Source organism: Cololabis saira, chromosome 3 (genome assembly GCF_033807715.1).
Source record: "Cololabis saira isolate AMF1-May2022 chromosome 3, fColSai1.1, whole genome shotgun sequence".
Lineage (NCBI taxonomy): Eukaryota > Metazoa > Chordata > Actinopteri > Beloniformes > Belonidae > Cololabis > Cololabis saira.
Window position 1 is genome coordinate 54,690,350 of NC_084589.1, and position 144,179 is coordinate 54,834,528.

General features: G+C 44.5%; 2 protein-coding genes and 1 long non-coding RNA gene across 4 annotated transcripts in view; all 3 read right to left on the reverse strand.

Moving 5' to 3' along the window:
* Positions 1–5,585: 5,585 nt before the first annotated feature.
* Positions 5,586–14,405, reverse strand: LOC133440568 (uncharacterized). Its single transcript, XR_009782358.1, has 4 exons — positions 14,276–14,405; positions 11,179–11,262; positions 6,246–6,317; positions 5,586–5,847 (listed from the first exon to the last, which is right to left on the reverse strand). It is a non-coding gene; the product is annotated as an uncharacterized LOC133440568 (long non-coding RNA).
* An 8,845-nt stretch (positions 14,406–23,250) lies between these two features.
* Positions 23,251–108,958, reverse strand: LOC133440526 (collagen alpha-6(VI) chain-like). 2 transcript variants are annotated; one of them, XM_061717801.1, is made up of 42 exons: positions 108,904–108,958; positions 99,685–99,749; positions 82,359–82,448; positions 80,937–81,545; positions 79,259–79,846; positions 76,414–76,986; positions 69,427–70,047; positions 67,565–68,125; positions 65,487–66,038; positions 64,042–64,620; positions 62,433–62,758; positions 60,709–60,961; positions 57,968–58,320; positions 57,731–57,809; positions 55,186–55,331; positions 51,605–51,697; positions 51,467–51,520; positions 51,316–51,387; positions 51,211–51,237; positions 49,357–49,401; positions 47,539–47,592; positions 46,074–46,136; positions 45,904–45,969; positions 45,751–45,804; positions 45,027–45,062; positions 44,591–44,716; positions 43,746–43,808; positions 43,576–43,638; positions 43,442–43,492; positions 43,309–43,344; positions 41,915–41,977; positions 41,778–41,840; positions 38,656–38,691; positions 37,428–37,464; positions 37,338–37,349; positions 34,946–35,439; positions 30,597–30,693; positions 29,353–30,009; positions 29,177–29,264; positions 28,921–29,090; positions 26,557–26,718; positions 23,251–25,110 (listed from the first exon to the last, which is right to left on the reverse strand). In XM_061717801.1, the coding sequence occupies exons 3-42, from the start codon at positions 82,432–82,434 to the stop codon at positions 24,935–24,937; spliced, it is 8,274 nt and encodes a 2,757-aa protein (XP_061573785.1). In that variant the 5' UTR covers positions 82,435–82,448; positions 99,685–99,749; positions 108,904–108,958; the 3' UTR covers positions 23,251–24,934. The 2 variants fall into 2 exon arrangements, with proteins under 2 accessions (XP_061573785.1, XP_061573786.1); XM_061717802.1 differs by lacking the exon at positions 80,937–81,545.
* Positions 108,959–129,322: 20,364 nt separating this feature from the next.
* Positions 129,323–144,179, reverse strand: part of LOC133440527 (collagen alpha-6(VI) chain-like) — a 92,930-nt gene continuing 78,073 nt past the window's right edge. Inside the window, exons 38-42 of the mRNA XM_061717803.1 lie at positions 139,263–139,919; positions 139,045–139,141; positions 138,729–138,923; positions 136,613–136,669; positions 129,323–129,770 (exon numbers count right to left, since the gene is read on the reverse strand). Coding sequence (XP_061573787.1) covers positions 129,716–129,770; positions 136,613–136,669; positions 138,729–138,923; positions 139,045–139,141; positions 139,263–139,919 — 1,061 coding nt within the window. The 3' untranslated portion in view covers positions 129,323–129,715. The remainder of the gene's footprint in view (positions 129,771–136,612; positions 136,670–138,728; positions 138,924–139,044; positions 139,142–139,262; positions 139,920–144,179) is intronic.

The following is a 144,179-nucleotide window of genomic DNA, read 5'->3' on the forward strand; positions in this document are numbered from 1 at the left end:
ATCAGAATCCTGGAAAAAAACATCAACAAATGACACGAGTAACTTCCAGTTACTTCCAAGATGAACCAGAGTCTTTGGTTTGGAGTGACAGAGAAGTGGAGTTACTTTTAAGTGTGACGTTAGAATATAAAACAGGTGTGTTATTTGTCTTAATATAAATGTATATATAAGACAAGGCGTGTAGCTGGTCTCAACATAACGTTTATTCCCAGACCGATATAAAAACCGACTGCCGCTGTCATGGCAACAACAAACACTCACTTCCAGCTGGCGCTCTGCTGACGCTACTGCGCATGTGCTAAGAACCTAGGGCATGCTGGTAATGGAGATCCTGCATAGAAATCCATACAACACATCTTTCCCCCTAAATAAGAAATGTCATTTAAAGAAAAACCACACTATACTAAAGTGCATTTCAAGAACTTTTCTCAGTAAGAATTCTAACTGATTAATACTCTCTCCAAGGAAAATAATACATTAAATTAAATAAATTAATTAATAAATTAATACATTAAATTACATGCAAACAGCGTAAACAGAATCATGTATCATCAACATTGTCTTTGCACCTTTTCTTTTTTTTTTTTTTTTTTTTAAACTCACAAACTTAAACTGTTGACTCAAATAATTGATAGGTAAGATAAACAGAATAAACAGTAAAATCCACGACACATTCTCAGCAGGTCGTAAGAGAAAAACAGTCCGTTTGCAAAAATCCATTCATATTTAGCAACTCCCAATCAGTCTCTTAGGTGGCTGAATAAGTCTCTTAGGTCTCAACTGTCTTGCAACAGCTGGCGTTGCGGGCATTGCTTTTGGACCAGCGGCAGCATGGTCAGGACCACTGTTAGCTGGCTCTGCGGAGTCAGTTGTGTCCTGTTGAACAGTCTCTTGAACCGTTTCGTTGTCAGTCAGCTGAGGCTGTAGTTGAAGATCCGTGCGGTTTCTCCTCAGAGACAGTCCACTCTCCGTCTGGACCCTGTAGGAGCGTGGAGCAACTTCCTCCTCCACCTGTCCTTGTTGTCTCCAAGTGCCCGTAGAGATGTCCCTGAGACGCACCATGTCCCCTGGCTTCAGCATAGGCAGATGTTTTGCTGTCCGGTCGTGCAACCGTTTTTGTTTCACTTTTTGTTCCTCCTTGTCTTTCCTGACCTTGTGTGCACCTCTGGGCGTCAGCAAGTCCTCATTCACCGGCAGGTTGGAGCGTATGCGCCTACCCATCAGCATTTGTGCTGGTGAAAGCCCGTTCTGCAGAGGTGTACTCCGGTAGATCAGTAAGCTCTTTTGAAAGTCACTTCTGTCCTCTGATTTCTTCATTAAGTTTTTGACTATTTTCACAGAGCTTTCTGCCAGGCCATTAGACCTTGGATAGGTTGGACTGGAGGTAGAGTGTTTGAACCCCCATTCTTTGGCAAAGGTGGCGAACTCACAGCTAGAAAACTGAACACCATTGTCCGAAAACAGTTCACATGGGACCCCGTGCCTGGCGAAGACCGTCTTGAGGTAGTTGATGACTGCTTTAGATGTGGTCGACTGTAGTGCTCCAACTTCAGGATAGTTTGAGAAGTAGTCAGTGACCACTATGTAACTCTTTCCGTCACAGTCAAATAAGTCAGCTCCTACTTTATAGTATGGTCTGTGGGGCACCGGGTGAGGCATTAGCGGCTCAGCTTGTTGTTTCGGCCTGTAGGTGCGGCAAAGTTCACATGACGCTGTTATCTGGCTGATGTCGAGATTGATTCTTGGCCAGTACATGACTTCCCTTGCTCTGCGTTTACACTTGACTTCTCCGAGGTGACCTTCATGTATCTTTTGGAGCATTTGTTTGCGTAGTGAGGATGGAATGACATATTTGCTCCCCTTTAATACAATGTCGTCCACCACAGTGAGCTCTGCCCTGTGATTCCAGTAGTCTTGTACTTTCAATGGGCAGTCTCTTTTGTTTTCAGGCCATCCTTTTTGTATTGTCACCTTGAGTTGCTTCATTGTTTCATCTGCAGTGGTCTCTCTCCGTATTTGTTCTGTTTTGTCCGGAGACACCGGTAGAGATGTGATGATCATGTCCACATACGCTTGGATTTCAGTGGTTTTCTCACTGTCTGCACTTTCGCCCTTATCCACTGCTCTAGACAAGGTGTCAGCGGTGTACATGTATTTTCCTTGCGTGTATGTCATGTGCACGTCATATTTCTGCAGCCTGATCAACATGCGCTGTATCCTAACAGGACAGTCATTCAGCGGTTTGGCCATTATGGACACGAGAGGCTTGTGGTCAGTTTCCACTTCAAAAGCTTGACCATAGACGTATTGGTGGAAACGCTCACATGCATAGAGGCTCGCTAAAAGTTCCTTTTCTATTTGAGCGTACCTGGTCTCAGCACTCGTCAAGGCCCTGGACGCATAGGCGACTGGCAGCCACTGCTTGTCATGCTGCTGCAGCAGCACTGCTCCCAGGCCGTACTGTGATGCATCCGCCGAGATCCTAGAAGTCTTCTCTGGATCGTAGAACTTTAGCACTGGCTCACTTATCAGAATCTCTTTCAGTTTCAGGAAGCATTGCTCCTGTTCATGGGACCAGATCCACTCGTTCTTTTCTACGAGAAGGCTTCTGAGTGGTGCTGACTGTGTCGACAGCTGTGGTACAAATTTGGCGAGATAGGTGACCATTCCCATGAATCGTCTGACTTCCTCCTTGTTCTTGGGTCTTTCCATGTTGTTGATTGCTGAAGTTTTTCTCGGGTCAGGCTTGACCCCCTCTTCGCTGACAACATCTCCCAAGAAGGTAAGTGATTTCACTCCGAACTCGCATTTGTCTTTATTGAGTCTTAGATTCACTTCTCTAGTCTTGTCTAGCACTTGTCTCAGTCTTTCGTCGTGCTCTTGTCTTGTAGATCCCCATACGATGATGTCATCCATCATAGTGTCTACTCCAGGTATGTGTTCAAATATCATGTGTATGGTCTTGTGGTAGACTTCAGGCGCTGACAAGATGCCATACGGCAGACGAAGAAATCTGTACCTGCCCTCAGGTGTGTTGAATGTGCACAGTCTCGAACTCTGCTCATCTAGTCTCATTTGCCAGAAACCTGACGAAGCATCGAGTTTGCTAAACCATTTAGCTCCAGCAAACTGTGCCATGATTTCCTCTCTGGTTGGTAGCTTGAAATGTTCTCTTTTTATTGCCTTATTAAGGTTCCTTGGGTCCAGGCAAACTCTCAGGGCGCCTGTTTTCTTTTGGACTATCACCAGCGAACTGACCCAGTCAGAGGGCTCATCAATTTTCCTGATGACCTCTAGTTTCTCCATGCGCGCCAGTTCATCTTTTAGTTTCTCCCGTAGTGCAAATGGAACTTTCCTGCAGGGATGCACAACAGGAGGGACACTTTCATCCACATGTAATTTGTGTTTTCCAGGTAAACATCCCAGTCCTTCAAAACAGTCTTTATACTCTTCCATGAGTGAATGTTGATCCTTTGCAGTCTCGGATGATGTCACTACAAACACTCTTTTGACTAGATTGAGCTTTTCACTTGCACTGAGCCCGAGGATTGGTTGAACTTTCTTATCCACGATCAGTAATTGTGCTTTTATCTGCCGACCTTTGTGCTTGAAGGTTGCTATGCAGCCGCCCTTAACAGGAACGCTTTCTCCAGTGTATCCTGTCACTTTTGTTTTTATTGGACGTATTTTGCTCTTCACAGTCAGTGTTTTGTAGTCCTCAATAGACAGCAGGTTTGCCTGGGCTCCAGTATCAATTTTGAACGGAATAACTGTCTTATTCAGTTCAATTGGCACAATCCATTCAGCTTTTTCAGAGTGACTAACCTCATTAACCTGCACAACATCGACAATGAATTCATCATCTTCTTCTTCATCATCATCCTCTTCAACTGTGTGAACTTTCTTTCTTGAAGATGCTTTGCAACATTTTGCATAATGATTGCTTTTTCCACAGTTGTTGCAGGATTTGCCAAATGCAGGACATGACTTTGGCTTGTGCTTGCCTCCACATTTACCACATGTGAACTCTTTCTCATTTTGTTTGGTAAATGTTTTTGTTTTCCTCTGCTCTTTATGCACTGAATGCACTGCTGTTTCACCTCTCCGCAGCTCTTTTGCTTGTGCACGGGTGGTCTCTGCTGCTCTACACATGCTGACACATTTATCTAGTGTAAGTCCATTTTCTCTGAGCAGTCTTTCTCTGAGTGCGTTATCCACTGTTCCACAGACAATCCTGTCCCTCACTAGTGAATCTCTCAGATTTTCAAATTCACATGTCTTGCTGAGTGTGTGTAGCTCTGCTAAGTATTGATCAAAAGGTTCTCCTTGCTTTTGGTCATGGGTGAAAAACTTGTACCTCTCAAAAGTCACATTCTGCTTTGGCACAAAATACTCTTCAAACTGCTTCATTAGTGCTGCCACAGTCAGATTATCATCATTCAGCTGAAAGCTATTATATATGTCCAATGCATCTTCTCCAATTACATGCAAAAGGATGTTAGCTTTCAGTTTTTCATCATCACCCCCTGCTCCACTTGCTGCCAAATATATATTGAATCTCTGCTTAAAACGTTTCCAGTTATCAGCAAGATTACCAGTCAACTGCATACAAGTGGGCGGACTTAGCCTATCCATGACAGAACGACGGGGTAGTGGGGCTTCCTCAGCTTTTTCTGGTTGCTGGTTGTCCTCCAATTTGGGCTCCAGATCCTCTTTTACTTGTTCGATCTGTCCCTCTTCTCCCGTTTCACTGTCACCGTCGGTTGCAGCCAGCGTAGCCGTTGCTGTGTCTGTTTAACTCACGTCGAGACCGGCAACTTTTTTTTTTTCTTTTTTTAAACTTACTCCTCTTCCGTGGCTCTCTCGCGGTAAAAACTTCTTCTTATAATTACCCGCGGCCCATTCTGACACCATGTGTTATTTGTCTTAATATAAATGTATATATAAGACAAGGCGTGTAGCTGGTCTCAACATAACGTTTATTCCCAGACCGATATAAAAACCGACTGCCGCTGTCATGGCAACAACAAACACTCACTTCCAGCTGGCGCTCTGCTGACGCTACTGCGCATGTGCTAAGAACCTAGGGCATGCTGGTAATGGAGATCCTGCATAGAAATCCATACAACACAACAGGTAAAATACAAGAAAATATTGGACCAACCCCTGGAAAGCAGACGTGGTCGGGGTCCAGGCAGGAAACGGAGACGGGCCGGGGCTCGTCCGGGACCAACCTCTGGAAAGAAGACGTGGTCGGGTGCGTCTCCAGTTTTGCTTGTACAGTAATCCCTGATTTTCAGGGGTTACGTTCCAAAAAGAACCCTTGATAAGTGAAATCCATGAAGTAGCAACCTTTATTTTTTTTTACAATTATTATAAAATTGCGGGGATCAGCCCCGCCAAGACCCGATTAACTGGATTTGATCGGGAGAAAATGAAAATGGATTGTGAAAAGAAGTACAATAAGTACAGTAAGACAGATATACTAGAACTAGACAGCATAGGTGGAGAGTGTCAGGTCCAGACTGAAACCCTCAGCAACTTGGCTAAATCTGCTGAATATTTACAAAAGACAGAGACATCAGTTCAGGTTAAAAACCCGCGAGGAGAGAAGTCAGAGAACGTGCAGTCCCAACACCCCAAACATCTCTGTCCGTCTCTGCCTCGTCTCCTCTTTTTATTCAGTTGGGAAGGCCCTGGTTACACGAGCACGAGCAGCATAAGGGGGGGGTTAAGGCTGCTCATGTGAAGGGGGAATTATTAGCTCACATTAGAAGAATATGAGAAGTCAGTTAATATCTTCAGCTCAAGATGCATCCAAACCTCCACCGGGATTCTGCTCCCCTGCTTGAAATAACAAGTTAACACACACACACACACACACACACACACACACACACACACACACACACACACACACACACACACACACACACACACACACACACACACACACACACACACACACACACTTGATAAGAGGATTTGCGCTACTCCCACATTCCTCTGCAGAGATGTGAAACTTGCAGCTTCAGTTAACACGTATAAAGCAATAAGCACAATTTTAATATTCAAAGTTATGGCATAATCATGAAAAATGATAACTTCAACATTTGTCTGTATTTATATAAATAATTATTCCAACAGATAGAACCTGTAGAGACTAAAACTAGAACCCTCTGAGAGACTGACGGCTTTTATTAATCTGAAAACTGACAGACAGACTGGATTTGATGTACCGGTACCTGGATGTAGACACCACGCTGGTTGGTGAAGATGTCGAAGCGTTTCTAGATTTCTGATCCTCCATTTGGACTCTGAAGGGAATCAGGAAAAAATCTAATTGAAGTTCATGATGTTGAACTCCATCCATCCATCATCCTTCCATCATCCATCCATCATCCATCCATCATCCATCATCCATCATCCATTCATCAGTGTTAGTAAACCTCTAGTTAGTGTTAGTAAACCTCTAGTTAGTGTTTTTAATCCTCTAGTTAGTGTTAGTAAACCTCTAGTTAGTGTTAGTAAACCTCTAGTTAGTGTTTTTAATCCTCTAGTTAGTGTTAGTAAACCTCTAGTTAGTGTTAGTAAACCTCTAGTTAGTGTTAGTAAACCTCTAGTTAGTGTTAGTAAACCTCTAGTTAGTGTTTTTAATCCTCTAGTTAGTGTTAGTAAACCTCTAGTTAGTGTTAGTAAACCTCTAGTTAGTGTTAGTAAACCTCTAGTTAGTGTTAGTAAACCTCTAGTTAGTGTTAGTAAACCTCTAGTTAGTGTTAGTAAACCTCTAGTTAGTGTTAGTTAACCTCTAGTTAGTGTTAGTAAACCTCTAGTTAGTGTTTTTAATCCTCTAGTTAGTGTTAGTAAACCTCTAGTTAGTGTTAGTAAACCTCTAGTTAGTGTTAGTAAACCTCTAGTTAGTGTTAGTAAACCTCTAGTTAGTGTTTTTAATCCTCTAGTTAGTGTTAGTAAACCTCTAGTTAGTGTTAGTAAACCTCTAGTTAGTGTTTTTAATCCTCTAGTTAGTGTTAGTAAACCTCTAGTTAGTGTTAGTAAACCTCTAGTTAGTGTTTTTAATCCTCTAGTTAGTGTTTTTAATCCTCTAGTTAGTGTTAGTAAACCTCTAGTTAGTGTTAGTAAACCTCTAGTTAGTGTTAGTAAACCTCTAGTTAGTGTTAGTAAACCTCTAGTTAGTGTTAACCTCTAGTTAGTGTTAGTTAACCTCTAGTTAGTGTTAGTAAACCTCTAGTTAGTGTTTTTAATCCTCTAGTTAGTGTTAGTAAACCTCTAGTTAGTGTTAGTAAACCTCTAGTTAGTGTTTTTAATCCTCTAGTTAGTGTTAGTAAACCTCTAGTTAGTGTTTTTAATCCTCTAGTTAGTGTTTTTAATCCTCTAGTTAGTGTTAGTAAACCTCTAGTTAGTGTTAGTAAACCTCTAGTTAGTGTTAACCTCTAGTTAGTGTTAGTTAACCTCTAGTTAGTGTTAGTAAACCTCTAGTTAGTGTTAACCTCTAGTTAGTGTTAGTTAACCTCTAGTTAGTGTTAGTAAACCTCTAGTTAGTGTTTTTAATCCTCTAGTTAGTGTTAGTAAACCTCTAGTTAGTGTTAGTAAACATCTAGTTAGTGTTAGTAAACCTCTAGTTAGTGTTAGTTAACCTCTAGTTAGTGTTAGTAAACCTCTAGTTAGTGTTAACCTCTAGTTAGTGTTAGTTAACCTCTAGTTAGTGTTAGTAAACCTCTAGTTAGTGTTTTTAATCCTCTAGTTAGTGTTAGTTAACCTCTAGTTAGTGTTAGTAAACCTCTAGTTAGTGTTAACCTCTAGTTAGTGTTAGTTAACCTCTAGTTAGTGTTAGTAAACCTCTAGTTAGTGTTTTTAATCCTCTAGTTAGTGTTAGTAAACCTCTAGTTAGTGTTAGTAAACCTCTAGTTAGTGTTTTTAATCCTCTAGTTAGTGTTTTTAATCCTCTAGTTAGTGTTAGTAAACCTCTAGTTAGTGTTAGTAAACCTCTAGTTAGTGTTAGTAAACCTCTAGTTAGTGTTAGTTAACCTCTAGTTAGTGTTAGTAAACCTCTAGCTAGTGTTAACCTCTAGTTAGTGTTAGTTAACCTCTAGTTAGTGTTAGTAAACCTCTAGTTAGTGTTTTTAATCCTCTAGTTAGTGTTAGTAAACCTCTAGTTAGTGTTTTTAATCCTCTAGTTAGTGTTTTTAATCCTCTAGTTAGTGTTAGTAAACCTCTAGTTAGTGTTAGTAAACCTCTAGTTAGTGTTAGTAAACCTCTAGTTAGTGTTAACCTCTAGTTAGTGTTAGTAAACCTCTAGTTAGTGTTAACCTCTAGTTAGTGTTAGTTAACCTCTAGTTAGTGTTAGTAAACCTCTAGTTAGTGTTTTTAATCCTCTAGTTAGTGTTAGTAAACCTCTAGTTAGTGTTAGTAAACCTCTAGTTAGTGTTAGTAAACCTCTAGTTAGTGTTAACCTCTAGTTAGTGTTAGTTAACCTCTAGTTAGTGTTAGTAAACCTCTAGTTAGTGTTTTTAATCCTCTAGTTAGTGTTAGTAAACCTCTAGTTAGTGTTAGTAAACCTCTAGTTAGTGTTAGTAAACCTCTAGTTAGTGTTAACCTCTAGTTAGTGTTAGTTAACCTCTAGTTAGTGTTAGTAAACCTCTAGTTAGTGTTTTTAATCCTCTAGTTAGTGTTAGTAAACCTCTAGTTAGTGTTAACCTCTAGTTAGTGTTAGTTAACCTCTAGTTAGTGTTAGTAAACCTCTAGTTAGTGTTTTTAATCCTCTAGTTAGTGTTAGTAAACCTCTAGTTAGTGTTAGTAAACCTCTAGTTAGTGTTAGTAAACCTCTAGTTAGTGTTTTTAATCCTCTAGTTAGTGTTTTTAATCCTCTAGTTAGTGTTAGTAAACCTCTAGTTAGTGTTAGTAAACCTCTAGTTAGTGTTAGTAAACCTCTAGTTAGTGTTAACCTCTAGTTAGTGTTAGTTAACCTCTAGCTAGTGTTAACCTCTAGTTAGTGTTAGTAAACCTCTAGTTAGTGTTAGTAAACCTCTAGTTAGTGTTTTTAATCCTCTAGTTAGTGTTAGTAAACCTCTAGTTAGTGTTTTTAATCCTCTAGTTAGTGTTTTTAATCCTCTAGTTAGTGTTAGTAAACCTCTAGTTAGTGTTAGTAAACCTCTAGTTAGTGTTAGTAAACCTCTAGTTAGTGTTAACCTCTAGTTAGTGTTAGTTAACCTCTCGTTAGTGTTAGTAAACCTCTAGTTAGTGTTAACCTCTAGTTAGTGTTAGTTAACCTCTAGTTAGTGTTAGTAAACCTCTAGTTAGTGTTTTTAATCCTCTAGTTAGTGTTAGTAAACCTCTAGTTAGTGTTAGTAAACCTCTAGTTAGTGTTAGTAAACCTCTAGTTAGTGTTAACCTCTAGTTAGTGTTAGTTAACCTCTAGTTAGTGTTAGTAAACCTCTAGTTAGTGTTTTTAATCCTCTAGTTAGTGTTAGTTAACCTCTAGTTAGTGTTAACCTCTAGTTAGTGTTAGTTAACCTCTAGTTAGTGTTAGTAAACCTCTAGTTAGTGTTTTTAATCCTCTAGTTAGTGTTAGTAAACCTCTAGTTAGTGTTAGTAAACCTCTAGTTAGTGTTAGTAAACCTCTAGTTAGTGTTAGTTAACCTCTAGTTAGTGTTAGTAAACCTCTAGTTAGTGTTAACCTCTAGTTAGTGTTAGTTAACCTCTAGTTAGTGTTAGTAAACCTCTAGTTAGTGTTTTTAATCCTCTAGTTAGTGTTAGTTAACCTCTAGTTAGTGTTAGTAAACCTCTAGTTAGTGTTAACCTCTAGTTAGTGTTAGTTAACCTCTAGTTAGTGTTAGTAAACCTCTAGTTAGTGTTTTTAATCCTCTAGTTAGTGTTAGTAAACCTCTAGTTAGTGTTAGTAAACCTCTAGTTAGTGTTAGTAAACCTCTAGTTAGTGTTAGTAAACCTCTAGTTAGTGTTAACCTCTAGTTAGTGTTAGTTAACCTCTAGTTAGTGTTAGTAAACCTCTAGTTAGTGTTTTTAATCCTCTAGTTAGTGTTAGTTAACCTCTAGTTAGTGTTAGTAAACCTCTAGTTAGTGTTAACCTCTAGTTAGTGTTAGTTAACCTCTAGTTAGTGTTAGTAAACCTCTAGTTAGTGTTTTTAATCCTCTAGTTAGTGTTAGTAAACCTCTAGTTAGTGTTAGTAAACCTCTAGTTAGTGTTAGTAAACCTCTAGTTAGTGTTAGTTAACCTCTAGTTAGTGTTAGTAAACCTCTAGTTAGTGTTAACCTCTAGTTAGTGTTAGTTAACCTCTAGTTAGTGTTAGTAAACCTCTAGTTAGTGTTTTTAATCCTCTAGTTAGTGTTAGTTAACCTCTAGTTAGTGTTAGTAAACCTCTAGTTAGTGTTAGTAAACCTCTAGTTAGTGTTTTTAATCCTCTAGTTAGTGTTAGTTAACCTCTAGTTAGTGTTAGTAAACCTCTAGTTAGTGTTAACCTCTAGTTAGTGTTAGTAAACCTCTAGTTAGTGTTAGTAAACCTCTAGTTAGTGTTTTTAATCCTCTAGTTAGTGTTAGTTAACCTCTAGTTAGTGTTAGTAAACCTCTAGTTAGTGTTAACCTCTAGTTAGTGTTAGTTAACCTCTAGTTAGTGTTAGTAAACCTCTAGTTAGTGTTTTTAATCATCTAGTTAGTGTTAGTTAACCTCTAGTTAGTGTTAGTAAACCTCTAGTTAGTGTTAACCTCTAGTTAGTGTTAGTTAACCTCTAGTTAGTGTTAGTAAACCTCTAGTTAGTGTTTTTAATCCTCTAGTTAGTGTTAGTAAACCTCTAGTTAGTGTTAGTAAACCTCTAGTTAGTGTTAGTAAACCTCTAGTTAGTGTTTTTAATCCTCTAGTTAGTGTTAGTAAACCTCTAGTTAGTGTTAGTAAACCTCTAGTTAGTGTTAGTAAACCTCTAGTTAATGTTAGTAAACCTCTAGTTAGTGTTAACCTCTAGTTAGTGTTCCACAGCTTCCTCATGTGTCTGGTTTGGTTCTGTAAACCATGATGGGGTAATGTGTTTGATTCTTCTGAGGTTGCATGAAGTTCATGGTCAGATCAGGTCCTGACGGCTTTTATTACGTCTAAAAACTGACAGTCAGACTGGATTTGATGTTGTGTCCAACGGTGTTAGTCATCTTACCTTCTTCCTGAAGGTGGTAGTTGTGGTAGTGGTGTCCTGAAGTGTGGAGGACGTTCCCTGGAGTTTATCGTCCCCATTTAGAATCTGAAATTAATCAGGAGAAATTCACATTAAAGCTCATGATGTTACAGAACTACATCCATCATCCATCCGCCGGGAGAACAGAAAAGAAAATCAAACTTGCCTTTCATGCGTCTTCACACGTTGCGCAACACTTGTCTGACTTAAGGCTGATTTATGGTTCCACGTTAAATCAACGCAGAGCCTACGGCGTAGGGTACATGCAGAACCATAAATCAGCCTTTAACAGGATTTTACGTGATTTTACGTGATTTTACGGGACTTCTGGTGCTGATCTCGACACTGCAGTAATAAGGTTCCAACTACAGGACTGTCTCGGAAAATTAGAATATTGTTATTTTCTGTAATGCAATTACAAAAACAAAAATGTTATACATTCTGGATTCATTACAAATCAACTGAAATATTACAAGCCTTTTATTATTTTAATATTGCTGATTATGGTTTACAGTTTAAGTTTAAGATTTCCAGAATATTCCAATTTTTTGAGATAGGATATTTGAGTTTTCTTAAGCTGTAAACCATGATCAGCAATATTAAAATAATAAAAGGCTTGCAATATTTCAGTTGATTTGTAATGAATCCAGAATGTATAACATTTTTGTTTTTGTAATTACATTACAGAAAATCACAATATTCTAATTTTCTGAGACAGTCCTGTAAATGTTGTTCATTGGCAATCGAGTTCTGGTGCAGCTCAGGTGATATTGCGGAGTAATCCAAAAGTAATGTAACTAGTTACTTTCAGAAACCAGTAACTAAGTAGTGTAAGGGATTACTTTTTTAAAAAGTAACTAGTAATATGTAATGGATTACCTTTTTAGGGTAACTACCCCAACACTGGTAACTGGAATAAATAAACCTTAAAATCAGGCCTGAACATTTCTGTAAACGACTTCTGCTCCTTCCTGCTGCAGGATTTATTTACAGTTAAACATTTTCTAAATCAATCAGAGGAAAAGTTCAAAGTTTAATAAAGTCTCTGCAGAAGTTTATGGTGTCGCTCATAATTAGATTAATCTTTAAACCAGGGTTGCTTAAACGTGTCACGGAGCCACGTTTATTAACTTGAACCTTCATGGTGTTAAGATGGAAAATATCACAGAAAATATATAACTATAAAATATAAACAGTATATACATTGGAATGAAAATAAAAGTAGTGCAGTACGAGAAAGAAAGAAAAACAGTGCAATACAAGCAGGTAGGATGTGAGTGACAGATATTACACATGTGGTTATTAGATAGCTGGACCCAAACTAGAACTAGAACTGAAACAGGCTGACAGAAACAAAAGACTGAAATAGGAGCGTCTGATGTGACTGCAGTCCTGAAGTAGCTATCTCTAACCCAAAAATGTGATGCATTATTTTGTGTTATAGTCTTACTAACATGTTGTATTGTAAATCTAGGCTATTAGTTTGTAATCATGATGTTCAAAATAATTCAAAGTAAAACATCTTATTTTTGCACGTAAAAGCCTCCGTCAGGCGACGCGGCTCCTGCAACCGACACTGACTGACTGTTTAGGAAACTCATCACGTCACACGGCCTCTCAAACATGGATATGTTTTATTACTGATGAGACACGTGTGGAAATGTTCTGTACTGTTAGTAATGTTGGATTTACATTCTTTTGAATGTTTGTGGAGTGGAATGTCCAGTTTTGGTGGAAGTAAATGTGGCCCACCCAAACTCTCTTTTCTGGCTTTAAGCCCCCGCTGAGAGGAAGCAGATCAGTTCCTGCAGATAACGGATGGAACCATTTAAAGGCATCGGGGGCTGCTGAACTTTGTTGTTAAAATATTACGTTTAAAACAGTGGCGGTGCACTAAACTGCACTAAACTTCACTAAACTGCACTAAACTGCACTAAACTGCAATAAACTTCCCTAAACTTCAGTAAACTTCACTAAACTTCACTAAACTTCACTAAACTGCACTAAACTGCAATAAACTTCCCTAAACTTCAGTAAACTTCAGTAAACTTCACTAAACTGCACTAAACTGCACTAAACTTCACTAAACTGCACTAAACTGCACTAAACTGCACTAAACTGCACTAAACTGCAATAAACTTCACTAAACTGCAATAAACTGCACTAAACTGCACTAAACTTCACTAAACTTCACTAAACTGCAATAAACTGCACTAAACTGCACTAAACTGCTCTAAACTTCACTAAACTGCACTAAACTTCACTAAACTGCAATAAACTGCACTAAACTGCACTAAACTTCACTAAACTGCAATAAACTGCACTAAACTGCACTAAACTGCTCTAAACTTCACTAAACTGCACTAAACTTCACTAAACTGCAATAAACTGCACTAAACTGCACTAAACTTCACTAAACTTCACTAAACTGCACTAAACTGCACTAAACTTCACTAAACTTCACTAAACTGCACTAAACTGCACTAAACTTCACTAAACTGCAATAAACTGCACTAAACTGCACTAAACTGCTCTAAACTTCACTAAACTGCACTAAACTTCACTAAACTGCAATAAACTGCACTAAACTGCACTAAACTGCAATAAACTGCACTAAACTTCACTAAACTGCAATAAACTGCACTAAACTGCACTAAACTGCACTAAACTGCACTGGAAGCAGCATGAAAGAATATGATGAAATATGAAAGAATATGAATACTTTTAGATATTTAGGGAAAGTAAATTAAAAATTACATTCAGACATTCAGAAATCCAACACACACACACACTCCAACACGTTTCTGTCAGGTACTCCATACTTTCAATCAAGGTGAATAAACCATAGAGATATATATACGTAGACGAGGCATGGAGTGATTTTGCCGCTGCTGCGACACGTCAACGTCGCCCCATCGGCTCAACGCTCCATGGGGCGTCTACGTATAAAAGTCTATGGAATAAACAACAACATTTGCAGCTGTTTGCAGATCTGGGGGTTTCTGGGTCTGGATCAGCTCTCAGGAAAGAAATAAACCCCTAAATAAACTCCTAAATAAACTCCTAAATAAACTCTTACCTGCAGGTGAAGCTTCTGTAACTTCAGGCGAGACGATAATCGATGTTTAAAGTCCAGACTCAGGTGTGGGCGTGGCCTGACTCAGGTGTGGGCGTGGCCTGACTCAGGTGTGGGCGTGGCCTGACTCAGGTGTGGTCTGACTCAACCTGAAACTGAAAGAAAACGTTTTGAAAGCTTGAAAGTGTTTAAAACATTTAAAACATGAAAAAAAGTTTTGAATATTTGCAGACATAATTTTGTGCATTTTTATTTTTCGCAAGTGCAACAGTTTCAGAGGTTAAACTGTTTTATTTTCAGAGTTTCAGAGTATAGGAGCCAAATATGTTGTTGTTCACTGTGTGTGTGTGTGTGTGTGTGTGTGTGTGTGTGTGTGTGTGTGTGTGTGTGTGTGTGTGTGTGTGTGTGTGTGTGTGTGTGTGTGTGTGTGTGTGTGTTGTTACCTGAGCCGCAGGTATAAAGGTGGTTACGTAACACTCGTTTGACAGATGTTTGGCCCGGAAGGGCAGAAGGTTTTTGACCGCTGTGGCGCTAAAGTTACAAACGTTATGCCTTGACTGTAATCTTAATGAAGTCACAATAAATTCGTTTTTTTTTTTTGTTTTTTTTTTTTTTTAGTACAAAGTACAAAACGGTTTAGATTTTAATTTGGGCAAAGGAAGTTCCATTTTGAGATCACTTGACAAGATTGGTCCATTTTACAACACATTTAAAATGCAGATGATGAGCAGAGCACAGAAGACAGCGTGGACAGACTGTAGCATGCTGCATTTTGCAGTTTCAGGAACAGTCGGCCACTTCGGATGTAGTTCAGTCAGAAAGGAATTCACTCTTTTGGGAAATTGAACATAAAAAAGGAGCCTTGGCTAATCTAAGGTTCTCTTAATAGTTCAAGGGCCTTAACAGCAGCCCCCCAGAAGTTTTTATTAGTATCTCCCTCAATCTAAAAATCAGGCAGGAGGTAGCTCAGACAAAAAAAAAAGTAGTCCCATCAACTCTCATTGTTAAAAGGAATGTGGGGGATACCCAGGGGGCCAAGCAGAAAAACAGACATGGAGCGTTGTAAAAGGTTTGACCCCAGAAATGATATCTAGGACTTTCAAGGATCACAACCTGGGTGAACAACCCGGTCTAATCATTTATTTAGGCTACAGTATTGTGTTTTTATGGGCCACAATTGTGCCAACTACTTCTGGCTGCTATAGTTACTGTACAGTTGTATGTGTGTTGGGCCCCTGTGCCACATTAATTGGTGCTGCTACTAGGCCTACTGAAGCTGTATAATTTTGTGTTATGGCCGGCTGCTGTGCCAACTGCGTAGGCTACTGTATTTTATAGTTATGACGGGCTGCTGTGCCAGTGTGCCACTGTATAGGCCTAGGCAGGGCTTAATTAGAGGGGGAGCAAGCCAGAGCACGCTCCGGCAAACCTGTAACAAATAAATATATACTTTTACGCACCGCTGCGCGCCCATATCAATTCCAAAAACACAATAAACAGCACAACGGCATAATGGTAAAAGTTATACAAGTAGTACATCTATGTGGCTTAAAAAGGACAGTTGGGTTGCTTAATGTGTCTCACACAGCGCATCTGTGTTTGTGTGCTGTTTTATGTTTCTTCGTTCCATGCGTAAAAGCCAAAAGCGCACTGCAGATGGGCAATCTCCAGCTGTGTGTGTGTGTGTGTGTGTGTGTGTGTGTGTGTGTGTGTGTGTGTGTGTGTGTGTGTGTGTGTGGCGCTTTTTCTCTCGCACCGGAGGCACTCATCCTCTGCGCTCCGGGACCTCCCACTTTACAAATTAAGCACTTGGCCTAGGCATATATTTTGATAACGGGGCCATGCAAGAGAATTGGTGGTTTTATTACTCAAAGGAAGTAAAACAAGCACATGGTTCATACATTTCAGTCAATAAGATCCATTAAATTAGGGTAAAATAACCGAAATCGATTTTTTTTCTTGCGTGCACGCTTATGCGTGGGGGGTGCGTGAGGGGTGCGTGAGGGGTGCGTGAGGGGTGCGTGCGGTATCTCACCCGCACGCACCCCCTACTGTGAATTAGTTCCCGCGGCTATGCCCAGACCTGGCCCCGCCTCCACGTTCCAGACCAAGCAGGGGTTTATCGTCACCTCGTCCACGCACGGGATTGTCAAGGTCTGGAAGTGGGGGCGTGGCCAGGGCCCACAGCCCTGGCCACGCCCTCGGCCCTAGCCCCGCCCCAACATGTGCCCCTCCCCTAGCCCCGCCCCCAACACATGCCACGCCCCCTACCCAACCCTTTTTTTCCCCCAACAGACTTTTATGTAAATGAGAAATGGACTTCTGACATTACGTAACTCCTCTTCCTCCTCAAACCTGGAGCTCCTGCAGATGTTCGGCAGTATGATTTAAATTCGGCCTCAACGCGACAAATTTTTGCACTTTATATACTTTTGAATCTCCTGACTGTCTGCAGCTGTCCAGGTGCATCATGGGAGAGTTTAGTTAAATACGGCCCTTCGTGAAACAACCCTTCTGTTCTACGTTGGCCTGAACCAGGTGACCGGCGTCAACCCGCTTCGTGAAGACGAAGACGTTTGTAGAGTCGAACCGTCACTTTGTCCTGGACGAGTTCTGGACGAGTTCTGGACGAGTTCTGGACGAGTTCTGCTAGAGTGAGAAAAAGATCAACGGCGGACACTTTTGGACCCGTCTTGTGTTACCAATTAAATAATAACTGCTGCGACCCAAACGTTTCTGCTTTTCATGTAAAGTTTGGCGTCAGATTGTAAATGTGGAGTTTAAGTGTCTGTGAGATGAATAAAAATATATTCAGTTTTGTCCCTAAAGTGTTTGATGTCTGGTTGAAGGTGACTAAGAAGAAAAAGCTAAGAGGCTCTGAAAACAGTCCGGATAGTTCTGCTTCTTTGCAGGAACGTTTGCACGTCATTCAGAGTAATAATAATAATAATAATAATTAAAGCTGCGAGCAGCGTTGATCGGGCCGTTGCACTCATGGCCAAGCCGAGGTTATAACACACATCACTCTTAAAACACACAAACACAGAGGAACAGAACACACACAACCATCACGGGGCCCATTTGGGGCTAAGTGTGTTTTCTTTAAATGCGGAGTATGGGCTTTGATCAACATTTTTCACAGTTAATCACCATTTTATAGACCAAAATCTGAACATATTTTTTATTTTACCCTTTGTGTCAGTAGCAGCTGAATATCAGCAGCAAAGATTATTAAAATCTTTCTTGTGTTTCTTTTATTCATAAGTTCAGACAGTTACAGCCCATTGGTGTTTCATGGCGATTCTTCAAAAGGACCTCAAAATTTGCCGCATCATTACGGTCGAGCCCTCTGGTAGAAACTTAAAAGCTTCGTAATTTAGCGTCAACCATGCATTTAGATTGTACAAACAAAGTTTTGAGTCAATCTTATCAAATCTCTAGGAGGAGTTTGTTAAAGTACGAGGCCTGGAAATGACCAAAATTTATGAAAAATTTATTTTTTCTATACAAAATGCTGGACTTCCTGTGTGAGTTAGAGCATGAGTCCAAGAGACTTTTTTGTAGGGCTTTGTCTGATACAATAGACACATAAAGGTCATTGCTGCAAGTCAAAGCATATTGTGGGGCTCGTCGAAAAACATGAACTAGGTGGCGCTATAGAGCCCATTTTTGTACACCCGTGCCTGTCGCCCATAAATGCGTAATTTTATGCGACACCTGAAGTGTGTCCATAATTTGGTGAGTTTTCGAGGATGTTAAGGCCTCCAAAAAGGTGATTAATTTAGCGGAAGAACAATAATAATAATAATTAAAGCTGCAAGCAGCGTTGATCTGGCCCTCGCACTCATGGCCACCACCATTAATAATAATGATAACAATAATAATAATAGAGGGTCTGCATTGATGTCACTTCCCCACTGGACCAGCCCCCTTACTCTCACTTAGTGGCAAAAACAGCTGCAACTAGTGGAGAAGACGGGATAACAGCCGATTATTTGCTTAAATTAGCATCAGTTGGACTTGACAGTGACCCGTACAGTTACCCCAAGAACCAGTGGTCCATGGACATTAATATTTGGTACAGTTACCCCAAGAACCAGTGGTCCATGGACATTAATATTTGGTACAGTTACCAAGAACCAGTGGTCCATGGACATTAATATTTGGTACAGTTACCAAGAACCAGTGGTCCATGGACATTAATATTTGGTACAGTTACCAAGAACCAGTGGTCCATGGACATTAATATTTGGTACAGTTACCCCAAGAACCAGTGGTCCATGGACATTAATATTTGGTACAGTTACCCCAAGAACCAGTGGTCCATGGACATTAATATTTGGTACAGTTACCAAGAACCAGTGGTCCATGGTCATTAATATTTGGTACAGTTACCAAGAACCAGTGGTCCATGGACATTAATATTTGGTACAGTTACCCCAAGAACCAGTGGTCCATGGACATTAATATTTGGTACAGTTACCAAGAACCAGTGGTCCATGGTCATTAATATTTGGTACAGTTACCAAGAACCAGTGGTCCATGGACATTAATATTTGGTACAGTTACCCCAAGAACCAGTGGTCCATGGACATTAATATTTGGTACAGTTACCAAGAACCAGTGGTCCATGGACATTAATATTTGGTACAGTTACCCCAAGAACCAGTGGTCCATGGACATTAATATTTGGTACAGTTACCCCAAGAACCAGTGGTCCATGGACATTAATATTTGGTACAGTTACCAAGAACCAGTGGTCCATGGACATTAATATTTGGTACAGTTACCAAGAACCAGTGGTCCATGGACATTAATATTTGGTACAGTTACCAAGAACCAGTGGTCCATGGACATTAATATTTGGTACAGTTACCAAGAACCAGTGGTCCATGGACATTAATATTTGGTACAGTTACCAAGAACCAGTGGTCCATGGACATTAATATTTGGTACAGTTACCAAGAACCAGTGGTCCATGGTCATTAATATTTGGACACCAATCCAGTTTCCTAATATTTATATGTACTTAATTTCTACGCCGGGGAAATACATGAAGCAAAGCTTGAAGGCTTACAAAAGTCTTGACGCTTGGTCCGACTTCAAGCCAGGATTTGTTGTAGAAATTAAAGTGATGAGGACACCGAACTTTATGATTTGACCGTTTAACGTTAGCGACCCAAAAATCCAACATTACCTGATACAAAATGGGAACCACAAATCCACGTTTCAGTGTCTGGAATCCAGTTGTTTCTGCAAATTGCAGCGATCCATTTGTCTCTCTTAAGCTTATTTTTCAGCAGTCTGTAAAACAATAACTCAGATTTCTTGCTAAATCTATGAGTACAGTCGATCGCACAACAGCTGTTTCCCATTTTAGATGTTTTCAAGTTGCTCAAACTGAAAGTTTACGGTGCCACTCAGTCTTTCTGCCACTCAGAACCAGCCAGGAGTTTCTGAGGATAGTGGCGAGCCAGCTAGGAGTTTCTGAGGATATTGGTGAGCCAGCTAGGAGTTTCTGAGGATATTGGTGAGCCAGCTAGGAGTTTCTGAGGATAGTGGCGAGCTAGCTAGGAGTTTCTGAGGATATTGGCTAGAGATGCACCGATCGGGAGAACAGCTCTTTCCCATTTTAGATGTTTTCCAGTTGCTCAAACTGAAAGTTTACGCTGCCACTCAGTCTTTCTGCCACTCAGTCTTTCTGCTACTCAGTCTTTCTGTCACTCAGTCTTTCTGACACTCAGTCTTTCTGCTACTCAGTCTTTCTGCCACTCAGTCTTTCTGTCACTCAGTCTTTCTGACACTCAGTCTTTTTGCTACTCAGTCTTTCTGACACTCAGTCTTTCTGTCACTCAGTCTTTTTGCCACCCGGTGGGCGAAACCCGCTGGGAAGTCGCATCTGTAACGCCATGCGCATTCCCTCTACTACGGATACAATAGGGCCATAATAAAACCACATGTGGCTCCTGTAAAGGAGTTAGCTTGGTTAGCTGGGTTAGCTCGACCGGCTGTAGTTCGATGCTGCTGAGCATGAAGGAGTTTTTGCTGACCCTCGGGTTAAATCCTGCACAGCTGGACTCACCTGTTCCACATCTGGACTCACCTGTTCCACATCTGGAATCACCTGTTCCACATCTGGACTCACCTGTTACACATCTGGACTCACCTGTTCCACATCTGGACTCACCTGCTCCTCGGTGGTGAGCTAAAGCTGAAGCTGAATGACAGGTTGGAGTCTCATTTATGAGTAAAATACTTTTATTTCTAAGCTGTACAAACTTCATTGGTCATAAACTTTAATTCTCGCATCGTCGTCTTGCTGGACTTCGTCCTCGAAGCCGCCCAGATCCCGGCGGCTCAGGTGACACGACCGCTTCAGTCTGGTTCCGTTCACACGGTTTTTTATTCACATACTAACTTTGTACAGCAAAAAGCACCACAAGTTGACAAAAATAAACCCTGAAATACTGCAAAAACAAGACATTTGTTCCGGTGGGAGTGAAGGAGGTGGGGGTTTTACTGAGCGTTGAACAGAAGTGGGTCCTAGCGGCAGCAGGGGGCGCCGTTGCACCAAAAAACAAATTTACACCGGACAATTTTCTTTACGTTGCCTGTTTTTTGTCCTTTTAACCAAACTGCTGCTTTGCTCCTGGGACGGTGTCGAACCGGCAACCCTTGCACTAGTCGTGAGCGCTGGTCACCGTCAGGGACACTTACTGCCACTTGTCGCCACGCGACACCTGAAGTGTGTGCAAGATTTGGTGATTTTTCGAGGATGTTAAGGCCTCCAAAAAGGCGATTAATTTAGCGGAAGAACAATAATAATAATTAAAGCTGCAAGCAGCGATGAACGGGCCCTCGCACTCACGGCCACCGCCCCCATAAGCATATCAGAAATGACACCACCCACGACTTCCTATGTCAAACCATTCAAAAGATATAGCAGAAAAAAGGGACAACCAATCAGAAGAAGAGGCGGGGCTAATTCTGGCCAATGAAGGTCAAGGACTCCATAAAGAATCTGATGACACCACCCACAATTTCCTATGTCAAACCATTCAAAAGTTATGGCAGATAAAAGTATTCTAGGGGGCGCTGTTGAGCCGTTAGGCCACGCCCATTAATGCAAACCATGAAATATCAAATTTATCGCCAAGTCTGGCTTGCATGCAAAATTTGGTGACTTTTGGAGAACTATCAAATATGGACCAATCACATGAAGGGGGGGCGCGCCTTTTGGCGTCTAGCGTCGCCACGGTAACACTTTTGAAAGAGAAAAGTAATGCGTGGTGTCGCAGGATGGAGACACACATTTTGATGTATAACACACTTGGGTGCACGTTACGGTTCGGGCTGAATTAACTGCCGAAGGAATGGCATAAATTTTGCCAAAATGACACAATTTATTCAAAATGGCCGACATACTGTTCGGTTTCGGCCATGGCTCCAAGAGACTTTTCTTTAAGTTGTGCCATGATACAGGTGTGTAGCGATTTTCGTGCATGTACGTCAAACCGTATTGTGGGGCTTGAGGCACAAAGTTTTCAAGGGGGCGCTGTTGAGCCATTTTGCCACGCCCATTAATGCAAACCATGAAATATCAAATTTATCGCCAGGCCTGGTTTGCATGCCAAATTTGGTGCCTTTTGGGGAACTATCAAATATGGACCAATCAGATGAAGGGGGGGCGCGCCTTTTGGCGTCTAGCGTCGCCACGGTAACACTTTTGAAAGAGAAAAGTAATGCGTGTAGTCGCAGGATGGAGACGCACATTTTTATGTATAACACATCTGGGTTCACGATACGGTTAGGGCCGTATTAATTCTCAAAGGAATGGCTCATATTGCTCCAAAATTACGCGATTAATTCAGAATGTTCAAAATGGCCGACTTCTTGTTCGGCTTCGGCCATGGCGCCAAGAGACTTTTCTTTAAGTTGGGACATGATACAGGTGTGTACCGATTTTCGTTCATGTACGTCACACCGTATTGTGGGGCTTGAGGCGCAAAGTTTTTTCGGTCTGAACCAACCAGATGAAGGGTGGGTGCGCTTTCTGGCGTCTAGCGTCGCCACGGTAACGCTTTTGAAAGAGAAAAGTAATGCGTGTTGTTGCAGGATGGAGACGCACATTTTGATGTATAACACACTTGGGTGCACGTTACGGTTCGGGCCGTATTAACTGCCGAAGGAATGGCATAAATTGCGCCAAATTGACACGATTAATTCAAAATGGCTGACTTCCTGTTGGGTTTCGGCCATGTCGCCAAGAGACTTTTCTTTAAGTTGTGTACTGATACAGGTGTGTGGCGATTTTCGTGCATGTACGTCAAACCGTATTGTGGGGCTTGAGGCACAAAGTTTTCCGGGGGGCGCTGTTGAGACATTTTGCCACGCCCATTAATGTAAACCATTAAATATCAAATTTTTCGCCAGGCCTGACTTGCATGCAAAATTTGGTGACTTTTTGGGCACGTTTAGGGTGGCAAAAAGGCCTTCCTTTTGTCAGAAGAAAAAGAAAAAGAAAAAGAAAAAGAAAAAGAAAAAGAAAAAAAAAAATTCCTACAGATACAATAGGGCCTTCGCACTGAAGGTGCTCGGGCCCTAATTAAAGTTGCGAGCAGTGATGAACAGGCCCTCGCGCGTGCAATTTTTGGTTTCGGCCATGGCGCCAAGAGACTTTTCTTTAAGTTGCGACATGATACAGGTGTGTAGCGATTTTCGTGCATGTACATCAAACCGTATTGTGGGGCTTGAGGCACAAAGTTTTCTAGGGGGCGCTGTTGAGCCGTTAGGCCACGCCCATTAATGCAAACCATTAAATATCACATTTTTCACCAGGCCTGGCTTGGTACAACATTTGGTGACTTTTGGGGCACGTTTAGGGGGGCAAAAGTCGTCATTTTATCAGAAGAAAAACAAAAATGAGGAAAATAAAAATTTCATGTGTAACTGAAGCTGAATGACAGGTTGGAGTCTCATTTATGAGTAAAATACTTTTATTTCTAAGCTGTACAAACTTCATTGGTCATAAACTTTAATTCTCGCATCGTCGTCTTGCTGGACTTCGTCCTCGAAGCCGCCCAGATCCCGGCGGCTCAGGTGACACGACCGCTTCAGTCTGGTTCCGTTCACACGGTTTTTTATTCACATACTAACTTTGTACAGCAAAAAGCACCACAAGTTGACAAAAATAAACCCTGAAATACTGCAAAAACAAGACATTTGTCCCGGTGGGAGTGAAGGAGGTGGGGGGTTTTACTGAGCGTTGAACAGAAGTGGGTCCTGGCGGCAGCAGAGGGCGCCGTTGCACCGAAAAACAGATTTACACCGGACAGTTTTCTTTACGTCGCCTGTTTTTTTTTTTTTCCTTTTAACCAACCTGCTGCTTTGCTCCTGGGACGGTGTCGAACCGGCAACCCTTGAGGGCTGGGTGACCTGCAGGGAAACTTGCTGCCACTGTTCAATTACCGGCCCATTATTGTCCTTGATTACTGTCCAATTATCGTCCGATTGTTGTCATCGTTCCTGTCCGGTGCAGATGAGACCCGGTGCTGAAAGTCCGGGCTGCAGTGGGTCCGGACTGTCGCTCGGGTCGGTGCCGCTCACAACCAGAACCCGACCCCCCGCCTGCTCCTGAACCGTTGCAACGGCGGTGCGTGAACCTCCGGAGAGGTTTGTGACGGATTGAAGTGGAAACGCAGGTGATGGTGGCAGCTTTTCAGCTGCACAGCTGGAAACATCTGCAGCTGCAGCGCCGTTTCTGGCTTTGGGTCAGAACTTGAGTTTGCAGGAAAATACTTGACGAACTCACGAAACGGCTCATTTATTCTCGTTAATCGCCATTTGTGAATGTTTCCTTGCAAATTTGTGAGTCCAGAGAAGCCGAAGTTAAGGAATTTTGTTCATTAAGCCCCGAATTCGTCCTCATCTTTGTCATTATTGTTATTGTGCGACACTTGAAGTGTGTGCAAAATTTGGTGAGTTTTCGAGGATGTAAAGGCCTCCAAAACAGCAATTAATTTAGCGGAAGAACAATAATAATAATAATTAAAGCTGCGAGCAGCGTTGATCGGGCCCTCGCACTCATGGCCTCCGCCATTTATAATTATTATAAGTTTGTGAATGTTTCCTTACAAATTTGTAGTCCGGAGAAGCCAAAGTTAAGGAATTTTGTTCATTAAGCCCCGAATTCTCCTTCATCTTTGTTTTAGTTGTTGTGTTTGGACGTTTGTAAAGTCCTGAATTCTCACAAATTTGCAAGTTTACGTCGGCGATTGTTCGGTAGCATTCATCGTTCATCGTATTTACCTTTGCAAACATTTACAAGTGACAGTTCTGGGACCTGTGGTGATCTAGTTCTGCTACGTGTAAACTTCACATTCACAGATCAGTTCTGATTATTGACCAATGATCATCTGATGGGGTTTAAACCAGAAACGGCTCTAAGCTGCAGTCCGACCAGAACCCGCCAGGGTCCGGATCGTGTCGTCAGCAGCTGCACACGCTGACATGTTTGGTATTAAAAGAAGAAGATAGAAGATGTAGGGTCTAGTAGCGTCCGCGGCGCGGACCGTTGTGGGACTCAAACATGCGTGTCCAAGGAGAACGCCGGTTCTCCTTGAAGACCCGTGTTTTTCCTGGGCCGTTCCCCCGCCGTCCTGCTCATCGTGCCTCCACCAGGCACAGGTTCTCGCAGTCCTCCTGCGTGTCGAAGCGGTTCAGGTTGCCGCCGCAGCCGCCGTACCAGAAGCGGACGCAGTCGTTCTGCTCGCCGTCGAAGTACCACTTCATGATGTAATCCTGGCAGTCGCCCGAGTCCTCGCTCAGCTGGCACACGTCTGGAACACAGAGCAGAGCGGTGACCCGGTGTTCTGTCCATCGATTTTCAAAGTATGATTGCCACGCCCATCATTTCTTGCATCCCTTCAGTCTACGCTGCTGTTAACGATGAGTAACATCCTCAAAATCCCTAAGAAGATATATATTCAGTTCAGCAAACGCTAGTCCCGGTCTTTCTGAAGCCGGTTCCGTTGAGCCTGAACTCGGGGAAACGTCCAGGTTTCCCCGAGTTCAGGGTCGGGGTTCAGTGACCTGGTACTGGACCCCCCGACCACCACGGTTCGGTTGATCCAGTTTCAGGAGGCGAGGTTACCCTGAGTCCGTTACCACGGTAACAGACTCGTTAGCGCGGTAACAGTCTCAGTTAATTAAGGTGAAGGAGTCAAGACTAAGTCCGATGACACCACCCACGACTTTTTATATCACACCATTCAAAAGTTATGGCAGAAAGTAGGAACTATCAGATATGGACCAATCAGATGAAGGGGGGGGCGCTTTTTGGTGTCTATCATCGCTTAAAAATAAGTAATGCGCGTCATCGCAGGAGACGCACATTTTGATGTATAACACACCTGGGTGTACGTTACGGTTCGGGCCGCATTAACGGCCGAAGAAATGGCATAAGTTTTGCAAAAATTACGCGATTAATTCAAAATGTTCAAAATGGCCGACTTCCTGTTGGGTTTGGGCCATGGCTCCAAGAGACTTTTCTTTAAGTTGTGACATGATACAGGTGTGTACCGATTTTCGTGCATGTACGTCAAACCGTATTGTGGGGCTTGAGGCACAAAGTATTCTAGGGGGCGCTGTTGAGCCGTTAGGCCACGCCCATTAATGCAAACCATTAAATATCACATTTTTCACCAGGCCTGGCTTGGTGGAAAATTTGGTGACTTTTGGGGCACGTTTAGGGGAAAAAAGACCCTTATTTCGTCTGAAAAATAAAAATGAGAAAAACTAGGATAAAAAAAAATAAAAACGAGGATAAAAAAAATTAAAACGAGAAAAACAATTCCTACAGATACAATTAGCATTGTAACTGATTTTGTTAAATTGATCGATCATCTAACGAACGTTTGAGAGACGTCTGAACGACAGCGTGGCATCTAAGTCAGATGTTTCCCCACAATGACTTTTCAAGGGTTTCTGGCTCCTGATCCGTCCAGGTCCCCCTGCCCTGCTCCAGATGTGTGATTACACGGTCGCTCTGATGCGTCTGGTTCTGCTCACTAAGCGTTGCCATGGGGATTCTGGGTATCGGTTTTCTATCGCCACGGTAACTCAGAGTTGACCCGAGTTCAACCTTCTCTCTGAACAACGACAAAATAAACACACACTTTTATCTTGTATTTCTCGTTATCTGACGGTAGAGGTCTGCAGGAGACCAGGTCTGGACCAGGTCTGGACCAGGTCTGGACCAGGTCTGGTCAGAGAGAAGAGTTTACCTCTGGAGACGAAGGCGGCCTGGCCTTCCTGCAGCGACCCGGTGGGACCAGAGGGGGAGGCCGCCGCGGCGGAGACGTCGGAGACATCGGACACGTCAGAGACGTCAGAGACGTCGACTTCGACCTCAGGGTCTACGACCACCTGAGGAGTCTCCAGAGCGTCTGCAGGGTGAAGGGAGAAAAAATATGTTTTGTGTCCTGAAGATGTCCTGAATACCCAAAACACAGTCTGCACCTGCTGTTTAGTATTATTGTAACTGTGAGAGAAGCGCTTGTTCACAAAGGAAGCTCATTCCCGTGTGAGCCAAGCCTTAGCGTGGGAACTGGCAGGCGGGGGTTGAAGGGGCAACCCCCTCCGCAAGGTGTTGAGTAGAAAGGTATAAAGACGCGAGAGCCGGAAATCCGGATCAGAGTCAGCTGTGGGTCTAGTGCACGGACGCCCAGTCGGGGTTTTTATGGCTGCTCTGCCTGGACTGTTCCGGCTCTCCAGTCCTTCTGTGTTAAGGTAAGAGCTACATCGCCTAGCCCCTGTGTAATTGTCTGTTGTTTTGTCATTTGCGGGGGATAACTTGACACAGAGTTATCCTAGCAAAGGACAGTTGTGTGTGAGTCTTTTTGTGTGCACTGCTCGGTAATAAATGTATTCATATCTTATAGCAAAAGCGAGTGTGTGTCTGATTCATTTTTGCACAGCCGACCGCTCCCGAGCCTAAAGTGAGTTTCTCCCAAAACACAGGGGGACAGAGGTCAGAGGTCAGAGGTCAGAGGTCAGACCTGCATGGTTACCAGGTTATCAGGATTCCAGGAAGCTTCAGAGTCCTAAACTGTTGGTGGGAGTTAATGTTCGGTCTCTAAGACGACCGTCTGAGATCTGGCTCCAGGTGTCTGGAACAAGTGGACCAGAACCAGTCCTGCAGCCGGACTACCCGGGTCCAGTTCTGCCCCGGCACCCTGCTGGGTGGGTTTATGGGTTTATCACCTGACAATCCTGGATTAAACTGGTTCCACATTAAATTATCTTTTCAGGTTCCGGGGCCGACCACCTGGACGGTCAACCGGGGTGGACCTGGTTCAAAATCTGATTTAGAAAAACTGGCATTATCTGACGCTAAAAGCTCGATCTCAAGAGCTTCAGTTCGGTTCGACTACAGCCCGGCTAAAGTCTGATTTATGGTTCTGTGTTAAACCAACGCAGAGCCTACGCCGTCACCGGGACGCCGCCACCGTGACGCCGTCGTGAACCTTCGGACTTCTCCGTCACTCCATTTCTCCGTGGTGCAAAACCCCCCAGAGCGCTAGTTGAGACTTTGTTTAACTTCTGGCTTTTTCCGGTCACAGTGAATCAAAGAGATAAGGACAAATATTGTGCAAAAAAACAAAACAACCCCAAAACGGTGAGCGCTGAAAGAAAAGAGCGCTGAAAGTTCTCAGTACAGCCTCTTCAGTCTGCTGCCGTCTGGAAAAAGACTGAGAAGCCTTAGGGCCAGGACTAGCAGACTGAAAGAGCTTTCTCCACCCAGCTGTCAGGATGCTGAACTCTCTCTCTGCCCTGCCCTCCCTCAACCCTGCATTTTAACTTTTTAACTTTTTAACCAATAGCACTGCCGCCTAGAAGTCTGTTCTTTTAATCTTGAACTGTGTTTTTATATCTGTTTTTATGGTATGGTCAGTGTTATGTCTATATTGTCACTATCTTGTCCACATGTATATAACTGTGGGCCTGGGGAGCATTGCAATTTCGAATCCTATGTATAAACCTGTACACATGGTTTGACAAATAAACTAACTTGACTTGAAGTTCACGACTGCTTCACGAACCGGAAATTCGTTGCTACCAAGCGAACCAATCCCAGCCTCTCGTCTGCGTTTGGTAGTTACATTTTTTGGGAGGTGCTAGCAGGCTACGTCGTAGCTATGGAGAGACTCCCGCGTAGCCTACGGAGTAGGTTTAACGCAGAACCATAATTCAGTCTTAAGGTGTATACATGGCTTTTAAAACTTCATATCGGTTGGATTTACACAACAAATCCACTTTCTCCACTGCACGTAAACGTAGTGACTGATTCTGTTAATTTCCTTACTGGACAGAGTTTCCAGGTGCAGCCGTGGAGCAGAGTTTGGTGGTTTGGGGGCCTCAGAATTAGGTATCTACTTTTTGCAGACGATGTGGTACTTTCGTGTTTTTTGGGCCATTCAGGCTCCAAACCTCCACCGAGGTCCGTCCTGGAGACGGTTGGACTCCAGGACTCCAGGACCGTCTCCAGATCCACATCGGTGGCGGTTGTTTCTAATCCTGGTCTGAAACCCTCCCACAAATCCTGCAGTGTGACGAGGACGGAGCTCGTCAACTCTACAGCTCGTTACCCTCAAACTCCACGGTGGCGATCTGGGTCCCGATGTCTCCCCGGATCAGCGTCTCGATGACGTCCAGCTGTCCCGTCTGCGTCTGTCCCCTCGACTGCTCCTCAAACCTTTCCTCTTCTTCCTCCGCCACTTCCTCCTCCCTGAAGTCGTCTATGTCCACCTGTCCCTGCCTGCACACAAACACCTCATCAGTTCCGGGTTTCAACATGTCCAGATGTCCACAGTCCACAGGTGATGCCGTCGATCAGGAACTTACCCGGTGACGAACACCTGTCCTCCGTTCGGGGGTCTCAGCTGGTCGCAGGTCCGTCTGGAGGACGCCGGAGGGTACGAGTTGACTCCACCTGGAACGTCACACAAGTACTCAGACGTCTGGCTCAAGTAAAAGTACACGACGTGCAGTTGAACCTCGGCACGTCGCCCACATCTTACTCTGCATGGTGGAGAGGAAGACCCTGAAGAAGCGGCGGGCGTAGCCCTGCTCCTCCGGCCTCAGCCGGCCCAGGTGCACCAGGTGCTGCTGCACCGGCGGACTGGCCAGCTCCTCCACCTGCGTCCGGTTGTAGCGGTCGCCCACCGTCACCACGAACATGGCCACGCCGTCGCACTTGGCCTTCTGGGAGACGTAGCGCAGCCGGGCCCGGTCCCCGTAGGCCGTCTCGGCGCCCACCACGGCCAGCATCGCCTTCCTGCGGCGCGGCGGCCCGCCGGCCTTCAGCAGCACCTCCTTCAGGGCGAAGTCCAGCGTCCGGCCCAGCGCCGCGGCGCCGCCCTGCTGCCGCGTGTTCCCCAGCAGGTGCTCCCTCACCTGCTCCTGCCTCTGGTACCGCTGCAGGTTGAACTCCAGCTTGGTGGTCTGGCCGGAGCCCTGCTGGACCGCCGCCACCCGGGCCCGGTTCCCCGGCCGGCTACTCAAGGGGCCGACGGCCAGCCGCTCCACCACCGACCCCAGCAGCTGCTGCGTGCCGGCGTACTCGTCCGCCTGGACCTCCCTGGACCCGTCCAGGACCAGGACCAGGTCCAGGTCCACCTGCTGGGGCTGCTCCACCTTCTGGATGAAGGAGCACTCCTCCGGGCGCGAGCAGGGGTCTGGGCGCCAAGGAAAATAGTTTAATTCGGAATTATTTAATTCGGAATAATTAATTCAGAATTAAAAAACATCATGTAACCGTGGCCAAGGTCAACAGGTTCTCTAAGGCCATTGAACAGGAACAGACTGCAGAGCATCACTGTGCTCGAAAATCATCGGCCTGCCGGTCAGAACTCTGTCTGTGGTTTTCAACCAGCAGGCCCTCAGCCAGGCAGATAAAATCATGAAGGACCCCTCCCCGGACTACTCCATACTTCTGTTACACTGTCGACACTTTACTTTACATTGCCACTTTACACTGTATATTTTTTTTATTTATACCACAGTCACTCTATTGTACATTTTTTCTGACATTCTTATATTTATATATTTTTGGTAAATTTTTTGCACATTTCTTGTACATATTTATCTTATCTGTTCATTTTATTTTATTCTATTATCCTATTTTATACTTCAACGCTTTGCTGCTCAGTTGCCTTGAAATTGCCCCTCGGGGATAAATAAAGTTTTCTGAATCTGAATCTGAATTGCTGATGTCTTTCCCTCTTGTCGTGGTGTTGAAGTTGGGGGCTTCGGCGGTTCTTACCGTAACAGATTGCACAGTTCTTGACCCTCTTCAGGTCGGTGATCAGGTCCTGCTGCCTCCCCAACACGCTGAAGATGGAGTTACCCGAGTCGTCCATCTAAAAGGAAGACGACAACGTTTCACCAAAATAGGACTATAAATATGACAGTATTTACAGTCCAAGAAACAGTGTTGGTCTCCATAGTCAGACTCCCCATCCACGACTGAGTCGGCACCTTACCGTGGGCTAGTGCTGGGCGGTATGACCAAAAATTTATATCACAGTATTTTTTTTTTTCATGCACAACTGGGTGTTAACCACATTTTCTAATGATTTGGAAAGGAATTGCTGCAGTAAATTGGCTTAGAATGGCTTATTTTACTGTCATGAGGAGGAAATATTGTAGAAAAACATTAATGTCTACACTAGTATAAATACAGGTTTACACTAGTATAAATACAGGTTTACACTAGTATAAATACAGGTTTACACTAGTATAAATACAGGTTTACACTAGTATAAATACAGGTTTGCATGGCCGGCACTTCTGATTCTAATGAAGTGAGAGAATCAGTCAGACACTTAAACACTTTAAGTGTTGTCTGACTGATCTTTTAAAAAATTACAAGGTAGAAAATATTTATTGAACATAAAAAACTGAACATGTTTTAATTTCCAGCATGATGTTGTTTTGGTTCCACCTCCTGGTGAATGTTGGTAAAATTCTTATGTGGTTACTTTTTGACTTTCTTCCACAATATTTTGACTTTTTTCTCGACATTTCAACTTTTTTCTCGACATTTTGACTTTTTTCTTAACATTTCGACTATTTTCACAAAATGTTTACTTTTTTTCTTGACATCTCGACTTTTTTCTCAACATTTCGACTTTTTTCACAAAATTTTGACTTTTTTCACAAAATTTTGACTTTTTTCTTAACATTTCGAGTTTTTTCACCATTGCATAAATCAAATACATTTGATTTAGGTTTTTCAAAGAAAAAAATCTTTTACAAAATTACAAGGTAGAAAATATTTTTTGACTATAAAAAACTGAACATGTTTTAATTTCCAGCATTATGTTGTTTTGGTTCCACCTGCTGGTGAATGTTGGTAAAATTCTTATGTGGTTACTTTTTGGTTGGCCAACGATTTATGTTTGTGGTGCAACCGTTACGGAGCGGCCAGTCTATTTCCTTATTTTACAACGCCGTTATTAATTGTTCGTTTTTTTCCCACTTATTCCACCGAACACCCAAAGTGGTTTTTTACCATTTCCGGCCGAACAATTTCAGTTACTGAACAATCTTAGCATCACTGCTGCTAAACAGTCCGCTCACTAACAGTGTCCAGCGGCGCTACGTTCCCAACGTTGTGTAGCTACTGTACATACTCACCGGTATTACGGTGTATGAAACATTCATATCATAAGAAAAATAAACACCAGTATTCAGTATGAACCGGTATGAACCGGTATGGACCGGTATACCGCCCAGCACTACCGTGGGGAAGGGTTTACTACTGCTACTGTGACTACTACTACCAACAGTTACTGCTACTGCTACTACTACTACCGCGGGGAAGGGTTTGCACCTCCCAGTGATGCTAGGCCTGTGTTGAAAAGATCGATTCTCCAATTTTAAATCAATTCTCATATTCATTCCTAAAAATCGATTCATATCTCTAAAGATCGATTTAAATTTTTTTTTTTTTTTTTTTTTTTTTTCATCATTACAACTTTTGGTACTTTTTTGTTTATGCCCAAAAAAGGAATATTTTGTTGTACACGAGAATAACTGGTGCCATGTTTTTGCCTTTAAATATGTTTAAAGGTATGAAAACATTAAAGTTTTCAGTTATAATTGCATAAATTGTCTATATTTCATTACTTTATATACTGTCTTGGGGTTAAATTTGCATAAATGTTAAAAACCAAATTCTCATAAATGGGGAAAAAATAAAAGCGATTTCATCCGTCTGTTTCCTCCTGGATCTGTTTGGTAATTCTGACCCACGATGTTTCTGTTTCAGTTCTATCAGCTTTCTGGGAGCTGATTGGTCCTTACAGCATCATTAGCTGCAATACTTGCTGTTGAATCTCAATATAATACTAGTATTAATATGTTGCAGAACTACAGTCGTATCATTCATGCAACAGCTGAAAAAACAGTTTTAATAACACTAACCTAAATCAATATCGGATCGAATGGGATCGTGATAATCGATTCTGAATCTTAAGAATCGGAATCGAATCGATTTTTGATATTTGAATCGATCCCCAGCCCTAGCTAGGACCTCAGTTGTCCGGACTTTATGCCCCTGGTAGGGTCACCCAAGACAAACGAGTCCTTGGTGAAGAGCCAGACAAAAAGTGCCTCACTCTAGAGCCAGGCCTGGGGTTTGGGCTTGATGGCAACTGCATGGTGGCAGGGCTTGCACCCATGGGGGCCCGTCCGGGCACAGCCCAAAAAGGAGACGTTGGTCCCCCTTCCCATGGACTCACCACCTGTGGGAGGGCCCTTAGGGGCTAGGGCTGCAACGATTCGTCGACGTTGTCGACAAAAATCAATAATCAAAATTGTGGACAATGAATTCCATTGTCAACAATTGTCGCCAGACATGTTTTTCCAACGGAGTGAGGCGTCTCACTTCAATACAATCTCTGCCGAGAGTTGCGCATGAAAGGAGAAAAAGCTTGTGTGATGACAATGATGGATTTGCATCTAACTTTCAGTCAGGTGTCTATGAACTGTCAATTATCCATCAAGCTCCACAATGATCATGTTAACATTAAATCAGATAGATTTGTTTGGACATTTCTCTTGCGGGACGGGAGAAGACACTAAATCTATGCATCTCTATTATCGTGCGGGCTTGAATTGTCAGAGTTTAGCGGATGCGGACGGGAGCAGGATGAAGAAAACAGTCCCGCTATATCAGGGCTATAGTCCCATCTTTCTGGTGTTTATTATCATTTGACACATAATTATAGTCGACCAATTCGTTCAATAGTCGGTGACCAGTCGTTAGTTGCAGCCCTACTGGGTAGTGGCCTAAGACCTGACGGTCCGATCCTCAGCTGCAGAAACTGCTCTAGGGAGGAGCAACGTCACCTCTCTGGTGGGGAAGGAGCCTGAGCTGGTGGATGAGGTTGAGAAGTCCTGGCTAGATATAGACGGATTCATCTGGACACATGGCTCAGGCTCCGGTAACGGTTTCCTAGAGAGGGGTTGGACTCTGGTCCACCTTGGAGTTGCCCCAGGAGAGAGGCGTTGTGCAGGGGTGGGCAAACCCATTGCCCACCGGCTCAGTGCCTGTACATTGTCGCATGTCGCCTGTAAATTGGTGACAATGCGAATTGCCTCAGGATTGGGTCTCTACTTTTTGCAGATGATGTGATTCTTTTGGCTTCCTCAGGCCAAGACCTTCAACTCTCTTTGGAGTGGTTTATAGCCGAATGTTCAGCGGCTGGGATGAGAATCTCCTCTAAAGCCTGGATTATGGTTCTGCATTACACCAACGCAGAGCCTACGCCGTTGCCGTGACGCCGCTGCCGTGACGCCGTTGCCGTGACGCCGTTGCCGTGACGCCGTTGCCGTGACGCCGTTGCCGTGACGCCGTTGCCGTGACGCTGTCGTGAACCTTCGAACTTCTCCGTCACTCCATTTTGCCGCGGTGCAGTACCCCCATGAGCGCTAGGGGGGTGCGTTCTTTTCCTGAATGGTTTATCTGACTTTTCCGGTCACAGTGAATCAAAGAGATAAGGACAACTATTGTGCAAAAAACCAAAACAAAAAAAATCATACATACACAAAAGAGGCTGAAAGTTCACGACTGCTTCAAACCGGAACTGGAAATGCGTTGCTACCAAGTGAACCAATCACAGCCCTCTCGTCTGCGTTGGTCTGCCACCTCTTCACGCGTAGTTACAATTTGTGGGAGGTGCGTCAGGCACAGCGTGGCCTGCACCGTGGGGTGCGTGTTGCGGTGCAACCTGCGGCGCAACCTGCGGCGCACGCTCCGCGTCGATTTAACGCAGAACCATAATCCAGCCTTGAATCACAGACCATGTCCTCAGTCGGAAAAGGGTTGGGGATCAGATCCTGTTTTACTAGTCCTGGTTTCAGCTCCACAACTTCAAATTCAATTCAATTTTAATTATTAAGCGTCTATTTCAACACAAGTTGTCTCCAGGTGGTTTCCAGAGACCAGAACATGAACCCCAACCATTATTACATAAACAGTTGCAAGGAAAAACCCTTTAGGAGGGAAGAAACCTGGACCAGGACCTGGATCATAAGGGGGGGGGGGGGGACTCCTGGACAACACCCCAGTCCTGGATCATGTAACTGCTAACCAACACCACCCACCTCAAAGGCTCTCCTGATCTCCTGGACGTTCCTCAGGGAGATAACCGCCGGGATGATGTTGAGGGCCCGGTACTCCATGACGGCCGTGTAGATCTCGTTGACGTCCTGAGCCGGCCCGCTGGTGAAGAACACGGCCACCTTCCTCATCATGACCCCGGCCCGGACCCGCTTGAAGACGTTGTGTCCGACGAAGCGCATGGCGGCGCCGAGGTGCCGGCGGCTGGACGTCCTCTCCAGGGCGATGTTCCGGACGGCGTCGGCCAGCTGGGCCTTGCGGCGGTAGTCGTGGAAGCGGATCAGGTGCTTGGTGTGGCCGTTGTAGCCCACCACGGCCACGCGGGCCCCGGTGGGGCAGTTGCTCTCGGCCACCGTGATGTCCTCCAGCAGCGCCAGCAGGGCCGCGCGCTGCCGCTCGAACCCGGCCGGGGTCACGTCGTCAGACATGTCCAGGCCCAACACCAGCTCGGTGGGGTAGGCGGGGCAGCCCGAGTGTTCTGGAACGGAGAAACGGGATTGGAAATACTCTTTAGATCAGGGGTGTCAAATGTGCGGCCCGAGAGAGATTTTCATGCGGCCCGCGATAAGTTTCCAACGCAAAAAAACGAAATGTTAATTTACTGAAAAGGAAGGCATAAATAATTGCCATGAATCGCAGCATATCCCATAATATATTTCTTCTACAAATCCATCGTTATTCCACAAATAGAGCAGTTTGACATTTTTGTAGTTTTCTAGAATGCATTTGCCGATTTTATTTCTTTGTAGACGGTCGTTTATTTTTATTAACTGACTACTATTATATATTTTCGCAGGAAAAATATCACTGCTAAAAAAGATGATAGAAGATATTTATTCGTAGAATTTCAGTTTTGAATACGAGGATAGTGACAAAGTAAAACAGTTAAAAAAGAAGTGCTGACTTTTTCGGCACACTGGCGTAAATATCCGCACCAATTTTTAAAAATAAATACACTTAATTGTACTGGAAACATCTCTAAATCACAAAGAAACACTCTCGGATGTAATAAGAAAGATTTAGCTTTTAATTAAATTTCCTATAAAAAAGCGAAATATAAAAAAAACATACTTGTTTCTGTTTATCTTTGTAAAATGATATTAAAAGTTTCTTACATAATTTGAAAAAAAACAAGAAATTTCAAGAAAAAATCCTGAAGAAATATATTTTACAAGATTAGAGTGTAAACCAAGTGCGGAGAAACTGGATTGGAAATACTCTTTAGAGAATCTGGAACCAGTCTGGACAAGGGGTTACCATGGAAACCTGTTATAACTGTACATCAAGAGTCTTCAACCTTTTTTAGCCCCTTGGATGAGAGAAAAACAGAGCCGGACCCGCTTGGAATCTGGAATAGTTTGTACCATATTGCAAACAATTATAGGTCCCTATCCATCTTCACAAGTCGCTCAAGTAATTGTATTATTATGTATTATTGTAAATAAATATAAAACACTATAACTATAAAGTATATTATCAAAAACATTCTAGAATGGCGCTCGGTGGCGCAGTGGGTTAAGCGGCGGCTCATATACTGAGGCTACAGTCCTCCTGCAGTGGTCGCGGGTTCGAATCCAGCCCGCGCACCTTTGCTGCGTGTCATCCCCCGTTCTCTCTCTCTACCCCTTTCCAGTCTGCATCTCCAATAAAGGGCCACTAGAGCCCAAAAAAAACATTGTAGAATGTGAAACGTTTTATTTATTTTTTCGTCTTCTTTATGCATTGTTTGTTTTCATGGATTAATGCTAATGTTTCAGATTTAAGTTGATAAAAGGTTAAAAGGGAAGAAGCTTCGGCTTCAGCTGCAGCTTTTCAGCAAAAGCAATGTTTACTTTACTTTTTCATTTTTTGTTTTGTAAAAATGGCTTAACTTGTACAAGGTTTAAGACTGAAATAAAGACTATTCATTCATTCATTCATTCATTCATTCATTCATTCATTCATTCATTCATTCCTCTATGGACCACTAAAGTCCGGATCCAGACCTACGGTACCTCTGCTGACCACTAGACTCTGGATCCAGTCCTGCAGCTCCTCTATCAGTTAGTTAGCATCATGGGTTAGCCTAAGCTAAGCTAAGCTAAAATAGCAAGCTTGTGCTAATTGAGGTTTTCCACTGCTGTAAACAAAGACGTCGACCTTCAGTCGTAGGAATTTTCCACTTCCCTCCTTTAGCTAGCTGAAAAGCAACAAGGTTGGGGGGGTTCGGGCACCACCTCTGTCTGGTGCCCCCCCCCCTGTTGTCGGGGCCCCTGAGGGCCCCAACGCCTTCAGCCATGAACACAAAACCCGGTCTGAAGAACACAGACGGAGGGAGAGCAGCGGATGCTGGTTCTGGTTCTGGTTCTGGTTCTGGTTCTGGACGTCTCTACGTACCGAAGGAACAAGCTGCAAGAGGAAAACAGAGTTTTAGATGAAGGTTCCTCCTCTGGAGATCCTGAAACTCGTCCGGGGGTTTTTACTCACCGCAGTTTTTCCTGATGTAGGAAACCAGCTGACACTCCTGCAACAGAGAAGAGGTTGTGATTTTTATTTATTTTTTTATTTATGCTATAATACAAACTTGTGCAATAACATCAGCACACACATGTCAGTGTGCCAGAAAAGTGAAATAGTGTGCAATATGCATTAGCACTTTACAACTCTGAGCACTAAACCACTTTAAAGAACAATTTCAATTCAATGTATTTATTTGGTAAGGGACAATGTACATCAATCAGCATTTTTTTTTTTAAAGGAAAAAAAAAAATGTAGATGCACCCAGATTGCAGCCATAGGCTGGTTTACATGGGTAGTCCCCTTGCCAGATGTAATCAGCAAAAATCATACAAACAACAATAATAATAAAAACAAAAAAAGAATACAATATAGCACACATAACATGGCATATGCATTCACAATAAAAGTTAATGACGATAAAAACAGCTGGGTGAAATGAATGGTTTGAGAACTAAAGTGCTGTAGTGCTATGTTGTACCTGCTGTGGTACATGATAAATAATAATAAATAGTTAAATATTAAAGTGCTGCCAGTACATGAGTATGGTACATGCAAAATAAAATAAGTGGGGGGAAAAAAAAAAAAAAGGAGGGGGGTCTGTACGGGGTGTGTAGATGAAGTTTGAGATTGCAGCAATGCAGAGTCTGGTACTTAGTTATTGTTATAATTGTGACTAGTTGTGGTTGTCAGTTATATTGTGAGATAATTAATTGATAAGCAGTGGAGGAGGAACCAGACAGTCATAAATACGAAGTGATGATAGATAGAAATTAATCATATAAAAATTTTTTTTTGGCAAAAATGGGGCGGTGTGTAATTTGCATCAGCACTTTACAAACTCTAGCACTTAAGCAACTAGCACTTTAACTTTATGGTCACTTAATTACTGGTTTATCAATGGTAAAATGTTGTATTGCTTAATGATTTTTATCTAGCTCAGTCGTGTTCTTTAATGTGTTTTGTTGGTATAAATGTCAGATCTCGTCTCCTTTGTCTGCTGCTTCCAGTTCTGTGTCTGGCATTAATTTGCCGCAGGGACGAATGGTGGAAATTACAGCAGCCTCTGGCTACAACCGTGAATATTTATACTTGTGTTTATTAATATGTACAGTCCCTGTTCAACAAATAAAGTCAAATTCAAAGTCAGTGTGTGCAGGTGAGAGCACCGACAGGTGAGAAAATCAGCAGGACTTACCGTCATGTCTCTGACTCCAGGAGGTCCTCGTTGGCCCTGCCAAGAGAGAGGTTTAAACAAATATGAGAGGAAATAATCTGAACGTTTAGAACCAATGCTCCTCAAAAAAGATGTGTCCCTCTACACAACTGAAGACCAGGAAACCCTTACCATAACTTTCTTTTATTTATAGATCAGTGACTTTGTGGAATAACCTGCCTCAAAAACAAGGGGTTACCATGGAAACCTGTTATAACTATAAATGATAAGGAGACGTTCACAAATGACAACTTTATGAGTCAAGTTTGTTTGTTTTTTTTCTTCCCAGAAGTGACATCTCTGGACTCGGAGGAATCTGGGGCCGACCGTCACCATGGAAACATGGAAAGTACCAGCTAAGGAGAACCACAAGGTTCTGTGTAAGGACCCCCGACTCTTCACTCCCACATGCTCCGGTTCATCTGGTGTTAGTTAATACTGACGTCAGGTTCTATGTGGATGACAATCTGGTTTATGATCCCAACCAGTATTCTCGTATCCCACCAAAACCCTAACCTTGACTGGATCCTTTAATCCCACCATGACCCTAACTGGACCCTCTAATCCCAACGAAACCCTAACTGGACCCTTTAATCCCAACGAAACCCTAACTGGACCCTCTAATCCCAACGAAACCCTAACTGGACCCTTTAATCCCAACGAAACCCTAACTGGACCCTCTAATCCCAACGAAACCCTAACTGGACCCTTTAATCCCAACGAAACCCTAACTGGATCCTTTAATCCCAACAAAACCCTAACTGGACCCTCTAATCCCAACAAAACCCTAACTGGACCCTCTAATCCCAACAAAACCCTAACTGGACCCTTTAATCCCAACAAAACCCTAACTGGACCCTTTAATCCCAAAAAAACCCTAACTGGACCCTTTAATCCCAACAAAACCCTAACTGGACCCTTTAATCCCAACAAAACCCTAACTGGACCCTTTAATCCCAACAAAACCCTAACTGGACCATTTAATCCCAACGAAAACCCTAACTGGACCCTCTAATCCCAACAAAACCCTAACTGGACCCTTTAATCCCAACAAAACCCTAACTGGACCCTTTAATCCCAACAAAACCCTAACTGGACCCTCTAATCCCAATGAAAACCCTAACTGGACCCTCTAATCCCAACAAAACCCTAAGTGGACCCTCTAATCCCAACAAAACCCTAAGTGGACCCTCTAATCCCAACAAAACCCTAACTGGACCCTCTTATCCCAAACAAAACCCTAACTGGACCCTCTAATCCCAACGAAACCCTAACTGGACCCTCTAATCCCAACAAAACCCCAACTGGACCCTCTAATCCCAACAAAACCCTAACTGGACCCTCTAATCCCAAAGAAAACCCTAACTGGACCCTTTAATCCCAACAAAACCCTAACTGGACCCTCTAATCCCAACGAAACCCTAACTGGACCCTCTAATCCCAACAAAACCCCAACTGGACCCTCTAATCCCAACAAAACCCTAACTGGACCCTTTAATCCCAACGAAACCCTAACTGGACCCTCTAATCCCAACGAAACCCTAACTGGACCCTTTAATCCCAACGAAACCCTAACTGGATCCTTTAATCCCAACAAAACCCTAACTGGACCCTCTAATCCCAACAAAACCCTAACTGGACCCTCTAATCCCAACAAAACCCTAACTGGACCCTTTAATCCCAACAAAACCCTAACTGGACCCTTTAATCCCAAAAAAACCCTAACTGGACCCTTTAATCCCAACAAAACCCTAACTGGACCCTTTAATCCCAACAAAACCCTAACTGGACCCTCTAATCCCAACAAAACCCTAACTGGACCCTCTAATCCCAACAAAACCCTAACTGGACCCTCTAATCCCAACGAAAACCCTAACTGGACCCTCTAATCCCAACGAAAACCCTAACTGGACCCTCTAATCCCAACAAAACCCTAAGTGGACCCTCTAATCCCAACAAAACCCTAAGTGGACCCTCTAATCCCAACAAAACCCTAACTGGACCCTCTTATCCCAACAAAACCCTAACTGGACCCTCTAATCCCAACGAAACCCTAACTGGACCCTCTAATCCCAACAAAACCCCAACTGGACCCTCTAATCCCAACAAAACCCTAACTGGACCCTCTAATCCCAAAGAAAACCCTAACTGGACCCTTTAATCCCAACAAAACCCTAACTGGACCCTCTAATCCCAACGAAACCCTAACTGGACCCTCTAATCCCAACAAAACCCCAACTGGACCCTTTAATCCCAACAAAACCCTAACTGGACCCTCTAATCCCAAAGAAAACCCTAACTGGACCCTTTAATCCCAACAAAACCCTAACTGGACCCTCTAATCCCAAAGAAAACCCTAACTGGACCCTTTAATCCCAACAAAACCCTAACTGGACCATTTAATCCCAACAAAACCCTAACTGGACCCTCTAATCCCAACAAAACCCCAACTGGACCCTCTAATCCCAACAAAACCCTAACTGGACCCTCTAATCCCAAAGAAAACCCTAACTGGACCCTTTAATCCCAACAAAACCCTAACTGGACCCTCTAATCCCAACGAAACCCTAACTGGACCCTCTAATCCCAACAAAACCCCAACTGGACCCTCTAATCCCAACAAAACCCTAACTGGACCCTCTAATCCCAAAGAAAACCCTAACTGGACCCTTTAATCCCAACAAAACCCTAACTGGACCCTCTAATCCCAACGAAACCCTAACTGGACCCTCTAATCCCAACAAAACCCTAACTGGACCCTCTAATCCCAAAGAAAACCCTAACTGGACCCTTTAATCCCAACGAAATCCGAACTGGACCCTCTAATCCCACCAGATTGGGAAGATTTGAAGACGTTGTTTTCTGAAACACTTGCGTCATATACTTCACTCGTACTTTACAGATTTCTGATGCCCGATGTTTTCGTTTGTCACAGCCTTAGATTAGAAAACCGTCCAACCGTCATTGACAGCTAAACTCTGTCTGTCGGGTAAATCGTTGAGGTTTTCTGCCACTCTGGCAGGTAAACGTCTCCATCAGCAGGTGTTTTTAGAGTCCAGAGTTTCTGACGAAGGTCAGGTTGGAGGTTTGTCCTCTACACTCACCGGGTGTCCATCGTGTCCCGGATCTCCGCCCGTCCCCTGTTCGCCCGGCAGACCCGAGTTTCCCTGCAGGGACAGGAAGTACAGACATCAGCGCCGAGGAAACGCTCACCGACCCCGGCAGAGAACCAGAGACTCACCCTGCGACCGCGGTTCCCGTTTTTTCCCGGTTGTCCTTTGCGTCCCTGCTGGCCGTCCTCGCCCTGCAGAACAAAAACCCACATGTGGATTTAAGGTTTCCTTTTCATAACATGAATACGCCCAGGAATCCCTGCAGGATCTCCCAGCAGCCCCAGGACACATCTGGACACATCTGGACCGCCGGCGTCAACCGAAGCTTCGGCTTTATTAAAGATAACAACCTCAGCATCTCAGAGGGTTTTACTCTTCCACCTCCTCCCTGTTTTCTCTTCTCTCCAGAGCTCGTCCACAGTTTCACATCTGACACCAGGCGGGGGACGTCCCAGACCTCCCCCTGAGACGGGGACGTCCCAGACCTCTGCATCGGTCGTGTGTTTGGCTGCAAGTGGTATTTGAGACTCGACGTACTTCAATGGTAATTCATTTCAAATCGTCATCTGGCGTCTTTTTGAAAGTGAACTTGCCGTTCAAAAGTCCCTCTTCATTCTCCATCTTTCCTCACTTTTCAAAATAGTTCTCGCAGTAATCCACCATACTTTTCCCCTCTGTGGGACTATTAAAGGATTTCTTATCTTATCTTATCTTATCTTTTCCTCAAGCTACAGTTCCGTCGACCACCAGAAATGATAGAATGCGCCTTTTCGGGTTTTTTTTTATCCTGCGTGTTAATCGCGCGTTAAAAAAATTGTCGGCGTTAAAAAGACGTTAAGCTTTGACAGCCCTAATTATTTTATTATATAAAAGTTGAATCATGAGGACCTTACGAAACGACCCCTTAGGTCTCCTGCAGGACCTAAGAATGTAGGTTTCAGCCAGAAGGACTTGATCACCATCATTCTGACTGGAATCTATTCTGTGCGCGTTTGCAGGCCGGAGCTTCAGGAGCTTCATGCTGAACTGCAGCCCCCCCTCTGATCATCCCACTGCTGCTTCCACCTGCAGCCCCCCTCTGATCATCCCACTGCTGCTTCCATCTGCAGTCCCCCCTCTGATCATCCCACTGCTGCTTCCACCTGCAGCCCCCCTCTGATCATCCCACTGCTGCTTCCATCTGCAGTCCCCCCTCTGATCATCCCACTGCTGCTTCCACCTGCAGCCCCCCCTCTGATCATCCCACTGCTGCTTCCACCTGCAGCCCCCCCTCTGATCATCCCACTGCTGCTTCCACCTGCAGCCCCCCTCTGATCATCCCACTGCTGCTTCCATCTGCAGTCCCCCCTCTGATCATCCCACTGCTGCTTCCACCTGCAGCCCCCCCTCTGATCATCCCACTGCTGCTTCCACCTGCAGCCCCCCCTGATCATCCCACTGCTGCTTCCACCTGCCTGTGTGGATGTCTGCTAGATACCTGCATCGTTCAAGCGTCTCACCTGCAGCCTGTGAAGGGACTCACCTGAAGACCGGGGTAACCGGGGAAACCAGGATCTCCCTGTAAAGACACAGCGACACGTCTCCGTTACCAGAAACGTTTTTAAACACCAGAGTTTCTGAGAGTTCCTGACCCGGGTCTCTCCGGGGACTCGTACCTTCGCCCCCTTGGTTCCCGCGGGTCCGTAACCGTCCCGTCCGTCTTCCCCCTGAATCACAGCCCAGACGTCAGAAACTCCACATCAGCCGTAAACAAACCTGTGAAGGTTTCCTGTGAAGGTTTCCTGCTCACCGGCATTCCTCGGGGTCCTCGTGGTCCTCGGACCCCCTTGTCCCCGGGGTCTCCGGGCTGGCCCTGCAAGGACCAGACGTTAGTACTCAGCTTTGGGGCCCCCCCTTGGTCCAGCAGGATCTATGACCCATGATCTACAACCTCAGATCTGATGAGATGACGTCACGCACCTTCTGTCCGGTTCCACCGCGCCGCCCGGATGATCCGGGGTTTCCAGCGGTTCCTGGTCCGCCCTTGAAGGAAGAAAAAATAAGTTTTGTGTCCTGAAATGTCCTTGATTCTCAAAACAGTCATATCAGCTATACACCTGTTGTTTATTGTAACTGTGAGAGAGGCGCTTGGCTCCCGTGTGAGCCAAGCCTTAGCGTGGGAACTGGCAGGCGGGGGTTGAAGGGGCAACCCCCTCCGAAAGGTGCTGAGTAGAAAGGTATAAAAACGCGAGAGCCGGAAATCCGGATCAGAGTCAGCTGTGGGTCTAGTGCACGGACGCCCAGCCGGGGTTTTATCGCTGCTCTGCCTGGACTGTTCCGGCTCTCCAGTCCTTCTGTGTTAAGGTAAGAGGTACATCGCCTAGCCCCTATGTAATTGTCTGTTGTTTTGTCATTTGCGGGGGATAACTTGACACAGAGTTATCCTAGCGAAAGGGCAGTTGTGTGTGAGTCTTTTGTTGAGCACTGCTTGTTTGCTAATAAATGTATTCATATCTTATAGCAAAAGCGAGTGTGTGTCTGATTCATTTTTGCACAGCCGACCGCTCCCGAACCATAAGTGAGATTTCTCCCAAAACAGCCCTGAAGGAGAACCAGAACCAGAACCAGAACCAGAACAGAGTCAGAGTCAGAGTCAGAGCAGCAAGAATCTGGGACACCCTGGAGATATATATAATAATAATCTCACCAAAATCCTAACTGGACCCTGTAATCCTACTAAATCTTTCTACTCGAACTAAACGTAGAGCTAACAGCTAGCGTACCTGGGGCCCTGGTACCTGAACTAAAGCTAACAGCTAGCGTACCTGGGGTCCGGGCAGGCCCGGGATCCCTCTCTGGCCCGGTTGGCCCCGGACTCCTCTGGTTCCCTGTGGACCGGCAGCTCCAGGGGTCCCTAGGGGTCCCGGGGACCCGGGTTGTCCATCCGGGCCCTAAAGGAATAGAATAAAATAAAATAAAATAAAATAAATAAAATAAAATAAAATAAAATAAAATAAAATAAAATAAAATAAAATAGAATAGAATAGAATAGAACAGAATAAAATAAAATAAAATAGAAAGCCTTTATTATCATTAAACTGGTACAATGAGATCAGGCAGCAGCTCCGTAAAAGTGCACACATGCAAAGACTGTGTAAAGAACAAAATAAGAAACAGGAAACATAAATATATATACACTATGAAAATGAATGAATGAGAGAATAAAACTACTAAATATAATAATACTAATAGTTCTCGTACCTTCTCAGCTGAGGGGCCTCTTCTTCCATCCGGACCCTGAAAACCAGAAACACAGGAGTCATGTGACCACGCCCTCACCGTGACATCATCAGACAGGCTCCTCCCTCTGGTGTTTTGAACCGCCTTCATCTAGAACTAGTCGCTGCTCGCCAAAATAAGATCCTCATGAAAATAAGATCTTCGTCAAAATAAGATTCTCGCCAAAATAAGATTCTCGCCAAAATAAGATCTTCGTCAAAATAAGATCCTTATCAAAATAAGATCTTCATCAAAATAAGATTCTCGCCAAAATAAGATCTTCGTCAAAATAAGATCCTTATCAAAATAAGATCCTCGCCAAAATAAGATCATCACCAAAATAAGATCCTCACCAAAATAAGATCATCACCAAAATAAGATCCTCACCAAAATAAGATCCTCATCAAAATAAGATCCTCACCAAAAAAAGATCCTCATCAAAATAAGATACTCGCCAAAATACGATTTTCGCCAAAATAAGATCCTCGACAAAATTAAAACCACGTACAAATAAAATCCTCGCCAAAATAAAAACCTCATAAAAATAAGATCCTCATCAAAATAAAATCCCCGCCAAAATAAGACCCCACCAAAATAAGATCCTCATGAAAATAAAAAACTTGTCCAAATAAAATCCTCGCGAAAATAAAAACCTCATCAAAAAAACATCCTACTTCCTGTGGTTGTGAGCAGCGTGAAGTCTCACCTGGTTTCCCACGATGCCGTTCTCCCCTGGACGCCCGTCTGTTCCTGGTGGACCCTGTTGGTCCAAACACTCAACGTTAACCACACATTTCTGGGCCGATGAATATATTTCTACCAGTTTACACCTGTTTACACCTGTTTCCGGGTCTCTTACCGGTAAACCGGGGTTTCCCGGGTCGCCCTTGGGTCCTGGGCGGGTGTTGTCAAAGCCGGACTCCCCCTGTAAGACAACAGAACCGGGTCAGTCTCAGGTCCTGCTCCGGGGGGAAGACCCGGGTCACCCCTGGGTTCTGCAGCCGCCCTGTGGAGTCAGAGGAAACTCACCGGATCTCCTCTCAGTCCTCGCTGTCCTTCCGTCCCCGGCAGCCCGGCGATACCTGGGATTCCCTGAGGAGGACAGGAGGAGCTGTCAATCAACCCAGCTGTCAATCAGCCCAGCTGTCAATCAACCCAGCTGTCAATCAACCAGCTGTCAATCAACCCAGCTGTCAATCAATCCAGCTGTCAATAACCCCAGCTGTCAATCACCCCAGCTGTCAATCAACCCAGATGTCAATAACCCCAGCTGTCAATCAACCAAGCTGTCAATCACCCCAGCTGTCAATCAACCCTGCTGTCAATCAACCCAGCTGTCAATCAACCAACCGAAGTTGGAGGTACACACACACACACACACACACACACACAGACACACACACACACACACACACACACACACACACACACACACACACACACACACACACACACACACACACACACACACACACACACACACACACACACACACACACACACACACACATATAAACACATGCACACATACACACAAACAGGTGCACATACTGTGAGGTTAATCAACCTTTTTGAATAAATTTGTCTTTATGAAACTACCAGAATTAGAACCAGAATCAAGTCAGCTTTGGAGAACTGACTGTTTCCACATGCTGTCACATGCAGATCACAGGCTACTTCCTGAGTTTGTCAGGGGGGTCGACTGACAGCTGCCTCATTGTCTTTAAAGGTTAGCTAAGGGTTGATTGGACCATCTGGTGACACAAGACCCCCTTGACCATTTGAGTTTTTTTAAAAGGATGTCTGTTGCTCTGCACACCACAGATATGTTGCTTATTAACTGAAAAGTCATAGGTGTGACCTTTTTAACCATCTTCTGATACCATGTCTGTTCTCCATCTGTTTCCTGTTTACGTCCATTGTCCATCCACTTTCTACCATTGGTTGTCTTAACATAGCCGACGCCTGTCAGTTTTTCAATAAATACCTCCTGCAAAGAAGGAGCCAGCTAGCATTTGTCGAAAGCCAGAGAGAGCCATGTTGCTCTGCAAGGCTCCGACTTTGCTTCCCTTCTGCGCAGAAGGCCTGAAAAATCATTTCTAACAGTCTCTGTGTCTTTCCTAAGTTATTAATTTATGTATGTTGATTTAGGAACCTAACACATACACTCACATATACACACAGAAGAGGAGTGTGTTATTCAGGTTAAAGAGCTGCGAGAACCAGAGTTTCAACAGAGTGACAAAGATGAAGAGGAGGAGGAGGAAGAGGAAGAGGAGGGGGAGGAGGAGGAGGAGGAGGAGGAGGAGGAGGAGGAGGAGGAGGAAGAGGAGGGGGAGGAGGAAGAGGAGGATGTAGAGGAAGAGGAAGAGGAGGAGGAGGAGGAGGAGGAGGAAGAGGAGGGGGAGGAGGAGGAGGAAGAGGAGGGGGAGGAGGAAGAGGAGGATGTAGAGGAAGAGGAAGAGGAGGAGGAGGAGGAGGAGGAAGGCTTTACCGGGTTTCCTGGGTGTCCCAGTTCTCCTTGAGATCCGTTTCGGCCCGTCGCTCCCTGAAACACAAACCACAACACCTGAGTGATGATGGGATGTAACAGGTGTGATGATGATGTAACAGGTGTGATGATGGGATGTAACAGGTGTGATGATGGGATGTAACAGGTGTGATGATGGGATGTAACAGGTGTAACAGGTGTGATGATGGGATGTAACAGGTGTGATGATGGGATGTAACAGGTGTAATGATGGGATGTAACAGGTGTAACAGGTGTGATGATGGGATGTAACAGGTGTGATGATGGGATGTAACAGGTGTGATGATGATGGGATGTAACAGGTGTGATGATGGGATGTAACAGGTGTAACAGGTGTGATGATGATGGGATGTAACAGGTGTAACAGGTGTGATGATGATGGGATGTAACAGGTGTAACAGGTGTGATGATGATGGGATGTAACAGGTGTAACAGGTGTAATGATGGGATGTAACAGGTGAGATGATGGGATGTAACAGGTGTAACAGGTGTGATGATGGGATGTAACAGGTGTGATGATGGGATGTAACAGGTGTAATGATGGGATGTAACAGGTGTGATGATGGGATGTAACAGTGTGATGATGGGATGTAACAGTGTGATGATGGGATGTAACAGTGTGATGATGGGATGTAACAGGTGTAACAGGTGTGATGATGGGATGTAACAGGTGTAACAGGTGTGATGATGGGATGTAACAGGTGTGATGATGGGATGTAACAGGTGTGATGATGGGATGTAACAGGTGTGATGATGGGATGTAACAGGTGTGATGATGGGATGTAACAGGTGTGATGATGGGATGTAACAGGTGTAACAGGTGTGATGATGGGATGTAACAGGTGTAATGATGGGATGTAACAGGTGTAACAGGTGTGATGATGGGATGTAACAGGTGAGATCATGGGATGTAACAGGTGTGATGATGATGGGATGTAACAGGTGTGATGATGGGATGTAACAGGTGTGATGATGGGATGTAACAGGTGTGATGATGATGGGATGTAACAGGTGTGATGATGGGATGTAACAGGTGAGATGATGGGATGTAACAGGTGTGATGATGATGGGATGTAACAGGTGAGATCATGGGATGTAACAGGTGTGATGATGATGGGATGTAACAGGTGTGATGATGGGATGTAACAGGTGAGATGATGGGATGTAACAGGTGTGATGATGATGGGATGTAACAGGTGAGATCATGGGATGTAACAGGTGTGATGATGATGGGATGTAACAGGTGTGATGATGGGATGTAACAGGTGTGATGATGATGGGATGTAACAGGTGTGATGATGGGATGTAACAGGTGTGATGATGGGGTGTAACAGGCGTGATGATGGGATGTAACAGGTGTGATGATGGGATGTAACAGGTGTGATGATGGGATGTAACAGGTGAGATGATGGGATGTAACAGGTGAGATGATGGGATGTAACAGGTGTGATGATGGGATGTAACAGGTGTGATGATGGGATGTAACAGGTGTGATGATGATGGGATGTAACAGGTGTGATGATGGGATGTAACAGGTGTAACAGGTGTAATGATGGGATGTAACAGGTGTGATGATGGGATGTAACAGGTGTGATGATGGGATGTAACAGGTGTAACAGGTGTAATGATGGGATGTAACAGGTGTGATGATGGGATGTAACAGGTGTAACAGGTGTAATGATGGGATGTAACAGGTGTGATGATGGGATGTAACAGGTGTGATGATGGGATGTAACAGGTGTGATGATGATGGAATGTAACAGGTGTAACGTGAGGACGTACCTGTTCTCCGTCGACCCCGTCCAGCCCATCCTCTCCGTGCTCGCCCTACAACGCAGGGAAACTCTTATCAGACTGGTTCACGCCCTGCCTCCCTCCAGGCCCCGCCCCCTCCAAGCCCCGCCCCAAGCCCCGCCCCCTCCAGGCCCTGCCCCTCCAAGCCCCGCCCCACGGCTGATGATGTTGACCTTTGATGTTCATATTGATAGCCTCCTAAAAAAGCTCAGACCAAAGTAGGGTTTTTATTTTCGTGCAAAAAAATGTTTTCCTTTTGCTGCTAGAAAAAGATTGGTACAAAGTACCTTTTTGTCAGTATTAGACTATGGTGATGTCATTTACATGCATGCATTTATCATCCTGCCTTGTGGTTTGTAACTGGTTCAAGTTGCACGTACACATCATTGTAATTTGTATCAAATGGTTGAATGGACTTCACTGAGTCTAAGGAGAAAATCACATACGTTAATATTTATTGCAAAAGCATTACTGGGTAAACTACCGCTGTTCTTATCCAATTCATTAAAATATGACTCTAGTAACTATAACACCAGATCATCAGAGAAAACAAGCACTGGAACAGAGTTGGTAAATTGGCCTTTTCCTTTTATGCAGCGCAAGCTTGGAATGAGCTACAACACATACTCAACTTGAAATATTTACCCTCTCTTAACATGTTCAAACATATGTTAAAATCAGTTTTCACAGAACAATGTCATTGTTTTTAATCAAGTGTCATTCTTGTCATGAATTCTTTTTAGCTTTCTGATCCTTGTATGTTTTATGTTTGTTGGTTTCTTGTTTTGATATGTTTTTATTTTTTTGTAAAGTTACTTGTCCTTGTATGTATTTTCTTTCACATGAAACTAAATTTATTTTTCTGCTGCATCTTGACCAGGACTCTCTGGCAGAAGAGATAATTTTAGGCCGTGAGCCAAGAGCCCAAAATTGACCAATTGCAATCAAACAGGCGGGCAAATTCTAATATGTTTTTTTGAGTTGCTACACATCCCTAGTTGACAGTTTGGCATGATAGCCCTTGCAGACTGGTAGCTTATTGGTGGTTATCATGCATTTAATATATGGACCCCTATAGCGGAAATACGAGCGCAGCGTATGGTGTTTGTTTGGTATTATGGGACTTGTTGACTACTTGTTGACTACTCAGACTGCCTAAATCAATCTAATATGTTCCTCAGATATTGGAGAACTGAAATAATGGTATTTTAGGTTTCCCAGATGAAATCTGAGGCTGTTCCAGCCTTCTTTTCAGAAAAACTTCATAGGCGGAAATCAAAATTTAAGTTTTCTGTTGTGTTTCTTTCCATAGCAGAGTAATTAAATAATGTAAACATTAATTTGTGGAACATATTTGACACCCCCCAGGCCCCACCTTTCAGCAGGTACCAGATTTATGCCTGTAGCCCTTATACTTTTTGAGATATAGGCATTTTTGTGTATGCATGTTGTTTTAGGCAGAATCTCGCCTGGATTTCAGCTGAATAGGGTAAAAAATAAATAATACAGATATCACTATGAAACCTTCCCAGTTTATTACCAACCTCAAAACAAAGAAAAAAATGGATTGCACATTTTCTGAGATTTTATGTTTATGTAGGCTATGCAAATTATACTTTATCCATTTGTGTGAATGTGAATTCACACAATTCAATGTGAAGTTTCCGCAGTTTTCAGAGCATACAACACTTATTTGCACAATGGCTGAAATGGAGGTTCAGTGTTGAGTAATTTTGGAGGAAGATCCGAATATTAGATCCATATTGCTGTATCTGTATCTATATTTATGTATCTCAATGTGACTTTCCTGGATAAATAAAGGATAAATAAAGTGTCACTCACCCTGTCACCACGGAGACCGCGGAAGCCCTGCGGACACAAGCAGCAGCAGTTAAACCCCCACCAGAGACGTTAGCGGTCATGTGACTCACCGCTAGCTAGCGTTACCTTCTGGCCCCGTAGCCCGGGGCAACCCTGCAGGCCGGCCGGCCCGCTGGGACCGGGACCGCCCCTGTCGCCCTGCAACACACACACACACAGGTGAGCCACGCGGCGGGTCGGGTCACCACAGCGCCCCCCGCAGGTGTGGCGGACCTACCGCGATGCCCTCCTCGCCCGGGAAGCCGGGGTGGCCCTTCTGTCCGGGGACGCCCTGCGGACCAGAGAAGACGGGTTAGACGGGTCAGACGGGTCAGAGACACAAACACGTACAGTAATCCAGGGTTTTTCACCTCACCTTTGACCCCGGGCCCCCCCGGCCCCCCCGCATGCCCTCCTGGCCCGAACACTTGCACATGACGTTGCAGCAAACCCGGTCCGTCACGGCGTCCTGCGGAGACAAGAGACAAGAGACGACACGTTGACACTCGTGGACTCATAACGTCTCAGATTCACACTAAAACCTGGATTTATGCTTAAAGATGCTTCATTTTAGAGCAAATGTGGCCAATAGACGTCACTCTCTGCTCTGTTTCCTGCTCATTAATCTGCAGTTTTTCAGTTGTTTCTGTGAGGTTAATCAACCCTTTTGAATTAAGTTGTCATTATGAAACAATCAGAATCAAGTCAGTTTGGAGAGCTGACTGTGTTTTTTGTACAATTGCTTATCACATGTTAACAGTCACAACAGCCACTCCCTAAACTACTCAGGGTTTTGGGCTGTTCCACAACTGTCTCATGGTCAGTTGGACAATTCTGTTCTAAACCTCCAACAGAAAGGATGTCTGTTGGCTCTAAATTAGTTGCTTTTCAACTGAAATTTCCTGTTTATGAAACAAAATAATTTCTAACAGTCTCTGTGTCTTTCCTAAGTTATTAATTCATGTATGTTGATTTAGGAACCTAACATTTGGTGCCGAGAAACCCGGGATCTCAAGCTCTGACGATTGGAACGGCGTACGATCAAAAGAGGCCATCTAAAATCTGTCGACAGCGTTCCGACTTCGGGACGAGGCCCAGATTTGGTCCTGCGCTGTTCCAGGGAGTCCAGGCGACGAGATCCCGAGCCAGCGAAGGCACTAGGAGATTGGTGAGACCTTTTCTTACTTAAATACTTAGGGTATTGAAGTATTTTTGTGTACAATATGAGTGAAATTCTGTGTATACTAACCAGAGGGTTAGCGAAAAAGGAGTTTTGGCGGCGTGTCGGGGCCCCGATTTTTTGAAGACAGGGGACTTTTAAAAATACTAGCTTAGAGCAGTGCGTAAGACCAACATCTAACTCGGTCGGGGACCGGCTTTTGAATGTCAGGGGACTTTAAAAGTACAGAATAAACGAGAAGAGGTTTCTATTGGAATGATTTTTAATGTTTCATGTTTGTCTACTGTTTGTCTTGTCTGATGTGTATGACAGGAAACTGTCGATGTTCAATGGGGGGGTTTCCAAAATTGTGAGGCAAAATTTAAATTGCTCACTAAAAGATCAGGCTAAAACCAAACTGTAAAAAAGGAAACTGTGTTCTGAGAGAAACTTAAGAAAGCAAAAATAACTGGCAAAAAAATAGCAGAGGCGTGGTTAAGCTGAAACTTATGCCTAAAATAATCTCTAAAAAATGTTGATGGGGAGACGTCCTCAAACTTAAGAAAAATTGAGACAAAGTCTTGCGAAATAATACACGAAACTTAAAAAGAAGAAAATTGACTAATTTAAGACTAAAAGGAAAACTGATTAGATGTCCAACATGGGACAAGGTTCTAGCAAGAGAGAAGAGAAAAAAAAATAAGGCGAACCTGTGATGAGAGACTGGATTGGAGAAAAGTGGGGGCTGCTGCAGGCTGCAGCTCTGTGTCTGTGTGTGTAAACGGCTGCTGCAGAGTTTGCAGGGCCAAGCTGCAGAGAAAGTGTGTGTAAAAGCATGCTCCGTTTTACGAGCGACTGCAGGCTGTGCACGCTGCAGGGAGAACTTTTTTGTTTGCTGGAAAAAGGGGGGTTTTCAGTGGTGAAGTGAAGTGAGGTGAAGCTCTCCTCTTGGAAAAAAACGAAATGAATGAATAGAAATGGAATAATATAGTTTTTTTTATCATTCTAAGCCATGAATGTAGGCATAGAATCATAGAATTTTTTAATTGGGTTAATTCACCATTCAAATGTTTGCAGATTACCTTTGTAATACTGTATTTGACTCGGATTGTATGGAAATGTGATTCTTGCCATTTGTGAGTATGAGCTGTGCATGATTGGGTTGACTGTGACATGAATGTGAAACAAATCAATCATTTGTCCTTACTGTTTGTTGTAAAATCACTACTGATGATTGACAGCGTCATCAGGGTTGGATGTCGTACAATGAAATTAGCGGCGCTGTGTTTTGGATACAGTAGAGTGAGGCTGTTCATGAGCCTACTGTCATTTGCATGTCAGTGATATTTTACACAGAACGGGGTGTATGGAGGAGAAACAAACCCGTTGAACAATCTTTTTAGAAAAGAAAAACTAAGTCGAAATGTCGAGAAAAAAGTCGAAATGTCGAGAAAAAAGTCGAAATGTCGAGAAAAAGTCGAAGTGTTGAGAAAAAAGTCGAAATGTTGATAAAAAAGTCGAATTGTCGAGAAAAAGTCGAAATGTTGAGAAAAAAGTCGAAATGTCGAGAAAAAAGTCGAAATGTCGAGAAAAAGTCGAAGTGTTGAGAAAAAAGTCGAAATGTCGAGAAAAAAGTCGAATTGTCGAGAAAAAGTCGAAATGTTGAGAAAAAAGTCGAAATGTCGATAAAAAAGTCGAAATGTCGAGAAAAAGTCGAAGTGTTGAGAAAAAAGTCGAAATGTTGAGAAAAAAGTCGAATTGTCGAGAAAAAGTCGAAATGTTGAGAAAAAAGTCGAAATGTCGAGAAAAAAGTCGAAATGTCGAGAAAAAAGTCGAAATGTTGAGAAAAAGTCGAAGTGTTGAGAAAAAAGTCGAAATGTTGATAAAAAAGTCGAATTGTCGAGAAAAAGTCGAAATGTCGAGAAAAAGTCGAAATGTCGAGAAAAAAGTTGAAATGTCAAGATTAATGTTGAAGTACAATTTTCCGTTTTCTAATGGTATTTTTATGTCTCAGAGAGAGCAGGGAGTGAAGGATCATGGGTAGTTGATGGAGTGAAGGATCATGGGTAGTTGATGTGGCTCTTTGCAGGAACACAGTAACCAATCGTGGCTCTATGGCCTCTGATTGGTCGGCAGCGTACCGGGACGTCACCAGAGTTCCACGCATCACGTTTCCATGAAACGTTTGTCATTAAGTGGTTTATTTATCAATCACTTGAAAAGCCCTCCTGGAAGCCCAAATACAAGTTTAAGCCAAATACAGGTTTAATCCATATTTGGTAGTTTTTCTAAATGTGTTTCCATCCCAGATATTTGGCTTGGCACCAATCTGAAGGTAATGGAAACACGACGGCTAGCACGACGGCTAGCTCTGTAAACACTGGTGATGAGTTTACATTTTTCAGTCACTTGTTTGAAGTCTTGGTCAACATTTCCTGTAATTGAGAGTCTGGCTAGCAGACGATGCTCTGATAGGACACCGGCGGAGCCGGCTGCTACTGCTCTTTAGCTGCTGGTCATATCTGAGTCCACGTGGAAGCTTTAACCGCTAGCAGAGTCCGGGAAGAACCAGGAAGAACCGGTTTAACCCCTGGAGACGTTCAACGACCTTAAAACGTTTCCTCCGGAAACCACAGCGGATAAATTAGGGAAAGATGGGAACCAAAGTTAGTCAGACGTCGGCTCCAAGGAACACTGGCTCCAGCAGAGTTCTACTAGTAGTGGTTTTAATTCTAAGAGCTCTGATTGGCCGTTCCCTGGGCCCCGCCCACTGCTACAGCCAATGAGACGGGACTTACGATCTGCTTGTAGACGGCGCTGCCGATGCTCGGCATGCTGATGCTCAGGGGCAGCCGGTAGTCGAACCCTCGGCCGAACTCCAGCCTCTGCAGCTGGGCCGGGTTGCTGGTTTGCTCCAGGGCCACGGTGAGCAGGGCGCTGATGCCTGGGGGCCAAACACAGGAACCGGGTCAAGCTGGGGAACCTGGGGAACCTGGGGAACCAGGGGTACCAGGAGAACCATAGGAACCCAGGATACCAGGGGTACCAGGGGAATCAAGGGAACCAGGGGAACGTGGGGTACCAGGGGAACCAGGGGTATCAGGGTAGGGCTGGGCGATTTTGGACAAAAATAAAATCCTGATTTTTTTTCTCTGAAAACCAGATTTTCGATTTCGATTTCGATTTTGATTTTTTTGGTAAAACTACAAAAGACAATGGATTAAATTGTTTCAAATATTTTATCATTATTTTATATTTTATCTTTATTTTTAAAGAAAAATAGCAAACACATTTCCCTATTGGGAATGAAGTGCAATTGAAAGATCCTGTAAATCCTCCTTGAGTTTAGTAAAGTGACAACATTTACCATTTTCTTGACCAAACAAAGATACTAGACGAGCTCTGTTTGTAATGCAGCTGCAAAAAAGGAAAATCAATTTTCCGATTTTCCTTTTTTTAACATTGATTGTGATTAATAAATCCGATTTAGATTTAAAATCGATTAATCGCACAGCCCTATATCAGGGGAACCAGGGAAACCCGGGGTACCAGGGGTACCTGGTCACCCGGTGGACTTGGGGTACCAGGGGAACCAGGTAGAGTCCTGCGCAGGACTGTTTTCTTCATCCCGCTGCATTTCTGACCATTACCGCCCACAACGTGTGTTACGCTCCCGCCCGCTCCCACAAAACTCGTCTTTTGCGCACGCATCAATTATGTGATTGTGGTTATAGCAACGAGAGTAGATTGCGAGTGGCTCAAATAACACTAATAAATCAAAGCTGCCAGCAGCAATGAGCGGGCCGTCGCGCGTGCAATTTTCACCAATGAAGGTCAAGGACTCAATACCGAGTCTGATGACACCACCATGACTCTCTATGTCAAACCATTCAAAAGTTATGGCAGAAAGTAGGAACTATCAAATATGGACCAATCAAATCAAGGGGGGGACGCGCTTTTTGGCGTCTATCGTCACCACGGTAACGCTTTTGACTGAGAAAATCCTCGATCCTGCACGTTGTCGCCGGATGGAGACGCACATTTTGATGAATAACACACCTGGGTGCACGTTATGGTTCGAGTGAAGAAATGGCATAAATTTCGCCAAAATGACACGATTAATTGAAAATGGCCGACTTCCTGTTGGGTTTGGGCCATGGCGCCAAGAGACTTTTCTTTAAGTTGCAACATGATACAGGTGTGTACCGATTTTCCTGCATGTACGTCAAACCGTATTGTGGGGCTTGAGGCACAAAGTTTTCTAGGGGGCGCTGTTGAGCCGTTAGGCCACGCCCATTAATGCAAACCATTAAATATCACATTTTTCACCAGGCCTGGCTTGGTGAAAAATTTGGTGACTTTTGGGGCACGTTTAGGGAGAAAAAAGACCCTCATTTAGTCAGAAGAAAAATAAAAAGGAGAACGCCTACAGATACAATAGGGCCTTCGCAAAATAACAAAATAAACAATGTTAATGAACGAAACAAATTACTGTAATTTAACAAATGAATCACTTGTCTATTACATATCTGTGGAGGAAGAGAATGCTGCTGACCGACTGCTGGTTCCAATCCCTCGTCTCTCTTCAACATTCTCCACAGATACTAAACACAGTTTCTCCAAATATCTGACTGGCCTTACTTTGTCTTTGTTTAGTCAAGACCTTGTTTGAGGTTTATTTTCACCTCATTGATTTCCATCTGGTTGCTAGGCTACATCCCGATCCCGCAGTAATTTTTTTTTTGGCCGCCTGCAGCAAAATTCAAACCGCCCGCTCCCGCCAGATTTGGATTGGGTCCCGTGGGACCCGGCGGGACCCGATGCTAATGCAGCCCTCTAGTACCAGGGGTACCAGGGGAATCAGGGGTACCAGGGGAATCAGGGGAACCAGGGGAACCTGGGGAACCCGGGGTACCAGGGGAATCAGGGGTACCAGGGGAATCAGGGGTACCTGGGGAATCAGGGGAATCAGGGGTACCAGGGGAATCAGGGGTACCTGGGGAATCAGGGGAATCAGGGGTACCAGGGGAATCAGGGGTACCTGGGGAATCAGGGGTACCTGGGGAATCAGGGGTACCAGGGGAATCAGGGGTACCTGGGGAATCAGGGGAATCAGGGGAATCAGGGGTACCAGGGGAATCAGGGGTACCAGGGGAATCAGGGGTACCTGGGGAATCAAGGGTACCAGGGGAATCAGGGGTACCAGGGGAATCAGGGGTACCAGGGGAATCAGGGGTACCTGGGGAATCAGGGGTACCAGGGGTACCAGGGGAACATGGGAAACCCGGTGAACCCCGAAAACATGACACCCTCATTGTCATGGAGACGAGGAAGCTCCGTTACCAGCCCGGCGCAGCTGCTCCGTCTCGTACTCCAGCTTTATCACGTCCTCGTCCAGTCCGTCTGAGAAGATCACCAGCACCTGGAGGACGAGACGATCACACGTTAGACGCTTCCAGAACCGGGTTCCTCAACGCACCCAACATTTATTTATTTATTTATCTATTTATTTTTACTGTATTTGACCCGGTCTTTCTACGTTTTGACCGTATAGAAACGTAATTCTTGGCTTGTCCTCACCTTGACTCCGGCCTGCGACTCCGTCCTGAACTTGTCGGCGAAGGATCGCAGCATGGCGGCGTTGAAGCGCGTGGGCTGGGCCAGGTTCAGGGTCATGACCTTTGTGACCACGTCGCTGCCGTAGGCGGCGAAGTCGGTGTCGTAGAGCAGCCGGCCGTCGGCCGCCACCACCCGGTAGGCCAGTTTGGTCTCGACGGGCCCGGAGAAGCAGCACAGGCCCGACACCGAGGACAGATACCGGGCCACCTCCGGCAGGAAGGCCTGCAGCTTGGGGTGGCCGCTGATCAGCTGCTCGCCCAGATCCCCCCGCCGCACCGACACGTCGAAGCCCAGGGCGATGTCCACGCTGCAGTCTGGGGAGTTAGGACACGGTTACAGAGTTACAAAAACGATGTCCACGCTGCAGTCTGGGGGGTTAGGACACGGTTACAGAGTTACAAAAACGGTGTCCACGCTGCAGTCTGGGGAGTTAGGACACGGTTACAGAGTTACAAAAACGGTGTCCACGCTGCAGTCTGCAGGAGACGGGCGGAGTTAGGACACAGTTACATTATAGTGAATGCAAGAACCTCCCACAAGAATCTTTCTGGTTTTGCTGTGAGAAAAACCCAGATTTTGGCTTCTGACAAGGTCTCAAATCACTCTGATTTGTGATCAAACCTTAGCTTGTAGCCAAAAAACAAAAAACATCGTGAGGGACACAGAAGCCGGCAGATTCTGACAATCTTAATATTATTCAGATATTCCTTAAAATGAGTGAGTAAGCTCAGTGTGAAGACAGAGTGAGATTCTTTTGAAGAAAACGTTTGATTACATTACAGCCAATGGGGACTGAGACAGGTATTGGCGCACTCTAGCCCCCTCCTGTTTAAATTTTGTACATACCCCACCACATTTTATGGATCCCAACACCTATGTCTACATTCTGACCAAAAATTATTTGTTTCCTTTTTACGGTTTGGCCGTGAGCTCGAGTTACAACTAAAAATTTGGGTTATTTTTTACTGTTTTTCACACTTTTTTCTGGACATTTAAACTTTTTTCTGGACATTTAAACTTTTTTCTCGACATTTCGACTTTTTTCTCGATATTTCGACTTTTTTCTCCACATTTCGACTTTTTTCTCGATATTTCAACCTTTTTCTCGAAATTGTACTTCAACATTAATCTCGACACTGATCAGCTGCTCGCCCAGAACCCCCCGCCGCCCAGTCGAAGCCCAGGGCGATGTCCACGCTGCAGTCTGCAGGAGACGGGCGGGGTTAGGACACGGTTACACAGAGTTACAAAAACGGACATTTCCCCCTCTACGCTTTGAAAAATACCATCATTTACACCAGGGGTCGGCAATCCAACATGTTTTAGAGCCATATTGGACCAAAAACACAAAAAACAAATATGTCTGGAGCCGCAAAAAATTTAAAGTCTTGTATCAGAATTAGAATGAAGACAACACATGCTGCATGTTTCTATATTAGTTATAACTGGGAGATTTATTTTTTTCATTATGCACTTAGAGAAAAAAGACGAAAAGTGGAGAAAAAAGTTGAAAGTTCGAGAAAAAAATCGAAATGTCGAGAAAAAAGTCAAAATTTAGAGAAAAAAGTCAAAATGTCAAGAAAAAAGTCGAAATTTCCAGAAAAAAGTCGAAATGTTGAGAAAAAAGTCAAAATGTCGAGAAAAAAATCGAAATGTCGAGAAAAAAATCGAAATGTCGAAATGTTGAGAAAAAAGTTGAAATGTCGAGATTAAAAAGGAAAGGAAAAAGGAAGAAAAAAAGAGAAAAAAAGAAGAAAAAAGAGAAAAAGGAAAAAAGAAGAAAAAAAAGAAAAGCTCTAGAGCCGCGGGTTGCCGACCCCTGATTTCCACGAACCCGCATAAATACGCTGTTAAGGTGCTATGAGCAGCCAAACCTACAGGGGGCAGTGTAACGAGAAGATAAAGTCATGCTAGCCAATCAGAATCCTGGAAAAAAACATCAACAAATGACACGAGTAACTTCCAGTTACTTCCAAGATGAACCAGAGTCTTTGGTTTGGAGTGACAGAGAAGTGGAGTTACTTTTAAGTGTGACGTTAGAATATAAAACAGGTAAAATACAAGAAAATATTGACGGTTACAAACTAATTGTAACCACAGGTGTCACTCATGACGCTGGTGACGTTTCTGTCTCATAATGTGACGTTCTGAAGCCTAAATGTCCGTTTCTCTCCGTTTACAAGCAAACGTGAAGACGGAGGTTTTAAAAATCTACACTTTGGCCGGAGTTTCAGAAATGATGGTTTTTGGAGACTTTGAGCTTCGTTTTTATGTAAACGGACAGCCAAAACACCAGCGTTTTTACTACGTGGAAACGGGGCCTTAGTTCCAGGAAAACTCACCTGTTGAAACTCACCTGTAGTGATGTTGTTGTCAGACTATTTCAGTTTTAGTTTCAGTCGAGTCTTTGGGTCCAACTATCATTTTAGTTTTTATTAGTTTTAGTCTCGTTCATTCTCCTTTTAGTCGTGTCAAGTTTCAGTCGACTAAAAGTCTGAGCATTTTAGTCTTATTTTAGTCAGAATTGTCCAGGATCATTTTAGTCTGTTTTTTATTCCTCTACGATATTGCATTATATATTTATTTATCGTTATCGTCACATAACCAGCATTTTCGTCTCGTCTCGTTTTCCTCAGGCGATGAAGGTTCGTTGACGATGATATTTAGTCTTAATTTCCGTGGACGACAGCAGCTTTCCTCACCTCCAGGAGGGTTTTGCTCTTCGGTGTCGCAGATGGTGTCGACCACCTTCTGCTTGATCCGGTCCAGGCTGCCGAAGTTGTCGACGGTGAACAGCCGCTGGGGATCGTGGGTAATCTGCAGCAGCTGCAGGTCGTGCACGTCTCCCACGCCGATGGCGAACATGTCGATGCCCAGAGCGCGGAGCCGGTCGGCCGGATCCTCCACGTCGTCCTGCGAGTCTCCGTCGGTGATCAGCACCAGGTTCTGGGAGACCTGAACGCAGCGCAAATAAAGCGGGATTGTTGAGCAGAATTTCGTAATAATGGTGCATTTTATAATAAACGTCCAAAATGTAATAACTTTTTCATTTAATTTTTTAATAAAGTCGCATTTTGTAACTAAAAAAAGGAGAGTGCCTCGGGGGGCTGCTGCCCATTTGTGTACATTTTTCAGCAATAAAGGTGAAGGACTCAAAACTAAGTCCGATGACACCACCCACGACTCTCTATGTCAAACCATTCAAAAGTTATCGGACTATCACATATCGAACAATCAGAAGAAGGGGCGGGGCTAATTTGCACCAATTATGGTCAAGGACACAATACTGACGAAGGTCAAAGGTCAGGGGTCAGATTTCCCAGAATTCGTTGAGGCGTCTCCATTTTACAGGTTAAAATATATGAAGTCTTTATTGACTGAGTCATGTGACCAGTTCTGGCTGAAGGAATCAGTCAGCAGCTGAGCTCTGGTTACCACGGCAACAAGAACCTCGACTTCAGAACCTTCCGGTTTGGCTGTGAGAAAAACCCAAATTTTGGCTTCTGACAAGGTCTCAAATCATTCCGATTTGTGATCAAACCGTAGCTCGTAGCCAAAAAACGAAAATATTGTGAGAGACACAGAAGCCGGCAGATTCTGACAATCTTAATTGTATTCAGATATTCCTTAAATGAGTGAGTAAGATCAGTACAAAGACAGAGTGAGATTATTTTGAAGAAAACGTTTGATTACATTACAGTGAATGGAGACTGAGACAGGTATTGGCGCCGCTCTAGCCTCCCCCGTTTAAATGTTGTGCATACCCCGCCTGTCAAAGTCACATTTTATGAATCCCAACACCTATGTCTACATTCTGACCAAAAATGATTTGTCTCCTTTTTACGGTTTGGCCGTGAGCTCGAGTTACAAATAAAAATTCAGGTTATTTACGGTCGCACTCTAGATTTGACGAAAAAGTGATTTCCAGTCCTCGCTTGTGTGCTCATATTTTGAAAAGTTTACATCTTAGGAAAAAACTGTTTGGTGTTTTGGAGAGAAGAGACGTTTCCTCCATTTTGAAGTTTGGATGACATTTGCTACGTGCAGGTATGAGAAAGCTAGGTGACTCAGAAAAAAGGGTTTTTTGGCAGTTTTTTTTGGGAATAACTTTGGAAAAAATGGGAATTTCAACACCAAAAGTCATAGCACACTATTCCAGATCGAGCCGCACGTTTTGTTATATGATGCGCCTCGGTCGTCTGAAATCTGTAGAAGGAGTAGCGAACCGAAATCTCTCCGAAAAAATTTATAAAAAAAAAATACTGATTGTTAAGGAAAAAATGCACTATGTCTTGTTTTTTAAACAAATGCAGATTAAGTTCAAAACTAGATATATTCATGCAAAGCAACAAACTTCATTTTTAATTGTTAATAACACAGATTTAAATTAATGCGCTTGGATGTATTTTTTTCAGCGTAAACTGACCTTGGCGTCCCGCCGGCCGCCGCGTGAGGCTTCAAAGTAATCCTTGATGGAGTCCAGGGCGGCGCCGATGTGGGTTCCTCCGCCCTGCTGCCTCATGGACAGGATTTTCTGGGCCACCTTGTCCTCCGACTCGAAGTCCAGGAGGTAGAACTCGTGCTGGAAGCCTTCGTTGAACTGGGCGAGTCCGACTCGCACCAGGTCCCTGGTGACGTTGAAGCTGCGCACCAGGTCGGTGAGGAACCTCTTCATGATGGAGTAGTCGGTGGTGTTGATGCTGCCGGACTGGTCCACGAGGAAGACCAGGTCGGCCTTCTGCTTCCTGCAGACTACACACACAAACGGGACGTTTGCAGAGAGAAGGCCGTACATGTGATGCCCACTTAGGGCCAAATCCACAAAGAATAGATTGCGCCCGCAAATAGCGCTGTGAATTGCGCCGCATTTGCGCCCGCAATTTGCCCAATTTTAAGGTCCTATTCACAAAAGATTTTGCTCTAATGATATACCAGCGTAAACACGCCCATAAAGTTTTGCAGTAACTTCATTAACACCGGATCGGGATCAGATCAGCATCTGACGGTAATTCATGTTCTGTGTTTTGCTACACACACCTACAGGTCAACTGTTAAACACACACATTTTAGATTTATATGTTTATATGGTGGAATTGTTTGTAATAAAGCAGCCCCTTATGTATGGATGAATCCTGAGCTCCGTCCTGTTATTTTTATTTTTAAATCCGAGATAAGTCCACAACCCCACTTGATCTGACTGTTTACAGTCATGTCTGACTGTAGATTTCACCTTTAATATCATTCAGTATCACACAGGCTTGAATGATATTGAAGAGAGAGAGAAACAGAGACAGACGGGAGTGAAGCCTGAATTATGGTTCTGCGTTAAATCGACGCAGAGCCCACGCCGTAGGGTACGGCGTAGAGTACGCAGCAACGTGTACCGTACGGTGCGTGTTGCCGCGTACCCTACGCCGTAATCTCTGCGTTGGTGTAACGCGGAACCATAAATCAGCCTTGAGGAGTGAGTTTGCAGCAGTTAATACACGCTTGGAAAAGACGGTATTTGCTCCACTATTTTTGCGTGTGGCAAATAGCGCTGGCCTTTGTGAATTAGACGGTTTTTGCAATGAGGCTTATTTGCATAGAAAGGGGGCAATTTTGCGCCGAATGTATGAATATTACCTAATTTACATGCATGCAAATGGCACAGGCGCACCATGACACTATTTGCTTGACAGCGCAGTTTGTGGTGCAATTCCCCCTTTGTGGGTGCTTTGTGAATTAGACGCTCTCTTTTTGTCTCATTTGCACCGGTTTAGCGGCTGCAAAAGCCGCGCAATCCTTTTGTGGATTTGGCCCTAAGTGTCATCACATCAGAGAGTGTGATGGTATTATTTGTGTTTAATGTTTTGGATTTGTATCTATTTTTATTTATCCTTTCAAGACCCAATTTGTGTGTGATATTTGTGTTTTCACTCCGATAACTTTGACCTGTTTTTCTGCGTCCTATAAATGTGGCTCGGCATATATATAGACGTCTAGTGTGAGCTACTGTGTTTCATTCATCTTTACGTAAACCCGTCTCCTCTTACCTGGCTTGGTGGTGTTACAGAGCACCTTAGAAATGTTCCTGTAGAGATTCTCCAGGGCGTCGAAGTCGTTCACGTAGAAAACTCTGGACTTGTCGTAGCCGGCCATGATCTCCAGCTGCGTCACGTTGGCTCCTTCCACGCCGATGCTCAGGACGGCCACTCCTTTGTCTCTCAGAGCCAGAGACGGCGCCACCAGGTTGTTCCGGTCGGTGGCGTCTCCGTCCGTCACCACCATGAGGATCTGAGGAACCTTCTGCTCCGCCCGACCTCCGTTCTGGGCGTTAAAGTACTGTAGGGAGTATTTGAGAGCTTTGCCGGTGTAGGTGTCTCCGTACGGCGACCGCAGGGCCGATATGGCCTTCAGAATGTCCGGTTTGGTGCCGTACTGCTTCAGAGTGAAGCTGGACTTGGGCTCGGTGGAGTACAGGATGACGCCGAAGCGCGTCAGGTCTTTGCCCACGGTGGTTTGGTTCACCACGGACTGCATGAACTTCTGCATGCTGGCGAACTTGGGCAGCGTGATGCTCGTGGAGCCGTCCACCAGGAAGATGATGTCGGCTTTCTCTGTTTTCTTACAATCTGGTGAGGGGAAAAGAGGGTTAGGGTTAGCTCAGCGGTCACCAACCTTCCTGGAACTGGAGCTACTTCAAGGACACTGATACCCCTTTTCCACCAAGCTGGTTCCAGGGCTGGTTCTGGGCTAGAGCCAGACTTAGCACCAGTTCTTTGGTTTTACACAGCCTAAGCACCGGCTCCTGGCTCTCAAAACTGGTGCTACAGGAGAACCAGGTCTTTGCTGGTCTAGAGTAAAGAACCACGTTACGTCGGGGGCTACGTGCTTACGTCAAGGGCTGGGGACGGTGTTACTGAACAACCAAAGCAGAATAAACACGGAAGAGCGCCATGTTTAAACAACGGAGCGTTGAAGACGGCGGTTAAGTTAGCAGACTTGTTGTAAAACTTGTAAGCTATGAATAAATCTAAATTCCTAAGACAGTTAAACTGCAGGGAAGCCCAATGCCCTGACCTATATATAATTATCATAAAGTTCTAGTCAAAAATGTCAAATTTTACTTAAAATAGCACCTACAATTTAACTAGATGATTTTTACTTGATTCGTGCAAACCTAAACTTTAAATACATAGAATATGCTGTCCAAGAAAGGCTTGAGAAGCAGCAGCAACACTTGCACCAGCCCGTAGTCCTCCATCTTTGTTGTGGTGACTGAATTTGGTGCTAGTTGTACCGGGAAATGGTGACGTACACAGACGTATACAGTAACGTGATGACGTGGATCTCTGGCCAGCACCAGCTTGTGTAAAAGCAAACGGTTCTCAACCGGTTCTTACTTAGAACAAACCACGAACCGGCTCTAGCACTAGCACCAGCCCTGGAACCAGCTTGGTGGAAAAGGGGTAAGAGTAATGCAGAGGGCTGCTCTCACCTGTCTCGCACAGCGCCAGCGCGATCTGGTTCTCCAGCTCGCTCAGGTCGCTGAACTGCCTCTCGAAGTGGACGCGGTCCGGCGAGCCGGCGATCTCGCGCAGCTGGTTGTTGTTGGCGTAGGCGACGCCGATGGCGTGGATCTCCACCCCTCGTGCCCGCAGAGCCTCGGCCGGCCCCCGGACGGCGTCCTGGGACTCTCCGTCGGTGATGACGATCAGCCTCTGTGGGAGGCCGGGTCGGCCCCCCCTGGAGTAGTCGAAGAACTGCGAGACGCCGGCGAGCGCCTGACCCGTTAGCGTGCCCTTGCCGATCTGCTGCATGCCGTCCACGGCCACCAGGATGTCGTTCTTGGTGTAGAAGCGGTTCAGGGGGAACGTGAGCTGCTGCACGTCGCTGAACTGCATGACGGCCACGCGCACGTCGTCCCGCGCCACGTGGGACTTGCCGATGAGGTCTTTGATGAAGGTCTTCATGGTGTTGTAGTCGTCTGGGTGGATGCTGCCCGAGCTGTCCACCAGGAACACCACGTCGCCCGGGACGTCCTTGCAGACTGTGGAGACAGGCAACGAGTTAGCAGCACCAATGAGTTAGCAGCAACAACTAGTTAGCAGCACAAAATAGTTAGTAGGGCTGCAACGATTTGTCGACAAAAATTGATAATAAAAATCGATAATAAAAATTGTCGACAATGACGGCGTAGGTTTAACGCCAAGAACCAGAATTCAGCTTTAAGGGGTCTAGGGTAGTCAAGGGACTCTAGGGAGTCTAGGGTGTCTGGGGGGGGCCAGGATGTCAGCAAGCATACAGCAGTGGGATGATCACAGGGGGGGGCTGCAGGTTTGCATGCAGCTCCTGAAGCTCTGGCCCGCAAACATCGATAAATCATCGACAAAAATCGATAATAAAAATCGATAATAAAAATTGTCGACATGATTCATTGTCGACAATGAATTCCATTGTCCACAATTGTCGTCAGACGTGTTTTTCCAACGGAGTGAGGCGTCTCACTTCAATACAATCTCCGCCGAGAGTCGCGCATGCACGATAGCGTCTCTGGGATTGGAACCAGCAGTCGGTCAGCAACATTCTCTCCCTGTGCGATGATGACAATGATGGATTTACATCTAACCTTTAGTCAGGTGCCTATGAACTGTCAATTATCCATTAAGCTCCACAATGATCATGTTAACATTAAATCAAATAGATTTGTCTGGACTTTTCTCTTGCAGGACGAAAGAAGACACTAAATCAATACATCTCTATTATTGTGCGGGCATGAATTCTCAGAGTTTTGTTGATGTGGGCTGGTAGTACCATCTTTCTGGTGTTTATTATCATTTGCCACATAATTAAAGCAACCTCATACTAAATAAAAAAAAAAGACTAATTATCTGATTAGTCGACTAATCGTTTCAATAGTCGGTGACTAGTCGACTATTAAAATAGTAATTCGTTGCAGCCCTAGCACCAACTAGTTAGCAGCACAAACTATTTGGCAGCACCAACTTGTTAGCGGTTCAGGCGGTCTGGACTAAAAGCCTATGATAATCCGGTAGTTAAGCGGATCAGGGGTCAGTCATTTGTAACAGATTGTAACTCCTGACCTGAAACTAAACTGAACCTACGAACGCCGAAGGGTCGACCTTTGAAGGGTCGACCCTTCAACGGTCGACCCTTCAAATGTCGACCCTTCAACGGTCGACCCTTCAAATGTCGACCCTTCAAATGTCGACCCTTCAACGGTCGACCCTTCAACGGTCGACCCTTCAAATGTCGACCCTTCAAATGTCGACCCTTCAACGGTCGACCCTTCAACGGTTGACCCTTCAACGGTCGAACCTTCGGTGGCCGTCCCTTCAAATGTCGACCCTTCAACGGTCGACCCTTCGGTGGCCGTCCCTTCGGCCGTTGAAGGAACGACCATTGAAGGGACGACCCTTCAAAGGGTCGACCACCGAAGGTCCGGCCACCCCGAACCCCCCCAGAATCCTGCAGACCAGCACCATGACCTCCATGGTTCCTTGCCCCCCCCCCAGAATCCTGCAGACCAGCACCTTCCCCTGCACCGTCCCTCACCTTCGGCAGAGCAGATGTCCGTGATGATCTCGTCCTTGATGGGTTTCAGCGCGTCGAAGTTGTTGACGAAGAAGGTCCTCTTGCGGTTGCCGGAGATGGCGTTCAGCTCGTCCTTGTCGGCGTTCTTCACCCCGATGGCGTAGACGGTGATGCCCTGCGCCCTCAGCTGCGCCGCCGCGCCCGTGACGTCGTCGGAGGACTTTCCGTCGGTGATCACCACCAGGTACTCCGGGACCTGCTCGCCCCGCGTGATCTGTGCCCTCTGGAAGTACGGCCCCATGAAGGCCAGCGCCCGGCCGGTCTCCGTCCCCCCGCCCACCTGCCGGATCTCCTCCACGGCTCGCCGCACCGACGCCCCGTCCGAGTGGGCCGTCAGATCGAACTCCAGGTTGGGCGCGTCGGCGTACTTGGCCACTCCGATGCGGACGTGTTGCGGCCCGATGCGGAAAGTGTCGAGAAACTCGTTGATGAAGTTCTTCATGTCCTTGAAGTCGGTGGGGTAGATGCTCCCCGAGTGGTCGATGAGGAAGAAGATGTCGGCTTCGTCCGTTTGCCGGCATCCTGCACAGGGAACGAAAACAACACACGTTAACCCTTAACGTTAACCACGTGTTAAAGTGTTAAACACTCCTGTTTCAATTCATTTCAATTCAGTTTTATTTATATAGCGTCTATTACAACAGAAGTTGTTTCTAGGATCTTTCCAGAGACCCAGAACATTAACATAAACCCCGAGCAATTATTACATAATCAATAACAGGTAAAAAGGCTGCAGGTCAGAATGTCAGCAAGCATATAGCAGTGGGATGATCAGAGTGGGGGCTGCAGGTTAGCATGCAGCTCCTGAAGCTCTGGCCTGCAAACCAAGGGCGTAGGTTTGCATAGGGACGGTAGGGACATAACACTACCAACTTTTCAGGAGGCTCAAATTGTCCCCACCAACTTTTAAGCAACCTTATTTGCATTATATAATGAGTTCAGATATAAAGGTAATTTAGATTGTCTTCCCAAATGTTGTAAGGATAGAATTGACCCTACCTTTAAGTGAATTATTTTCATTGTGTTCAGACTTACATTTACCCCTTTTCACTAGCTGAATGTTCATTTTTTGTTGAGTTTGGCTGTGCTTGTGGACAAAAGCAGTAGTGTTTAACCTGAAGGAAGGTTCCATTTTTATTTATTTTTGTTTTTTTCAGTTATATTTAATTTATTTATTTAGACATACAATGTTGAGTGGTCTTAAGACAAATGTTTAGTTTTTGCATTCTGGACAGTTACGTGATTATTAATTAGTAATTAAGTACACTTAATACATTTATTGTGTATGTTAATATAATTTAAGTTATGATCAAATATTGCAATTTAAATTGCTAATAAAATCAAAAAAGTTTTCAAAATGTTTCTTTAGTAGTTTTTGAAAACAAAGGTTTGAATGGAACCGTGTATCAGGTGAACTAATACACATGAAAGTTAGTATAAGTCAATACAGATTTATTTTGCATTGATCATTTAGCCTATGTGTTTGGTCTTATTAATGTCCCGTCCCCAGCTAAAAGTGAACATGCATGTTATGCTGATATATCGTCCCTACCAATGTTGAGACCAAACCTACGGCCTTGCTGCAAACATACACAAAAGAGAAAAAGGGGGGGCGTCTAGGGAGTCTAGAGAGTCTAAGGAGTCTAGGGAGTCTGGGGACTCTAGAGGTCTAGGGAGTCTAGGGTGGGGCAGGATGTCAGCAAGCATATAGCAGTGGGATGATCAGAGGGGGGGCTGCAGGTTAGCATGCAGCTCCTGAAGCTCTGGCCCGCAAACATACACAAAAGAGAAAAAAAGGTATGTTAGCAGCGGGCTGTGCAGACCTTGCTTGATGCCGGTCCTGCGGGTGCTGACCGACACCGCCTGGCGGATGATGTTGGTGCACATGGTGTCCTTCAGACTCTGCTCCACCGACTTCAGCTCGGCGAAGCTGTTCACGACGAACACGTGTCTCCTGGGCGGGTGGGAGGCGATCTGGACCAGCTCCGCCTGGTTGGCGTTCTGCACCCCCAGCGCGTAGACGCTGACGCCGGCGCGGCGCAGCGCGGCCGCCTCGTTGGTCACGTTGTCCTGGGACTCCCCGTCGGTGATCACCACCGCCACCTGCTGGACGTTCTTGTCCCGGCGGCAGCCGCGCTCCTTGGCGAACAGCTGCTCGCGGGTGAACTTGAGCGCGGCCCCCGTGTAGGTCTGGCCGCCGCGGTACGGCAGGATCTTGATGAAGTTCAGCAGCTCGTCCTTGCGGGTGAAGGTGTTCAGGTAGACCTGCGCCGTCGGGACGCTGCTGTACATCACGATGCCCACCCGGACCCGGGTCGGCCCCACCTCCAGCCCGCTCACGATGGAGTGCAGGAAGGTCCGGACCAGCTGGAAGTTCGCCACGCCGATGCTGCCGGACTCGTCCACCACGAACACGATGTCGGCCAGTTTGGCAGCTTTGCAGTCTGTGGAAGGAACCGGAGAATCAACCATGAATCCCATTACTGCAACCCCATTCCATCTACAATACCCCTTGTTGTTGTTGTTTTATTATTTTTTTTCTTAAGTCCATAACCCCATGCACCACGTACTTTATACCTCTACTCTGCACTTTATAGCTGTGACACTTTACATAGACACTTGCACTTTACTTTTCTCGACTTTTTTTTTTCAAAATTTTGTCTTTTTTCTAGAAATTTTAAGTTTTTTCTCAAAATTTCGACTTTTTTCTCGAGTTTTTTCTCAAAATTTCGACTTTTTCTCAAAAGTTTGACTTTTTTCTCAAAATTTCGACTTTTCTCGAATTCTTTCTCAAAATTTCGACTTTTTCTCAAAATTTCGACTTTTTTCTCAACAGTAACAGTAACTTATAAACTATAAATGTAAAAATACTATGAAATGTGTTATGTGGTTGGTTGTGTCATCGTGATATTGGTTATATTATTGTACTATTGTATTTTTTTTTTTTTATGAACATTGTATTACTCTTAAACTTGCTTGTTTTTATATTCTAGCCGGGGGGGGGGGGCTGCCAATGGGAATTAGCCAATAGGCTACATTTGGTGCATTTGCTTTTATTTTGTAAAATGCATAATGATGTGCACTGTCCCTCCTTACCAAATAAAATTGAATTGCATTGAATGAATCAGTCAGACATGTGGAAGGAAGGACACAAAGACTCGTCTCCGGTTATTCAACGTACGTCCCACAGTCCCAACCAGTTGCTGCGTCAAAGAGACCGAATGATCATGAGTGCATTTGATCAGCGGAAAGATGTTTAACCATTTGATGGCTGTCAGGGTTTGACATTCCCCCCAGCTTTCAGTTTCTGTTTCTCCCGCCTGTGTCCCACCTGCCCTGATTGTCTGCACCTGTGTCTCGTCATGTCTCGTTATCCCCTGAGTATATCTGGTCTTGTCATTGCCTTGTTCTCTGTCGGTCCGTACTGTTTTCTTCCCCATGTTTCCTGACACGTTTTGCTCTTTTTGTTAAATAAATCCTGTTTTTTGCCGACTCCTGCCTCCCGCCTCCTGCTCTCCTGCGTTTGGGTCCACACCTTCCCCCTAGACGTGACAATGGCGGCATGAGCAACTACTACTACTGTCGTTTAGCAGACGCTTTACATCTGAGAGAACAAACACACCATTTCACCAAGGCCACTAAAAAAGAAACCAGGACTAGTAGAGAAGTTAGTTGAAAAAGTTCCATGACCCAAACGTTGGCCTAATAAACGAGTGCACGGTGAGAAGAAGAAGTGCGGGAGTTTTCTTTTTATATTTGGCTGCAGCTTTCCTTCTCCAAGTTTTCTACTTGAGAAGATTATTACGAAATGCAACTTTTTTATTCTCTAGAAAATGTAATAACATGGTGCATTATGTAATAACAATTCTAAACATAGTTTATTTGTTTGTTATTGGCCTGTATAATTCCAAACTTCAAATAGGCAACTCAAGTTATATTTGTAGTTTTAGACATAGATTTATTGGGCTACATAGTTCTAAGGGAAATTGCATAAAAAAAACAAAAGTCACTCTTGTATAAATTCATTGTTAAACAAACAACAATAATAGGTTCACTGCAAAAACTCAAAATCTTACCAGGAATATTCGTCTTATTTCTAGTTATTGTCTCATTTTTTGTCTAAAAATCTCATTACACTTAAAACGAGACTCATTACCAGAAAAATAACTTGTTATTTGACAATTTTCACCTGTTTCAAGTAAATTTTCACTTGAAATAAGTAGAAAAATCTGCCAGTGGAACAAGATTTATCTTCTCATTACAAGCAAAAAAATCTTGTTCCACTGATTTTTCTACTTATTTTAAGTGAAAATTTACTTGAAACAGGTGAAACTTGTTGTTTTTTTCCAGTATTTTAATATTGCTGATTATGGTTTACAGCTTAAGATTAAGATTCCCAGAATATTCTAATTTTTTGAGATAGGATATTTGAGTTTTCTTAAGCTGTAAGCCATGATCAGCAATATTAAAATAATAAAAGGCTTGCAATATTTCAGTTGATTTGTAATGAATCCAGAATGGATGACATTTTTGTTTTTATAATTGCATTACAGAAAATCCCAATATTATAATTTTCTGAGACAGTCCTGTACATAATGCACTATGTTATTACATTTCCTAGAAAATAAAAAAGTTGCACGTGCATTTTATAACAATCTTCTCAAAATGCAATAACTTATTGCATAATGTCGCAAAATGTATTACAAAATGGGGCAGTTTATTACAAAATGCACCGTTATTACAAGATGCGTCTCAACAATCCCCCTGCTGGAACCGTTCAGAACAGCTCTAATTCTTCCTCCAGGTCTTTATTCACGGGTCCAGATTCTGCAGAGAGATTAATTATCAGCCGGTGTTGAGACGGCTGGCTGCGCCGGGGGAATTAGCTGTTTATGTATTTCTGAATCACGTCAGCCGAGCGGCCAGATGTTTCTCCTCCGGTTCCTGCAACACGCTGTTAGGTCGTAAAAGAAACCTCAAAAACCTCAAAAACCTCAAAAACTCTCTCAGAAACCTGAGTGACATCACAGGGGTTTCCTCAGAAACCTGAGTGACATCACAGGGGTTTCCCCAGAAACCTGAGTGACATCACAGGGGTTTCCCCAGAAACCTGGGAGTGACATCACAGGGGTTTCCCCAGAAACCTGAGTGACATCACAGGGGTTTCCCCAGAAACCTGAGTGACATCACAGGGGTTTCCCCAGAAACCTGAGTGACATCACAGGGGTTTCCCCAGAAACCTGAGTGACATCACAGGGGTTTCCCCAGAAACCTGAATGACATCACAGGGGTTTCCCCAGAAACCTGGGGAGTGACATCACAGGGGTTTCCCCAGAAACCTGGGAGTGACATCACAGGGGTTTCCCCAGAAACCTGGGAGTGACATCACAGGGGTTTCCTCAGAAACCTGAATGACATCACAGGGGTTTCCCCAGAAACCTGAGTGACATCACAGGGGTTTCCCCAGAAACCTGAATGACATCACAGGGGTTTCCCCAGAAACCTGGGGAGTGACATCACAGGGGTTTCCCCAGAAACCTGGGAGTGACATCACAGGGGTTTCCCCAGAAACCTGGGAGTGACATCACAGGGGTTTCCTCAAAAACCTGAGTGACATCACAGGGGTTTCCTCAAAAACCTGAGTGACATCACAGGGGTTTCCCCAGAAACCTGGGAGTGACATCACAGGGGTTTCCCCAGAAACCTGAATGACATCACAGGGGTTTCCCCAGAAACCTGGGAGTGACATCACAGGGGTTTCCTCAGAAACCTGAATGACATCACAGGGGTTTCCCCAGAAACCTGAGTGACATCACAGGGGTTTCCCCAGAAACCTGAGTGACATCACAGGGGTTTCCTCAGAAACCTGAATGACATCACAGGGGTTTCCCCAGAAACCTGGGAGTGACATCACAGGGGTTTCCCCAGAAACCTGAATGACATCACAGGGGTTTCCCCAGAAACCTGGGGAGTGACATCACAGGGGTTTCCCCAGAAACCTGGGAGTGACATCACAGGGGTTTCCCCAGAAACCTGGGAGTGACATCACAGGGGTTTCCCCAGAAACCTGAATGACATCACAGGGGTTTCCCCAGAAACCTGAGTGACATCACAGGGGTTTCCCCAGAAACCTGGGAGTGACATCACAGGGGTTTCCCCAGAAACCTGGGAGTGACATCACAGGGGTTTCCCCAGAAACCTGAATGACATCACAGGGGTTTCCCCAGAAACCTGAGTGACATCACAGGGGTTTCCCCAGAAACCTGAGTGACATCACAGGGGTTTCCTCAGAAACCTGAATGACATCACAGGGGTTTCCCCAGAAACCTGGGAGTGACATCACAGGGGTTTCCCCAGAAACCTGAATGACATCACAGGGGTTTCCCCAGAAACCTGGGGAGTGACATCACAGGGGTTTCCCCAGAAACCTGGGAGTGACATCACAGGGGTTTCCCCAGAAACCTGGGAGTGACATCACAGGGGTTTCCCCAGAAACCTGAATGACATCACAGGGGTTTCCCCAGAAACCTGAGTGACATCACAGGGGTTTCCCCAGAAACCTGGGAGTGACATCACAGGGGTTTCCCCAGAAACCTGAGTGACATCACAGGGGTTTCCTCAGAAACCTGAGTGACATCACAGGGGTTTCCCCAGAAACCTGAGTGACATCACAGGGGTTTTCCCAGAAACCTGAGTGACATCCCACCCCTTCATGAGACTGTCAGAGCCCTGGAGAGCTCCATCAGTGACCGGCTTCATCACCCACGATGCACCACCGAGAGGCATCGCAGGTCCTTCCTCCCCGCTGCATCAGACTCTATAACCATGCCTGCTCTCAGTAGCTAACAGACAATAATACGTGCAATAACTTAAGATGTGCAATATCTGCCAATCTACCTCACACTCCACCTGCTTTTTTTCTGCACTGTTTATCTGTATATACTGTTCATATCCTGTTTATACATATTTTATACATATTTTATACGTATCTTTTGTATTTTTTATATTTTTTTTATTTCTGACTTTTCAGTCCTTTTACCCCTCCCCTATATGTGTGTGCTGCAACAAATAAGTTTCCCCACTGAGGGAGAAAATAAAGGATATTCTATTCTATATTCTATGCTATCACAGGGGTTTCCTGCAGCTCTGTTTCTGCAGGAAAGACCAAACTGGCGAGGTGACGGCGCGGCCAGCAGGCCGCGTTTTGTAATAACGGTGCATTTTGTAATAAACATCCAAAATGTAATAACTTTTTTATTTCATTTTGTAATAAAGTTGCATTTTGTAACACATTTTGCCACATTACTCTGTCCTGGGGCCTCCTACTCTTCATCATCTACCTCCTTCCCCTCAGCAAAATCTTGCGTAAATTCAACATCCATTTCGCTGCTACGCTGATGACAACCAGCTCTACCTCACCACCGAACCCTCGTCTGTCACGTCTGGGGGTATAAGGTGTGGACCCAAACGCAGGAGAGCAGGAGGCGGGAGGCAGGAGTCGGAAAAAAAGGGTTTATTAACAAAAAGACCAAACTAAAATAGCTGCATGGCAGGATAAAAACAAACTAAACAAGGATCAAAAAACTTGGGAAGGCAAAACGTGGCAGGAAACATGGGGAACAAAACAGTACGGTCCGACAGGGAACAAGGGAATGACAAGACCAGATATACACAGGGGATAACGAGACACGACGAGACACAGGTGCAGACAATAAGGGCAGATGGGACACAGGCGGGAGAAACAGAAACGGAAAGCTGGGGGGAATGTCAAACCTTGACATCGTCCTCTCTCCCGCCCACCTCCCTTACTGAAATAAAAACCTGGTTCACCCAAAACCTCCTTAAATTCAACAGTAATAAAACTGAGGTTCTCCTCATTGGCCAATTCTCGACATTTTGACTTTTTTCTCGAAAAAATAAATCTTCCTCCTCTAAAATATTATTTTTATTTTTCTCCTGCCTGGCCCTAATACTGTTCTGTAGCCTTGAGTGCCAAGAAAGGCGCCTTTAAATAAAATGTATTAGGGCCCGAGCACTTACAGTGCGAAGCCCCTATTGTATCTGTAGGAATTTTTATCCTCGTTCTCATTCTCGTTTTTATTTTCCTCATTTTTCTTCCGACGAAATGAGGGTCTTTTTTCCCCCTAAACGTTCCCCAAAAGTCACCAAATTTTGCACCAAGCCAGGCCTGGTGATAAATGTGATATTTAATGGTTTGCATTAATGGGCGTGGCCTAACGGCTCAACAGCGCCCCCTAGAAAACTTTGTGCCTCAAGCCCCACAATACGGTTTGACGTACATGCACGAAAATCGGTACACACCTGTATCATGTCACAACTTAAAGAAAAGTCTCTTGGAGCCATGGCCCAAACCCAACAGGAAGTCGGCCATTTTGAACATTTTGAATGAATTGTGTCATTTTGGCGTAATTTATGCCATTCCTTCGGCCGTTAATTCAGCCCGAACCGTAACGTGCACCCAGGTGTGTTCATCAAAATACATCAAAATGTGCGTCTCCATCCAGCGACGACACGTATTACTTTTCTCTTTCAAAAGTGTTACCGTGGTGACGATAGACGCCAAAAAGCGCGCCCCCCTTCATCTGATTGGTCCATATTTGATAGTTCCTACTTTCTGCTATAACTTTTGAATGGTTTGACATAAAGAGTCATGGTGGAGTCATTGGACTTAGTTTTGAGTACTTGATCTTTATTGGTGAAAATTGCACACGCGAGGGCCCGTTCATCGCTGCTGCAGCTTTAATTATTATTATTATTATTATGAATATATGAATGAAAAGGGTGTTTACCTTGCGTCACGTTGCTCCCCCCTTGTTCGGTTTCAAACACCATCTTCAGTATCGGTGCCGCGGTGATGACGGGGATGTCGTAGTCCTGCCCGGCGCTGGATACCAGTCGCACCTCGTTCATGGACATGCCCAGACTCATCCCCACCACGGTCACGCCGGCCTTCCTGATCTCCCGCGCCTCGCGGTACACGCCGTCGTCCGAGTCCTTCCCGCCCAGCACCACCAGGAACTGGCGGAATCCCTGGTCCGCCCGGCCGCCCGCCGCCGCGGAGAAGAAGTTCCTGCTGGCGTAGCGCAGCGCCGCGCCCAGGTAGCGCGGCTCCCCCGGCAGGACCGCGCGGTAGCGGAAGCGCCGTATGGCGGCCAGGAGCTGCTCTTTGCCCTCGTGCTCGTTGAGGAGGAAGTCCACCTTGACGTCGTCCCCGTACTGGGCCAGGCCCAGGCGGTAGCCGCCGGCGCTGAAGTCCATCTGGTTCACCAGGCGGAACAGGAGGTTCCGGACCTGCTGGAACTTCTCCTGCGTGATGCCGCTGTCCACCAGGAAGAAGATGTCGGCAAACCTCTGTCGCAGAGCTGGAAGACAATCGGAGCAAACCGTTCAGTTCTGCTGTCACAATAAAGGCAAGTAGGCAAGTTTATCTGTGCAGCACAATTCAACACAAGCTCATTCAAAGGGTTTTACATCAACGTTAAAAGCGGCAATTCACTTATCACTCCACACACGGCCGCCGATAGGGGGGGACAAACGGGTCTGTTGTCCCGGGCCCAGGGTAGGGGGGGGCCCAGAACTGAAGACATTTTTTTTATTTTTTTTTTAATTCTCATTAAATTATGGAATCATTTTTCAAAATGTTTCAAAATATGCCTATTTGTGGAAAAATATGTAGTATTTGAGTTCCATAAAAGCTTGTTATTTGTTTTCTTCCTAATTGTCCTTGTGGTCAAGAACCCCCAACACTAAAATGGTTTGTTGACGTTATCATTTAATTCAACCATTAGAATGGTCAAAATGTCTGGTCAGCACAAGTCCGGTGCTCAGAAAAGAGAAAAGAGAAGAAGAGAAGAAGAAAATAGAGGCCTCAGAGATTCTCTACACAAATATTTTAAAAAGGTGGTGACGGTGAAGCTGGAATTAATAAAGTCAGCGTAGAGCAAGGTAAGAAACAGTTACAACGTTTACCAACCTTTAACTTAACCTAGCTGGCTAGCTCTAATGCTAACGTCCATTAGCTTGTATAAAAACCTGAAGAGCAGAGGGAGAGGAGAGGAAGAGGAGAAGGAGAGGGAGAGGAAGAGGAGAGGAAGAGGAGAAGGAGAGGGAGAAGAGAAGGAGGGATCCGGGACCAGGGGGCCCATCTTAGATTATTTTGTCCCAGGCCCCGGCAGGACTGTCATCTGGCCTGACTGCACATATTAAGACTAAAGAAACACAAAAACAACAGAATTGTTGGCGAGGGTGTGATCATGTAGTAATCATTCTCACCTTTTGGACATGTTCAAAAATACAATTATTCTGGCATAATGTTATCCAAACAATGGAGGAAATTCTAAATCTGAGAATACCTAAAGACCCAAGGACTGTATATCTGGGACTGGGTTGAAGTCATTGGAAAGAGAGACATCTACCTCTTCAAAATATTGACTGTTGCTGCTAAGAAGGCCCTGACAAAACTCTGGATGAAAAGCGATTCCCCAGGACTGAGACAATGGCTCGACATTGTTGAAGAAATATACGCCATGGAAAAATTGACTTTTTGTTTGAGAATTAGAGGAAGCGATTTTGCTCAAAAGTGGCAAAAATAGTCTACATTTAAGGTCAAATCCCAGCCCTGCCCTTAAAGAAGGGAAACCCAAATCAATATCGGAATCGAATCGGATCGAATAAAAACTTGATAATGATGAAGCATTTTGACAGCACGTGGCCCCCTGCAGGGACAACGACGCTTTGCAGGTTGCCCCAGCCTCATACCCCCGCCTGCAGGGCTTTGAACTGGACTCAACACCTTTTGAGGTAGCTTCAACTTCCGACCCAGCTTCCTACCCCCCCTGCAGAGACGACACCTTGGAAGTTGCCTCAAACAGACTTGGAACACTAGAGCACCCCATGGGGTGATTTGGAACTTAGTGACAGTCATGCCAAATGCCCGATGGGGACATTTGGCCACAGATCACATCCAACTGTAAATTACTTTTCGTCTGTGACCTATTGTCTCACACAAGTTCTGGCGTCTTGTATCCCTGCCGAGATGGCACCGTGGGAGTGGCTTTGACTTCCAGCTCCTGCAGAGACGAGGACCATATATGGACTTCCTGACTACTCAGGGGTAGTCCCAAAACTGAAAGTTCACACCTGACTGTCTCCTGTCTTTGTTGATTGAACCTTTGTATAAAAACCCTGTGGCCAAATCAATCTGGGTCAGCACACCGACCAAGACACTGCGTCTGTGTAGGTCTGCTCACCGCCGGCTGAATAAAATCTCTCATCCCACAGCGGATTCCTGAACTGGACTTTGTATTATTCTTCAACAATAATCGATTCTGAACCTTAAGAATTGGAATTGAATCGATTCTTGACATTTCAATCGTCCACCAGCCCTACGTAGAAACGTCCACCTGTTGCATGACTTCTGACACTGTCAGTCTGGCAGCTGGGGGGCGCTATAGCTTCCAATTACAAGATACGGTACCAGTCACCGGTTTGGAAACACCTCCTCATTGGTTCTGACCGAGCAGGTGAGTCCAAACGTGTCCAGTACAGTTTCCGGTACGTTCCCAGGCCTCACCTTGCCCCGGTCCAGTTCAGACCCCCCCCAGACCCCTGGTACCCCCCCCCCCCAGGCCTCACCTTGCCGCTGGTCCTCCATGGAGACGCAGACCGTCTGCAGCAGGCCGACCGACAGCCTCTTCAGGGCCTGGTAGCTGTCGATGGTGAACAGGAAGCGCTGCGGCGGCCGGTTAGCGATGGACTCCAGCTCCTTCAGGTTGGCCTGACCGACCCCGATGCCGAACACGATGACGCCCCTGCTGCGCAGCTCCTGTGCCGGCGCCAGGACGTCGTCCGCGGAGTCTCCGTCGGTGATCACCACGGCGATCTGGGGCACGCGCTGATCGATCCGGCTCCCCGCCGCCGCGGTGAAGAACTCTTTGGACAGGAATTTCATGGCCTTGCCCGTCTCGGTGCCGCCGGTCCGGTAGGGGAACCGGTCGACCTCGGCCAGCAGCGACTGGGCGTCCAGGTGCTCGTTGAGCAGGAACTCCTTGTGCGGGTCGTTGCTGTACTGAGCCAGGCCGATACGGACTTTGTCCTCGCCGATGTCGAGGCCGGAGATGACGCTGCGGAGGAAACGCCGGACTTCCTGGAAGTTCTCGATGCCGATGCTGGAAGAGCCGTCCACCAGGAAGACGATGTCGGCCACGGTCGCTACGGCGCATTCTGCAAAGGACGGAGACGGAGACGTCAGAGAACGAGGAGACGAGCTGAATTCAGAAAGATCAAGTGTGTTTGACGATCCAAGGGCGTACGGCGTAGGGCACGCGACGCACACTGTACGGTGTGCGTCGCCGCGTGCCCTACACCGTATGTTCTGCGTTGGTGTAACGCAGAACCATAAATCAGCCTTTAACGTGATTTTACGTGATTTTACGTGATTTTACGTGATTTTACGTGATTTTACGGGACTTCTGGTGCTGATCTGGGCACTGCAGTAATAAGGTTCCAACTACAGGACTGTCTCGGAAAATTAGAATATTGTGATAAAGTTCTTTATTTTCTGTAATGCAATTTAAAAAAAACTAAAAAGTCATACATTCTGAATTCATTACAAATCAACTGAAATATTACAAGCCTTTTATTATTTTAATATTGCTGATTATGGTTTACAGTTTAAGGTTAAGATTCCCAGAATATTATAATTTTTTGAGATAGGATATTTGAGTTTTCTTAAGCTGTAAACCATAATCAGCAACTGTATCCGATTGACAGAAGAAAAACCCAAAATCGTCACTGAAATAACTAAAAACTGAAAAAGTTATAATAAATAATACTGAAACTCAGAGATTCTTTGAACACGAGAATGTTGGGAAATGATAAAACCAAAAGTGTGACAACACCACCGTATGCATGGGGCAAAAACACCGGCCCACCGACCGTTACTGCCCTGATCTCTTCAGGAATGTGTTGCAGGTTGGAAATTAATAGAAAAGGTTGTAAAATAACAAATTCAGTGAAAAAACATGAAATATAATTGATTCATTTGGGGTTTTTTGGACATAACAGCAATAAATCTGTGAAGTGTTTAAAGGAACCGTCATGAGAGTAAACACTTTCCTGACTCATTGGCTGTTCAGGACAACGTGACATGAAACCGGGGGATTCTCCTCCATCGTTCAGATCCCACCACCACCTGGGATCGGACCACCGTTACCTTGTGTCAGCTTCAGGATGTTTCTATCGGCCTCCTCCATCGTTCAGATCCCACCACCACCACCTGACTGCAGGGCTGCAGGAATCGGACCACCGTTACCTTGAGACAGCTTCAGGATGTTCCTCTTGGCCTCCTCCACGGTTCTGCACAGCGTCTGGACGATGCTCTGCGAGATTCCCTGCAGGGCGGCGAAGTCGGACACGCTGTAGACGTGCTGGCCGTGCGGCTGGCTGGCGATCTCCTTTAGCTGGTCCTCGTCGGCGTCCTTGATGCCGATGGCGTACAGGCTGATGCCCTTCCTCTTCAGCCGCTCAGCGTTGGCCTCCACGTTGTCCTGCGACTTCCCGTCCGTGATCACCACGGCGATCTGCGGAACCCTCTTGCCTTGGCGGCTGCCGGCCGCCTCGGTGAAGTGGTTCTTCAGCAGGAAGTCCAGGCCCTGCCCCGTCAGCGTCCCGCCGCCCATGTAGTCCAGCTCCGTGATGTAGTCCAGGATGTGCTGCTTGGTCTCGTACTCGCGCAGCAGGAACTCGGTGCGCGGGCTGTTGCTGTACTGCACCAGGCCGATCTGGACGCGGTCCGGCCCGATGTCGAACGAGTTGACCAGCGTGTGCAGGAACTGGCGGATCTGCTCAAAGTTCTCGTTGCCGATGCTCCAGGAGCCGTCCACCAGGAAGACGATGTCGGCCACGGCTTTCTGGGTGCAAACTGGGAGGGGGGTGGAGGTTCATGGAGGAGGTTCACAGGTTTCTAGGAGAAAAGAAACTCTTCTTTCCAAGCAGAGGTGGTTGTGAGGAGGTCAAGCAGCCGGGTGGAAGAGCGGCGGGGCTACAGGTGGAGGTGAGGGTTCTACAGGTGGAGGTGATGGTTCTACAGGTGGAGGTGAGGGTTCTACAGGTGGAGGTGATGGTTCTACAGGTGGAGGTGATGGTTCTACAGGTGGAGGTGATGGTTCTACAGGTGGAGGTGATGGTTCTACAGGTGGAGGTGAGGGTTCTACAGGTGGAGGTGATGGTTCTACAGGTGGAGGTGATGGTTCTACAGGTGATGGTTCTACAGGTGGAGGTGAGGGTTCTTGCTGTGATTCAGAAAAGCATGGCGTGATTGCTGGATGGAGAAGCGTGAGGAAACTGAGCAAACTAAAACGACCCCTTGCGTCTAAAAGCACTAGTTCCCATTAAAACGACAAATTCCCACTAAAACGGCCCGTAAAACCAGGGTTTTATTTATTAAAACAGGTTTTATTTAGTAAAACTGAAGTTTTATCTAGTAAAACAGAGGTTTTATTTAGTAAAAACCGTGTCCATGCCGGGAGGGCGACCCTGGTGGTCTCTGGTCCGGACCGGAGTGAACGTTAAAGCGTTGGTGCTGAAGCGTGAGCGCCGTGACGGTTTGCGTGAGCGCCGTGACGGTTTGCGTGAGCGCCGTGACGGTTTGCGTGAGCGCCGTGACGGTTTGCATGGCGTTATTGCGGTGGCGGTGAGGGGAAGCTCGGGAAGCCGAGCCGACGGCGACACCCACCTGTCCTCTGGGCGGCGTTGCCGTAGAAACACGCCGCCGTGACGAGGCAGAGCAGCAGGCTCCGCCCCCCCTCCATGCTGGAACTTCTTCCTGCAACACAGACACACAGACGACTGTAAATCTGCCGAGCATCTGGACCGGCACAGCGGGCAACGTCTCAGTTCTAAACATAAAAGAAAACTTCAAAACTCTTCTAAACCGCGACAGTCACGCCCTCGGAGCGGCACAACGAGTTAGAGCAGCTGATGCTTCAGAGAAACTTCAGAGAAACTCCTGACCTCAAACTGTCTCCTCAGTAAAACCTTCATCCTGCTCCGGTTGAGGTCTGGAGGAAAATACCTGACCCGTCTTTAGGCGCTTCCATTCCGACGTTCTGTAACAGTTCCATAAAGGTGGGCACCAGCTTTATTTATTTATTTATATAGCGTCTAATATAACAGATGTTGTCTCTTTACTCCATCTCTGTACACACCGACCCAAGCAAGAGAGGGAAATACTACGACCACTGTTTCATTGAGACTGACGAAGGAATCAAACTTGAATGAAACACATCATCAAACCTTGTAGCATCATTTTTAAGGCTTTGGCTCAATCCCAATTCCCCTTCATTCGCCCTTCTTTTCTTCCCTACCCCCTAAAAAAGAAGGGGGAGATTCTAGGGCACTTGGCCCAGGTGCCTGTCCCATTTCTCCTACCCCCCCACGTTTTCATCCCTACCCTGATCAGGAAGCAGAGAGCCAAAAGCTGTTTTAATTTCAGCTGTAGCTCTGTTAATATGGCACTTTATTAAGTTTTAATGTTTTTTCAGGCATAAAGGTAACCTTAAGATCCGCAACCGGGGCTCAGTTTATCCAAGTAACGCCTGTTAAGAAATTTGACTCGACGTTTTCGGAGATGAGAAGAGCCACCGGCTCGGAGCAGCAGCAGCAGCAGCTGCTGCTGTTACCATGGTAACAGCAGCAGCTGCAGCTGTTACCATGGTAACAGCAGCAGCAGCAGCAGCAGCAGCAGCAGCAGCAGCAGCAGCAGCAGCAGCAGCAGCAGCTCACAGCCCGAGAACAGACGTGTCCGCCGAGTCAACCTGCGCCGTCGTCCCGGGAGAGAAACCTGCAGCTCTGTGGAGAATTACGCTGGCTGAAATAAATCATTTAGGAAGATGTTAGTTTAATAGATGAAATCTAATAGTTGTAGCTACGCCTGTTAAGAAATTTGCTCCGAAATTTCGAGATTTCTGTCTGCCGGCTGCGGAGCTGATTTATGGTTCCGCGTTAAATCGACGCAGAGCCTACGGCGTAGGTTACGTAGCCTACGGCGTAGCTTACGTAGCCTACGGTGTAACCTAACAGCCTTTATTCCAGCGCGATCTTCGCGAACAACGGACAAAAAAGGGATTATGTACATTCACTGAGTGAATATTATGAAAGTAAAATATAGGTTTGTCACTAGAAATGTAATCAAAACGCATTTTTATGCAGAAACTAACTCAAAATATTGATTTTATTCACAAAAAAATAAGAAATGTCCGCCATGTTTTTTTTTTTATTCAGTCCGCAAATGACGACGAAAAGCATTCTGGGAAATTTTCATAGCCCCTCGCTCGCGAAGTCAGCATCTGAAATCCCTCGATGTGAAGGGGCTATTCTCAGCCCCTAGCCCTCGTTATGCCCCCTCCCCCTTGGTGAAAAGAGGAATTGGGACACCACTACCTTCACGGGAACGCGCAAAAGTTAGGGTTAGTGAAGAAAACGAGGGCGAGGGGTTCAATTGGGACACAGCCTTAGTTGTAGTACTACTGTCATTTGTCAGTTGTCACCTTAGTCGTTACCTCGGTCGTCAACTTAGTCGTCACCTTGGTAGTTATCTTGGTCGTCATCTCAAAATAACGGTCAGTATTTAGAGATTCTTCAAAGTAACTTTGTTAGCGCTCTTTGCGGGGGGGGGGGGGGGGGGGGGGGTACTGATGTCGGTACTGATGTCACCAGCTGGAGACCAGAGCTCCATCATCACCTTCCCGAGACTCGTGGGTGTGGACGTAAATCTTTACTTGATCCAGATCTGATGCTGAAACCTGAGAACTTCTGGAACAAATCAAACCTTTTATTTCTCAAATAAAAGTCCATCCCGTGCGTCTCCAGCATGAATATGAAAATGTCCCGGGCTTGAGCGCTCACACATGGTGGGATTGTTGGAGCGCCGCGCTGCCAGATGTTCCACCGGCCCGGTTCACGCACCGAGCCGACTCTCTGGATGTCTCAACACATTTCAGCACATTTAAACACATTTCAGGGCTGAGACAGTTTAATTGGGCGGTTTTTGGGTCGTGGAGTACAGTAACCTCAATTAGGAGTCTCTTCCCTGAAACTCGTCTCCCCCGAGGGGACGTTAGGAGCGTAACCACGGCAACGGGCGGCCCAACGCATCGCTGGAACAGGAGGGAATGATTAACCCCTCGTGCATCACTCCATCAGTGTCAGGATCGGTGCCGGTAAAGGGCGGGGAAGGACCCGGGCGGGGAAGGACCCGGGTGGGGAAGGACCCGGGTGGGGAAGACCCGGGCGGGGAAGGACCCGGGGGGGGGAGGACCCGGGTGGGGGAGGAGACCCCCCTCCCTAAAAACAACCAACTAGACTGAGGAGACGACTACGAGGGAATCGTACCCCAAACCCCTCCCTGTCAAGTGGAGATATGTTACACCCACATACCAGTACTCACTCCACAGTTTCAGGGACAGATAATCCAGTAGTCTAGTCCTGATTCAGTCTCAGAGAGCTGGACTGGTTGCTGTTTGTGTCTCTAGGACCACTGCTGATGTCGTTCCCTCTTGGCATTGTTTTAACATACACTGGAGTCCAATCAACCAATAAAACATCTGGGGTCTCCGTAGCCGGCTGGAAGTGTCTGCACCGCTGTTTCATTCAGACAGACGAACCTTGTAGAGTCGTTTTTAAGGCTTTATTCTGAAACTGTGATGCTTGGTCGTCAACTTGGTTGTCAACTTGGTCGTTATTTTGGTCGTCACTTTGGTCATGGATGTCCTGACTCTTCAGAACGTCTACGCCTTCTCACTTTAGAAGATTGAACCAAAACTTGTTCAGAGATGGTTTAATAACCTTTTCCAGATTGATATGTGTTAATTGTTGCTTCTCTAGGACCACTGCTGATGTCGTTCCCTCTTGGCACTGTTTTAACACACACTGGAGTCCAACCAACCAATAAAACATCTGCTTTCACGGAGGTCTAGACATCTTCTGATGATCGGTTCATCAACGCCCGGCTCTAACCGAGCCTCCTAAATCCAGAGACGGGTCCTTAGTTCTGCCCACAAGAGTCGGCTCTGGTTTAAATTCATCAAACAAAGACACAAACAACAACTAGACTAGGGAGACGACGGAAATGTTGTTAATGAACTCTCATTATGTCCTGATCCGGATTAACGCGGAGCCTCGCCGGCACCAGATCTCTGCAGCCAGATCTTTATCTGCAGGAATATTACACATCGTCTCCCAAAGAGTCCGACGGTAAAAATCTGACCTTTCTGTTCAAATGATCCACCTGAGAAAACTAGTCTGAGCTCGTCATGTGGAGTTAAAGCTCCGTCCAGTGGGAGGAAATATCTGCAAGTCCTTGATGATCAATCAAAGTGATCAGGAAAGAGAGAGAAGATCCAACAGACCCAAATGAAGGGAGGAAGGAAGGAAGGAAGGAAGGAAGGAAGGAAGGAAGGAAGGAAGGAAGGAAGGAAGGAAGGAAGGAAGGAAGGAAGGAAGGAAGGAAGGAAGGAAGGAACAAACAAAGGAACAAACTAACGAACGAACGAACGAACGAACGAACGAACGAACGAACGAACGAACGAACGAACGAACGAACGAACGAACGAACGAACGAACGAACGAACGAACGAACGAACGAACGAACGAACGAACGAACGAACGAACGAACGAACGAACGAACGAACGAACGAACGAACGAACGAACGAACGAACGAACGAACGATCGATAGATCGATAGATCGATAGATCGATAGATCGATAGATAGATAGATAGATAGATAGATAGATGAACGAATGGACAAAGGAACGAACGAACGAACGAACGAACGAACGAACAAACAAACAAACAAAGGAACAAAGGAATGAACAAAGGAACAAACAAAGGAACAAACTAACGAACGAACGAAGGAACAAACGAAGGAACAAACAAACAAAGGAACAAAGGAATGAACAAAGGAACAAACAAAGGAACAAACGAACGAACGAACGAACGAACGAACGAACGAACGAACGAACGAACGAACGAACGAACGAACGAACGAACGAACGAACGAACGAACGAACGAACGAACGAACGAACGAACGAACGATCGATCGATCGATCGATCGGTCGATCGATCGATCGATCGATCGATCGATCGATCGATAGATAGATAGATGAACGAATGGACAAATGAACGAATGGACAAAGGAACGAAGGAACGAACGAAGGAACGAACAAACGAACAAAGGAACGAACAAACGAAGGAACGAACGAAGGAACGAACGAAGGAACGAACGAAGGAACAAACGAACAAACGAACAAACGAACAAACGAACAAACGAACAAACGAACGAACAATAGATAGATAGATGCCCCAAACGACCCCAGTCCCCCGGCTTTAGCCTTGAGGGACAGAAACGACGGGAACCCAGCACTTCCTGCTGCGAGGACTGTGATGAATATTCAGTATCTGGGGATCAGAGCGGCTCAGCTGCAGCATCTGGCCGCGTTTACCGGCTAGCCGGTTCCATTTCCTGGAGATCTGCGGCGGCAGACGCCGTCCGGCCACATCCCGACCCGGCGGGACCGGCCGGAGGGAGAATCCTCCCCGAGCTCCGGCTCCTCCTCGTCCTCGTGATGAAGAGGAGGAGCTGGAAACTTCACTCAGCAGTGGAAACATCAGGGCTCCCCACTTCCCAACACATCTGTTCTTATTTGGACGCAGGAGTTTACACGTACGGGTCGCCAGATGTTAATCTCTTAAATAAACAGAAGTAAAGAGCCATTAATCTCCGCCTCGGCCTCCACGAGCTGCACAGATCTCTGCAGGACCACACATCTGGATACAGAGGAATATCCAAATATTTATGGATTTATTAAGTACATTCAGTTGAAATAGATTCATATATTCGTTGTTATACAACAATTTGACAATGTCTGGAATCAATAAATGAAATGAACGACCACCAAAGTCCAGATCCAGACCTGCTTGGGACAGAAACCAATGGCTCTTTTCCACCAGCCTGACTCGGTTCTTTTCCACTAGTACCTACTCGGCCCAGTTTGGCGCTTTTCCACTATTGTGGGGTTCCTTTTTTTTTTCAGCTTGTCTGCACATATTAATGGTTGATACCATGCTGGTAAAAACTTAAGGCATATATATGTGCATTATTGCTATATTTAATATATATACATATATACCCATACACATACATAAATATACACATGCAAACCCAGTGAGTTTTTTTTGTTTTTTTTGGGGGGGGGGGGGTGACGACATCCACTGCCAATCCAGGAAGCAGGAACACATGGAGGCCTCACGTCAAGCACTGGAAATCTGCAACAAAAAACCACAAACAAAACACAGAACCGACACGGAGCCGACCAAAACACGAACAGCAATCGACACAAATCTCGAGATCCGAACACAGTCTGAGCCAAGCTAGGCTAGGCTAGGCTAAGCTACCGCTAACTAACCCCAAAAACTACAGAGCAAGCATGCAGGTGAACAAGCCAGTGTGTTTGTCTATGTGTGTGTGTGCGTGTGTGTATGTGTGTGTGTGTGTGTGTGTGTGTGTGTGTGTGTGTGTGTGTGTGTGTGTGTGTGTGTGTGTGTGTGTGTGTGTGTGTGTGTGTGTGTATGTGTGTGTGTGTGTGTGTGTGTGTGTGTGTGTGTGTGTGTGTGTGTGTACATGTCTGTGTTGATAAAGATAGAGCCAGATATCAAGTTTATCTGGCTGTTGTCTTGACAACCCTGCTCTACACCTGTGAAGCGTGGACCCTGTATAGCCGCCACCTCAGGATGCTTGAGGCTTTCCACATCAGGTGCTTACAATGCATCCTGGGGATATCCTGGAAGGACAGAGTCCCCCACACCGAGATACTCTGCAAGACCAACTGCATCAGTGTGGAGGCTACAGTCACGCAGCACCAACTCCGCTGGCTAGGCCACGTCATACGAATGCCAGAAGAGCGCCTTCCACGTAAGGTGCTCTATGGCCAGCTCCATCATGGACGTCGTTTGGCAGGAGGCCCAAAAAAGCGATACAAAGACCAGTTAAAGACTGCCATAAAGAAGTGTGTATGTATATGTATGTGTGGCTATGTGTGTGTGTGTGTGTGTGTGTGTGTGTGTATACGTGTGTGTGTATGTACATGTCTGTGTGGCTATGTGTGTGTGTGGGTGTGTGTGTATATGTCTGAGTGGCTGTATGTGTGTGTGTGTGTGTGTGTGTGTGTGTGTGTGTGTGTGTGTGTGTGTGTGTGTGTGTGTGTGTGTGTGTGTGTGTGTGTGTATATGTCTGTGTGGCTATGTGTGTGTGTGTGTGTGTGTGTGTGTGTGTGTGTGTGTGTGTGTGTGTGTGTGTGTGTGTGTGTGTGTGTGTATGTCTGTGTGGCTATGTGTGTGCATGTGTGTGTATATTTGTGTGTATATGTGTGGCTATGTGTGTGCATGTGTGCATGTATTAATGTATTCTATGTATCTCTATTTTAGAGATCTTGACTCACTTATTTTGGATTTTCTTTGGGGAAACTCGCATCATCGCTTAAGCAAAAAGAAATGACAAACTCATACAAAAAGAGGAGGATTTTCTCCTCCCAACTTTAGACGGCACTGCTGGGCTATTAATATGAAATATGTAAGAGCTGGATTTCCAAATATTAAGACAAGAGATAAACGTAGTGGGTTCCAAATAGAAACTGGTCTGAGTTATTTATTATAAAGCTTCCATTACTAGCTGCCATGCTATCATCACAAACACTAAATTATTGTGGCACAAACACACAGAGCCATCTGGACTTGTTTAAATCCCCTCATGCTCCTTTATGGAATAATAACCAGATTCTGATTGGAGGCAGAACGCTTCATTGGAAGATTTGGCAAAAAAAAGCTGGAATAATCTACATTTTACATTTATTTGATGATGAAACCAAAGCACCTTTTTAGTTTTAACCAACTCGTGGATAAATATAAATTAAAGCTGCAAGCAGCGATGAACGGGCCCTCGCACGTGCAATTTTCACCAATAAAGATCAAGGACTCAAAACTGAGTCCGATGACGCCACCATGACTCTTTATGTCAAACCATTCAAAAGTTACTGCAGAAAGTAGGAACTATCAAATATGGACCAATCAGATGAAGGGTGGGCGCTTATTGGCGTCTAGCGTCACCACGGTAACGCTTTTGACTGAGAAAACTAATGCGTGTAGTCGCAGGATGGAGACGCACATTTTGATGTATAACACATCTGGGTGCACGTTACGGTTCGGGCTGTATTAACTGCTGACTGTATTAACTGCTGAAGGAATGGCATATATTGCGCCAAAATTACACAATTAATTCAAAATGTTCAAAATGGCCAACTTCCTGTTGGGTTTGGGCCATGGCACCAAGAGACTTTTCTTTAAGTTGTGACATGATACAGGTGTGTACCGATTTTCGTGCATGTACGTCAAACCGTATTGTGGGGCTTGAAGCACAAAGTTTTCTAGGGGGCGCTGTTGAGCCATTAGGCCACGCCCATTCATGCAAACCATTAAATATCACATTTTTCACCAGGACTGGCTTGGTGAAAAATTTGGTGACTTTTGGGGCACGTTTAGGGGGAAAAAAGGCCCTCCTTTCGTCGGAAGAAAAACGAGGAACCTTCACACTGTCAGTGCTCGGGCCCTAATTACCAGGTAATACATTCTGGAGATATAGTCAAACGCAAAGTGCTTTATTTAAATGGTTGGGAATCCCGCTTACCTCACCCGCGGGAAGCCCGATTGAAGAGCTGCTGATCGGCTCGACTTCAGGTAGAGTTATAACTCCTAAGATAGGCCCATGTGATCGACTACAGGAACAATTATGTTCCTTGTCCAAGTTCAAGCAACGCTGGGAAAGAGACCGAGCTATGGATGTATCTCTTAGGGATTGGAAGTCACGTTTGAATAACATTAACACAACGTACAAAGAAACGGCCAGCAGATTTATTCAGCTGAAGATAATACGTAGAAGGCATCGAACACCACAACAACTCTATAAATGGAAGTTAATACCAGTTTCCTGCGGGAGGTGCGATGGAAGTGCTGCCTCTATATTACATATACTGTGGACGTGCCCAATGCTTAAGGACTGGTGGAACGATATACACGAGATTATATTTGAATTCCTACACAAAAGGTTCCAAATCTCTGCAAAACTGGCATCTTGGGCTCAACAACAGGAATACAGGACTCACACTTCTCCTTTGAAATGAGATGGATAATCGAATCGTTCATTCGTTCCTTTATTCGTTCCTTCGTTTGTTCGTTCCTTTATTCGTTCGTTCGTTCGTTCGTTCGTTCGTTCGTTCGCTTGTTCCTCCATTCGTTCGGGGCTGTTGGGTCTTCTTGCTCTTTCCTGATCACTTTTCTCAGACATCATTGTCACAGAAAGGTCAGATTTCTACCGTCGGACTCTTTGGGGGACGATGTGTAAAATTCCTGCAGATAAAGATCAGGATCATTATGTGACGTCTCGCGGACGCTGCGTCTGCAACGTCTCTCTCTCCACTGGTCCAATTATTGGTGGTGAAATGTATTCCGTAATAATTGGACCTAAACACTGAAGCTGAAACTGAAACGGTTCAGATTCCAGTTCCTGATCTGCAGAATGAACAAGTTCACGTTCTTTATTTGCAAATATGCTCACAGAAATGAACGCGTTCATTTGAACTCGTTCATGGACAACACTCTGCTCTGGCTGATGATTGTAGTGGAAAAGAAACCGGGCCGAGTTGAGATGAGTAGGTTCTAGTGGAAAACTGCCACAAGAGAGCTGGTTTTGGCCCGGCTTTGAAACATTGTTTTCATAATTCGATTCATTCCTAGAGAGTAAATTGAATAAAGAAGGACCTTTAAACAGTTCTTTTGTGGCCGCTAATCGCAGCTGTGTGAGCGTATAAGAATGTGTCTCGGCCTCTCCGCCTCCACAGGCATGTTTGAGGCTGCTCTTCATCACCCGCCAGCGCCTGGAGGGGTTTGGGAGGTTTGGGAAGGGAAGGGAGGGTTAGGGGGGGAGGAGGGTTAATCACTGCAGGCTCAGCTGCGCCGCTGATTAGAACCAGCTCTCTGCATTACGGATCCATCAACTGTATTTACATGAACTTCCTGCCTTTATTTAGTCAAGAGCTGCGTCTCTGCAGCTCCGTTTGATGTAGCAGCAGCGGAGATGATGAAGGGCCTCCATGTTTAGAGCTCCGAGCTGGAACCGGGGCTGGACCCGGGGCTGGACCCGGGGCTGAAACCGGGGCTGGAACCGGGGCTGGAACCGGGGCTGAAACCGGGGCTGGAACCGGGGCTGGAACCGGGGCTGAAACCGGGGCTGGAACCGGGGCTGAAACCGGGGCTGGACCCGGGGCTGGAACCGGGGCTGAACCCGGGGCTGGAACCGGGGCTGAAACCGGGGCTGGAACCGGGGCTGGAACCGGGGCTGGATCCGGGGCTGGACCCGGGGCTGAAACCGGGGCCAGAACAGCCCAGATGGTTCCTAGGAGCCTGGAGAACGGCCCTGGAGGAGGATTCAAGGTGCTGACGAAGGTCTGGACCGGGGCCGGGGGCCAGAACGGGCCTGGAAGAGGGTTTAGAGAACCTTCTGGTGCTGACGGAGGTCTGGACCGGGTCCAGGATCCAGAACAAACCCACCTGGACCACCAGTCACAGCCGAGCATCTCCCTCACCGTCACTGATGAGTTCAAATGAACGCGTTTATTTGCAAATAAAGAACTTGAACTTTCTGCAGATCACCAATATTCCAGTAACTGAAACATTGGGAATATTGTGTTTCCATGCGTGAGCTAACAGGGTTATCCCTGTATCCATGGTAACAGGGTTAATCATTTATCTGGATCAAACCAGCGACGCACGGAGAACGTCATGATGCAATTTCCGTCATTTCCGCTTCTTCTTCCTGTATCCAAATCCACAACAACAACCAACGAAAGAATCAACAAACCAATCACCCAACCAAGCAACAAACCAACGAACCATATGCATAGGGCAAAAAGAAAAGTATTACCAAGTAATCTACAGCAGTTGTTTGTTTTTTCAAATCCAGAAGATATAGAACATAGAAGGAAATATAATTTCAAACATCAGCATGCAAGGACCACTCTCGAGCAGATGTGTATATCGGTTGTGGGAGTAAAACTGTGGAACTCTCTACAGAATGATTTAAAGGAATGCACAAATTTATTTAGGTTCAAAAAAATGTATAAAGATAAAATATTTAAGTTATATGATCATGAATAGACTGGGACTTAAGCAGTATTATTAATATATGTGGTTGGTTCGATTTAAGTGTATATTTTTGTAAATATTGGTTACATTGACTGTTCTTTTTGTTTTGGTATTTAATAAGGGGCAGGTAAAATAAGACTTGTCTTCATCCTGCTCCTTTTCAGTCATCGGTGTGTAGATTGACCACCATGCACAAAATAAATAAATAAATAAATAAATAAATAAATAAATAAACCAACGAACCAATGAACCAACAAACCAACCAAGAAACGAATTAACCAACGAACCAACCAACGAATGAACCAACCAACCAACCAACCAACCAACCAACCAACCAACCAACCAACCAACGATAGATAGATAGATGCCCCCAACGACCCAAGCCCCCCCTGCTTTAGCCTTCAGGGGGTTGATTTACCTGCCGCAGGGAGACACTGATACTGGACCAGATTTAAAGCTTAATAAAGTGGAAAAGCCACCAGGACAAAAACCAGGACCAACATGATTGGATACAGGGAACAGTTTTAGGATAGGGAGGTTTCACTCCTACTTCTCACCTGGAGCTCCAACCAGGACCTCCTTAACCCTACAAAGACCAAGTTAACCCTGAACACTTCTCACCTATGTGCCGTCTGTTTAGACTTTTCCCCCGGCGATTAAAAGGAGACACAACAACTGTTAATGCAAAGAAGTGAAAACAAAGTGTGTGATTTTAAATCATTTTTCTACACGAGAACGTGGCGTTCTGACAGCTGGAAGAGTTTCTGAGGAAAAGCAGCAGCAGAGACTTTTCCTTGAAACTCGGAGTGGAAACGCGAAGAGACTTAAATGGAAACAGACGGCTCGGTCTCACGGAGCGTCAGACGCAGCCGTGACATCGGCAGCTTTTCATCGCTGCAGCTTTTCATCGCTGCAGCTTTTCATCGCTGCAGGATTCTCCGAGGGTTCAAGGTCTCGGTTCAGGCTCACGCCGAGCAGCTACGGCGGGATTCCCCGTCCTCAAAACATTCAGCGGTTACAGAAACTCACAAAGCTCCTTTAACGAGCAAAACAATGAAAACAATGAAAACATGACCAACAGCCAATGGAGCAGTGGTGTCTACACAACCACGGGGGAGAAACCAGGACCCCTGTCTATAGGTAGTGTAAACTCTAGTGTGTTAGAGTCAGTAGTCATAGTTGCAGCTATAGAACAAGACTATAATAGTTAGTCTCAAATATAGCTTGGTGGTAGATATGCTGCTATAGGCCTATGCTGCAGGGGGCACCGACATGATCCACTGGGCGGTGCCTCTCACCCTTCTTCTCCTCTCCTCTTCCCTTCCTCTCTTCTCAATTTCCATTTTTATTTATTATAAATATCTCATAGCCATCATTTTTGTCCATCGTTCCTGTAGTTTCTTGTGCCGGCCCTCTTCTCTTTTGTGCATGTTTGCAGGCCGGAGCCTCGGGAGCTGCGTGCTGGCCTGTGTTCCCCCCCCCCCCCCCCCATCCCCGGTCATCCCGTTGCTGCTTCCACCTGCCTATGTGGATGTCTGCTGTGTGCTGTTGCCGTCCCTGACCCACCAGTCTCGGCAGGAGGGTCCCCCCTTATGATCCAGGTCCTGGTCCAGGTTTCTTCCTCCTAAAGGGGAGTTTTTCTTGCCACTGTTTGGCTTAAGGTTTTTCTCCCACTAGGGGAGTTTTTACCTGCCATTGTTTATATAATAACTGCTCGGGGGTTTATGTTTATGTTTATGTTCATGTTCTGGATCTCTGGAAAGCGTCTAGAGACAACATCTGTTGTATTAGACGCTATATAAATAAAATTGAATTGAATTGAATTGAATTGAATTGAATTGAATTGAATTGAATTGAATTGAATTGAAAATTGAATTGAATTGAATTGTGATGATGACAATGATGCATCTAACTTTCAGTTAGGTGACCTATGAACTGTCAATCATCCATCAAGCTCCACAATGATCATGTTAACATTAAATCATATAGATTTGTCTGGACATTTCTCTTGTGTGACGGGAGAAGAAACTAAATCAAAGCATCTCTATTATTGTGTCTAAATTCTCAGAGTTTTGCGGGCGGAAGTGTAAGGCACCTGTTGCGGGTGGTAATGGTCAGAAATGCAGCGAGAGCGGGATGAAGAAAACATTCCCTCGCAGGCTCTACTACAAAGACCAAGTTAACCCTACAAAGACCAAGTTAACCCTACAAAGACCAAGTTAACCCTACAAAGACCAGGTAAACCCTACAAAGACCAGGTGGTTACCCGGGGTCGAGGTTAGTTGGTTCCCCAGTTCCTGCCCAGGTGGTGTCTCCTCCAGGTCGTCCGTCAACAGAGCAACACCTTCTCCATCTCTGGTGCCGTCGGCGTGCCGGTAACCATCAAGACGTAGCAGAACCCGGGTGGTCCAGGTATCTGACGTCCAGTCAGTCCCTTGTGAACGAGGAGGACCAGCGTCCAACACAGACACGGGACCCAATAACCTCCAGAAACTGAACCAGGACCAGTTTTCTGGATCTATACCGCCCCTTTAAAACACTAACATGTGTTCACCAGCTCTGGGAAAAAGAAAATACATTCTTGTTGGAGCCCTCATCAACCTCAGCTGCTTGTCATAACGCTCTGTTCGTACAGCGAGGACACCCAGGCCGACCCCCCCCCTCGGTTACCCCTACGGTTCCCTCCCAGGCCGGACCCCCCCACCCCCCTCGGTTACGTGGATACGGTCCCTCCCAGGAGGGTTACAGATTGCCGTGTTTGAAAGGCAGATGTTTGCGCTGTACTTTATCTAAACACTGATCGTATGGAGCCATATGTGCGGAGCAGCGCTGATAGGAAACAGCCTCGTCTCTGGTTTCATGGTTTCATGGGTTCGGGGCCTCAACACCCCCGCGAACCCCCCAACAAACCCCCACCAAGACCTGCAGTCCTGCCATCAACCGCAATTAAACATCATATATGAGCTGGAGTTCGTAAACTTAGTGCAAACAGATGTGTTTACTGATGTTTGCTATACATGTGCAGGCAGGAACGGAGTTCAAACACGATGACATCACAATGCCGGTGAAGGTATGTCACAAACAGGAAAGGCCTGGAGTGGGTCAGCTGAGAGCCGGTCCAGGTTTGAGGGGGGTTTGGGGGGGCGAGACCAGCTGGATCAAAGCAAGAATTTAGATCTGGGGGAATAAATTCACTTCACGCTTTAAGTCTGATCTGAAATGACTGTTAACATAAAAGCTAATGACCCTTCACTCTGCAGCTCAGACAAACTTCACACAATCTAAGAAACGTGGATTGATTTCAGGCACAAAGAAGATTCTTGTCAGTGTTTGACACTTCCCCCCCAGTTTGTAACTTTCAGTTTCTGTCTTGCCCCGCCTGTGTCCCATCTGCCCTGATTGTGTCTGCACCTGTGTCTCGTCATGTCTCGTTATCCCTTCAGTATATCTTGTCTTGTCATTCCTTGGTTCCCTGTCGGTCCGTACTGGTTCTTCCTCCATGTCTCCTCGTCGCTTTTTCCTGTTCCTGTTTTTTGTATTTATCCTGCTCCGCAGCGCTTTGCTTTTGCCCTTTTGGATTAAAACCTTTTGTTTTTTGAGAACTCCTGCCTCCAGCCTCCCTCTGTCTCCTGCACTTGGGTCCTAGAAAACCAAACCATGACAATTCTGGGTTCACTGGGACCGTCTCCCCTCCGGTTCCGACGGTAAAAACCAGTCCGTTAATCTGTTACGGGTCCACGCTCTGGTTTTCGTGGACTAACGGGGGAGGGACCAACATGAGAAGGACTAACAGGGAAGGACTTGCAGGTGATGGACTAATAATAATAATAATAATAATAATTAAAGCTGCAAGCGGCAATGAACGGGCCCTCGCCGACTTCCTGTTGGGTTTGGGCCATGGCACCAAGAGACTTTTCTTTAAGTTGTGCCATGATACAGGTGTGTACCGATTTTCGTGCATGTACGTCAACCCGTATTGTGGGGCTTGAGGCACAAAGTTTTCTAGGGGGCGCTGTTGAGCCATTAGGCCACGCCTTTCCTCCTTACCCTCTCCTTGTACTGTAGGCACAAAGCCTTTTGGGGCTTGCCGATGATTCTGCTAGCCATTGACACAATCCTAGACAGTTTGTTCAAGAATTTACAGTTTAGGGAACCAAACCAGGCAGAAATGTGAAATGTCAGGACACTCTCAATCATGGTTTTATACACAAGTTCTAGTACCTGCTGACTAACACTAAAGCTGTTCAGCTTTCTGAGTAAATAGAGTCACTGGGAACGTATATATCTTGTAAATATACTCTGTGTTTCCAGAGAAGCTCATCCAGTTCTCCACAGTTTCTATTAGTTGGCCGTCCAGAGAGACTGGCAGTGTAATAATGTTTAGTTTAAACATGATTATTTCCTTTGTCTTGCCTACATTAATTTCCAGCTGGCTAGTGTGACACCATCCTTCAAGTGCCACAGTGTGAGCAAGATAGGCATCTACGCCATATGGATCTGATGTAAGAAACAGGGCAACCAGGGCCATATCATCTGCATACTTAATTAGTTTAAAACATTGCTCGTTGATCATGAATTAATTAGTAAAAAGTGAGAATAACACAGGGGACAGTACTGATGTGTTTGCCCTGGCACAAACCTTTGGTGGGCGACAGGAAAGGAAGTCCCTAAACCACCAAATTAGGCTGGGATGAACCTTGAGATCAGCAGCCGTGAATCCCTATGAATAGGGATCTATAGGACCCAAACATATCCTTTAGGGTGCATAAGATGTTGTGTGGCTGCATTAAGCATGGTCAGTAATGCTAACAGGGAAAGGACTTGCAGGGGATGGACTAACGGGGGGAGGACTTGCAGGGGGAGGACTTGCAGGGGGAGGACTAACGGGGGGGAGGACTTGCAGGGGGAGGACTTGCAGGGGGGCGGACTAACGGGGGGAGGACTTGCAGGGGGAGGACTTGCAAGGGGAGGACTTGCAGGGGGAGGACTAACGGGGGCAGGACTTGCAGGGGGAGGACTTGCAAGGGGAGGACTTGCAGGGAGAGGACTTGCAATGGGAGGACTTGCAGGGGGAGGACTTGCAGGGGGAGGACTTGCAAGGGGAGGACTTTCAAGGGGAGGACTTGCAAGGGGAGGACTTGCAGGGGGAGGACTTGCAGGGGGAGGACTTGCAAGGGGAGGACTTGCAAGGGGAGGACTTGCAGGGGGAGGACTTGCAGGGGGATGACTTGCAGGGGGAGGACTTGCAGGGGGATGACTTGCAGGGGGAGGACTTGCAGGGGGAGGACTAACGGGGGGAGGACTTGCAGGGGGAGGACTTGCAAGGGGAGGACTTGCAAGGGGAGGACTTGCAAGGGGAGGACTTGCAGGGGGAGGACTTGCAGGGGGAGGACTTGCAAGGGGAGGAGTTGCAAGGGGAGGACTTGCAGGGACCAGGACTACCAGGGACTGGGACTAGCAGGGACCAGGACTACCAGGGACTGGGACTAGCAGGGACCAGGACTACCAGGGACTGGGACTAGCAGGGACCAGGACTACCAGGACTAGCAGGGACCAGGACTACCAGGGACCAGGACTACCAGGACTAGCAGGGACCAGGACTACCAGGGACCAGGACCACCAGGGACCGGGACGTCCGGCTGACGGATGTATTTATCCTTGCAGTGTTTAAAACAGAACTACTGTTCATGGATACAGTTACAGCTAGATCGTTAACTAAAGTGGAAATGTTTGACAGTCTGTTAGAGTTCCAACCACCCAGGACCTGGTCCTGGTCCAAAGCCCAGCGCTGGTCCTGCTCACCGCAGAAACCGGGTCCTGGACCTGGACCAGCTGCTGCTCAAACAACGACCAATGTGCCGACAGAGATATAAACACGATGCTTTAACCGTAGTCGAGATCTAACTGACATTTATTTCTCTTGACCTGAAGAAAAAAATCTCTTGTTTGCCCAAATGATTAAACTGTCAACTCTAACGAGTTCAGTGTGTTGTTTTAAACATTTATCTAATTATCCTCCCGCGTAAAAACAACCGTCTTCACCACCAGCTGGAATCACAGACGTGATGTGAACAGAAAATTTTATTGGAGTTTCGGTAACATTTCAGGTGCAGAACTAAATAAATCTAAAGACGGCCAGACCTGCAGGTCCTCTACAGACCACTAGGGTCCAGATCCAGACCTGCAGGTCCTCTACAGACCACTAGGGTCCAGATCCAGACCTGCAGGTCCTCTACAGACCACTAGGGTCCAGATCCAGACCTGCAGGTCCTCTACCCTCCAAGTTTGAAGTAAAGAAGGATAAAATGTAGAGACTGGAGGAGCCGGTGTCTGGTCTGCGTGATAAGGAGGGAGGAACCATGTCTGATTTGTTTAGTCTGGTGTCGTGACTTAGATCCCGGGGGACGGAACAACAACTTATGAATTAGACCGCGGCTCCGACGGGCTTCATAACTCATGGAGTTATGCGGCACGTCCCCCTGAATGGTTTTACTCCCGGCGTGTCGCCGTGCAGCTTCCCGTCAGCTCGTCCTCCTGATCCAGACGTGATCGTGGAGGCTGAAACAGCAGAAAACGAGGAGCAGCCAGCAGGGAAAACATCACAATTATCCGCAGGAAGAGCCTCATTACGGAACATCCTCCGCAGGAGTGGACCAGATTAATGTACTTAAAAGGCCTGAGAAGGAGCACGGCTGCTCGCACGTGGGCTCCTGAGGGCCACGGCAGACGTGCAGGCGTTGCTACGGCAACGGCAGAGCACCGAGACTGGCTGGGAGGTGGGAGGAGAAAGCAGTGGCCCCGCCCCCTTACCTGCCGCGGGTTCCACGTCCGGCTCAGCAGCACTTCAGCGGGTCGACAGCTGGACTCCCACGATCCTGGAAGACAAAACGCAGGAAGTCGTGAACGTCAACAGCTAAATCAGAGCCGAGGTTCAAAACAGCGAGACGCAAACGCGAGCAGCTGGACGTTTCTGCACCCGGACGTTCCTGCATCCAAACGTTCCTGCATCCTGATGTTCCTGCATCCACACGTTCCTGCATCCACACGTTCCTGCATCCAAACGTTCCTGCATCCACACATTCCTGCATCCAAACGTTCCTGCATCCACACGTTCCTGCATCCAAACGTTCCTGCATCCAGACGTTCCTTCACCCAGACGTTCCTGCATCCAGATGTTCCTGCAGCAAGAAATGTCTGCACCCGGACGTTCCTGCATCCAAACGTTCCTGCATCCTGATGTTCCTGCATCCACACGTTCCTGCATCCACACGTTCCTGCATCCAAACGTTCCTGCATCCACACATTCCTGCATCCAAACGTTCCTGCATCCAAACATTCCTGCATCCAAACGTTCCTGCATCCAAACGTTCCTGCATCCACACGTTCCTGCATCCAAACGTTCCTGCATCCAGACGTTCCTTCACCCAGACGTTCCTGCATCCAGATGTTCCTGCAGCAAGAAATGTCTGCACCCGGACGTTCCTGCAGCCGAACATTTCAGCACCAGGACGTTCCTGCAGCCGAACATTTCAGCACCAGGATGTTCCTGCATACAGACGTTTTTTCAGCACAACGTTTCAGCGTTTCATGCTGATGTTTACAGGGATTTCAACCCTTTAATCCCAGAAACACTAGACTAAATAAACCACATCTTTCCACTCACAGGTTTGTAATGACCTTTATTTCTCTGTGAACACAGTCGGTAATAGCAGCTTTATTTTATTAGTGGGTCTGCGGTCGACCCGGACTCGTCTCCGTCAGGATGGATTCCAGCTCCTCCACAAAAATCTGACTCAGCGCCAGCAGACTTTGTGAAGTTCTCGTAAACTTTGCACACTAATTATACACAAAGCTCTTCAGATAAACGGGTCGGCTAGGCGGGTCGGCACAGGACTTGCTCAGCTGTTACTGACTCAGAGGTCCCGGGTCCGCCAGGACACCTGCCAGGAAACACTTCAGACCTTCAGACATCTGGAGCTCCCAGACGGGTCTCAGTAAAACCAGAAGAAACCAGCACTGGACCAGGACCTGGATCAGAACCAGAACCTGGACCAGAACCTGGATCAGGACCAGGACCTGGATCAGGACCTGGATCAGGAACAGAACCTCCAGTCTTCCGGGGGATCCAGGGTGACCCCCCCCAGATCTAGACCTGCATACGGGGGGATGAGACCAAAGTACCAGGACACGCCGGAACCAGAACCTCTCTCAGATAATACCCATAATGCCCCTCATCTGCTAGCAGTTAGCCTGATTAGCTGCTAATCCTCCTCCGGTACCACATCCTGACCAGTTCAAAGCTCCTGGTTTCTGTTTGGGGATTAAAATACTGAAACAACAAAGAGAAAATTCTTCTCAAATCTTCTCTTTTTTGTATATTTGAGCTGCAGGTTTGATCGGTTGGAGTAATCTGTCTAGATTGGTAGGTGTAATCTGTTTTCATTTTTGCGTGCGTCCGTGCATTTTTGCGTGCGTGCGTGCGTGTGTTTTGCTTGCGAGCGTGGGTTTTTTTGTGCGTGCGGGCGTCGACGTGTGACAGCAGGAACTACACCTGGTGACAGAAATTTTGAGAAAAAAGTCGAGAAAAAAGTTGAAATTTTGAGAAAAAAGTCAAAATGTCAAAAACGCACGAAAGAACGAACGCACGAAAAAATGCACGCACGAACGAACGCTCTGTCTCTGTCTCTGTCTCCTATCATCCTGGTATGCGTGCGTTTTTGGGTGCGTGCTTTTTTCCGTGCCTGCATTTTTTCGTGCGTGCGTGTGGGCATGCGTTTTTGCGTGTGTGTGATTTTGCTTGCGAGCGTGCGTTTTTTCGTACATGCGTGCGTGCGGGCGTGGACGTGTGACAGTAGGAACTACACCTGGTGACAGAAATTTTGAGAAAAAAGTTGAAATTTTGATGAAATGGTATGATGTCTCTGTCTCCTATCATCCTGGTATGTTATTAATGCCCCTCATCTGCTAGCGGTTAGCCTGATTAGCTGCTAATCCTCCTCCGGTTCCACATCCTGACCAGTTCAAAGCTCCTGGTTTTTGTTTGGGGATGAAAATACTGATACTGTGGGATTCCCCAGAACCCAGAACCCGGAACCCGGAACCGGATCAGCTGGTCCTGCAGAACCGCAGCAGACAAGTCCTGGTTCTGAAGGGGGGCGGCCAGGACCTGAACAGGTCCTGGTTCTGGTTCTGAAGGGGGGCGGCCAGGACCTGAACAAGTCCTGGTTCTGAAGGGGCGGACCGGATCCCTGCAATATGCATTAGCACTTTACCAACTCTAGCACTTTAACTTTATGGTCCCTTAATTACTGGTTTATCAATGGTAACATGTTTTATTGCTTAATGATTTTTATCTATTTCTGTCGTATCTTTTTTTTTTTTTATTGAGATCAATAGCCAAAGTAACAATGGTACATACATCTTCATAACTATTTAGAAGAAAAAAAACCAATAGAAAGATCACTGCATTCAGTAACCGTAGTGTACCAAGTATCACTAAAAGATTTTTTTTTTTTAACCCCTCCAACATAGAAACATAAAAATAAAATAAATAAATATTTCTGTCGTATCTTTTAATGTTGTGTTTTGTTGGTTTAAATGTCATATCTCGTCTCCTTTGTCTGCTGGTTTTCAGTTCTGTGTCTGGCATTAATTTGCCGCGGGTACGAATGGTGGAAATTACAGTAGCCTCTGGCTACAACCGTGAATATTTACACTTGTGTTTATTAATATGTGCAGTCCCTTTTTAACAAATAAAGTCAAAAGTAAATTGAATTGAATTGAATTGAATCCCTGCTGGTCCTGCTGGTCCCGAGCTACGGGAAACGTAAACGCTGACCAAACAAGGCTGTAGCTGTCACACACACACACACACACACACACACACACACACACACACACACACACACACACCTACAGCTGATCTATGATGCACCGCAGAGGAATGATGTAAATAAACACTGATCCAGGTCTGGTCCTGGTGTGTGTGTGTGTGTGTGTGTGTGTGTGTGTGTGTGTGTGTGTGTGTGTGTGTGTGTGTGTGTGTGTGTGTGTGTGTGTGTGTGTGTGTGTGTGTGTGCCAACGAAGAGTTTTCATTATCAAGAGGTTTATAAACTCTTATAAACTCTTGTCTCCAAAGTTCCAAACGGAGGACATTCCTCCCGGGACGGGACTGTCTCACTGGACCGGGCAGGACTCAAACCCAAGACCTGAACGCAGCGTTGTGGTGTAGAATTGATTTAATTCACCGTAGGAATTGTTACAGATTACTTTAGTAAATCTGTATTTGACCAGGTCTTTGTACGTTTTGACCGTATAGAAACGTAATTCTTACCATTGTAAGAATGAGATGAACCTACTGGATCTACTGCCCTTACTGACTAACAACTGCTGCTTTCTATTATTTTACCTCTTTCTTATCATTTTATTTGTTATTGACTGTTTAATTGTGTCTTGCTACTTTTAATGTTGATGTAAAGTACTTTGAATGACCTTGTGTTGAATTGTGCTGTACAAATAAACTTGCCTTGCCTACTAATCTACTCTAAGCAGATGTGGAGTTCCTCAGGGTTTTATTCTCGGCCCGCTTCTTCTTTCATTATCGCTGTTTCCGCTTGGATCAGTTCTCTGAAAACCTTTATGCAGATGACACATTTATATTCCCCTGAATCATGAACTACTATTAACTACTAGTCAGTTGTGTGAAATAAGACCTGGGAACAGACATTGTGGTGTAGAATTGTTAAATAGGGATTGGTCGTCATGACGTCATCACCTGGCGTAGCCGCCATGTTGGAAGCTAGCTTAGCTGCTCTTCGGCCCGGTGTGTACAGACGTGCTCTCTCTTCGTCGTTCTTCGCTCCCTGGCTTCCTTGTTTAAGGTTCCCGGTAAATTCCAGTTCCTTCACGCCATTTTAACATCTTTTTTTTGCGTTCCTTCTGTTCACTTGGTGCTACTACACTGCTGTTTGTTTACACTCACGAGGCCGCCAACATGGCCGCCGCGTCCCAGAATGCAACTTGGCAACCAAGCCCTATTGGTTTGATTCACCGCACGAATCGACAAAGATTACTTTTGTAATAGTTTCATCTACGTGTCTTTATGTTAAGTAAGGGATAATGTTAAGTAAGGGATAATGTTAAGTAAGGGATAATGTTAAGTAAGGGATAATGTTAAGTAAGGGATAATGTTAAGTAAGGGATAATGTTAAGTAAGGGATAATGTTAAGTAAGGGATAATGTTAAGTAAGGGATAATGTTAAGTAAGGGATAATGTTAAGTAAGGGATAATGACCGACGAGTTGTACATTAAAATAACATAAATATATGGATGACACAAAGTCCATATATTTATGTTAATGTCACTTATACCACGGTCACTTACCAAAAAACATAAATATTAAATCAGTTATTCATGCTTTAATGTGTTTTCAGTGTAAATCATTAGTTTTATAACAAGCCACAACAACAAGCCATAACTCCGTTTCCTTGGTAACGGGGGATATTCTAGTCCGTTTCCTTAGTAACGGGAGATATTCTAGTCCGCTCGGCTATTTTCTTTTGTCTCCTCTTCTGCATCCCAGACATCAAAATGGTTAAATTCACCAAATAAATTAAAATACATTTACAAAAATCCCTCATGTGTCCGTCCTGCGGTAGCCGGCTCTTCTTCTCTGAATCTCTGTTGCCGTGGTTACCACCTGAATCTCCGTTGCCGTGGTTACCACCTGAATCTCCGTTGCCGTGGTTACCACCTGGCAGTTGATCCAGTAATGATATTAAAGTTATCAGGAAATTTGACCCAACTTGTTTTCTACTAGTGTAGATTTCAATTTCAATTTCCACCTGCCAGCCAATCAGAATCCAGTATTCACACAGACCGTGGTATCATTTAAAATAACATCTAAGAGTTTTATCTGAGGATGAAGATGAACCCAGAGTCGGGTCAGATATTTATATCAGAACTAAAAACTGTTTATCCTTGGAAGATAAAACTGGTAACTGGTAGCAACATCAGTGACAGGATTAAATGTGTTTAAGAGTTCCCGGCTTTTGTTTGACACAAACGTTGAGATGAACAGATGAGGAGGAGCTGGAGCTAAACACATCTCACCAACCAGTCTAAACTTGATGACAGATTTTCTCTTTGTCGTCTGAGTATTTTAAAAGTAAACCCCACAGATCTGAGCCGTTTTGGTTCTGAGACCGGTTCCTCAACCTGCTCAACCCGTTGAACCATACGGCGCTAGCGCTCCTGTTGGATTTTGCTTTTGTGACGCAAATAACTCCACTCTCAAAATGGCAGGGAAAAAATGCAAGTCATCCTGACAGGCCGTGGTATAAACTCATTATACCACAGTTAACAACCAATAAGATCATTATACCACAGTTAACAACCAATCAGATCATTATACCACAGTTAACAACCAATCAGATCATTATACCACAGTTAACAACCAATCAGAGCGCAGGATTCCACCTTTCCCTTTTCTAAAGGTATTTTTGTCTCAGAAAGAGCAGGGAGTGAAGGATTATGGGTAGTTGATGTGGCTCTTTGCAGGAACACAGGAACCAATTGTGGCTCTTATTGGTTGGCCAACCCTGTTCTCTCACCTCTGCTATTGTTCTTATCTCTCAAATCGGCCATAGTAACCCCCAATTCTCAAGAAACCTGGTGCCTGGTGACCCCAACTATCTCAACAACCTTCATCCATCTCCAATCTTCCCTTCCTCTCCAAAATCCTAGAAAAAAACTGTTGCATCTCAGGTTCATAATCACCTCTCTCTCAATAATCTCTATGAACTATTCCGATTTGGATTTCGTCCGTCTCACAGCACTGGAAAAGCTCTAGTCAAGATCACCAACGACCTCCTCACGGCTGCCGACACTGGACTCATTACCTTCCTCATCCTCCTCCTCCTCAATTCAATTCACTTTATTTGTTAGACAGGGACTGTACATATTAATGAACACAAGTGTAAATATTCACGGTTGTAGCCAATAATTTCCACCATTTGTCCCCGCGACAACTTAATGCCAGACACAGAATCGTACATCAGCAGACAAAGGAGACAAGATATGACATTCATACCAACAAAAACACAACATTAAAAGATAAAATAGATAAAAATCATTAAGCAATAAAACAAGTTGCAATTGATAAACCAGTAGGTGACCGTAAAGTTAAAGTGTTAAGTGCTAGAGTTTGTAAAGTGCCGATGCAGATTCCACATCGCCCCATTGCTTCTTAAAGTGCTTTAATTGTCAGATCTATAAAGTGCTAATGCTTATTGCACATTGACGGGTCACGACAGAGAGAGAAAAGGTTGTGTAATGTTCACACCTTTGGTTTTCCTTCAGCCATATTTTAAGTTTTGCTTTAAATGAGGGTAAAGTGGTGCTGTCTCTAATAGTGGTAGGAAGACTATTCCAATATTCCCCCCCAAGATGGACAGAACATTCCTGCCCAACGCAGGACCTGAGCGCGGCCTTTGACACAATCTCCCCTACCGTCCTCATTGATGGATTAGCCGCCGTTGGACGATCCGACACGACCCTGGACTGGTTTAAACCATCATCATAATCCTTTATTTAACTCACCACCATGGTCACATGGTACGGAGCACAAGTTTACAAACGATTGTACATTTATAGCAAGTGGCGGGCTGTACATGTTCAATTAGAAAACTTTGTGCCTCAAGCCCCACAATACGGTTTGACGTACATGCACGAAAATCGGTACACACCTGTATCATGTCACAACTTAAAGAAAAGTCTCTTGGCGCCATGGCCCAAACCCAACAGGATGTCGGCCATTTTGAACATTATGAATTAATGGCGTAATTTTGGAGCAATTTATGCCATTCCTTCGGCAATTAATACGGCCCGAACCGTAACGTGCACCCAGGTGTGTTATACATCAAAATGTGTCAACACGCATTACTTTTCTCTTTCAAAAGCGTTACCGTGGTGACGATAGACGCCAAAAAGCGCGCCCCCCTTGATCAGATGTGTCCATATTTGATAGTTCCTACTTTCTGTCATAACTTTTGAATGGTTTGATATAAAGAGTCATGGGTGGTGTCATCGGACTTAGTTTTGAGTCCTTGACCTTTATTGGTGGAAATTGCACGTGCAAGGGCCCGTTCATCGCTGCATGCAGCTTTAATTATTATTATTATTACATCTATCCATCCACCCACCCACCTATCCCTCATCCCTCCATCCAATTCTACATCCATTCATCCATCCCTCCCTCCGTCCAGACTGCAGGGCTCCAGTGTAATCAGATTACCCCCCAGCTGGTCCAGGAATACCGAGGAGTTCTGTCATCTGTCAGATCAGATCTGACACATGACAGAACATTCCTGGAGACACCGGGACCAGACCAAGCTCCTCGTCTGGTTCCTCCGGTTCCCCCCCGAGTCCAGACCCTGGAGGACCTGAGGGGGGAACCAGACCCAGACCCAGACCCAGGACCAGATCCTCGTTACCCCCAACCCCCTCGTCCTCATATCCCCCTCGTTCCTGAACAAAGACTCTGATCTTCACTCGGCTGCAGATGTTTCCGGGCCGTTAAACTGTCTCCCCTTCATCTGAAATACCGACCGACGACGGCTTTTACCACCTCAGATAATCCTGATGAACCCGGACCGCGTAAATAACTTCAGACTCGTCTCCGGAACAGACAAAAGACAGGACCCCCCTCAAAAAACCCCCCTAACCCCCCAAACCCCAACCTGCACATGCAAACTGTCAGCAGAGAAACTCAGAATTAAGTCCTTTTTCACTTCTTTCAAGCCTCACTGTTGTTTTACTGAAGAATTAAAAAAGGTCACACTTTGGGTACTTTTATTTTGAAAGTCTGCATACTTTTGGCTGCTGTTATCTTATAGATTCTTTTTAAAGGAAAGTGTACATAAGTCTTAAGTATGAACAGTTAAAGTTATTCCAGATGTTCATCACCACCCGAGCACAGTTTAAAATGCTTTAACGCATAAATTAATTAAGAAAAAAGTCGAAATGTCGAGATTAATGTTGAAATATAATTTCAAGAATAAAGTCGAAATTCCGTGAATAAAGTCGGAATTTCGCCTTTTTTCTCAACATTTCAACTTTATTCCAGAAATGTTTAACTTTTTTCTCCAAAACATGCAAACTGTCAGCAGAGAAACTCAGAATTAAGTCAATTTTCACTTCTTTAAACCTCCCTGTTGTTTACTGAAGAATTAAAAAAAGGTCACACTTTGGGTACTTTTATTTTGAAAGTCTGCTGTTATCTTATATATTTTTTTAAAGAAAAATGTACTGAAGTCCAAGTTTGAACATTTAAAGTTATTCCAGATGTTCATCACCACCCGGGCGACTATAACCTGAGATATGATTCTACTTTCAGCTTTTCAAGCATGGAAGTTGTTTAAAGTCCTGCTTTAACGCATAAATGACCCTAGAGAATAAAAGACAGATGGATTTGGTCCTACATTGTTCAAATCAAATCAAATCAAATCAAATCAAATGCATATTAATGAACACTACATGAAGCAGTGTAAATATACACCGGGTTTTAGCAGAAATGCTCGTTTCCACCACAGAAAACATAAAAACAATTCAGTCAAACAAGGAAACAAACATAAAACATAAATAGCAGCAAAAATAGATTCACCAGCATTTAAAAGCAGTATGGATTGTACCTAAAGTGACTTTTATTTTGAAAGTCTGCATACTTTTGGCTGCTGTTATCTTATAGATTTTTTTTTAAAGGAAAATGTACTTGCATATTAATGAACACTACATGAAGAAGTGTAAAAAATACACCGGGTTTTAGCAGAAATGCTCGTTTCCACCGCAAAAAAACATAAAAACAATTCATTCAAACAATAGAATCAAACAAGGGAACAAACATAAAACATTTATAGCAGCTAAATAGATTTAAAAGCAGTATGGATTGTATCTAAAGTGACTTGAGCAAAAAATGCACATTACAAGCAAAGCTAAAATCCAACACCTGTATCTGAGCACCAGAACTTACAGATGCAGCTCCACGTCCGTCCGTCCGTCCGTCCTTCTTGCTGCTGCCAGCCGAGTCCCGGAGGCCCTGGAGGAAGGATCCGGCTCCGTCCTCCGGGCCCCTCCCTCCCTCCCTCCATCCCTCCATCCCTCCTCCCTCCCTCCCTCTATCCATCCTCCCATCCTCCCCCCTGCAGCAACATCTGCAACACAAACACCACCAGCTGATCAGAATCTGCTCACGCAGAAGTCTGTCCTGCAGAGACAAACATCTGTAAACTCTTAGTTTCCGTTCGGACCTGCAGACCAGACTCTGAAAGCAAGAAAAAAAAACACTTTATATATGTTAAAGACAGAAAAAAAACCTTTATATATGTTAAAGACAGAAAACAAAACACTTTATATATGTTAAAGACAGAAAAAAACACTTTATATATGTTAAAGACAGAAAAAAACACTTTATATATGTTAAAGACAGAAAAAAAACACTTTATATATGTTAAAGACAGAAAAAACACTTTATATATGTTAAAGACAGAAATAAAACACTTTATATATGTTAAAGACAGAAAAAATACACTTTATATATGTTAAAGACAGAAAAAAACACTTTAGACCAGACCAGACTCTGACCAGAGAAATGCTGCTGGAGGACCATACTTGTAATTATTACTTCAATGTTCAAAGCTTATGTTAATTAACATCTTTCAGCATCAACATCTCTCTCCATTGGCTACCTGTAAAATTCAGAATCCAATTTAAAATTTTATTACTTGCATATAAAGCCCAAAACGGCTTAGCTCCGCAGTATTTACAAGACCTGATAGAGCCTTATGTTCCTGGCAGAGCTCTCCGCTCCCAGGGTGCAGGTTTACTCGTAGTTCCTAGAGTATCTACATGTAGATTTGGAGGGCGGGCGTTCTGCTATCAGACACCATTACTTTGGAACCAACTTCCAATCTGGGTTAAGGAGGCTGACACCACCTCCACCTTTAAAACTAAACTTAAAACCTTTCTGTTTAGTAAAGCCTATAGTTAGTGTTTAGTAAACCTCTAGCTGGTGTTGGTAAATCTCTAGGTAGTGTAAACTCTAGTGTGTTAGAGTCAGTAGTCATAGTCGCAGCTATAGAACAAGACTATAATAGTTAGTCTCAAATATAGCTTGGTGGTAGATATGCTGCTATAGGCCTGTGCTGCAGGGGGGACCGACATGATCCAAAACGTACGAAAAAACGTACGAAAAAACGTACGAAAAAACGTACGAAAAAACGTACGAAAAAACGTACGAAAAAAAATGCACGAAAAAACGTATGAAAAATGTACGAAAAAACATACGAAAAAATTTACGAAAAAAAGTACGAAAAAACGTACGAAAAAACCCACGAAAAAACGTACGAAAAAACGTACGAAAAAACGTACGAAAAAACCCACGAAAAAACGCACGAAAAAACGCACGAAAGAATGTACGAAAAAACATACGAAAAAACGTACGAAAAAACGTACAAAAAAACGCATGAAAAAACGTACGGAAAAACCCACGAAAAAAATTACGAAAAAACGTATGAAAAAACGTACAGAAAAACCCACGAAAAAACGTACGAAAAAACGTACGGAAAAACCCACGAAAAAACGCACGAAAAAAAGTATGAAAAAACGTACGAGAAAACGCACGAAAAAACGCACGAAAAAACGAAAAATCTGGGTTAAGGAGGCTGACACCACCTCCACCTTTAAAACTAAACTTAAAACCTTTCTGTTTAGTAAAGCCTATAGTTAGTGTTTAGTAAACCTCTAGCTGGTGTTGGTAAATCTCTAGGTAGTGTAAACTCTAGTGTGTTAGAGTCAGTAGTCATAGTTGCAGCTATAGAACAAGACTATAATAGTTAGTCTCAAATATAGCTTGGTGGTAGATATGCTGCTATAGGCCTATGCTGCAGGGGGGCACCGACATGATCCGCTGGGCGGTGCCTCTCACTCTTCTTCTCTTCTCCTCTTCCCTTCCTCTCTTCTCCATTTCCATTTTAATTTATTATAAATATCTCATAGCTATCATTTTTGTCCATCGTTCCTGTAGTTTCTTCTGCTGGCCCCCCATTTTTCTCTTTTGTGCATGTTTGCAGGCCGGAGCCTCAGGAGCTGCGTGCAGTTATTACAGCAGTTATTACATAAACAATGGCAGGTAAAAACTCCCATAGTGGGAGAAAAACCTTAAGCCAAACAGTGGTTAGAAAAACTCCCCTTTAGGAGGGAAGAAATGCCAAATCCGCTTGGCCATCTTTATCTGTACGCAGACGTTTGCATTGGTTGATTCTTTATAAAACCCTTCTGGGATTGGTCCCTGCTCACCTATGTTCATATCACTATAGAAGCCAAAGCTATTACGGCCTGCGCTCCCATGATGCTTTGCACTTCATTGTTCCACGTGTTGCACTGATCTGGAAAAATAACTTTTAAATTCCCCCTTTGCTTGGAACTCCTTTCAGAAAGACTTTAAACTGACGGACCTGATATCTTTGATGACTTTGGTTCGATCCTGAAGGACTAGAGCATGAAAGCATTAATGTCTCTGTACGTGTAAAACATTTATTCAGTCAATTTTAATTTTGCAAAAAAGAGCCATAAGAATAAATCAGTAGAAAACGATATAGAGATCCAACGAATCCATTATTCCTTCAGTTACAATTGTTGAAATTTCATGAATTAGTAGACTATAGTATTCTGCAAATTATGTTTAAAGCTCATAAGAAAACTTCACCAATCAACATTCAGAAAAGATTTGAAAAAAGAGAAAGCAAGTATAACTTAAAAGGAACAGAGATTAAAAAAAAACAAGATTCAGGACTAAATTGATGGAACGTTGTGTTTCTGTGAAAGAATCAGTTTATGGAACAATCTGAATAAAGAAAACAAAGAATCCAAATCAAACATTACATTCAAAAGAACAATTAAAGCCTGTATGTTAAGGAAATATAATGAAATATGTTAGTTAAGTTTGATTGACATACTCATAGAGGGCGGTTATTTTTTTTTTAATTTTTTTTTTTATTTACTTAGTTGTTTTTAAAAAAAAAATCTTTCTGCTCCCTTTTCATTCACAATTTATGAACATTTGTATTTGTATTTGTATTGAATTGTTTGTTTTATTTTTTTGAATGAAATAAAAAATAAAATTAAAAAATTAAAATTAAAACCTGATGGTAGTTCTGTCTTCCTAAACATCTTTATATGATTGATGTGATGATGTTAACTGGCTGGGACCTCTTGCATCTGCACTTTATAAGACGTGGTTTTATCATTTTACTGCTACTTTGTTCCTCTGTTATTGTTTTGTATTCTGTCTTTTAACCTTGTGATTTTATTATTTTGACGTGCTGCTGCTTCTTGTCCAGGTCGCCCTTGTGGAAGATCAATGATCCCAACGGGCTATTACCTGGTTAAATAAAGGTTAAATTAAAAAAATAAAAAATAAAAAAGAGGAGTACCACAAGGCTCTGCGTGAGGACCTCTGCTTCTTTAATCCAACACGCTTCCACTCGTTTTGTGTTAATACAGTTTATATGCAGATGACACTCTGGCCTATGTTCCCAATCTGTGTTCAAGATCTTTGAGAGAAAAAAAGAAAAGGGGGAAAGAAAATGGGCACCATGTGATCCAGACCAGGGATGAGAAGGATCCTCCAGACGTTTAACAGCCGTCTAGAGTCCAGGTTCTGTGATGGTCCGGGGTCGAACCAGGGTCCGTGGAAAAGCTCATTTCCTCTTCTGTGATGACGGTTTTTCCTCCAGAAACAGATCTGAGAGCAGCACGAACAAGAACAAGAACAAGAACAAGAACACGTTACAGGGAACTTTCAAAAACCACGTCCTGGCCGGACTGCAGTCCCGTCCACAACCCTGGACCATCGTATACATGAATATGTTTCCAGTTCTTATAAACCCTGGAGCAGTTACAGGCAACACGTACATCTTTCCCAGGGAAGTATCAAAACCTCATTATTATGAAACTAAACTTTGTACTTTCCAGAAATAAAGTAGGTTTTGTGTAAATGCTGATGGAAACAATTACTGCTGATACGGTGTAATATTTCCAGAAGGAATCAATCACCGTGATTTGTTTCCCAAACGTTATCAACATAATCTGTCAAACTGTGCACTGATCAAAGAACCAATTAGATGAGGAGAGCCGATGGCGTGAGGGACAGGAAGTGATGACGTCAGTAATGACGTCAGTGAGGTCATGGACCTATAGGAGGAAACTCCTTTCCTGCCGCAGTAAATCGGCTTCAAGTCTTTTTGGGTCTGAGGTTCTAATCTGGGAATTTATCAGCGGAGCTCATTTCATCAGCTGATTGCTCTTCCTGGAACTTCCTCTTCCTGGAACTTCCTCTTCCTGGAACGCCCGGAAATGGCTGCGTCTTCACCGAGGTAAGCTACGAGATCTGTAGAGGAACCGCAGGTCTGGATCTGGACCTGGTAAAGCCTGCAGGCGATATGTTAGTATCCAGAAAAGGTTTTCTTCTTCTTCTTCTTCTTCTTCTTCTTCTTCTTCTTCTTCTTCTTCTTCTTCTTCTTCTTCTTCTTCTTCTTCTTCTTCTTCTTCTTCTTCTTCTTCTTCTTCAATCATTCTCACCAACACAGACGCACAATCAAGCACCGGGGGGGGGGGTTCCAGCACCGTTTCCCTCCCCGGGGGGTCCAGCACCGTTTCCCCCTCCCCGGGGGGGTCCAGCACCGCCAGAAGGCACCCCAGGCTGCACGGCGAGCCCCGCCAGGCCCGGGTATCCCGACCCACCTATCCCAGGCCGGTGAGGGAACGTGGGTGATGTGGGACCCCCTCCCGCCCCTGGTGTTGAGTGCATGTGATTAATGCCATAAAAACAGGGAGGGGGAGGGCCAAGTATCGATTTGACACCGACCCCCCCCCCTCCCGAACTACGTGTCCTTGTCAATTGTATTTATTAAGTGTTGAATGTGCAGTGTCTACAGTGTTGTTAAAACCGTGAGGCGGGGAGTGCCGGGCCACGCGGGACAATGCCCCCCATGACCCGGACCCCCCGCCCCTTCTCCTATGTGCGTATGAATCGTGTAGGGGGGGAAGGAGGGGGAGCAGAGGCCGAAGCCAGGAGGCAGGACCAGCAGAGAAGGACGCCCACGCTCCCCCACCGGCCATCCAGTTTACGTTTTTGCGATTTTTAACTTTCAATAAAAAAAAAATTCCATTTGACTTTGTACGCTTGTTGCTAAGCAACAGGTTATCGTAGGGACATGATTCAAATGATTCAAAACTCGCCTCGCTGTGGAATACAGCATATTCAAATTTCATGAAGCTGTGATTTAAGGACATTTTTAAGTCAAAATGCCTGCCAACTGGCCCCATCCCCAAAGTTTTATCAACAACCTTTAACGGTTTATTAACAACCCTAAACTACTTCTTGGCCATTATTAATCACCCTAAACCACACAACCCCGAAGCAGAGGGTGTGGTTTATTAACAACCCTAAACTACACCCCCTGCAGGGAGAACAGGGACCTGCAGGTCTGGATCCAGACCCGTTAAAGCAACTGCACCTTTCTCGGCTCCTGCAAAGATTAATCCCAGAAGTTGGATTGTTGTCTCTTGGAGGAAACTGAGGTCCGAGCCACCAAGACTCCAACACCAGCCACATTTTTGTCTTAATTCAATCAGATCAGGTGACCTGAATGTCCTTCTGCTGGTGTCAACAGTTCATGTGACATAGTTATTCTTCAGTTCTTAAATAAAGTTCCTAACGCGTTCTCATTGGTCGGGATTTAGTTCCTGATGTCGAAGAAGGTGGAGAATCCCCCGCTGGAGATCCGTTCCTGGCTCAGAGGAAGAAAACAGAGGAAACTACCGACATGAGATCAAGTCACCTTGAGTCCAGAAATCACCGGTAAGAAGCCCCAACCCTGCTCTGCATCTCAGGCCCCGTTTCCACCTATCAAAAACGGTGTTTTCATGCGTTTTGTTCGTTCATTTACACGAAAACGAAGCTAAAAGTCTCCAAAAACCATCATTCCTGAAAACTCCGGCCAAAGTGTAGATTTTTAAAACCTCCGTCTTCAAGTTTGCTTGTAACGGAGAGAAACGGACATTTAGGCTTCAGAACGTCACATTATGAGACAGAAACGTCACCAGCGTCATGAGTGACACCTGTGGTTACAATTAGTTTGTAACCGTCAATATTTTCTTGTATTTTACCTGTTTTATATTCTAAAGTCACACTTAAAAGTAACTCCACTTCTCTGTCACTCCAAACCAAAGACTCTGGTTCATCTTGGAAGTAACTGGAAGTTACTCGTGTCATTTGTTGATGTTTTTTTCCAGGATTCTGATTGGCTAGCATGACTTTATCTTCTCGTTACACTGCCCCCTGTAGGTTTGGCTGCTCATAGCACCTTAACAGATATTTATGCAGGTTCCTGGAAATGATGGGATTTTTTAAAACGTAGAGGGGGAAATATCCGTTTTTCAGAAATTTTTAGAAATGTTGAGAAAAAAGTCGAAATTTAAAAAAAAAAATCGAAATTAAAAAAAAAAACCTCGAAGTTTAAAAAAAAACTCGAAAAAAAGTCAAATTTCGAGAAAAAAGTCAAAATTTCAAGAAAAAAGACGAAATGTTGAGAAAAAGTCGAAATGTCGAGAAAAAAGTCAAAATGTCAAGAAAAAAGTCAAAATGTTTAGCAAAAAAGTCCAAATTTTGTGAAAGAATTTCGAAATTTTGAGAAAAAGTCGAAATTTTGAGAAAAAAGTCGAAATGTAGAGAAAAAAGTCGAGAAAAAAACGAAATATCGAGAAGTAACTCCACTTCTCTGTCACTCCAAACCAAAGACTCTCGTTCATCTTGGAAGTAACTGGAAAAATCTGTCAAGTTACTGATGAGAAACAGGGCTGGGATTAAATACGTTTTCTTCTTCCCACTCCCTTTCGAGTGTTAATGAATTCATTTGAATATTGAACCTGCACGTCTACTGTTAAACGTATTTGCTTAATTTTCTGTTGCACGCAGGTCACTTATGTTGTAAATGTTGTACCGCTCGAAATAAATATGAACTGAACTGAAGTGAACTGAACTGAAGTGAAGTGAAGTGAAGTGAAAGTTGCTGCATCATTCAGGACCAAAGCTGGACGTGATCACTGAGACAACAGAACAAATGTTCTGACCCGTCAACAGTCATTTATCTTAAGCGTTTCCAGGATGTTCAGCCGTGACCGCGCGACGAGCGGCCGCTCGGCCGTAAATCTGGCCGTCGTTACTCCTGCGAGGAATTCAGCCGCAGAATCCTCCCATTATCTGCTGGAGAAAAGTGATGCAGGATGTGGCGGCAGAAGAACCAGGAAGATCTGGCTACGGTGGGGGAGGCAGGGACGGGTGTGCCAGAAACAACACATGTGATGAATTTCTAGAGAAGCAGACGCAGGAATCTGTGGATCTGGCTGCTGCGAAAAGGAGGAGGAGATGAAGAAGAGGAGGAGGGGACGAAGAGGAGGAGATGTTGGGAAATTCTGAGGAAAACTGCAAAGAATAGACGGGAACGTGTTGCTGTTGTTGTGATGCAGCGGAGCCCTGGTACCCCGACCGGGAATCAGGTTCACAGCTGTGTGTGTGTGTGTGTGTGTGTGTGTGCGTGCGTGCGTGCGTGCGTGCGTGCGTGCGTGCGTGCGTGCGTGCGTGCGTGCGTGCGTGCGTGCGTGCGTGCGTGCGTGCGTGCGTGCGTGCGTGCGTGCGTGCGTGCGTGCGTGCGTGCGTGCGTGCGTGTGTGTGTGTTCAGGACGTTCCTCCACCACCATGCTGCTGCTGATCTGTGGGTGGTTGAATGAAACGAAATGAAATGAATGAAATTACTTTATTTGTTGAGCAGGGACTGTGCATATTAATAGACACACGTGTAAATATTCACGGTTGTAGCCAGAGGCTAATTTCCACAGCAAATTAATGCCAGACTGAAAAACCAGCAGACAAAGGAGACGAGATATAATAATAATCAATTTTATTTCTAAGGCGCCTTTCTAGGCGCTCAAGGTCGCCGTAGACAACATGTTAAAATAATAGCAGAATACATTTAAAAACAAACATCAAAAGCATTAAAAAAAAACAGCAGAGGTAAGAACATTAAAAGAGATGAATTGTTAGATGAGATAGGCAGTCTTGAACAGATGAGTTTTGAGTTGTAATTTTTTGACAGGGGTGGAACCTTGTACAAGTTCGCTATAGAACTTCGTTCCCTCCTTGCGCAGTGCTTTATGCATCTAATTGTGCTAAATTAATAAACTCTAAACTATAAACTCTAAGTCAGTGAATGAGTCAAGGTTCCTGAGTAGGGGTGGTAGAGAGTTCCAGAGACGAGGAGCAGAGCGGCTGAATGCTCTGCTCCCCATGGTGGTGAGACGGTGGAGGGGACAGACAGTTGTAGGGAGGAAGAGGATCTTAGAGCTCGGGAGGGAGTGTGGACGTGGAGGAGATCAGACAGGTATGGGGGGGCAAGGTTGTGGATGGCCTTGAATGCAAACAGGAGGACCTTGAACTGGATGCGGAACTGAACCGGGAGCCAGTGGAGCTGTTGGAGGACAGGAGTGATGTGATGGATGGAGGGGGTCCCAGTTATGATGCGGGCAGCTGAATTCTGGACCAGTTGGAGTTTATGAAGGGATTTGTGAGGGAGGCCTAAGAGGAGAGAGTTGCAATAGTCCAGGCGGGAAGTGACGAGGCTGTGAACAAGGATGGCGGCAGTGTGGGGGGTAAGGGAGGGGCGGAGGCGATTGATGTTACGTAGATGAGATTGAAAAGATAGTGTGCTGTCCAGGATGACACCCAGGCTCTTAGCTTGGGGGGAGGGTGAAACAGTGGAGTTGTCTATAGTGAGAGAAAAACTGTCGGTTTTGGATAAGGTGGATTTGGTGCCAATGAGGAGAACCTCTGTTTTATTACTGTTTAATTTAAGGAAGTTTTGGGTGAACCAGGTTTTTATTTCAGAAATGCAGTCAGTAAGGGATGTGACATCCATACCAACAAAACACAACATTAAAGAACACGACTGAGCGGCGCGCAGGTGGTCGAGTGGTTAGAGCGCATGCCACATACGCAGTGGACCCCGTTTCGAATCCCGGCCGGGGACCCTTTGCTGCATGTCAGTCCCCCTCTCCTTCCCATGGTTTCCTGTCATTGAACTTCCAAATAAAGGCGTCTGTGCCGAAAAAACCTTTAAAAAAAAAAAAAAAAAAAAAAAAAAAAAAAAAAAGAACACGACTGAGGACGTATCTCAGGAAGGACGACGGACCTGGATGATTGACAGCTCTGAGGAGTCTCCACGGCCAGCAGAACCAACGATAGCTCACACGTCCCTGTGGGTGTTACCTAAGCGGGCGTTGCCCAAGCGGGCGTTACCTAATCGGGTGTTGCCCAAGTGGGCAGTGCCCAAGAGCGCAGTGCCCAAGCACAAGAGGGCGTTACCCACGCAAGTGTTGACCAAGCGCAAGAGGGCGTTACCCACGCAAGTGTTGACCAAGCGCAAGAGGGCGTTGCCCACGCAAGTGTTGACCAAGCGCAAGAGGGCGTTGCCCAAATGGTTGGTGCCCAATAGGGTGTTACCCAAGTGGGTGTTACCTAAGCGGGCGTTGCCCAAGCGCAAGTAGGCGTTGCCCAAGTGGGTGTTGCCCAAGCGCAAGCGGGCATTACCAAGCAGGGCGTTGCACAAGAGGGCGTTGCCCAAGAGGGCGGTGCCCAAGAGGGTGTTTCCCACGCGAGTGTTGCCCAAGCGCAAGAGGGCGTTGCCCTAGCGGGTGTTACCCACGCAAGCGGTGCCCAAGAGGGCGTTGCCCTTGTGCAAGCGGGCGTTGCCCAAGAGGGCGTTGCCCAAGTGGGCGGTACCCTAGTGGGCAATGCCCAAGCGCAAGCGGGCGTTACCCAAGAGGGTGTTTCCCAAGCGAGTGTTGCCCAAGCAGGCGGTGCCCAAGCGCAAGAGGGCGTTGCCCAAGCGCAAGAGGGCGTTGCCCTAGCGGGTGTTACCCACGCGAGTGTTGCCCAAGCGCAAGCGGGCGTTGCCCAAGAGGGTGTTTCCCAAACGAGTGTTGCCCAAGCGCAAGAGGGCGTTGCCCAAGAGGGCGTTACCCACGCGAGTGTTACCCAAGCGCAAGAGGGCTTTGCGCATGTGGGTGGTGCCCAATAGGGTGTTACCCAAGTGGGCGTTACCTAAGCGGGCGTTGCCCAAGAAGGCATTGCGCAAACAGTTGGTGCCCAAGAGGGCGTTACCCAAGCGGGCGGTACCCTAGTGGGCAATGCCCAAGAGCAAGCGGGCGTTGCCCAAGAGGGCGTCACCCAATCAAGTGTTGCCCAAGCACAAGCGAGTGTTACCCAAGCGGGCGATGCCCAAGGAGGTATTGCGCAAGCGGTTGGTGCCCTAGTGGGCAGTGCCCAAGCGCAAGCGGGCGTTAGCTAAGCGTGCGTTAGCCAAGCACATGAGGGCATTGCCCTAGTGGGCGGTGCCCAAGCTCAAGCGGGTGTTAGCCAAGCGGGCGTTGCCCAAGCGCATGAAGGCGTTACCCAAGCGGGCGTTGCCCAAGCGCAAGAGGGCGTTACCCAAGCGGGCGTTACCCAAGCGGGCGTTGCCCAAGCGCATGAGGAAGTTGCCCTAATGGGCGGTGCCCAAGCCCAATGCGCCACTACAGTCCACCACAAGTTTCAAGTTGCGAGTTTCAAGTTTAGTTTATTCATACATAGCCATTAAGATAAACGTATACGATTGAGACCAATCAGACATCTATAACGGTCCTCTGCTGTGTATGAATGTATGAATGTATGAATGTATGAATGTATGAATGTATGAATGTATGAATGTATGAACGGCTCCCCCAAAGTAAGATATTGAAAGCTTTGGAGAGGAAAAATGAAATTTAAAATGTAATGTGGTACCGTTGGGAATATGAAAACAGTAGATGTTACAATACAGACAATCATTCCACGGTCCACTGCAGTCCACTACAGTCCACTACAGTCCACTACAGTCCACTAGAGTCCACTACAGTCCACTACAGTCCACTACAGTCCACTAGAGTCCACTACAGTCCACTACAGTCCACTACGGTCCACTACAATCCACTACGGTCCACTACAGTCCACTACAGTCCACTACGGTCCACTACAGTCCACTACAGTCCACTACAGTCCACTACAGTCCACTACAGTCCACTACAGTCCACTACAGTCCACTAGAGTCCACTACAGTCCACTACAGTCCACTACGGTCCACTACAATCCACTACGGTCCACTACAGTCCACTACAGTCCACTACGGTCCACTACAGTCCACTACAGTCCACTAGAGTCCACTACAGTCCACTACAGTCCAGTACAGTCCACTACAGTCCACTACAGTCCAGTACAGTCCGCTACAGTCCACTACAGTCCACCAGAGTCGTCTGCAGGACGACGACACCGCACATGAAGCGGTGATTTCGGGGCTTCAGACCCGTCACGTTCAGAGACCGTTGGAGCTTCTTCTGCCGTCAATAACTCCAGTAAATAAAAGTCCCCAGAACCGTCCGCCGCTCCGCTCTGAGGACTCTCCACATGATTCCCCATAAAACTTTAATGTCCCACAGAGCCATAAAAGCTAACGGCTCAGCAAACGGCTGCTGCGACTGTCCAAGTCTGACGTCTCCATCAGAACTCCGGTTCCTGCGGGACTGCAGCTGCTCGCCAGGACACGTTTCATCGTTTAGAGTCTGAACCGAGTCCAAACGATTAAAAAACCTCTTCCACGCTCAGACATCACGCCGGGGGGAGTCCCGGCGCATTGGCGGTTCCTTGGAGAGACACTGATATGAGCCGTCTATTGTGATCTAAAAGAGGGATAACAAAGTTTTAAGTCGTTCACATCTGAAATGTCTCCGTGTTGAACTTAAGTCTTATTTTTCCTCCGTGGATCTTTTCTTCTTGAATCAGCGACCAGGATGTCGTTTACTCTTGAATCTGAACTTAGGATTTATAACTAAAGAATAATAGATAGAAACATCGACATAGATCAGTTTAAACACTCTGGTGTAACAATGGCCTCTAAAAACCTTTTAAAAGGAACCCTGGCTATTAAGACATGTAGGTCTTAAAAGATAGATGTTGGTATCAATTATAACAATGTGATATAAAAAACCTTGTTGATGTCTTCGTTTTTATAAAATTTGAAAATATAATTTAACTCGTAGGTCGCCATTGTTGTTTACATTCTGGGTACTGACGTCAGACGGTGGCTCCTGCTAACCCCCGTACACTGTTTTGACACCCAGAAACAGATGAAAACACAGCTAAACAGGTGACGGCGCACCAGAAACACAGATCAAAACACAGCTGAACATTAAGGTGACGGCGCACCTACAAAAAAGTAAAAAAAAAAAAAAAAAAAAGTACAGCACCATACAGCATGAACTACAAAAACACCATAAAACTCAGAGACTAACAGACCACACGTTTCAACTAGCAGATAACCGATGCTACAATAAAAACCCCAGCCAGATCTGGCGTCATTAAGTTAAATAAAGATGTTCTTGCCTATATGAAGCGAAGTCTGCGCCTCCCGTTTTGTCAAAGTCCCGGGCCGGTCCCCTCAGCCTCTGGTCTGTCATCAAACGGTGGACCCAGCACCGAGGCCGGTTTTAGGGGGGGGCAGGGGTGGGCTATGCTCACCGGCGTCTCCATCCCGGCCAGAGCGGAGAGCGGAGAGCGGGGTGGCGGAGCGCTGCAGGCGCCGTAGCCTACGCCGTCTACGCCGTAGGCTACGCCGTCTATGCAGGAGCCTACGCCGTCTACGCAGGAGCCTACGCCATCTACGCAGGAGCCTAATGCACTGGTAAGATGCTCACGACATTGATCATTTTTGCAGATCTCCCGTGCATCACAGAACTTTGATCCAGTTTGCCTGAACCGAGATGTCTTATGGGCTCCCTCGTCAGCCTCCACGGCCGGGAGAGTGCTGCTCATCTATGTTTTGGATACCTGTCCCAGTTAAACTAACGCGGCTTATCCGCCCAGAGCCACCGCTCTACGTCATCGCCCCCAGAATGCATTGCGCAGGTAGAACATGGCGCCTCCCGCAGGTCAAAATATGTGATAAACATTGTAGATTTTTAAAGCAATTAGATTATTTTATGTGTTTCTAACAACATATTTTAGTATAAGAGAACAATTGTGGCTAATTAGGGACTACATGTCTTAATAGCCAGGGTTCCCTTTAACAGCCCTCCTGTTAGCCGCAGAAGCTAATACAAGTAAATGGACTTATTTTCATAAAGTCTTTCTACAAAGAAATGTACGTTTTACGTCTCATTTATTAATTCAAACACGCACTAATGTACTTGGGAAACAGTTAGGCACCAAATATAATATATTTAATTTTCTCAGACGGCAAAAATAAGAACTTTATTGATCCCACATAGGAGTAATTCATGTTATATCAGCTATAGAGAACAAGGTAGTGCCGAAAAACAATATATATCCCCCTCACAAAAATAAGCAAAATAGAGAAACATATTTTCTCATCAACAAAACATATTTAAAATGTTTCAAGTAACAAAATAACATATTTGAACCATTTTTCAGACAATAAAATAAGATTCTTATTTTTGTGAGGGGGGATATATTATATTTGGTGCCTAATTGTTCCCCAAGTATATTAGTGCGTGTGTGAATGAATAAATGAGACGTAAAACGTACATTTCTTTGTAGAAGGAGCTTTATGAAAATAAGTCCATTTACTTAGTTTACAGTCTTGAACATCCAATATGGAGGAGACGGTGACGTATCGCAGCAGTGGGAGAGAACACTCGATGTGGAGTCTACGTATAGATGTCTATCAGTGACGTGCGGTCAGGGGAGGCTGTGCCTCCCCTGACATCATGGAAAGAAAGAAATGTAAAATTAAAAAAAAATATTTTTTTATATTTATCAATTGATTTGTACTATGAAGTAATTTTCCATTTAACTTCACCATTTTTAGATTATTTTTTCTTCAAAATCGCTGAATTTTCACATTTGCTGTTCAAATGCTGAGAAGATGCGGGCGGTGAGGCAGCGCAGCGCTGAGCCTCCCCATGGATCAGCAATCACTCGGCTAACTGTGCTGCCATGCTAATAGCATGTAGCATGATGCTATTAGTGAGACCAGATCGCTGTCTCTTTGTATGTCACTATTAAAATGTTCAAACACGTTTGCTATAAGAAATAAGTTTCCATAGTTAAGCTGATTTATATAATGTCAACATTATATAAACTATATGTGTGTAATGTGTTTCTTGGGCCGGCGCAATTATACTGTAAAACGGCTGAAGAGAGGCACGGGGGAGGCACGCACTTCTCCTGCCTCACGGTAGGGGGCGCTGGTGAGCTCAGGGATTCTTCTTGCCACTCATTGGCTGCAGAATAAGTGACAACAAGCAGGAGTTTACAGTTAGCAAGTCAAGTGCAGTTATATAGGACTTCATTTATAAGTAAAGGTAAGACCATAATAACTTTTTTTTTAATTAAATGTGCTTTTTGTGCACTACAGTTTGTATGTGTAAAGCATTTGTATGTGAATGACGATTGGAGGTTTTAAACATAACCAGTTAACTGCTGCCATTCAAACGGTGAATAAGTTGCTCTGGAGGTTCATATCAGTTGCCTCAGTTGCCTTGAAATTGCCCCTCGGGGATAAATAAAGTTTTTCTGAATCTGAATCTGAATCTGAATATGCTTGTAAATCTGACTGATGAAGTCAGTGCCGCCCCATCCATGAATCAGAAGAATCAGAATCAGAATCAGAATCAGAATCATCTTTATTGGTTTCCAGGTTCCAACATTGTCCAACAAGGAATTTGACTCCGGTAATTTCTCTCTTTGGTGTTAAAATAGAATAAACAATAAAACAAATGTGATATTTCTATGATACAGAATAAACAGTATAAACATTTAAGGTGCAGAAGTTTGAGGTAGAGAGAGAAAAGAAAAGAAAAAGGGACAGTTCTGAATAAAAATAAACATAACCTATTTACAATTTTACAGGGCTTGGGGGAAGAATCTGTCCCTATGTCTGGAGGTTCTGGCGCAGGTAGACCTGGTCCTGGTCCTGGTCCTGGTCCTGGTCCTGGTCCCGTTTCCTGGTCCTGGACCGGTACAGGTCGTCGATAGATGGGAGGTTAGTCCCAGTTATCCTCTCTGCAGACCTGATTGTCCGTTGCAGAATCTCTCCATCCATGAATCTCTCCATCCATGAATCTCTCCATCCATGAATCTCTCCATCCATGAATCTCTCCATCCATGAATCTCTCCATCCATGAATCTCTCCATCCATGAATCTCTCCATCCATGAATCTCTCCATCCATGAATCTCTCCATCCATGAATCTCTCCATCCATGAATCTCTCCATCCATGAATCTCACCGTATGTCACTGATGTCTATGGTCTGGGACATCTGAACGACCTTTGACCTTCTTTCAGGGGCGTATCTAACCTCCCCCCCGACTGGCAACCCCCCACCTGAAGACCTGCTGGTGGAGCATCCTGGAACAATGGTCATGTGACATCAGTAACACAAACAAACCCCCCAAAAAACAACAAAAAACAAGAAGAATTAAAGCTGCAAGCAGCGATGAACGGGCCCTCGCACTCACGGCCACCGCCCCCATAAGCATATCAGAAATGACGCCACCCACAACTTCCTATGTCAAACCATTCAAAAGTTATGGCAGAAAAAAGGGACAACCAATCAGAAGAAGGGGCGGGGCTAATTCAGGCCAATGAAGCTTAAGGACTCATTACAGAGTCCCATGACGCCACCCACGACTCTCTATGTCAAACCATTCAAAAGTTATGGCAGAAAAGTATTCTAGGGGGCGCTGTTGAGCCGTTAGGCCACGCCCATTAATGCAAACCATGAAATATCAAATTTATCACCAGGCCTGGCTTGGTGCAAAATTTGATGACTTTTGGAGAACTATCAAATATGGACCAATCAGATGAAGGATGGGCGCTTTTTGGCGTGTAGCGTCGCCACGGTAACGCTTTTGACTGAGAAAAGTAATGCGCGTAGTCGCAGGATGGAGTATTTTGATGTATAACACACCTGGGTTCACGTTACGGTTCGGGCCGTATTAATTCTCGAAGGAATGGCTCATATTGCTCCAAAATTACGCAATTAATTCAGAATGTTCAAAATGGCCGACTTCCTGTTAGGTTTGGGCCATGGCGTCAAGAGACTTTTCTTTAAGTTGTGACATGATACAGGTGTGTACCGATTTTCGTGCATGTACGTCAAACCGTATCGTGGGGCTTGAGGCACAAAGTTTTCTAGGGGGCGCTGTTGAGCCATTAGGCCACGCCCATTAATGCAAACCATGAAATATCACATTTATCACCAGGACTGGCTTGGTGAAAAATGTGGTGCCTTTTGGGGCACGTTTAGGGGGAAAAAGACCCTCATTTCATCAGAAGAAAGAATAAAGGGCCCGGGACGGGGTGGGCCCCCCCGAAGACGTCGCTGCTCCGTCACAGGAGCCCTGGATGTATTTTAGTTATACGAGTAAGAAGATTCGTGTTTAAAAAACATTTATGTTGGTTGAGGAAAAAGAAAATCTCACCTGTTTCCTTTTAGTGAAAGAAGTTGGAATCCTTTTTTTTTTTTGAAATGGTTCAAGAAAAGAAACAAAAACAGCAGATGTTTTTAATTTACCAAAACATATTTTGGATTATTGTCTAACTGGTGACATTTTTGTCTCATTTCAGTTTCTTTTAAAGTTTCTGGCTGCAAGCAGACAACCAGCTGGCACCAGGGGCCCAGACACTGATATGAGCCATCTATTGCTGGGGTCTTCAACCGGGGGTTGGCGACCCCTAGGGGGCCACGGAGGTACTGCAGGTGTATATATATATATATATATATATATATATATATATATATATGTATATATATATATATATATATACATATATATATATATATATATATATATATATATATATATATATATATATATATATATATATATATATATATATATATATATATACAGGGTGTGATTTGCCGGTGGGGATTTCCCCCCTCTGGTTTACTCGTCCTACTCTCTGCTGAATTATTTTTTATCCTTGGTGGGGACAAAATGTATCCCCCCCACCCAAAGTATTTTCACCATTACATCGTAATTATTAACAACTAATAACAACCACAATACACAGAGTCCGTGTTCATTCTGATTGTGTGTGGTTTTGATATCGGGAGCGAGTCGCGCCCACAGAAAACAGTTTTATTTTGAAAACCAACCGGATTTTCTTGCATTCCAAAAGTCCGACTTCCGGTCCGCCAAAATAAAAGATACAGTCAGTCAAATGAATGAAAAAATGAAAAGAATCCAGAGCAGCATCTCCTCATATTTTACAGGATCACAAGCAAAAATCCAGAGAAAAAATGCGACAGAAGATGAAACCAGATGTGACATTGCTGATGGGATGGAGGACAGCAGCATCTCCCTGAGGAGAGCTCCCATGTTTTCTGTTAAACTGATATCAAGAAAGAATTAAATAAAATATTATTTTTGTTTATTTATTTTTATTTGGCACATTTAAAAACAATATTAGGAGAAAATATTTCTACAAATGCAGTGGTTCAGTTCATGTTCAGAATAGTCCTACCGCCTACGTTATGTAGCTTAAGTGTAAGGTTTACACAAGAAACAAGTTTTCATATAGCCGTTACTGTTGGACTGCTGTTGTGTAGTAATTTTTCTGAATAAAAATATTTCTCAAAATTATCCCCCCCTCTGATTTTTTCACAAATCGCACCCTGTATATATATATATATATATATATATATATATATATATATATATATATATATATATATATACATACAGGACTGTCTCAGAAAATAGAAGATTATTATTATTATATTATTATTAGATTATTATAATAGAATATTGTGATAAAGTTCTTTATTTTCTGTAATGCAATTAAAAAAACAACAATATCATCCATTCTGGATTAATTACAAATCAACTGAAATATTGCAAGCCTTTTATTATTTTAATATTGCTGATTATGGTTTACAGTTTAAGATTAAGATTCCCAGAATATTTTATAATTTTTTTAGATAGGATATTTGAGTTTTCTTAAACTGTAAACCATGATCAGCAATATTAAAATAATAAAAGGCTTGTAATATTTCAGTTGATTTGTAATGAATGCAGAATGGATGACATTTTTGCATTACAGAAAATAAAGGACTTTATCACAATATTCTAATTTTCACAATATTCTAATTTTCTGAGACAGTCCTGTAGATGTGTTTCACCTTTTAAGTTGAATTATTGAAATAAATTAACTTTTACACCATATTCTAATTTCCCGACCTTCACCTGTATCTATATTTATATTTAGCATATTAGCATAGACTATTTCAGTTGCTAGCATAGGAGGCTAGTTCAGCTGCTACATGGTTGTCTGTCTGTACAGTTGTGCTAGTTCAATGCTATTAAAGCACTTTAAACTTTAAATCAAAGTATTTTGTTTTTTCATATAAAATAAACACATTTTTATTCAGTTAAGAAGTTTTGGGGCTTTTTTTTTGGCGGCTGCGCTGCTGAAATCGGGGCGTCCCTTATTTCTATTTCTGAATGGTTGAAATGCTAAAAGAAGCAGAACTAACAGTTTATTCAGTTTTCCTCCGTCAGTGTTTGCTGGTGCGAGCAGCTTTAATTCTGTGTTTATGAGAGTTCTTGTGGTTAAAAACATGTCACTTAAACCCTCGACGAGGGCGGAAACTCCTCATGTGGTTTTAAAGTTTAAACCGACCGGCCCGGAATATCTGAAAACCAATTTAAATGTGAAGAACATCTGGACTCTTCCATACAAATACCTTCTTACAAATAAAGTGAGGGAAATCTCTTTTAAAATGTTACATAAGTATTACCCTGCTAATCATTATCTTCTTAAATTCAAAAGAGATATTTGTGTTGACTGTTGGTTGTGTGAAATGTCCCCTGAAACACTGGTACCTGTTTTAATGTCCCTACACTAACACATTCTGGAAAGATGTTTCCAGATTTATTATAGATAAAATTGACTCTGACTTCACTCTGTATTGGAAACATTTATTGTTTGGTTTCATCAGTAATGAAAGAAACAAATCTAGAGAATCTTTTGTAATCAATTTAATAATTATTCTTGCAAATTTCATATTCGTAAATCCAAATTCAGTCATTCAAAACCCCTTTTTTTAATTTTTGAGAATGAAACCAAACAATACTTGAGTTCCATCTCTGACTCAAATAACAAAAAAGCTGTAAAACTGTTAATTTATGCTCTCTATTTAATGTGTTTGTTTAAAAATCCCCCTGGCTCCTGTGTTGTTGTACTCTTATGTATTAACAACTGTTTTGTATGTCTGTCTGTTTATGTTTTTTGTAATATGAGAACTATTCAATAAAGCTTGTTAAAAAAAAAAAAAAGAATATCTGAAAACCACTTCCTGTTCCTGCAGAATCTGGAAACCACTTCCTGTTCCTGCAGAATCTGGAAACCACTTCCTGTTCCTGCAGAATCTGGAAACCACTTCCTGTTCCTGCAGAATCTGGAAACCACTTCCTGTTCCTGCAGAATCTGGAAACCACTTCCTGTTCCTGCAGAATCCACGACATTCCAAAGACGGTTCTGTTCTCATCATCTATCTCGTCCGGATCTGCATTTCTGCTTTTATTAGAAACAGATAAAAACCCAAACATATTTTAGGTTCTTGTCTATGGAGCATTTTTTGTGCCAAAATTAAATAAATAAAAAGATAATTAATCAATTAATGAATGAATTAATGAATTAATTAAATGTCATTAAGTAAAATGGGAATTAAATATAACATTCATTAATTAAATGTGTCATTAATTAATTAAATACTGAAAAATTAAATATATTTTTTTACTTAAAATGAATTGTATTTTAATTAATTTATTACATATTTAATTCCAATTTTAATTAATTAATGATACATTTAAATAATGAATGATATATTTAATTCCCATTTTAATTAATTAATGACAAATTAAATTATTTAATGACATGTTTAATTAATGAATGTTATATTTAATTCCCATTTTAATTATTTAATGACAAATTTAATTATTTAATGATATATTTCATTCCTATTTTAATTAATTAATGATGTATTTATTTATTTCATTTTGGCACCAGAAATCCTCCATACTTCGGGCCGCTGTCCCGGGGTTGGAAGTGATTTGGCTCCTCCTGGTGGCCGCGGGTCGGTACTGCAGTCTTTTATTTTGATAGGGTGTTGAGACCTTTGTGCTGCTTTTTATTGTACAAAAAGTTTGATTCGATTAACTTAAATGTTCTGGATATTTCTAAAACATCTATTTAGTGTTTAGTGTTTGTTTCAGATTTGATCTCAGATACACGTTTGAATCAGAAGGTTTTATTAAAAACAGCTGGGTCATCAGTGATCAGCATTAGTGACTGGTGACATCATTCCTCGGGTTTAAGGACAGGAAGTAGCACCAGGTCTTCGTGGGGGGGGACGGGGGGTCAAGGTTCAGGGACATGAAGTGGGACAGATAAAGACGCTCCCAAGTGGATTATTCACAGAAAGATGAGAAAGCAAACAAGTTCAAGATGGAACTGGTGACGCAAAGACCACAAAGCCGTCCTGGAACCGTCCTGGAACCGTCCTGGAACATGAATCTGTCCTGGAACATGAAACTGTCCTGGAAGCGTCCCCGACCCAGAAGTTCAGATGAAACTCTCCCAGATCCCAGACGTCCCGAGTCCCTGACGGTGGTCGTGATGAGGAGGTTACGTCGTCTTCTCCGCCGGGTGTCGTCGCTGCAGCCGACGACGTCCGGGACGTCTGGAGGAAGGAGGGAAGGAAAGAGACGGAGTTACTGATTAGTTAGGACGAAGGAGAGAAGGAGAGAAGGAAAGAGACGGAGTTACTGGTCGGTTCGGACGTCTGGAGGAAGGAGAGAACTATCTGTGTTTGACGACGTTGGGTTCGTAATCAAAAGAGAATCCCACCAGGGCCGGATTTAGCGAGGCCCACTAAGGTGTGCAGACTGAAATGTAGGGTGGGCGACGCTGACCGTGCCGCAACGCGGCGTGAGCGGAAAAATGTTGGGGGGTCAAACCCCTGAAATGCATAGAAAACTCTGCTGTCATCATATCAGTTCATCTATCTTCTCCTTCTTTGACCAACAGTATGCTAACCCTAACCCTTCCTGACACTTCCCTCTGCATTTACCCGGGCTTGGGACCGCTGTTCTGCCAATCCTTGTTAGTGAAATGCTACTTTGTGGTTCTGCGCACGCGCACAGTCGATTTTCAAAGTTTGATTGCCGCACCAATCATTTATTGCACGATGTAAAATGGATAATATGGGATGTTGAATATTTGATCCTTCAAAATAAAACATTTTGTGAAAATTATACGATGAAGAGAGAAAAAAAACCCAATTCTATCGCTTTATTTGATATTCATTCATTCATTGGCCTTTATTTAACCAGCAGATCATTAAGAACATTCTTATTTACAATGACGGCCTGGCAAGAGACAAGGAAGTGGTTTAGAGTAAAACACAAAAATTGTTCCTCTGCAAAGGTAGAAAACCATTAGGTAGCATTTTTGGCAAAGCAGCAGAAATTGGCAGAACACCGGCACAAATAGGCTTGTGTCCTGTTGAGGCTGCACTTATTTTATGTTTTTTGCTTTTTTTTTTTTGCTTTTTTTTGTTTGCTTTTTTTTCCCATCAATCAATCATACCCTACGGCGTAGGCTCTGCGTTGATTTAAAAGGTCCCGCGGCAGCCTGGTGGCTCCAGAGCTTGCACGGCACCGCAGCACCGCCACCTGCACCGCCCTCGCCGGGATGGAGAGAGGCGTTTCCATCCCGGCGAGGGCGGAGAGCGCCGGTGCGGGTGGCGGTGCGCTGCGGTGCCGTGCAGGCTCTGAAGCCACGGCTACGCCGTAGGGTACGCGGCGACGCGCACCCTACGGCGTTGGTGTAACCTGAACCAGACGTCGGTCCCTCCACCGAGACACAACTTTTGCGGTATGCGTTCATTGTTGTGTCTAAAAATGATGCGCAGTGCCCACCCAATCAGAAACGGTACAGATAGTGATATGTTATATTTATAAAAAAATAAAATTATAAAAGAATAAATGATCCCCATAACTTTGATTGGGTGGGCAGGACGCACGTTTGGGTGGGCACACGCCCCCCCCCCCCCCCCCTAAAACCGGCCTCAAATCCCACTATCTGTGTTTGACGACAGCTGTTTTGTTTTATTTTATAACTTTCTTGTAGTTTTGTTTTTGTTTTTTTGTTTGTTTTAATTACATTTATTGGAAAGTGTTTTTTTTTTTAATTGCATCATTTGTAATTTGTTTGTTTGTACTTTGTCTGCATATATATTAATGATAAATACCATGTCGGTAAAAACCCAAGGCATAAATATATATGCATTTTTAATGTATAATATATATATATATATATATATATATATATATATATATATATATATATATATATATATATATATATATAATTTTTTTAATATATTTTCTTTTTGTTTATTTTTTCATTACATTAATTGAAATTTGATTTCTTAGGAAAAAGGGACAGATAAAATAAGCTTAGTCTTCTTTCTGTTCCCTTTCATTCAAGGAAAGAGATTTGTTGTCATTATATTGAACTGTTTTGTTTTTCTTTTAATGAGGGAAATAAAGAATAAAATCAAAATCAAATCAAAAATCAGGACGACAGGAAACCTGTTCTACCTTTTAAAGGAGCCGGAGCGACAGGTCGATGCAGGAGCGCGCTGACGCCACTAGGGGGCGACAACTCTCACGCTTAGAACATACAGTATTCTGGAATTATTGCACATACAGGACTGTCTCAGAGAATTAGAATATTGTGATTTTCTGTAATGCAATTAAAAAAACTAAAATGTCATACATTCTGGATTCATTACAAATTAACTGAAATATTACAAGCCTTTTATTATTTTAATATTGCTGATCATGGTTTACAGTTTAAGAAAACTCAAATATCCTATCTAAAAAAATTAGAATATTCTGGGAATCTTAATCTTAAACTGTAAACCATAATCAGCAATATTAAAATAATAAAAGGCTTGCAATATTTCAGTTGATTAGTAATGAATCCAGAATGGATGACATTTTAGTTTTTTTAATTGCATTACAGAAAATAAAGAACTTTATCACAATATTCTAATTTTCTGAGACAGTCCTGTAAACCAGGGGTTCCCAACCTTTTTTGAGCCAAGGACCAGCAGAAGTATAAACAAAAAGCTCAGGGACCGGTTGACAATTTATGTCAATTTTAATAAACATTTTAGAAAAAAACTATGCATTTTAAAATGCAGGCTATCATCAGCGACGTTAGCTGATGTTGTGGCCTTTAAAACTTGCTTCTGCAAATGTAACTCACGTTTTTTCCTTTCGAAAAATTCCACTGGTTTGTCTTTGAGAGAAGGATGTTTTGTATTAAGTGTCTTTGAAGCTTGGATGGCTTCATTGCTTCGTTGGCGAGCGTTTCTCCACATAAAATACATAGTGGGTTTGGCGCCTCCAAATCGCCCGTTGCAACAAATCCATATTTTATATACATAATGTCGTACTTGCGATTAAAGCTTTTGCTTTTCTTTTTGGTAGGATTTTCTACTTGTTCATCACCATTTCTTTTACTGGAACAACCAGTAAAGAAACGGCTCATGGAGGTTTGCTGAGGTCCACTCATCTCTGCAGCTGACTGTACCTAACCTGCATACAGCACCTGTGCATGGCGCTGTTCAGTCCGGTCGGGTACCAGAACTTATTGTCCGCCAAGCCATGACAGGGCTGCCACTCAAAGAAACACATTTCGATTTATACAAGTTTTGGATGAAATTATATGACAAAAAAATGCAAAAATTGTTTTCTTAAATTTAGTATGAGGTTGCTTTAATTATGTGGCAAATGATAATAAACACGAGAAAGATGGGTACTTCAATGAAAAATAGATATTTTATTCAACTTTGCTGCTGTTCATACAAAAAGTAAATAAAAAACAACAATTTTTTTTCAAAGATTTTCACTTGAAATAAGTAGAAAAATCTGAGATTTTTTTGCTTGTAATGAGAAGATAAATCTTGTTCCACTGGCAGATTTTCCTACTTATTTCAAGTAAAAATGTACTTGAAACAGGTGAAAATTGTCAAATAACAAGTTATTTTTATGGAGTTATTTTTCTGGTGATGACTCTAAATGTTGAAATAGCAGTAAAACCACATTCATTGATGAAATGACATAAGGGATGGAAAGGAGGGATGGCAGTTTTACAGGGGGATGATTTGGACCGTTTTTATTTCAGGGGGGATGATTCTGACCGTTTTTATTTCGGGGGGGGGGGTGATTTGGACCGTTTTTATTTCAGGGGGGGATGATTTGGACCGTTTTTATTTCAGGGGGGGATGATTTGGACCGTTTTTATTTCAGGGGGATGATTCTGACCGTTTTTATTTCAGGGGGGGATGATTTGGACCGTTTTTATTTCAGGGGGATGATTCTGACCGTTTTTATTTCAGGGGGGGGATGATTTGGACCGTTTTTATTTCGGGGGGGGGATGATTTGGACCGTTTTTATTTCAGGGGGGATGATTTGGACCGTTTTTATTTCAGGGGGGGGATGATTTGGACCGTTTTTATTTCAGGGGGGGGATGATTTGGACCGTTTTTATTTCAGGGGGGATGCTGGCTTTAGTTCTTCTGAGGAGGAGACGAGCAGCAGCAGCAAGGAGGGTCCATGAAATCCTCATGAGAAGACTTGAGAAGATTTGGGGGAATCCAGGCTCGTTGGAGCTACAGCTCCATGATGACCAGGTCTACTTCAGATTGAACAGGGAGCAGTTTGACAGCCTGTTGGGGAGTGGGTCCTCAGCAGGATGACAACCACCTTCTCTCCTATTGGTCGCACCGAGATGCCCTCACAGCGCGATGAAATTAAAAAATGTTCAATTCAGACGCAGGCAGGTGAAACGCCCGTGGCAGGTGGCCTCTCGCGGTAGCACATACACAATGAATGGGAAAGCCGGCGGCGGTCCCGCTTTGCGCCCTCTATGTGAAAGGGGCTTAATACTGTTGGCCCCTGAAGGTTACATTTGGCCCCATAATAGCCCCTGTTTGAGAAAAATCCTAGAACCCCCAGTGCCAAGTTTTGTTACCCGCAACTGCGCTGACACGCAAAAAAAAGAAAAGCTGCTGAGACCCTGTCGTGCAGCGCTGCTCTCGGCAGAGATTGTATGAGGTGAAGTGAAGTGAGATGCCTCACTCCATTGGGAAAAAAACGTCTGGTGACAATTTTGATTATCGCTTTTTTGTCGACAACGTCGACGAATCGTTGCAGCCCTAATTATGATCGGAACACAAGCCATTCCACGGCCCGGTAGTAACGGCTCTACGGACCGGTACCGGTCCGGGGACCGGGGGTTGGGAATCACGGCTGTAAACTCATGTTCTCTGGATTAATAACTTTATAAATGCTAAAGTTGACTCTTCCTTTAAGTTGAGAATTCAACATGTTCTATTTGGTTTATCACAAAATGACATGAAAAGCCCAGACAAAGTATATTTAATCAACCTTCTCTTAATTATTGCTAAATATCATATTCACTGTACTAAATCTGCTAGCCAATGTCCAGATATAATTGTTCTCAGAGATTTATTAATATCATATTAAAAAACGGTTAAAATCCGAAGCTTATGTGAAAAATAGGATATTCCCTGATCTTTTGTTTTTATTTATTTTTCCTCCTTAAACTTCAAACCTTCTATTTTATTTTAGTTTTTTATTTACTTAGTTGTTGTTTTTTAAATTTTTAATTTATGTTATTTGTGTTATTTTGTATTTATTTCTTGGAAAAAGGGGCAGATTAGATAAGATTCTTCTTCTTTCTGCTCCATTTTCATTCACAATTTATGAACATTTGTGTTTGTATTTGTATTGAATTGTTTGGTTTATTTTTTGAATGAAATAAAAAATAAAATGAAAAATGAAAATGAAATTATTTTGATATATAATTTACTGTCTTTAATTTGTAACTGCAGTTTATTCTGAAGTTTTGTACTTTTTCTGTATAAATCTGTCAATAAAAAAGAAAAAGGAGCCTCGTTGTCGTGGAAACGCACCTGGGACACGCCCACCTGTCACTCACATTTAGCCTCGTTAGCTCGGCTGGCTAATTACCACGACAGAGACAAAGAAGGAGAGATTGTCGTGTTCTTCGGTCGTTCAGAGCTTCCTCCAAACATCTGACTGACTTAAATCCTCTCTTAAAACTGATTTATTCTCGTTGGCTTTTAACTCTCGTTGAGACGACGGTTTTATCCTGATTTACGGCGGCTCCTCCGGCTCCTCGGGGTCATCTCTGTTGTGTTTTAATTCCAGTCCGCTCCTCCTTCCACTGTCATTACTTATCTTAATTGTCCCGGCGTTCAGCTCTTGGCTCGGCTGCGATGTTTTAAAGATCATCATCAATAATAAGAGTGTCAGCTGGATCAGAACTCCCAGAATCCTCCTCTCCCCTCGGCTGCAGCAGTTTCAGATGTTTCAGATGTTGAACTGATGTTTGGAGCGACTTGATAACGACTAATGCGTCACAGATTAGCACGAGCTCACAAGGAGTTACTGTTAACTCAGACAATCAGCGCTGTGAACAGTTTTACACAGGAAGTGTTTTGGACAAAGTTTGGAGGAAAAACCACCTGATCGTGGAGTATTCAAGTGAGACTGAAATATCTCACAGAGCAAAATGTAGAAAACACAAAAATAAATACAGTTGGAAATTAGAGGAAGAGACGTTTGGTTCGTATTTATCGTCGTAAAATTTTATTACTTGCGTATAAAGCCCAAAACGGGTTAGCTCCGCATTATTATTAGACCTGATAGAGCCTTATGTTCCTGGCAGAGCTCTACGTTCTCAGAGTGCAGGTTTACTCGTAGTTCCTAGAGTATCTAAATGTAGATTTGGAGGGCGGGCGTTCTGCTATCAGGCACCATTACTATGGAACCAACTTCCAATCTGGGTTAAGGAGGCTGACACCACCTCCACCTTTAAAACTAAACTTAAAACATTTCTGTTTAGTAAAGCCTATAGTTAGTGTTTAGTAAACCTCTAGCTGGTGTTGGTAAATCTCTAGGTAGTGTAAACTTTAGTGTGTCAGAGTCGCTCCTGTAGTTTCTTGTGCTGGCCCCCCCTTCTCCTCCCTTTTCTCTCTTTTGTACATGGTGCAGCATCCTCTGCCGGTGGAGAAGAGCATCTCTGAATGTAAAACACCGGATCCTGCAGTGTGGGAGTGAGAGGGGCAGGGTAACGGCCCGGTCAGGGTAACGGCCCGGTCAGGGTAACGGCCCGGTCAGGGTAACGGCCCGGTCAGAGTAACGGCCCCTTTTGGGCGGGGGAGAGGGTTGTCCCCACCCCCGGTCATCCCGCTGCTGCTTCCACCTGCCTGCGATCCCAACCCCTGGACCAGGTCCAGGTTTCTTCCTCCTAAAGGGGAGTTTTTCTTGCCACTGTTTATGTAATAACTGCTCGGGGGTTTATGTTTATGTTCTGGAAACATCCTGGAGACACTACTGAATTGTAAGAGATGTTGGGTTCGTATTTACCTTTGGAAGAGTCGCTTTTTTCGTATTTACCTTCGGAAGAGTCGGCCGGCGGAGACGCTGCTGTTGTTCAGGTGACGTCCAGCGCCGCTGCAGACGACACAGTCGGAGAAACAATCACACAAAAGCTCCATAAAAGCTGTTTACGAGAACGTTAACGACTTCTCAGCCACATGGACTCAATCAGCCGTGAGTTACGTCTCACTCCATTAACCACAGACAATTACAATCAGAATCTGATCCAGAGAAACTCCTCTGGGGTTCTCGGTGGTAAAGTGATCCCACATGCAGATCTGGACCAGAACCGAGCTCTGCGGGGAAAACGTCCTCATAAAACCCAAATCCCAGGCGTTGAGACGAGACACTAAGGTTGTAGAGCAGCAACGAGGAGGAAGTTGTAACGTCTCCGATCATTTTACGGACCAGAAAACATCAGAGAGCAGAGGCTTGATTGATGTTTGATTGATGTTTGATTGATGTTTGATCGATGTTTGATTGACGTTTGATTGATGTCTGATTGATCTTTGATTGATGTTTGATTGATGTTTGATTAATGTTTGACTAATATTTGATTGATGTTTGATTGATGTTTGATTGATGTTTGATTGATGTTTAATTTTCGTTTGATTGATGTTTGATTAATGTTTGACTAATATTTGATTGACGTTTGCTTGATGTTTGATTGATGTTTGATTGATGTTTGATTGATGTTTGATTGATGTTTGACTGATGTTTGATTGATGTTTGATTGATGTTTGATTGATGTTTGATTGACGTTTGATTAATGTTTGATTGACGTTTGATTGATGTTTGACTAATGTTTGATTGATGTTTGATTGACGTTTGATTGATGTTTGATTGACGTTTGATTGATGTTTGATTGATGTTTGATTGACGTTTGATAATGTTTGATTAATGTTTGATTGACGTTTGATTGATGTTTGATTGACGTTTGATTGATGTTTGATTGATGTTTGATTGATGTTTGATTGACGTTTGATTAATGTTTGATTGACGTTTGATTGATGTTTGATTGACGTTTGATTAATGTTTGATTGACGTTTGATTGATGTTTGATTGACGTTTGATTGATGTTTGACTAATGTTTGATTGATGTTTAATTTTCGTTTGATTGATGTTTGATTGACGTTTGATTGACGTTTGATTAATGTTTGATTGACGTTTGATTGATGTTTGATTGACGTTTGATTAATGTTTGATTGACGTTTGATTGATGTTTGATTGACGTTTGATTGATGTTTGATTGACGTTTGATTGATGTTTGATTGACGTTTGATTGATGTTTGATTGATGTTTGATTGATGTTTGACTAATGTTTGATTGATGTTTAATTTTCGTTTGATTGATGTTTTATTGACGTTTGATTGATGTTTGATTGATGCTTGATTGATGTTTGACTAATGTTTGATTGACGTTTGATTGATGTTTGATTGATGTTTGATTGATGTTTGATTGACGTTTGATTGATGTTTGATTAATGCTTGATTGACGTTTGATTGATGTTTGACTAATGTTTGATTGATGTTTGATTGATGTTTAATTTTCGTTTGATTGACGTTTGATTGATGTTTGATTGACGTTTGATTGATGTTTGATTAATGCTTGATTGACGTTTGATTGATGTTTGACTAATGTTTGACTAATGTTTGATTGATGTTTGATTGATGTTTGATTGATGTTTGATTGACGTTTGATTGATGTTTGATTAATGTTTGATTGATGTTTGATTGATGTTTGATTGATGTTTAATTTTCGTTTGATTGATGTTTGATTGACGTTTGATTGATGTTTGATTGACGTTTGATTGACGTTTGATTGACGTTTGATTGACGTTTGATTGATGTTTGATTAATGTTTGATTGATGTTTGACTAATGTTTAATTTTCGTTTGATTGATGTTTGATTGACGTTTGATTGATGTTTGATTTATGTTTGATTGATGTTTGATTGACGTTTGATTGATGTTTGATTGACGTTTGATTAATGTTTGATTGACGTTTGATTGATGTTTGATTGACGTTTGATTGATGTTTGATTGACGTTTGATTAATGTTTGATTGACGTTTGATTACAGTGCAGGTCTTTTGTGCGTGCTAGCGTGTGTGCGTGCATGCTAGCGTGCGGCTACCTCGCAGGTTGGCTCTGGAGAGGGAAATCCCGTCCTCTCCTCGTCTCTTCATGTCTGGCGACCCTCCTGGTCTGGGGGTCGTCCCTCCTGGTCTGGGTCAAGGATCCGGTCTGGGGGTCGTCCCTCCTGGTCTGGGTCAAGGATCCGGTCGTGGGGTCGTCCCTGAGCACCTCATCCCAGTATATAGGGCTCTGACTGAACAGACAGACAGACGGGTTTGATTGGACAGAAAGACGGGTATGAGGTCCCGGGGTGGAGGTCCCGGGGTAAAGACGTTGGGTTCGTATTTACCTTCTGAAGAGGACTAGGAACCTACCCCTGTGGTGGAGGCGTGGAGGTTAAGACGTCATCCGGCTCCGTCAGGCGACTGCAGTCGGCCTTCAGGGTGGGTGGAGGATACGAGTTCATTCCCTCTGAAAAAGACAGACACCTTAATTCCCTCTGAAACAGACACCTTAATTCCCTCTAACAAACAGACACTTAATTCCATCTGAAACAGACAGACGAACCCCTCGGGTCGGCGGCGGTTCTTACTCTGCAGGGCGGAGAGGAAGACCCTGAAGAAGCGGTGGGCGTAGCCCTGCTCCTCCGGCCTCAGCCGGCCCAGGTGCACCAGGTGCTGCTGCACCGGCGGACTGGCCAGCTCCTCCACCTGCGTCCGGTTGTAGCGGTCGCCCACCGTCACCACGAACATGGCCACGCCGTCGCACTTGGCCTTCTGGGAGACGTAGCGCAGCCGGGCCCGGTCCCCGTAGGCCGTCTCGGCGCCCACCACGGCTAGCATGGCCTTCCTGCGGCGCGGCGGCCCGCCGGCCTTCAGCAGCACCTCCTTCAGGGCGAAGTCCAGCGTCCGGCCCAGCGCCGCGGCGCCGCCCTGCTGCCGCGTGTTCACCAGCAGGTGCTCCCTCACCTGCTCCTGCCTCTGGTACCGCTGCAGGTTGAACTCCAGCTTGGTGGTCTGGCCGGAGCCCTGCTGGACCGCCGCCACCCGGGCCCGGTTCCCCGGCCGGCTGCTCAAGGGGCCGACGGCCAGCCGCTCCACCACCGACCCCAGCAGCTGCTGCGTGCCGGCGTACTCGTCCGCCTGGACCTCCCTGGACCCGTCCAGGACCAGGACCAGGTCCAGGTCCACCTGCTGGGGCTGCTCCACCTTCTGGATGAAGGAGCACTCCTCCGGGCGCGAGCAGGGGTCTGGGGATGTTGAGTAAAAAATAATTCAAAACCAAACTGAATATGTAAACTGCATGTGCTGATAAACTACTGTTTCTGTATGTGAAACTAATGTGCATTCCGCTGACTTTCACTGAAACTACCATGCTGTACCAGACACAGATAAGAGGGGCCCCGAGCAATAAACTTGGGCCACCCCCCTCCCCCTTTCTCTAAGAGTAATAAAACTTGTTCTCGGACGCAGAGCTGGCAGATCTAGGTAGGATGGCTGCAGAGGCGGTTCAGCCTGGGTCTCCCTTTGCAGATCTAACCTCTTTAATTGTATCCCAGTCTTGTGTCTTTATTTAACTTTTCCAGCTCAATCAACAAACCCGGGGTGATCAATTCGATCACAACAATTTGGGGGCTCGTCCGGGATTGAGAAAGAGGAAAAGAGGTAATTATGAAAGAACAGCTGGTTACGAAAAAGGCGAGGACACGGCTGCGCGGCAAATTCAGGGTAAGCAGGCCTTCTATCTGCATTGAATATCACTCAAATCAAGACCGTGTCAGAAGTCTTAAGTAAATACCCAGCTGCTGAATTTAATAACTGCTAAATTTAAGGAATGATAACTGCTGAATTTAAGAACTGCCAAATTAAAGAACAATTGCTGAATTTAATGACAACTGCTAAATTTAATGAAAAAACAAGGACAGGGGCTGGAATAGGAATTAAAGAGGAAATATTTAGAAAGGGTTTGAGGCCCATAGAGGAATGTTTATTAAACGGTTAGGGTCCGAGGATGTTGGGGTTAGAGGCCCTTTTTTAGATATCTGGGATAAGTATTACAGTAAATAATAGTACAGGAATGTAGATGTTGTCCAAACAAAGGTTTATAAAGAATAAGAAGTGCAGAAAGTGGAAGCATGTGTCTCGGTTTGAAAAGCAGACCGACATTTTTAGATATTTAGATATTTAGTTTTGCAAAAATGATCCATATGACGATTAGAGTTTAGACAGTCATCAATGAGGACTCCAAGGAACTCTGTAGAGGTTACTTTCTTTATTTCTTTATCATTTATTTTGATCTGAAAGGCCAGATTTTCCGTATTCTTTTGTTTCTTTATGGAAACTGAATGATATATAATTTGTTTTCTTAATATTAAGAGAGGTTTTGTTCATTTTGATCCAAATATCCACCTTAGAGAGCTCATTGTTAAGGAGATTTTGAATTTCATGGAATGTTATGTGATACAAGAAAGGTTGTTTCACTGGGCATTCCTAGAAAACATGTCAGTGTTTAGCCCCTGGGGCAGATCATTTTTAACTTTATTCTGTACGAAGATATGTCTTTATGTAACATTCAACAGTGAACTATGAAGGAGCTTAACAAGAAGGAATATGTTTTTCAGTTATTGTAATTATTCATTTGATCATCAACCAGTATTTTGGGGCAAATATGCCCTAGTTTCATATGAGCTAATCATTTTTACTTTTTGTTACCTAGAAATGTCACTTTTCCACAAAGGAAATGTTAATCGTGTGGACAATCCTAAGTACCCCCTGACCGCGTAAAGGATTTAACAGAGTAATTTGCATGTCTGGATTGTTTAAGTGGGTGTACATACAGTGCCCGAAGGGAAAGAAATCAGTAATGTTCATAAAGAAACAATTATTGCTGATCTGTATGAAATTGTAGGATAATGTATTGAATCATCTGGAGTTGAGTATTGTGTAGTCGGTGAGATCATGAAGGCGTTTGGGAAACGCTGGATGGGACATGTAAATATGAAGACTAAGGGCCCGATTTACTAAAGGTTTGCGTGCGTAAAAACCTGTGCAAACTTGACATCACCCGCAAACCAAAGTGCCAGCTGATCTACTAACGGCGTGCAAAGACGACTGCGTCTCTGAAATCCGCAGAATAGCGCACGCAATTCAGTTAGTACTTTTGCCCTGATGAATAATCAATATGGGGCGTACCCGGCAGAAATCCTAAATACTGGGAGGGGAAGATGCAAATTGCTCCATTTACCACGCGCAATGAGATTTACCAAGCCTGAAAGTAATTGCGCGTATTGTGATTGCGTCTGTATTTAATACGTTCGAAAGGAAGGTGCTAATCTGCTGCTGCTGTTATTGTGGCAAGGAGGCGACATCCAAAATCAAAGAATACGCAGAGAGAGAGTCTTTATTCTGCTGCATGCTATTTTAAAAATGGTTGCACAAGTTTTATTAAAGGCCACTTTTTCTTTAGTTCTTCGCCTTATATCTTGCCACCTTCTCTTATTGTGCCCCCCTCCACTCGCCCACAAGCAGGCCAAGCCTTTGTGCCAAAACTTTGTATTTTTTTGATTACTTATCTTATTGAACGTGAAATCATCCTTCGTAAATTACATTTAAAGGTGACCTATTATGGCATTTAATGTATATTTTAAACAGGCCTTGAATGTCTTAAAAACAATCTAAAGCTTGTTTTTTCTACATAAATCAGAAATCCAGCCTGTGGGCCCTGTCACTAGTTTTACCGCTTCTAACCTCTTTTTCTGTGCTTCATTTTTAGGGAAGGGGGGGGTATGATAATGAGGCTCTGTGCTGATTGGCTCCCTGAATGACGTGTAGCAGGGGAGGAGAATAAACCTCACTCCGCCAGAGCAGCCCGAGCCTGTAAATTATCACAACACTGAATTTTCACAAATGGAAACTTTATTGTTAAAAAAATAAAATATTTCAGCCGGATCTACCCGGCGGATGCTGAACGCTGGCCCCGGAGCCACGTCGGGCGCCCGGGAGCAGCGCTGCTGGAGCAGCGCGCATCACCGCGGCTTTAACGGGGGAATCTGACCGGTTCCGACCGGCCGGGACCGCAGGAACCGGCCTGGACTGGTAGCAGGGACTCCCGGGGACCGCCCAGCGGAATTTCAGCCGGATCTGCCCGGCGGATGCTGCGCGACGGGCGCTGCAACCCCACGGCGGGCGCACAGATCCCCTCCGGGGCACATCCTATGCGCATCGCACGTTACCGGGGATCAAACCGACAGATTTGCCTGAAAATCTCGGAGGGTGAAGCTGGTCCGACCTGGGACAGACCCCCGAGGACCCAGCTCCCAAACCACCCGGGAACCTGGATGATTTAACCCGGATCCGCTCCGCCGCGGCGCCGCGTCCGACTGGCTGAAGGAAGCACCGCTCCAGAGCTGGTTGTGGGCGTGGTTTCAGCAGCGGAGGCTGAACCTATGGAAATCTGCTCCCGTCGTTACGTAACGACGGGAGCAGATTCTAATCGGCTCAAAAAAAAACACGTGACACTGGGGGACTCTGTCCGGCGGGGGTCAGAGAGCTTGCAGAAATTCATGGTATTTTGTCTCCCCTGTGCTGGCAGGGTGAGGGGAGACCACTTTATATATGTTAAAACAAGAACAAACATGTTTTTCATAATAGGTCCCCTTTAATTAAAACCCGTGCTTATTAATCACAAAACACAGGTTAAACATCATGACCAAATCCGCTCCGACCCGCTGTGTCAGGATCAGCGCAGAGACTGCAGCTTCGCCTGAATTATGGTTCTGCGTTAAATCGACGGCCATATGATGGTCCCGTCTGTCACAGATTTACTGTCAGTGTTTGCTATATAATATATAATATTTGCAATATACTGTGGACATCTGAATAAAAACTTAACTCATAAATAGATTGAATCAAAGCGCTCTCCAGCTCTTTGTCTGATTGTCTTTTTCTCCTCAGATCATGCCGAGCACCGCGGGGTCACGCAAACCCGACCAATTAAATATTAAAATCAAATTCGGTCCTGTGGCCCGTTTTTCTATTTCGTATTTTTGATCTGTGCCTAAAATTGAAATATGAAAAACCAGTCGTTTTTCCGTTTTTTGTGTTACCAACTGCATTTATTCTATTGCAGGTTTTCTCAGATATTGCGTTTCTTTTGGTAATGTTTAAATGTCTTTGCTGTAGTTCATGAATGTGTTTATTTGCCTCTTCCACTAATATCTCTAACTCCAACTCGTCAAATTTCATTTTGCGCTTGCGACTATCCTGCTTTCCATCCAGACTCTCCATGGCGCAAACCGCAACGCAACACGCAACAGCTCATTTAAATACTGCTGTTTGCACCTGTTATCAATTGCGCACGCAATCTTAGTTGATCACCCGCAAACCACGCAACAACAGCACGCGCAAACTTTTTCAGTGCACACGCAATTTAGTACTCTTTATTTAGGATCTTAGTAAATCGGGCCCTAAATTGGCAAAAATCTGTGCACAGACCAAAATGACTTGGGTGA

Bases quoted from the DNA above. Each gene is read 5' to 3' on its own strand.
- LOC133440526 (XM_061717801.1), bottom strand. From the start codon at position 82,434: ATGGAGGGGGGGCGGAGCCTGCTGCTCTGCCTCGTCACGGCGGCGTGT. The intron at 47,593-49,356 runs GTACGTCCTCAC...TTTGTGTTTCAG, and splicing joins ACGGGGTCGACGGAGAACAG to GGAGCGACGGGCCGAAACGG. The intron at 38,692-41,777 runs GTGAGTGTAGAG...CTCTCTTGGCAG, and splicing joins CGGGACACGATGGACACCCG to GGCCAACGAGGACCTCCTGG.